Source organism: Urocitellus parryii, chromosome 3 (assembly GCF_045843805.1).
Source record: "Urocitellus parryii isolate mUroPar1 chromosome 3, mUroPar1.hap1, whole genome shotgun sequence".
NCBI lineage: Eukaryota > Metazoa > Chordata > Mammalia > Rodentia > Sciuridae > Urocitellus > Urocitellus parryii.
The window spans coordinates 83,793,533-83,937,711 of NC_135533.1; the positions used below are offsets into that span (position 1 = coordinate 83,793,533).

Here is a 144,179-nt window from a genome sequence, read left to right on the forward strand (position 1 = left end):
CCCTGTTTTAATAACTAAAAAGCTACAAAACAAAGAGGTTAAATATCTTGTCCAAAGACACGTACTTACCAAGAAACTAAGCCTATGCTTGAACTCACGCTGTTAGAGGCTTGGAACCTGTCGACCAGCTGGTCTTTCTACAATGGTGGGAATGTTCTATAATCCACACTGTAGGACATGGCAGCCACTAGTTCTGTGTGACTGTTGAGCACCTGAATGTGCCTAGTGCAACTGAGGAACTGAATTTTTTCTTTCTTTCTTTTTTAGGACTTCTTCTTCTCCCACCCAGCCCCACCAGGAATTGAACCCGGGGGCACTTAACTACTGGGCTCCCTCCCCAGCCCTTTTTTATTTTTTGAGACAGGGTCTTGCTGAATTACTTAGGGCCTTGCTAAACGGCTAAGGATGGCCTCTAACTTGTGACCCTCCTGCCTCCTCCTCCTGAGCCACTGGGATTACAAGCATGTGCCACCATGCCTGGCTTGAATTTTAAATTTTATTTTAATAAACTTAAAATAGCCACATGTGATTAGACGCTGCTGTTTCAGACAGCCCAGCTGAAGAGGCTGCTCTGTTAACTACCAGAGAGTAGGTGCACCCGGTGTAGGTAAGTGATTCAAAAAAGGCAGTAATAAATTTGGGGTTGATGTTTTTATATATGTAGCTATAATGTGGGGGAGGATTATGATCTCATTAATAGTAATATGTTATTTTCTATTTGCCTTCTACCCATGAGACAAACTTATTTTTTTAATTACAAAGTAATATACAATTTGTTAAAAAGTCAAGCAATCAAAAGTGCATACTTCCACCCCCCTGCCCAGTACCAGGGATTGAATTGAGGGCCTCATTCATAGTGGGCAAGTGTTCTACCACTGAGCAATATTCCAGCCCCCAAAAAGTGTAACCTTTTAAGTGAAAATTCCTATCTCAACCACGATACCCTTATTAATCCCCTTCATAGCACACAGATTTTATTTCTATTTTGAGTTTATATGTACAGAGTGATCAAAATGGGATTGAATCCCATTTATTATTCTCCAACGCTATCTTTATTGAAAACTTAAGTCTCATTCACCTTGCATCTCATCATATGGCTGTATCATAATTCATTTAACTAGTCTTCTATTGATGGACTTCCTGATTAATTCTAAATTTTTGCCTTTAAAGGCAATACTGCAATGAGTGTACAATTGCCATGGAGATGCAGTTTTCTAAGACTGCGCCCTCAAAGTGGGTCAGCAGATGTTTTCTTGCCTACCCAAGGGACAGTCCCCCACCTCTTCTTTGCAAATAGATTTGACTTGGTTCAGGGTCCACCCTAACTCCTCGGGACTCAGACTTCAGTCCTGATTGATCTAGGCCATTCCCCCTGCTAGTGACTGGTTAACACCTGGGCATCCAACTCAATTTGACCCAGTGGGAAATCACAGAAAGTGCCGGGAAGTCTTGAGAAAACAAGAGACAGAGGGACATTCTGTGAGGGCATCATGCTGGGAGTTGATTTAGCCTCCACACTCATGAGAAAACCTAGTTTGAGAATGAGGCAGAGAAGCCGAGAATAACTGGAAGAGATCTGGAAACCGTTGGTCCTTAATGCACTGTTAAGCTGCTAAATTAATCAGCTCTGGAGTTTCCCAACCTCTGAGCTTCTTGTAAAGTAAGTTCTTTTTCCTTTCAGTCAGTGCCAAGACTGTACTAAGCAGTACAAATGGAACTGCAGTGCAGAAGGTAGGTACGGATTTTTCCTGTGTTGGGTACTCAAAGGTTTGTGCTTCTCCTAGCCTGATGCAGAAGGGCCCTCAAGAGCTTGGGATGCCAGCTTTACTGTTACATTAGGTGAAGCATATTTGAACAGTTCTCTCATCAGTACCTCCTGCCTACAGATGTACATGGATAATATTGAATTAATATAAATCTAGAAATCTGGCCAGACTAAAGATGGAGATCCGCCAGAGCTGTGCTTCCTAGTCTTTTTTGGATCACATTACATGCAGAAAATGATAATATTTTAAGGCACTTTGGGGTAAACGGATAATAGTACTCAAAGACAACATTTTTCAGCCTACGGATTCCAGTTGCCTTAGGTCCTGCTTGGCTTCCCTGAGGACAGAAAAGAACAAGTTTTTGGCCCATCTGAAACCCATTCACAGAATACTGGCTGTGAGATCTGCTGTAAAAGGATTAATATTTCATTCATTCTAAGCAACATATTTTCCCAACATTTTAACATCTCTGAAATTAGGATGCATCTCACAACCAGTAATGCCTTGTAAGTGCTGTCAGCCAGGTGGCACCATGTCACTGACATGTTCTACCTTTGCAGAAATCCAGTCTGATAAATCTTTTGTTGGCCTCTTCTGATGAGTTCAAAATAACTCAGGCATCCCTGGGGAATTACCATTGAAAGGATACAAAGTTTCAGTTTGAGGAGCTGAACAAATTCTGCAAATGGATGGTGGTGATGGGCATACAGCTAATAATGTGAAATTGTACTAATGTCACTGAAATGTACATACAAAAATGCTTAAAATGGTAAATTTTGTGTTGCATATATTTCACCATGATTTAAAAAGGGGGAGAGGGTTTAAAAGACCCAGCATCAAACTTTGCAGGAGTGAGTGTCAGTGGCTTGGGTGCAGAGACCCTAGTGGAACATCTCCCACAGAATGCTGCACCTGGACTTGTGTCCTTGATGGCACAGAAGATAACGGTATGAGAAAAAAAAAATACTCTGAAGATGAAGACGTTCTAGGAATTCTCCAACCAATTCATTGACCTTACAGTTTTTCTTTTATGTATGCACAGAAAGGATAAGATGCCAAAAAATAAACCTGTGCTGTCAATTCCCTATTTGACTTCCCAGATCCACTCTCCACCCTGATCTCCTGATTGTGGCCTCCAATTGGGTTCAGCCAATGAGAAGCAATGGCAGGAGACAGAAGGGCAAGAGGAGAGAGAGTACAGGGCTTTTACTCCCTGCTACCCGCCCCCACCCGCCTGCAGAGTATAGGTTGCTTCCCTCCTCCACCACAGGCCCAGACACCTCCTGTAGCCTCAGCTCCCCAGGACTGTTCTCTCCTCTCAGCCCTGAAGGGCTAGGAGTGGAAGAACTCCCCATTCTTGCCAGCACCAGAGTTCTTCACTCTTCCTTTTGGGGTTCACTCTCCACCCTGCCCAGGCCCACTGCCAACATTTCTTGCATCAAACCCTCTTGAGTGGCCCCTGCCTCCCACTCCATATACGTTTTGACTGTGCGCTAGCAATGGTTGACTCTCAAGATTTGATGAATGATGGTAAAATTTCCAATATACCATAAAGGGTTAAAGAGCTATTTCCAATATTACACTTCTAGAATTAACTTGGGATTATAGCCAAGCAAAAGTTTAATATTGGGAAATAATGTACACAAAGTAGTGGAGTGCCAATTTCATCCCCTGGGTTAGTACTACCAGCAAAATATATGTAAGAGGCTCTAGACAGACTGCTTGAATGTCCTTACATCTTGCTCCTGGGCAATGGGCCTCCCTACTGCCATCCTAAGGCCACCCACACCCATCTCATGCACACCACCACCTCTCCTTGTGTCCCCTGCTGCATTTCTCTAACAGCTTCAAAACTGGCTATTCGCCTGCAAACAACTCACCCTTTCTACTGCCAGAAGACGTTTTCTACAAAAACGGAGCTGATCAGGCCATTTCCCTGCTTAAGATCTTTCATTGCTTCCCAAAACATTCCGGATGGATCACACAATTTTAAATTGTAACACGCAAAGCCCTCAGGGCTCAGCAAAGCCTATCTCTTCAGCCTTACCTCCTACTGCTCACCTACACGTGCCCTTTACACCTGGCACAAGTAGACTTCCTAGTTCTAAGTACAACATAAGGTTGCATATTTCCATGAGCCTGTACTTGTTGTTCCCTTGAACTACAATGCCTTTCCCTCTTTATTTAGGTACTCCCCATACATCCTTCCATATTCAGCTCTCAGAGCCTCTGGGAAGCCTTTCTGGATATTCAGGTGGGTGTCACAGCACCCTGTGTGTACCACATTGCAAAGGCTTGCTTACAGCCAGGGACTGACATGTGGTAGGAACCAGAAGCTTGTCGATGAATGTATTAACACAATTTAATTATTTTCTATTTCTATTACTTTTCTCACATCTAGAGCATGGTTTAAAAAACTATCCTTTTTTTCTCAACATTCAATTTTGTCCGGCAGCAAGAAAGATCAGTAAACTGAAAATAATGAGAATAATCCCGAAAGTAGTGCAACTGCCACCCTGGAAACAAACCTCATATACTACAGACAGACTGAAGATTTGCAATGAGCTATGCCCTAATATGCTCAGGGCTTTTAACCTTGAACCTAGACTCCCAAGCTTTATCCTACACCATGATCAATTAGGCATGATACCCAGTATAGTCAGCTGCCCAGACTCTGACCCACACAGCTTGGCTTGTATCTTGCTTCAACCACTGACCAGCTGTGTGTTGTGAGTTATTCAATCTCTTTATGCCTCAATTTCCTCATCTGTTAGATGGGACTAATATTAACAATTCTGGTCTCCTAGAATAAATGATTGAGTATGTGAATGCTTATAACAGGGCTTGGCGCAACTTAGTAGTTTTGTTTGTTTTTAATTTTCCCTATTAACTGGCAAAAAAAGAGAGCTATATCTAAGAAGCAAAGCAGAGAAGTCATTTCAGGAGTGGCTTTTTCCTATGTGAAACCACTGCTAGCTCTCCTACTGACCATTTAATGAATTTACAGGTCAGAATCATGAGACTTGTATCTTAGTATTGCCAGGAATACTAAGACATCCTCTTCCCTCCTTCTGGCTCCTCCAAAGCTACCACAGGTTTTATTCTTGATATGTCACTGAGAGCAGTGTGAACAATGAATTCTGCCTTTTTCCTTTTGTGCCCATAGCTGTCGTATTTCTAAGGTTTTCCTGTGTCTGTAATGATTATCCATGTGTGGCCCACGTAAATAAAAAAATATTTTAAATCAAATAATGAGAAAAGCATAGCCAAAAAAAAAAGTACTTCTTGAATATCATATGTGAACTTAATGGCAGCACACCTGTGGCTCCTGGAGAGCCTAAGAAATATACTGTCCACCCCACTTCCAACTATGTAATTAATATTTGAAGGCACTCTTGAATTTTTAGAGCAAACACTTTTTGAAATGCATGGTTAGCTAGAATCCTAGAATTCTGCTATTGGAAGATATGGTTGGATACTATGCATGTGAAGATTCAGTGGCCCAGTGACATGGTTTCCCCCAGCTCCTGCCTCTTCACCAAAGATCTTTCTAGCACCACCTCCACCATTTCCCACCCTTTACATTTGAAAACAAAAATGTTCTTAAAAAAAGGGGGGGAGGACTACCAGTGTTTACATATAGTTTCAAGTGCACCTGTCATTCAGTTCATTCACTTCAAAAAAAATATATTATTTTTTGAACCAGGGTTCAAATTTGCAACCTTCAAATTTGCAACCCTCCTGCCTCAGCCTCCTGAGCCACTGGGATTGTAGGCATGTGCCACCACACCCAGCAGGTGAGCTTGAGCCACTCAAAGTAGGCTATTGGTGATGATTTTCTTGGACCTAGCAATCTGGGTGAAAATAACACTCACCCCTCCCTGGCATGCTTACTATCTTTCTGACTAGCTTACACTTAATTGTCTCTCTCCACAAAAATGACCTCCAAGAAGGCTGAAATTTGGGCCTATTGTGTTCACTGCCCGTATCCCTTCTCATGCTCAGGAGATGACAAAGCCAGGTTTGCAGTAAGCACTTCCAGACTGCTGGATTTCCTAGTTCCAATTCCTGGCATCCTTAGCACCAGGATAAACCACAGCCTTCCAGACTAGTTAGTCTTTTCACTCATTCGAGATCTCAGGAAGGAAACAAAGCAAAGATTTCTAAACAAATCATATTAGCATAAAGTCAAACCAGATGGAACCCTGTTGGAGACTCCAAACCTTACCCTTCCTTGGAGATGATGTCCTGATCCAAACCTTTGCACGGATGACCACTTCCTTAGCCAAGGACTCCACCCTATCGCCTCAAAGAGTCACATGCATTCTCTTACAAAGTTGGCTTAAGTTTTGTAGGTGTTTGGTATTTTCAGAATATCTTGTGGGCACATTTGTATACAAAAATCAGGAAAGGGAATCTTCTTTACAACTAAGCATAATTTCCATCTCAAATGAACACAAGAGGTACCTGAGTTTGAATCATTTTATTTAACTCAACAAATAAAATTCAGCCACCTTTTAGGTAAAGATTGAGAAAATTAAGCAAAACAGTCACTGATGAAAAACAGAAAATATGGATAATAGCCACATCAAAACACACAGGCTACCTGAGGACCAAGACATAGCACTCCTGGGAAAATCAACTGGCAAATCTGTCCATTAGGCTCTAACCAAATTACTGAATACTTTCCCCCATTTACCCTTCCTCCATTTTCACTGCTCTTCAATGATAAATCAGCTGGAACATAATTAAATAAATGATTTCTTTCTTTTTTTTTTTTTTAAATCAAGGACCTCTTAGTCACACAAACAGGCAACCCCAAGACTTCTGGAGCTCCCCACAGATTATTCCAGGAAGTCCTCCCCTGGTTTGGCTGTAGGCAGCATGGCACCCACACCATTTCCTTTCTGTTCATCACCCTGTGCCCTGACCCTGGCTCCCAGCAGGCACTACACACATAATGTTGGATAAGTGCCTTTGTTAATAAGGAGTTTTTTGTAATTCCTTGGATCGATCAGCTGTCCAGCCAAGAGCTCATAAAACCCAAACAGGGCAATGCCTATGGTACAGGTCTACAATTCAGTGCCAGTGACTGCCCACTGCACAGAGCAGGCTATTGATAGGAACTCACGAACCACAACCCACATTCCATTAGGGAGGAGAAGAGCAGCTTTTCCATGTAAAGTATCTCACAGCCCAAAAGTATAAATGCCACCTCCCTAAATGTCTGTCAAAATGCTTTCTTGGAAAAAGTGTTTCCTTTCCATTAATGAATCCTGCTTTAAAAAATAAGAATAAACTGGACCTAAATCAGAAACAGAATTGAGACTGGATCTCCAAACTCAACCCTTGCAGGCTCTCATTTATCCATCAGGACACTTGAGAAAAGGGAGCATTATCCGTGGCTTTGGAACAAAATCATTTCCTTCTTTAAGGGTGCAGAGTTTAGATTCCTGTAAGGCATTGCACACCAACACACCCATTAATAAACTTGCGGCTCTCCTCGCTCAATAAGTGAAGCCAGTCTTTTTAAAATAACCTTGAAAAACACAAAGCTTCCCCCTTCCCTTAAATCAAAACATACACACAAAACAAAACAAAAACTGTCCTCTGAAGTGAGGTGTTCACGAGGTAAGATTAACAGATTTGGGGGATTTCTCCCCTTTACATGGTTTAACCCCCTGGCTTCAAAGGAGTTGATCAAGTTCCTCATGTGGCACTTGAACCCGCCCCTCCCCCAAAGGAAAGGCTCAGCGACGTGGCCAGCAGGGCCACCCAGCCCGGCGTCCGGAGCTCTCGCGTCGGAGGCGGTGACCACAGCCTCTAGAGACAAAGTTCTGTAGTGCACTGACTTCTATCATACTCAGAGTCGGAGTGTCTCAGAACTTTGCCTCAAAAGACCAAACGGGCTGTCTTCCTCTAGAAGTTTCCTCCTGCAGGTGTGCTCCCCCACCCCCAGCGAAGACAAAGAAGAATAACTCGTTAGAAGCAATTTAGCTCAGGATGCGACCGATAATGGAACGGGTCATTAATTATGGAAAGTTACTGCCGCAGTCAGCAGGAGCAAAAGCCCAACAGAAATGGTGTTCTAACAACCGGGTATGACAAATTCTGATCGCAATGTCACAGCAAATGGACTGCTGGCCTCACACGCCCTCCCCCTCCTTCCTACCCACCCCCATTAGAACTCATTCCCGGTGGAACCCTCACGTCCTCGGTTCTGTGATTTAGACTTTTGTAAGAAACTAATTCATTCACTCCTAACTTGTGGCAACTTTTTAGTTTCCCATCTGGAAAGTTGATGGGGGAGGGGGGCTACATAAGGACGAATGCCCGGAGCTGGAAGATGGGGAGTGGGCAAACACAGGCCCGAGAAATGCCCCGCAGATGGGGCAGCCTGAAAAGCGAGGCTTTGCGGGGCCTCCAGTTCACCCAGCCATTCCCACTGTTCTATTCCCGATCTTGCAGCAGCCCGCGCCTAGCCAAGGGAACTAGTGTCTATGCAGTTCGGTCCCCTCTGCTCCACCCACCCACTCTTCGGGATTCTCCTATTAAGCAGAGCTTCCCGCGTACCTCGTCTACACACAACCTTTCTTCTTGCATACAGCCCCCCAACACCGGCCCTCGGCTCTTCGCTCTGGTCCTGCACCCCCAGTCCCTTAAGTACCTCCGACCACCCTCCCTCCGGACCCCAGCAGGCCCCTCCCCCCACATACCGCGCTGGAACAGCTGTTGCGCCCATGCAACAGGTCTGGAAAGTGCCTTCCCCATCTTTTTCCCCACCGCCCCGCACCGTCCCGTCCCCTAAGACCCCCATGAGCCCGGGCCGGACGTGCAGTGGGCTGCGATCTCGGGCCAGGGTGCACAGGCGGCTGGAGAAGTGCGGGGCGTCCAGAGTCTCCTGGGGCTACGGGCGGTGGTCGCACTCCGGCCTGGCCCCTTCGGGACACCCTCGCGTATGGTCCCCTGTGCATCCGCCACAGGGTCCCCAGCCTGTCCCTTCAGCGCCGGTCGCCAGGCACTCCCGGGCCGGCTCCCCCCCTGCGCTCCGCTCCGCTCCCTTCCATCTTGACTTTTGCCGACGTGGAAATTTTGGGTTTGGAGACGACCTGCGCTCTTATTGGCTGCCGGCGGGCGGGGTCGGAGGTCACGGCTGCTCTCGCTATTCCGCGCCAAGGGGAGCCGCAAAGCGGCTCGTGTCAAGTCAGCAGGTTCCCTCCGCCTCCCCCGGGGTCACGTGCGCCCCGGGCGGGTCCCAGAGACACCTCCTTATGCAAATAGAGCTGCCGTGTTGGGTTGGGGGCGGTCACCGGGGCGGGCGCGGGGGCGCGGCTCGCCAGCTCGGTCGGGGGCGGGGCTGGGAGGGCGGGGCACTCCAGGTGGCCACCTGGCTAGACGTCCTGTCCCGCCTTCCCGCCCACCCCGCTGCCACTCCGCGGGTTTGGCCTGCAGTGACAGTCTGCTGAACGCTGGCCCAAGCCAGCCCCATTGGCCCAAAGGACCCGGGTTTTGCAAGGTGCCACAGAATGCCCGCTACCCCCGGCACCCCTTCCAGGATCCCAGGCCAGAGCCTACGTTGGGCCTGGGTCTCTTCTGGGCTGGGAAAGAAGAAGCAGCGATGCTGCCGTCTGGGAAGAGTACCAGCAGGTACTCTGGCAACCGGGGAGGACAGTTTCCTACCCTTGACTGGGAGTTGAAAGAACTAATAGCGAGATTTCTGGTAAGAAAATTCTAGGAAAAAGCAAAATCAAGAATTCACGAAAGTTAAAAGTCGTCCTTTTTAATTAACTGCCCACCACCCATCCACAATTTAAAAGAGGCCAGAAAGCTAACTGAAAGTAGCAAATGCCAGTTCTGGATTTTTTTTTTTTTAACGTTTTTCTAAAAATTTTACAGGCCACTGGGTTTCCACTCTGACCTCTACTGGGTACTGGGCATCCAAGAGTACAACCTGGAGTCGTGCTCTCCTCCCAACATCTGGAAGGAGGTGTGACTCAGGGAAGCTCCCAATTCCCTAAGAAGTCATGGAGTAGGTAAAAGGAATCAATTCTGAATGTCATCCCCAAGCATGCCAGAGAAGCTGCTTTTGTAGAATAAAGGGAATCAATGAGTGACCACATGACCAGGATGTTTTCCTTCCCTTCCCCTCCCCAAGGAAAAGAAAGTAAATGGCATTGTAAAGATAGACCCCACGTTATAAATGCTGACTCTTTGGTGGCTATCATAAGGTCTCCCAGCCTCCAGTCACCAAAGAAAAAAGGGGCTGAGATATAAAAAAAAAATTTTCCCCCAGAACTGGCCTAGTTATTTCCTCTTCGTTTAATAAAGTATCTGTGTCATCTTTATAATTTTTTCATCTTAAGTCTGGCCGAATGATACAGAAAAACAAAAGAAGTATTTTCATGGGAAGATTCTTACCTGGAAAATTCTTCCCATTCTCTCTTCTTAATATACTCTTTCCTTCTCCCTATTTCCCCCTATGGAAAGACAAATCTCTGCTCCTTCCAACTGTTTTATCCTCAAGGATTTTTCTCTCCACTCTCCTTTATCTTCCCTCTCCACACTGACTTGTTTATCTGACCCTACCCGGGTTTGCTGGGGCCTCTCCCCAGGCATTGTCTCCTCCAGCCCCCCACCCCCTGCTTGGCCGAGGCCTGCCGGCAGTGCTTGCTGGGCCTCGGAGTTGGTCCCGGCTCTGCCGCCTGTTCTGTTGTGTGCACTGGAATATTGATTTTTCAGTGTGTGTGCGCCGGCTCTGTAAAAATCAATATTTCAGTAGCTCGAGCACAGCGCAGGGCAGTGTAATGGAGCCGGCCTGCTGATGTAACGTGCGGGGTCCACCCTCAGCGATTGAGGTCAGTCAGAAAATGGCAGTGTGCTTTCCTATTTCATTGTTTGCTTCAGAGGGAAGAAAGAGTTTGCATGCTGTTGTGTACATCAGATGCCAGGACAAGTTACCTTGGTGTTACTGGGGAACGCGGGAACCAAGTTAGGATAAAAGGCAAAAGGGGATGAAAAATGTCCCATTATCCCTTCTAAGAACTCTTATTAAAATATGGGAGGGTGGGTATTGTCTGCCATCAATCCTACCAAATTTCACAGGAGAAAATAAAAAATAGGATTGCTCCAGGAAAGAGCTAGAGTTTGTTTCAGCGCCAGTATGTGGAAGCCTCTTGTCCTACAGCCCTATAGTACCCTTCTGATTAAAAGGACAAGAGATTTCTCGCATGATTTGAAGGGGGAAAAAAATCAATAATGGTACCAACCTGGGGGCTATAATCATGACATTTGCAGCAGATGAGGAAAGACAGCTGGACTTGGAGTCAGGCTTGTGGGTTTGTTTTCTCCAGGCAGCCTGATGAGTGTTCACCTCTCTCAGCCTGGGAAGCTTTAACTTAAATGACTTCTAAATACCCTTTTGCTTTAACTTACATGAGAAAAATTCTACAGAAGAAATCATGGTATAGCTAAAAACAAAAACAATTATGTCAAGTGCGTATCACCAATAGGAAAAACACAATAATAACGGAAAAACTGCAGAAACAGAAGGCAGATATATTCCTACTCCAGTTGTATGATTTGTTTTAAATTATATTATAGTGCAATCTTTTTGGTGGTAATTTGGCCTTTTTCTAAAATGTACTTCTTTTGATATTCTAAAAGTTTTTTTCCCAAAGAAATAATTAATATCATTAAAGAGATGTTTGTCACTGTCAGTTTTATGATATCAAAACATTGGAGACAACCTAAATGTCCATTATCAGGGATATTCAATGAAAAAAAAATTTTATATACTAATGCTAGATAACTATTAAAATAATATGGAAGATTTGCATGTATTGAACTGTTTGTACTAATTAAATCTATATACCCAGATGTGTATGTGTATGTGTGTGTATATGTATATATATACATATATATGAGATATATATAGTACATGTGATATATGTGTATATACATATATACATACATATATACAGATATATTATATATCTGTAAATATAGTGGTAAAGGAGATGGTCTCTGAAGTCAGATGGCTTGGGTTCAAATGCTGCCTGTCACTTGCTAGCCATGTGGCCTTGACCAGCTCTAAACTAGGTGTATTCATTTGCTGTTGCTGTTGTAACAAACCACCACAAACCTCCTGGCTTAAAACAATGCAAATTTATTCTCTTACAGTTAATCAGAAGTCCAAAATGGGTTCCTCTGGACCAAATCAGGGTGTCAGACAACACTCCCTCCAGATGCTCAACAGGATATGTGGAGGCTTCTCCTATAGCTTATCCCACATCAGTTTCTTAGCCTTTCTACCGTCCTCGGCCTGGCTCCTTTATCAACCTTGAAAGAGCAGTGCTCCAGCCTCTGCACTAGTCATCATATCTTCTCCCTAACTCTCATCCTCCTGCCTCCTTCAGATCAAGATCTTGGTGATGACATTGGGCCCACCTAGATAATCCATGATAATCTCTCCATTGCATGATTCTAACATCAAGGTTAGCCATAACTGGGCTAACATCAAGAGATTCACAGGGCTGTAATCCCTTCTGAAAATCTGTTTTCGTACCCTTTCAGTGCTTAAAGGCTGCCCTCATTCCTTGGCTCATGGCCCCTTCCTCTGTCTTCAAAGCCAGTGATGGCTGGTTGAAATTTTTTCACATTGCATCACTCTGACAGTGATGCTTCTACCTCCCTCTTCCACATTTAAGATCACTTTGATTACATTGGGTCCATCTGGAGAATCCAGGATAATTGCCCCATTTTAACCTTCATTTGCTTGCTACCTTAATTTTCCTTTGCCATGTAACATGATGTCATCACATGTTCCTGAGATTAAAATATGGAAACTTTGGGAAGCTATTATTCTGCCTTGTCACTTGCTAGCCATTCTGGCCAACGGTGATTATCTACATCACCGTTACCCAGAATCCTAGGTAAGATTGAAAGAAACGTGTATTGTGTTTAGAAAATGCCTGACACATAATAAGCACACTGTAATAATTAATACATTGCAAGCACTCCATATTAACAATCTGCTATAGTTCTTATATGGAGAGCAAATAGAGAATATAAACTATAGTTGCTTATATCAAAACTGACTTTTATTTTCTTCATCGTGTGGATTTTATTTTCTTTTTTCTATCATGAACATGTATCACTTGGGTTCTTTTTAATTTTTTAAATGAAAATGAGACAAACCAATAAAAGAGGTTATCACAGTATCATAGGAACAGGATTTAATTTAGAGTAAAAAGTCCAAGTGCTAACCTCAGCATTGCTAAAAACAAATTGTGGTATTAAGCAAGTTGCTTTTCCCTTCTACACTTTAGTTTTCTTCCTGGGTAACATGAAAGAAATGAACAACATATTTTGTAATAAAAATTGTATAGATGAACAAATTGATAGATGATAAGGAATACTGGGCTGAGACTGGGGCTCAGTGGCAGAGCACTTGCCTAGCATATGTGAGACACTGGGTACGATCCTTAACACTGCATAAAAAAATAAACAAATAAAATAAAGGCATGCTGTCCAGCTACAACTACAAATTTGCTTTTCTGAAAATGGTAAAGAACACTGCTTTAGTATATATAAAAAATCTTACAAAATCAGTAAGAAAAAAGACAGCCTTATAAGGGAAAAAAATAGTGAAAGGTATAAGAAGGAACTGCACAGAAAAAGAAATAGCCAATGAGCATAGGTAACCATGTTAAATCTCATAGTAACAAGGAAATACAATTTTAGACTTCCATGAAAGATTTTATACCCACTTGGTTGGCAAAATTCACAAGTATGACAACGTAAGCAGGTTCAGATAATGCAAATCAGTGGTAGTTGGGGTCCATTCACACCATGGATTATTATATAGCAGTGAAAATGAATCAATTACAGCTCCTCAAAAAGTTATGAATGAAGCTTAGAAACAATGTTGAACAAAGAAAAGCAAGTCCCCAGAGACTACCGTAATATGATACCATTTTTACAAAGCTCAAACACAAGCCAAACTAAACAGTGTATTTTTCAAATCGTTTATTCTAATTTGTTATATATGACAGCAGAATGCATTACAGTTCATAATACACATGTAGAGCACAATTTTTCATATCTCTGGTTGTATACAAAGTATATTCACAGTATTCGTTCCTTCATACATGTACTTAGGGTAATGACGTCCCTCTCATTCCACCCTCTTTTCTATTCCCATGTGCCCTCCTTTCCCCTGCTACCCCTCTGCCCTATCTAGAGTTTGTCTTTTCCTCCCATGCTCCCCCTCCCAACCCCACTATGAATCAGCCTCCTTATGTCAGAGAAAATATTCGGTATTTGGTTTTTGGGGATTGGCTAACTTCACTTAGCATTATATTCTCCAATGCCATCCATTTACCTGCAAATGCCATGATTTTATTCTCTTTTACTAAGCAACGTATTTTTAAGGAATTCATCAAGTGATTAAAAGCAGGGAAATTAATAAAGAGAAAATTTAGGATAATGGTTACTGGTGGGAGATGGAGGGAAGGACCATGGGAATGGAGCCTGTGGAGGATACAATCAGTAACATTATAGTTCTTTATTTTATTTTTAATGTACTAATCACCCATCATCACTTTCAATAATTAGTAACTCATGATCACTCTTGTTTCGTTTGTATCTTCCCCCATCCACTTCCAGGATTATTTTGAAGCAAATCCTCCTCATCATGGTATGTTGGTGTGGAGAACTATCAATAACAATATGATAATATTAAAACATTATTACATGGGGCTGGGGATGTGGCTCAAGCGGTAGCGCGCTCGCCTGGCATGCGTGCGGCCCGGGTTCGATCCTCAGCACCACATACCAACAAAGATGTTGTGTCTGCCGAGAACTAAAAAATAAATATTAAAATTTTATAAAAAAAAAATAAATAAATAAAATAAAACATTATTACAAGCTGTTAATCAATTAAATGAATGAGAAGACACAAGGTCTTTAACTTCCTAGTAAAAGGCTTAATTGAAAAAGTTTAACATACAGGAAATTACTGCAGTTGGGAAGGGGGAGCATGAGAGCAATTTAAATTTTATAGTTTACCTTTCCCCAATCTTAGCACCAACAGAATATTGAAAGAGTCCAAGAAATAGCATCAGTTCTCTTGCAACAGTCTTAACTGATCTCTGCAATCCATCCTATGCAAATTGCTAGTGTTGGCTTCCTAAAGCCCACTTTGTCATTGTTTTAATAAACATGAGTGTTGTGTGCAGAGCATTACACTAAGCACTGGAGAAGAGGCGAAGGTGAATCAGATATGGCTTCTGTTTAAAATAAAGAAATGGTCTGGTCTGTGTCCTGGGTTCCTGGGGGTAGGAGCACTTTGTTTTTCATGGTGGGCCCCTTGACCATACCTGAATTTAGGATAATGAGATGGCTTAGGATGAAGACCGTTTATGATAGCAGGACTAACCATGTGGTTAGAGGATTGAGGCCTTGAGTCAAGTGATATGTCACCCCCATCTCCAGGGAAGGGACAGGGGCTGGAGATTGGGTTTGATCAGGTGCCCAATGACTCACACAATCATGCCTACATTAATGGAACCCCAATAAAACATTCTGAACACTGTAACTTGAATGAGCTTCCCATTTGGTGAACATAACAATGTGTCCAGAGGACAGATATTCTGAGTCCACAATAAGATAAGGACACAAACTGTGTTTGAGATCCTTTACTTTGTGTCTCTTCATTTGGTTCATCCTGATTTGTGTGTTTTAAATAATAAAACCATAATCGGAAGTACGGCACTTTCCTGAATTCTGTGTAGCAAGTAATCAAGACTGATGGGGTCATGGGACCCTCTTGAGTTGGTAGATCAGAAGTGTAGGTGGTCTGGGGGTCTTCCTGAGAGAGCTGGTGTCTGAATCTGAAATAAAGGCAGTTTTGTGGAAAACTGTATGGTTAACCTGAAGGGTCTGCAGAGTCAGCTCTGGGTAATCGGTGACAGAAACCCATTGCATTATTGTGTTCCTACCTTCAAACGTATACAGATTAATAGAGGAGATAAGATACAAAGGCTTAAAAACAATGAGTGCATATAACAGTTAACAGGTATACCAAGGGAAACCAGAGAAAGGAAGGTGAACTTGCACCTAGGAACTCGGGAGGAAGGCTTGGGGAGAAGGTGATCCTCATCTGGAGCCTTCAAAGATGAGGGAGATTTGGAGATGCAACTGTTGTGATAATATAAACAACACTTACCAAAGGCTGACATATAATCAATGATTTAACATGTACAGTTGTCAGCTTTCCATCACTGTAACAAAATACCTGAGATAATTAACTTGTAGCTCATTTGGGCTCATGGTTTTAAAGGTTTTAAGCAGACCCATTGCTTTTAGGCCTCTGGTGTGGGTGCTGGATAGCAATGGCAGGAAGCACATGATGTGGCAAACTGCTCACCTCATGGCCAGGAAGCAAAAACCTAAAAGGAAGGGTATAGGATCCCACAATCCCCTTTGAGTACATATTCCCAATAACCTAAGGTCCTCCCACTAGGCCCTGCTCCTTAATGGTCCACCATCTCCCAATAACACCACACTGGGAACCCAGCCTGTACAGATGGGGGTTTGGGGGACATTCAAGATCTGAACATTCACAGTCCTATGAGGCTGCACTAATATTGTCCCTCTTTTATAGGTAAGTAAATTGAAGCACTCAATGACCAAACAGCTTTCCAGGGGTTACACCATAGAATTTGAACCCAGACTCTAGTCCGTGCCCATACTCAATCACTACATCTACTGCCTTTGAAGTGGGAATAAAAAAATATATATATTCCAGGAAGAAGAAATAGCAAAAATGGAAAAGCAGTGATTTTAAACATAGGGGAAAGGAATAAAATAAGATAGTACTTTGAAGGCCACACTAAAGACTCTGACCTTAGTTCATGAGACTTTGAGGAACCAAAAGTCTTTGAGGGTGAGATTTTGTAATGAGACTCTATGGACCTCAAGGCACTCTAATGATATAAGGAACACGTTTTAAACCATGGTCTCCTCCTTTAAACCAGAGAGCTGCTTTCGTCTTCTAAAGGGAAAATTACTCTCTCTGTGGTGGTCAAGTTGTGGTACATAGACTAGAGATGCCAAGGAGGAACTACGTCATTCTCATTTTTTAATCTTCCATTGCAATTGGCCTAATACATAATGAGGCACTCGAGGCTTTGCAGAATGAGTAAATATTATATTATATTGAACCATATCAAATCGTTAATATTTGGCCATTTTGAACTACAAAAATGGCAATTTATTATGGTTTCAATCTGTTTTAGGAATTGTATTATAGTCATACTACAGAGATAGTCTACTGTTGAAGTTCAAGTTCATTACTGTCAAAGGCAGTAACGTAGGTATCAGACACTGCATAAGGAACTGCTGTTTGGTTACAAACTTAATATTGTACAGATTTAAACTAGAATGAGTCATATTTATACTCACATATATGAAGAAAGAGACATAAAGGCCTAAGTTACTTCTATAAGAACTGTTAGCCATGCATTCTGAAACTGACATTAAATCAGAAGCTCAAATTCTATTTAAGTCATGTTTATAAACTTGGGGTAGAATTTCGTACTCTAGATCACATATAAAGAAGGGGAAAAAAGCAAGAATATTAGATAAACTTTATCCAATAGTAGACATCAGAATAGTGTTTCATACAGGGTTCTTTCTCAGCTTGTGAGCTCATTTTTAGACTTCTTCAACCAAAAAAAAAAATTAGGAAAATTTAAAAGTTGGGTGTCACATTAGAGATGAAACCATCAATCAGAGTAAGAAGCTGTGGTTGGAAGCTAATGACATTTGAAGCAAAAGGACCTGCCCACATTCTCTGTAGGCTCCCTTGAGCCCTCTCACTGAGCTCACAGATGGTTCCTCATAGAGTCAAGAATCAAAACTAATTCCCCAAGGGTGGCTATCACCTATGCAGCTTAACAAAAGGAAGGGAACTAATGACCCAGATAGCACAAGTCAAGGACGAAGCACGCAGATCAGATTAGTCAGCCACCCCCAAATTCTAACAAAGAGTCCACAGACACCCAAGACTTATGATCCAAGGAGAATGGGGACTTAGAGCCGACTGAACCCAACTCAATCCTGCCTAGAAAAATTCGTCCTCTTCCCTGAATTTAGTTTAATTGAACAGAAGATGGTAAAAGACATTTCATTCCTGAAAACAGCTCAGACCTGCTTGTTTGCTGAATCATACCTACTCCTGGGAAAGATCTTTCCTAAAGCTTTGTTCAAAATAGAGTGCTCTAAATGAAATGTTCAATATAGATCATTGTCTCCAGCCAGAGGAAGTGGAGGAGCAGGACTGGAGCGTGGCTATCTATCTGTGCACCCTGGGTCTGAAGGTAAGATCAAAAGAAAAGGCAAAATTTTCCACATTAATGAAAAAGTATTGCTCAATTAGCATCAGATCATAGACCTGACACTTACAAATCCCTGGAAAATTCTGTTGCAAATCTCAAGCTCTTTAACTTTTCCAACATGTGGTCAGGAAGATCCCAACTTCTCACCTTCGTCATCAGTACTCATTTTACCCCTTAGGTACTGATCTTATAAAATGAACTCTCTAGTGTGTCTTACTAATGCCCTGTTTAAAATGTACAAGCCCCTTCCTTGGACCTTCAGAAGATGTTTCTCCCTCTGCCACCCACCTCCAAAGAGCCATCCATGCAAGCATCCTCACCCTGTCTAAATCCTTCAGTTGGGAGCCACGTAAATACCAATTCATTTCTGCTAGAATCGTTCTTCTTTACTCCAGGTTCTATTCTGACCTCAGGCCATTTTCTGTACAAGAAAAGAGAAATTCTGCTCTCTGTAGTGGGATGTCCACCAGCCCAGTCGCTGGCAGTCCTACAAAATGTGGTAGCTGCTGCTCAGATCTGCAATCCCTGATTGGTCTCATTCCCTTCTGTCCCTCCTGCTCTAAGAGAATGGGACAGACTCTTTCCCCTGCAACCTTCCTTGCCAGGAGACATCAGAAATCCCATGAACCCTAAGGAAAGCCATGCAGCACAGACCTTTACAAGGAAAGGCCAGGTACTAAATTTGTGCAGCCTCAACCTGGTTTTCAGCCGACCTGGTATCTGATTTCCTTTCCCAGTCTCCCTTGGGTCTGAGAGGTCTGCTTATGTCCTTAGCTGTTATAGCTTCCTGCACATGCACATTCTTGTTTCTTTTCTTTAGCAATAGTTTTTTTTCTTCTTCTTCTTCTTTAGCAAATAATGAAATAATGATACAGCCACCACTTAAGGAACCACATCTGGAACTATATGAAATAACACACCCACCCCAGTGATCCAAGAGCCCCCTTACCTCACTTCCCGCCATCTCACATGGGATATGTTCACTCCTTGTTTGTTTTTCCCCATGTCCCCAAGACTGTAAGCTCCCTGAAGGAAGGGCTTTATCTTCCACAGCTAGATCCCAAAGCAGCAGCACACACACATCGCAGCCATTCTGTTAGCATTTGTTGAATGGATCACTGTGCTAAAATCGGAAGATGAAAACAAAGTGAAGAACAGACTTACACGAAGCAACTTTCCTAGTACTTTTTTCATGCATCAGAGTAAGTATCCTGTAAAGAGTTAAAGAATTACCCAAAGGTGTTAAAATTGTCAAGGACATTCTGACCCTGTCCTTTGGTGCGGAAAGAAAAATATATATATATATACTTTTGCTTTCAGATGTATGATGTAGCCTGACATTTTTTGTAGGAATTTTTAAATTTCGTTTTTATTTTTAAAGAGATAATCTAAGCCAGGCCTGGTGACATCTACCTGTAATCCCAGCAACTCAGGAGGCAGGAAGAGGACAAGTTTGAGGCCAGCCTGGAAAACAAGTAAGAACCTGTGTCAAAATAAAAATGAATAAATGAAAAGGACTGGAGATGTAGTTCAGTGTAAAGCACGCTTGGGTTCAATCCAGTCTCCCAGTGACTCGTGAGGCTGAAGCAGGAGGATTACAAGTTTGAGGCCAGCCTCAGAAATTTTGTGAGGCCCTGTCTCAAAAAATAAAAAGAGTCGGGGATGTGGCTAAAAATTAAAATGCCCCAGGATCAATCACCAGTACAGGAACAAAACAAAAACAAAAACAAAAATCTGATAGACCAGTATGAGACAGCTTATTTAAAGCATAGAAAAAACTAACTTATAGCATCAAATTCAATGTTTTTCTTTCTTTTCATGCTTCACCCAACAACTTGATTTGATTATCTTTTTGGAGAAGTCACCTTCACCAAAGATCTACATGAACCGCTTTCCTGTGTTCATATATGTGTACCTCACCAATAAAACTCCACATCATGTACACCCACAAGAATGGGATCCTAATTAGAGTAAGTTATACTCCATGTAGGTACAATATGTCAAAATACACTCTTTTGTCATATATATCTAAAAAGAACAAAAAAATGAATGGCACAAATGTCTTTTTAAGCATTATCCCTTTAAATATTACCTACAGAATCATATGGTATTTTCTAAAAGTTTCTGAACTTTTAGAGTTGAAAATTTTGTTTCTCTAAAATAATGCAAGAAGAGTAAAAGGGAGGATAATGGATTATAACTTCATTTAATCTTCCAGAATGATTCACTTGTTATAACTTTATTTCTCATAGATTGTGAATGTCACAGTAAAGTGTTTGATTTACTCAAGATCAGGCAATCTCTTGTTAAATAGAAAAGCTGATAGACACATTTTCAGTGTAGCTCAATTCAGATCTGCCAACTTATATAGCAGGGATAACTCTGCTCTGGAGTCAGTTTGGCTTATTCGTTTGAGTCACACTATTAAGTTGTGCTGATGGGGTTTTGATTGCGAGATTCAATGACATCAACACACCAACAGTGGCAAAAGGGAAAAAAAAAAAAAAAACTTTTGCATGATACAGAATATCACATGCTTTGTTTCCTCTGCCTGGAATTCCAACTTTCTAGTTTTCCAGACACCTTTCACTTCTTTTCTCTTTCAGTGACACTTTCAACAAAACTTCCTCTACTGGAATTTTGCCATCAATAATTCCCCTCAGGATCACTGCTGGCCAATATGGCACTTTTATGAAAAGACACACTTTTCTATTGGTAAATTAGAGAAAGATGGAATAACACTATTTATTTTTTACACACACAAAAAAAATGGGATAGGGGAGATACTTATTTTCTACTCCTTGTGGGCCAGAATTCACTGGAAACGAGGGATCTGGTGCCCTCAAATCTCTTGCTTTGTTGGAAGCAAGAGGTATCTTGTTAAAGATTCTGACCACTTTCCTCCAAGACCAAAATATTTTCCAGAATAGATGGAACCAGGTCAATGTTGTGTGAGGAATATTTTTTAGATACAAGGCACTTGATCTTCAAATGACTTTGTGGGTGGTCAGTCCTTCAGAGATCTCTTCCATTTGTAGAGATACTTTATATTCTGGATTTTCAAGGAGAACAAGAGGAAAAATGCAACTGGTGATTTCTCTTTATGTCTGAGACCACTCCAACAATAACCTTGGTCATTTCTCCCTCCACAGGCCCTTTTTTCAGGGGAGAGGGAAGAAAGAGGAATGTGAGAAGAGGTGACAGGCTGTGTAACTAGGGTCTCAGCAACACCCTGCAAACACAACTGGATGCATTTCTCCCAGACCTCAGCCAGTAAGGTAATGGAGTGCACACGCCCTCTCTTGAGAGACCCCTCCTCTCCTTGTTGACCAAAGGCTCCTCCTGATGAGGGTGGTGCTAGCATGCTCCCCAACTCCTAGTTTCTCCACTGAACTCCAATCTTTATGATCTTTATAATTATACTAATAATCTTTATGATCTGCACTAATGTATGTGGCTAGGGATACTGTCTCAAGGAGTCTTGGATTTAAAATTTGAAGGGACCCCAGGGAGATAATCTCTTTCAGTGTTTTCAAACTTTTTGAACTTCACCCCATTGTAAGAAAATATGGCAACCATCTATACACTTAGCTAATAAGCATAGATGCAACCAAAATGAAAGCATACGCAGTTGTGCAATATGGAATGCATGCTAACATTTTGCATGCTAACATTTCCATTCATTTTTATTATTTTTCATGCTGATCACAAACTCATTAAACTGGTTTCATGATTTGCTAATGGACTGAGGTCTACAGTTTGAGAATCCCTGATCTATGTTAATCCTCTTATGTGATAGAGCAGGAAATGAAAGTAAAAAAAAAAAAAAAATTTCAGTGATCTGGCCAAGGCCACACAGCTACTGCCTAATTCCAGAGCCAGGACTAAAACCCAGGAGTGAAACCAGCAAACTTAGCTAATTATTAATAATAAACACTCTCTTGCAAAACAATGTGCCAATATTGTGAAGGGTGTTTGCTGTTAGTTACAAAAACACACAGATTTTTTTTTAACAGTAAAAAATTAAAGTCACCCAAAGAAAAACTAAATAGAATATCATTCCCCAAATCCTCACATACATATCATTTTCAGTTCAAACTCCAGTGTCTAGAGGACTGCCTATATAAATATATAGAGAGTGAGTCTGTTTGTTTTACAAATGTTTTAAATTATGTCTGTAATTTGGCTCCAATTTGTTGGCTCATGTAAACTCTCTTCACTGACGTCTCTAATGCAATAGAAAAAAAAAAAAAAAAACCTGAGCAACCAGTCCTTCCAAAGACCTTGGATTAAGCCTGCTTGGTCAAAGAAGGGCTGGTGGGCACCTCTGTGATCAAAGGAGGCCTCTCAGTTGCCTCCCAGTTATGCACTAGGAGACTCTATTGAGGTCCCAAAATGCATCTGAGAAGAGCCACGCAGCAAAGGTGTGAGTCTAGGACATTCTCAGCAAAGTTCTACAATCCCACAACCTACCCTTCTTGGACAGACCCCACCCAAAGCCTGTACTCGTGGTGACTGCTATAGCCTCTGACCTCATCAACCCTGGAAGAGCAATATTTCCATTAAGATGAATTAGTCTATAAGAACGTACTCATAAATTTTAATTATCAGCACACTTCGAGAAAGGCAGGGTGCTTTCGTGCTCTGCTTTTTTTTTTTTTTTTTTAATCATGTTTTTAAAAAAGAAAAAATTCGGCTCCGGCCAAAGCAAATAGAGTCTGTCTCACCAGCAGCAAGGCTGGTTGCAAAGCTGCATGGGATATGGAACTATGGATGCAGAGTGCCTGATTCTGCCCTTCGTGTTGTTATTTTTTTTTTCTTTCTTCTCATAGATGTGGTACCTTTTCACCAGTTCATATGTCACCTGATGAAAGCAGCTATGACCTTTTACAACAATTGCCCTCTGTCTTTACATTGGCTCTCTTCGCTTTACTGGGCCCCATGAAGATCACCTTAGGGGCACCTTTCAACCTATTCCTATGAAATGGCAGCAGAACGGAAAATGACACCAAAGTAAACGGACGCCATTTGTGGATACACTGAAGGATAGATATGAGTGCTTTTCATTTGTGAATGTGAAAATGTCACAGGTCGTTTCTGAGCATGTTCCAGCTGGAAGCCAAAAATGCTTTGGGGTAAACATATGGAGCACATGTGCAGAAGCACTGAAAATTAGGTATGAAAGTCATATATGCAAAATTACCACAAAAATTCCTGCTGTGATCATTATGAAATTGCCTTTGAGTGTGGGTTTCTGGCTGGCTTTCCAAACTATGCAATCCCTTTCCCTAAGCCCCTGGGCAGCACTTTCTTCTGTCCCCTTGGCCTACCTTGCCTTAGCATAGTACTGTAAATGTAGTGACTATTCCAAGCTCTAACTTCTAGGACAGTCCCTTTCAAAAAAAAATTATTCTTATTGTGGTGATAAGAAGAATAGGTCAGAGGATTTGATTATAACCTTTAAAAATCAATTTCAAAAAACTGGTGTATGCTTGTGCTTTCTAAAGGCACATATCTTAAGTTGAGCCCAACTATGTTTGTTTTGTCTAATACACGGGTAACTCCTGAAGTAGGCAGATGCCACATCCATATTTATGGCAAATACAGTATGTAACCATTCCAGTGTCTGGAAAAGGGTCAACAATTTTAAGCTATAATTTCCCCCTCATTATATTGCCTTACTTCTTTTCAAAGACTGACATAGAAACTGCCATGAAACAGAGACTCGTCAAAAAAATAGAATATCATATCTTACAGCTGGGTACAGGGATGATCTACGTAATATTTGTTTCATTTCTCATCTCCTGTTTGAGTGATACAGTCAGTACCCCACAACTCAATATTAGAAAGGAGCTCATATTTCATAGGAATGATTGCTATCATGTGTTTGGCAGAAAGGTGGCCCATTAGATAGATCTCCTACTAATGACATCAGCAATTCAATGACATTTAAAAAAATAGAATTGAGTACTATTTCCAAAAAGGATGGATATCTTTCAGGGAATAACACTGCCCCTTTTTTGACTTTCATGCTTCAGTTCATCCACAACAGGTGCGCTGAAGAACTTGCATCCGTAATCTGAACAATATGCTTCCTTTAGTATCAGTTCCAGGTGAAATGAAACCAACCAAAAGAGCATGACAATCTCTCTGATGATTATAACCAACAGTTCTCCCCAAAACAGACTTGTGATTGTTGTTATTCCAGCAAGTTGGCCATTTACAAGTGGATTGTATCCAAAAAAATGTACTTGTAAATTTGCAAAGTAGAATATCAGGTATGGATTTCCATACATACAGTATTACAAATGTTAGATTCCCAGACCAGCCCATAGAAATCTAGTTCATTTATAACTTGCTGATGTTGTAGGAGATGTATGCAAAATTTAAAGAGTAAGGAATTGGCCTTGGGAAATCTGAGATCAAAAACAATCTCTTTATGTTTTCTCCCAGTTCCAGAAAGAATGAAAGAAGAAAGGAAAGGGAAGGGAAGAGAAAGGAAAGGAGCTAGCCTTCTATGACCAATACTTCCTGGTATTCATACCCTGTGTAATCTCTTCTTGAGTGTGGATTGGACTTATTATTAAATTACTTCTAGCAAACAATATAGAAGTGATGGATTGGCACTTCCAATATTAGGATATAAAAAAGGCTGTGACTTCTGTCTTGGGTTGTCTCTCCTTGGTGTTCTCTGTCTTTGATCACTTACCTTAGTTAAAAAAAAAAATCTAGCTGCTATGTCATGGATGCAACCCATGGAAAAGCCCATATGGCAAGGGACTATGCTTCTAAGCAAGCGATCTTGGGGACAGACTCCCCTTACTAGACAAGCTGTCAAATGAGATTGAAACTCTGGACAACATTTGACTGTAAATTCATAAGACACCTTGATCTAGAGGGGCTCTAAACCATGCCCAGAATCCTTTCTAGAACCTGTTGAGAAAATACATTAAAATACTGAATTTAGAGTAACTTATTATACAACATTAAATAACTCAATCAGAAATGGAAGGAAGGATAATTGTATCAGCAATGGTCCAACCAGGAAGTAGAAATTCATTGAATAGTAGATTCATTGAGATAGATCTCCTACTAATGACATTATAGCTTGTAATTGTTGACCCCTTTCCGGACACTGGAATGCTTACCTTCTATATTGTTTTTTAGGCAACAACTGAGCTAAATAGCTACTAGGAGATGGCAAGACCACCCAGATTTTAGCAAGTCCAACATGCTACACCCTAAAGTGTAGAGTCAAAAAAGTCAATGGTGTTACCAGAAGCCAAAATACTTCATGGAAGCTTGACCCACAGTGGGCTAGTCCATCAGGGACTGGAGTCATGGAGGAGCTTCCATAGATTCTGTCCAAGACAGGGAAGGACAGGGGAAAATGTTGTGGTTTCTCTCTTCCCAGTTCCCATTTCTGTACCTTTCATTGGCCAACTCTTTCCAGAAACGAGCTGACCCAGAATCCTAAGGAGCTCAGCCCACAGGGTTCAGCCTCCAGCAATACAAAGGAGAAACAGGAAGGACAAGTAATGGATCTGAAAGCTCCCAGACCAGATCTGGCACATTAGCTAACTAAAAGGGGGGGGGGGGATTTAAATTCAATCCTTAGCAGATTCAACAGGAAGGGGCTGCTTATTATGTCTGAGAACAAGGACTATTCATGATCTACATGAACTGTCAAATTATGCCAGTTAACAACACAAAAGATGCCACAAAGGGAATCTATGATATCTGTCAAATGATTGATCCCCAGATGGGAGAGACCATGGTGTTCTCAAATTGGGTAGGTGTGGGAGTTGAAAGAAGGAAGATCAGGAACAATCAAGGGTTCTGGAGCCTGAGGAAAGAAGTGAGAGAAGCCACCTGGGAAGGGAGGAGAGCGGGGCAGATGGTAGGCATGGGGAGATCAGGGCAGGCCCCATCTGCAGACAAGAACAGGTGTTTGTGTGATACCCTATGTCATCAGGGTCAAAAGATAAATGGAACCCAAGGAAAGGAAGGGGAGCAGGTGTGAATGATTGGTGACCTTGGAGGGCCCTCCTCCAAGCCAGAAGCCAGACCTCAGGGCATTCAATGATTAGGTGCAATCATATTATAAGGTTTGAGAGTGAATGGAAAGACCAAAACAAACTTGCAGAGTGGCAGGTTTACCCAGTGGATTTGGTTTGAAAATAGAGGAAAGAAGGTAGGGACAAACACCAAAGGCCAAAAACTGATATGATGCACAGCCTGTGGGGCTCCCCCAGAGCTAGCAAACCTTTCTAGGGAGGAATTTGCAACACATGGGCCTTAGTATTCCCAGGGCCTTGGGCCGGGTCTGGCCCTTGATACAAAGTGAACGAATGAGCCAAAGTGAAACCTCAGTACATTGGGTGAGCAGAGAACTCAGGGAAGATGCTCAGCAGTGATGTGGCAGTGTGGTGACCTGCTGGAAAAACCGCAGCAACAGCCAGACCAGTGTGGGCTATTGCAGTCCGAAAATGAGATGGTTCTTTTAGAACAAATATGCAGAGTCATAAATAGCATAGGTCTATGAAAATTACCACAGCTGCACAGCCAAGGACAGGAGTGTGAGCTCAGTACAGAACACTTTCCTGGCTACCAAATTCTTCCTAGCTCTTCTTCTGCTGCTAGACTGCCCCGGTGACCACCCAGAGGGGAGACTCACTGCACAGAGCAGCATTGTGTTAGGACATACAGGCTGCCCCTGGGTTTGCCCTGAAGAGCCTTCTGCTCAAATAGGACTTGTCTCGTGGATGTGTCCCAGCCTCCGAGCTGGTTTTTAAAAAGCATCCAGAAATGGCTGGGTGTGGTGGCACATGCCTGTAATCCCAGTGACTCAGGAGGCTGAGGCAGGAGGATCACAAGTTCAAGACCAGAGTCATCAACTTAGTGAGGCTTGAAATAACCTAGCCAGATGAGACTCTATCTCAAAATAAAAAATAAAAAAGGGCTGGGGATGCAGCTCAGTGGTGAACTGCCCTCACCCAGGTTCAATTCCAGGTACTTAGAAAAAAAAAAAAAAAGTATCCAGAAATGACCAGGATGTAAAGTTGCTTTAATGTAAGGAATTTTTAGTGTGAACTTTGACCTTCAGCAGGATGCTTCCATGGAGAAAACAACAATATACAATTTGTTTTGACTCCTTGAAGCCCCTTACCAAAGCCAGGATAAGGGAGAAGACAGTGCTGCTTATTAGCATTTTGAGAGGAAAAAAAAAAAAAACACCTTTTTTTTAGTTCAGTGTCCTTTTCATAGTCAAGAATCTAATCCTTGCATCTCCTTAACTCGACACTTAAATATTTGTTGAATGAAATGGTCTCATCAGAAAAATTATAATGGTTCTCTAAATTAGATATTGAAATAAATCTTGAAATGTAGGGTGAATTTAGTTACAATAACAATACTAGCAACAACAACTAATGCTACCAAAATGTTTTGAACATGGACTAAATCCCATGAACCATGCTAAACTACAAGACAATAGCTACACTAACCCTGTACACCCTGCCATAATCCCACTCTTAGGAAACTGCTGTTGGTTATAATCAAAACCTTAGTGTTATTTTCATTCACTTACCGTCCACCTTCTTTTTTTATATATTTATTTTTTAGTTGTAGTTGGACACTGTTATGCCAGATTCGTGGGACCCCAATAGACCTCCAGGAGCCGAATCCGATGCAATCACACAAGAGTCTTTATTGCAAGCTCGAGCGTGGACTCACAACCGTTTCTGACGCAGCAGTCCCAGGGAGTGAGTCCCGGTCCTTTGTTCAGTGAGATTTTATAGGTTTTGGGGGGATACTCTATGCATCACAACATCACACAGCAAATCATTCCATACCACAGGAAAGTCAAACAACAACTCTTAACATTGATTAGCACATTCACTGGCTGGAACAAGTTGGGTAGGGGTGATTGGTTAGTACAAGAGGGGGATTCCTTTGAACTGATTGGTTTAAGCCACGAGGGGTGTATGTGCTAAACTACATGGTTTTCCAACATGTTATCGACCACCATAAACTCCTGGGGGGTCATCTGGCATTCCAGGTATTTTCCCTGTCTCATGCTGATTGGAGGTTACTAGGGGGGTTGCTATGGGTCCTCACCTAGCCTAACTGAGTCAGGGACACCTGGCGCCACAGACCTCTCCTGTTATTTACAAACAACTCAGCAGAGTGGGTATGTGCTTAAGAGTGCTCTGTGGGTTTTTCCCAGGACAAGGGTCACCCCCTCTTTGTTCTGAGGTAGAGGCTGGTTTCTCAAAAATGGAGTCACATCAGTTTCTCAATATGATAGCTTTATTTTATTTGTTTATTTTTATGTGGTGCTGAGGATTGAACCCAGGGCTTCACACACGCTACGGGAGTACTCTGCCACTGAGCCACAACTCTAGCCCCATACACCTTCTTTAAAAAAAAAAAAAAAGGATTTGAGGTGATGTATAAGAACACATACATAAATCAAAATAAGATTTTAAACATGTATTAGTTTCCTAAGGCTGCTGTAACGAAGTACTATAATAACAGAAGAATTGTGTCATGGTTCTGGAGGCTGAAGTCCAAGATCAAGGAAGGATCTGATCCAGGAATCTTTCCTGGGTCATGCCTTGGCTTTTGACACTATCACTACAGCTTTCACATGGCATTCTTCTGGGTGAACATGTGTGTCCAAATTTTCCCTTCTTCTAAGAATACCAGTCATATTGGTTTATGGGCCCACCCACTCCAATATGATCTCGTCTTAACTCACTACATATACAGTGATCCTATGTCCAAATAAGGTCAATTTCTGAGATACTGCAGGTGAAGACTTCAACATATGAATTTTAAGGGGGTGTAGTTCAAAAACCTAGAAAGCAAGGGAGCATGGATCTCCTGCAGACTGAACTTACACACTTATCTACTCTTTTAAAACCTCACAAAAAAATAAAGTTATAATAAAAAGGGATTAATCCACCTGTAGAAAGAGGCTCCAGATAAAACATCAGTAGACAGGCAACGGAGGATGTGTAGCAAAGAGAGGAGAAGCAACTGACTGGTAGAAAAGCATGAAGCTACAACTCCACAGAACCCCCAGAGCCCCTGTGCTGGGAGATGCTTGGTACTAGGAAAAGCAGGTGTCAGGCATGACATGGACATCAGATGCATAGTCCGAATTCAAAGGCATCCCCACCCCATGGAGCCAAACAAAGGGAGCAGGAGGAAACAAAAAAATAAAAGAAACCAAATGACACTTTTAAAAAAATTGTAATTAGTATCCTTAGAGAGTTAAGCAAGAACAGAATACAGTAAAAAGAGACCAGTTGGAGAATATGAAAAGCCTCTTTTTTAAAATATTTATTTTTTAGTTGTAGTTGGACACAATACCTTTATTTATTTTTATGTGGTGCTAAGGATCGAACCCAGGACCTCTCGCTTGCTAGGTGAGTGTGCTACCACTGAGCCACAACCCCAGCCCATGAAAAGCCTCTTAACAATTAAAAATACAACAAAAACTTAAAACTCCTTCAGGACATTAGAAAATAAAAACAAAAATTTCTTTTAGAAAGTAGAATAAAATATCCAAGAGTTAGAAAAGAGTAAACAAAAGATAAGAAAAATTTTAAATCAACTTGGGAAAACCAATGTCTGAATAATAAGAGTCAAAAAAATACAAATGAGAGAAATGGAGGGGGGAAATCATCAAATAATGATGTCAAAAGAAAATTTTCTGGAATCAAAGGTAACATTTCTCCAGATGGTGAGGTCCACTGAGACCCACCTGGCATGACAAAAGAAAGAAACACACCGAGATTCATCTCTGTGGTATTTGAGAACATCAGGTCTAAAGAGAAGAGCTACATGTTCCGAGAAGATAATACAAGTCACATAGAAATTATTGGAAAGAGATTGGCATTGCAGGTGAGATAGAACTGTAGTTGAGAAAATGGATTCTGAAGCTAAGCAACTACCTGAATTTGTAACTCAACTTACTAGTTGTGCAACTTTGGATGAATTACTTAACCTCTCTTGCTTCATTTCTTCATCTCTAAAATAGAGATAAGAATATCTCCCTTATATATGAAGTAATAGATATAAAATGCTTAAAGTAAAGCTAGGTTCATAGCAAATATTATGTAAGCACCACACACACACACACACACACACACACACACACACACACCCCTAGGGTTCTTAACAGCAACACTGGTTGCTAGAAGACCATGGAACACTACTTTCAAAGTTCTGAGAATGAACCTTTCAAATCCAGAATTCTATACCAATGAAGCGACAAATGAAGTGTGAAAGTAGAATAAAGCCATTTTGAGACATACAAAAAGACAGTTTGATTTCCCTTAAATAAAGGAAAGTGTCTTCCCTTATCAGCAAGATACTATTTACTTAAACAAAACCAGGAAACTTTAAGACAGAATGCAGATAACAGGATTCAAATTAAAAAAGAAAATAATAATTCCCTAAGTGACACTGAAGGGAAGCTTCGGGATGACAATGACGCTTCAGGCATCCGGTCCTAACACAGAAGATAGAGGGTTCCAGGAGACAGGCCCCTGCAGGGGTGAATATGGACTAGATACACTTGAGATTTTTAAAAATAATGATAGGTGTGATGGTTTGGATATTAGGTGTCCCCCAAAAACTCATGTTAATGCAGAAATAGTCAGGGTAAATGATTAAATTATGAGAGCTATAACCCAACCAGTTCACCTAGTATGAATGGACTGGGTGGTAATTGTAGGCAGATGAGGAGTGGCTGGAAGAGGTGGATTGCTGGGGCACATCAGCCCCTGTGGCTCTCCCTATCTCCCTCTCCCCACATGATGGGCTGCCTTATTGGACCCAGAGTGATGGATTCAACCAACTATAGACTGAAACCTCTGAAAAACTGAGCCCCAAATAAACTTTTCCTTCTCTTACATATTCCTGTCAGGTATTTTGGTCATAGTGATGCAAAAACAAACTCAAACAATAGGCATGTGACAAAGAGTGAACTTGGGGAAACAGTAATGACACGGAAAATCAAGCAGATAAAAAAATAAAACAGCTTTTAACTCCAGGAAAAACAAAGGGTGTGCAAGAAAGGGAGCATAATTTAGTCATTGTTTGTTCCAAAGCAAATAATACTCATACAGACAAAAGAATGTCAAGATTAACTGCTGGCTTTCTTAATTTAACTAAAAATTGTGATATAACTGGATTGGGACATGGGGAGAGGGAGTAGATGAGAATACAGTGGATAGATCTCAGTCATCATTTGTTGAGATGAAAAGCCAAAAGTTAATATCCAAAACAGAAGTCTGGGACAGTGGTGCATGCCTGTAATGCCAGCTACTCAGAAGGCTAAGGCAGGAGGATCACAAGTTCAAGGCCAGCCTCAGCAACTTAGCAAGCAACTTAGCAAGGACCTGCATTTATATATATGTTTTAGTTGTAGATTGGCACAATACTCTTTATTGTATTATTTATATTTTTATGTGGTGCTGAGGATCAAACCCAGTGCCTCACATGTGCTAGGCAAGTGCTCTGCCACTGAGCTACAACCCTAGCCCATGTACATCTCTATATATTTGTACTGAGGATTGAACCCAGGGGTCCTGACCTACATCCCCAGTCCTTTTTCATTTTAAGACATGCTTAGATAGATAAGATAGATAGAATTGAAAATTAAGGAAATAGCAAAAGGAGCATATAGTTTCAAAACGTGGAGGTAACTAAACACAGTAAACACCTGGGGATTCACTTAAAAGAGGTGAAGGTGATGTTTTCTGACAGATGCGACTGGTGGGTCCAGGAGAGCCGGGGCAGGAAACTCCTGGTGTTTCAATATAAGTCTTTTAGTGTTATTTGTCTTTTTAAACCACATACATGTATAACTGGTAAAAATTAACTTCTAACTTAAAGAGAAACAATAGAAAAAATTCAATATTAGTAGTAGTTATGTGTGGACAGTATGATTACAGGTGACTCAAGTTTCATTCTATGTCATTTTCTATATTATCCAACTTTTCTGCAAAATTATGTGTAAGTTTTATAATTTATAAAGTACATTTTATTTCTGAAGTGAAATCAAGATGAAGAGAACTCGAAAGTTTGATTAAAAATGATTTTTCAAAGGAAAGCAAAATTTTGACTCATAAAAATATAAAATGAATACATGTCAGTGAGTATGCAAAGGAACCAATATGATGGTACAACTGAGGAGAACTACAAATTCAAAGAAGTCAAAGCACTATAAATTTGAATATAGTAAAAAAATGTTGCAATTATTTGCAAAAATTGGTTTACGATAAGGCAATAATCAGTTGAATTCTGTAGACAAATTACTTGTATTCCTATAAATAAGAATTATTTAAATAGCTCTCCCTTTTTCTGTGACTTTTTTAAGGAGTTGTAAAATCAACAAGGGTACATGCTCCTACAGAATCAGATCATTCCCAGAGGCCCCCAGTGTTCATTTGAAAGGCTTTTGTCTGTTTGAAATTCTTAATTTTTTTAACAGGTAATTAAGGGCTAGTCCTTTCATGGAATCTTGTGTCACAAAGTCCTGTCCCATTATTCAATAGTGGAATGCAAGTTTGGTTGTGAATTCCTAAAAGTCAAAGAATAAAATGAAACTGGCTATAAGTTTATTGGGGTACCCAGTAGGGCTTAAAATATTTCAAAGCTGAGGAAGTTTCATTTGATTTTAAACTACGGGTGATTTTTCTCTGGAGGCTAAATAAAGATCAATTCACCTTTGTAGCCAGCTCCCTCTGTTTGAGAGAAAATTAACAAAATAATTATATTTATCACCATCACTGTTCTTAGAAAACCCTACGAGGTTGCCATTAACTCAAACAGTTAGGTTAAGTGGTGTAATAAGTTAGGGAAATAGATTCATAATAATAGCATGTCCTGGAGAGTTGTTTCCTTTTTCATTCCTTTCTACATGGATTTAGACTAAACCATCTCTGAATATATTAGATTTTGAGAGGCAATATATGTATCTTTTTATACATACCTTCTCCTAAGAAAGAAAAAATTGGATTCACCGGAGCCTATGAAAATCTGAGTTCTTTATGTCAGGCTACACTGGAAGGGGACTAATTGTCTGGTCTGAAGTATAAAGGTTACTCACAATGTTTCTTAAAATGTTTCTTAACATGACCCACTTTGGGACTTGCACTGTCAATTATTGGAATTTCTTTCAAGCTGCAGAAGCTAGAGCACACACTACAGTACAGATTTCCCTGTAGTGATATTCCCCCTAGTGATATATTTGTTGAGCATTCTGGGACTTTCTCTGGGAAAAGAAAGGAAAAAAGATGATCAAGTGTTTCTTTCCCAGAGTGAACCTCGGGAATTGTGGGTCTTTTTCATATGTGTAAGGAAAAATTAGAACTTGAACATCTATCAATCGAGGATAGGATTTTTAAAAAATTATAAATATTCAAACAATGGAATACCACGTAGACAGGAAACAGAATGTGGGTGGTATACTATATGAATGGACGTGGAGAGTCATTATGTGGTTAAATGGGGAAAACACTGGTTACAGAGCACTGTCTAGATGAGAGTACACTCCATGTTTGTGTTCATTCGTTCACTCAGGGAATATTTCTTAGGCATCTTAATGGTTAGGATACAACAGCAAAATAAAGTCCCTACTCTCATGGAGGCAAACAATAAACAAACAAACAAAAAATCATGGTTGAAGATGTAACTCAGTGGTGGAGTGCATTTTTAGCATGCATGAGGCCCTGGGCTGGAATGCCCAGCACTGTCAAGACCACAACAATCACGTCAAGCTCCCGAAGAAAACTGGAGCAGGTTAAGACAAATGACATGGTTGTGGATGCATATGGGTAGTCAGAGGCCTCTCCGATTGAGTCACATTTGTCCTGAGATTATAGCCACAGGTATATAGTTGTTTCTGTGAATATTGTGTTTGGGACTCTAACAGAAGCCAAATGTAGTGGCTTCAACATTCTTGGGTTGTGTATCTCATGTGAAAATGGAAGACAGTGCAGAGTTGGCGCAGCTGCTCCAAGAACCAAGGGTCCGCTCTCCTTCCAGACCCTCAGGCCGTATCCTCCATGTACAGGCACAAAAGATAGGGTTCACACCACACTCCAGGCAGGATGAAGAGAGAAGGGCAAAGCATAAAAAGGCATAGAACAGCTGGGTCTTTTTCCTCTTTCTTCGCTCAGGGAGATGATAGTTCCTCAGAAAGCCTTCTCCTTAGACTTCTGCTTACCTACCACAGACCAATGTAATGACATGTGACAATACCTGCTCAGTTTGGTTTCTCAGTTGGACACAGGCTGAATGCAAGCACAGGCATAGGGCAGGAACCTGGCAGTGTCTGCTCCATGTGAGCATCTAAGACCAAAAGTACGCACCCCAGATAGGACTTGTGTCTGGGGATGGTATTCCAAGTGGCCCAGAACATCTTCTTTACGTTCTTGTCTTTGTGTAACATTTAGAACTTTATTCTGTCTGGTAAGAAAGTTAGATCTGTGGATCCCACCCCAGATACTGATTCAAAACTATGGGACTAGAAATCTGCACATTTACTAGTTCTCTAATTCTGAAGGAAGGCTGAGAACCAGTGCACTATATTATAAAATCAGCAAAGATCAAAGGATATGTGCATTTGGACAGGGTAGGGAAATTGATGGCAAGGCCGAGATTTTATTCAGGCCAACAAGTATTTTTCATAGTTACAAGTGCAGCCTAATTAATGAACGTGTCAAATGTTTTTTCCTTCTTTTGAATCATTGACATTTATTTGGGCAAGAAGATTTTGGAGCTGACATTCGGAAAAGAGAAAAAAGAAAAAAAAAACTCATGTTGGATTATTTCTTCTACCTCCTTTGTGTGTTTCATCTTCCAAATTTACAAAGATGATATTAGAGTTGCTGTTAACTTTTTTTAAAAGAAGTACTTGTTTGAACAATATCCTGGGGAAAAGGTGAATTTTCTTCACTGAACGAAGGGCATAATTTCAGAATCTAGGACACTATTGTATTCTTTAAGTCCTCTTAAGTATGAGAAAAGAGAAAATAGAATATGAGGTAGTGGTGGGGTAGAGGAAAGCAGATCTGGGGCAGACAGGCTCAATATCTCAAGGACTTGAACCATTAAAGAAAATGGGGGCTGAAAACTGTAAACCATGTTCTTTCTCTTCCCAATGATGAGTGGGCAGGGAAGGAGAAAGGACAGATGATACCAGTTGGATGGGGAATGGCACGATAATGAGGTTAACTTTTAGGCATTGTTAAATGCCTAATACTAACACCTGAGCCTTTCCACCGTAAAATGTTGTTTCTGGTGTTGCATAAACACCATAATAAATTCATTTTCTTCTTTAAAAAATATATTTCTGGTTGAGTCTTAATTATCAGGTTATGTATAAATGAGTATGGAAACATGTAACACCTGAATGTCAACTCATTAGATTGGAAATAAAATGTCCCTTGCTTTTTAAAGAGAAAAAAAAATTAAATATTTTCTTGCAAAAGTTTTATATCCTTAGGTAGATCCTGAATTATATCATTGTTTCTACATATGCAAGAGGTCGACAAACACATTATTCAAATTTTATCAATCAGAACAGCCATCCAGAAAAATGACATGTAAGTCATAAAAGACTAGATTTTCATAGAATTTTAATAATTGATTCCTTCTCTTTGTGAGATTGCACAGACTAAAAACTAGGACTGAGTCAAAGCACAGGTCCGCAGTGAAATCGGCCAGTGGGCTGTCATTGCTGTTGTTTTCTAAAATAAACTACTCGTCTAAGTTCACAGATTTTTTAGACCACTGAGTGGTACGTCTCTCTAACATAATCAAACATGAGTGGTCAGAGTCAAAACCCGCCAGGAGTGATGAGTTTGGATAAAGTAAAACTGAAGAGAAACATTTGAATCTGTCCTGTACCCACTGAAAAATATCTAGATACTAATGAATCCCTTCTGTTTCATAAGTTACATTTATATTTTTTCTATAATTGGATTGAAGGGTTAATCATTCATGAAGAGTAGATCAATCGGAAGGAAAGGCTGAGGGAAAAATGTCAGGAATCCGGTGAGAAGCCATATGATCATTGTGTCAGAATGGTGCTGGGCGAGTGACCAGCACTCAATATCAGCTGTTATTATTATCATTTCTGAATAGTTATTTTCATATCAAATGTTGCTTTTTAAAATAAATACAATTTAATTGTTGCGTTTAAATATATCCCACGGGGCTGGGGATGTGGCTCAAGCGGTAGGGCGCTCACCTAGCATGTGTGCGACCTGGGTTTGATCCTCAGCACCACATACAAATAAAGATGTTGTGTCCGACGAAAACTAAAAAAATAAATATTAAAAATTCTCTCTCAATAAATAAATAAATACATCCCACTGTTAAGTGAAAATGTATTAGAGTTCAATTTTCTAAATTTTGCTCTCCTTTAGGACTCTCCCCTCCACTTGGCAGATTTTATAGAATCTGAAGATAGGAATAGCACACAGGTGCTCCAAGACAGTTGGGGAGCCCAAGAAAATAACACACCTATTGTGATGGACACACCTAAGGTGATCCCAAAGGGTCACACTCCCCTCCTTTGGAGGGTGGGAAGGACCTTTGCCTATATGTCACTCCCATGATTAGAGAGAGAAAGAGCAAGAACAAAAGTGGAAGAGAGAGAGAGCAACTCCATCAAGAGCTGGACAGACACCTGAAGTAAAACTGAAGAGAAACATTTGAATCTGTCCTGTACCCACTGAAAAATATCTAGATACAAATGAAACTGCCTAGGGTAAACTGCCTAGGGCACAGGTCACTATGGAGGGGACTGCGGGGGTCCTTTACTGGTGGGGTCGGGATGGCTAGAGGTAGATTATTCCCAGACCCTCCACATGAGATAAGTTGTAGCCAAGGCTTCTATTGCTCCCTGGAGAGACTGCACAGGAGACCCAGCTGAGCCATGACTGGACTTCTGACCCATGGTAGCAAAGAGACAATAAATGTGCATTCTAGTGTGCTAAATCTGTGGCAACTTATTACACAGCAATAGAAGATGAATACATCTGCCTTCAACTGTGGTTTCAGTTATGGGCTGTATTCTGTTCCCCAAAGAGATAGTGAAGTCCTAACCCTCAATACCTGGGATCTGGACTCTATCTATTGCAGATGATTGAGTTAAGATACAGTCATTTGCATGGGCCCTCATCCAACTGGACCAAAGGGGAAATTTCAACAAAGAGAAAGATGCATGCAGGGGGGAGATGATAAGGGGATGTAGGGAGAATGTCAGCTACCGGCCAAGGCATGCCGGAGGCTACTAGATGCTAGGAGGGAGCATGGAATGATTCTTCTCATGGCACCTGACGATACTGCCAACACCTTGATTCTGGCCTGCAGAACTGTAGGCCAATACCTTTCTGTTGTTAAAGCCACCTGTGTTGTGGCACTTTGTTATTGACACTCTAGATAACTGGGCAGGAAGCTGGAAAGAGCTGCTTTTCACTCATGGATGGAAAGAAGGGACTAGAAAGATGAGGATTCATCTCATTCATTCACTCACTCATCCATTCAACAGACATGGCACCTTCCCTTCCCCAAGTGTGGTGCCACACATTCCCTACTGGATGCCTGTGCAGTGAGGTCAGAGACCAGAGCCCTCAGGGCAGCACTGTGCCATCCAGCAGACGGGGTACAGCCAGCACAACTCAGTCCAGACATATATGTGCTAGATCAGAGGATACCCAGGGCGTGTGGCACTTTTGAGAGAAGCAGTTAATGCCACATGGGGGCAGGAAGTAAGTCTACTAAGAAAAGGATTGTGGTATAGGGAGAAGAAAAAGGAGAAGGGAAAGGGTGGACAGAAGATAGGAAATTATCCCTTCAAAGGATGGAGGTATAAAAGAGCAGAGATATTCCAAGCACTACATGCAGTTCCCCAGGGCCAGGGCTTGATTGTGCTCGTGGAAATGAGGCAGAGTGCTAATGTGTATTGCACTGAAGGACAGGAACTGTATCCTGAAAGCTTTGGGAGCACTGAGGAACCTTGCAGAAGCCAGTGACAGGTGAGATGGTGATGGAGGGCCCCAAATCAGTCATAGCAGAATATTTAGGAGACAGAATTGATCGAACATGGAGGATGGTTACAGTAGAGAAGTGAAGAAAAGAGAGGGGTCTAGAATGACTTCATGTTTCTCTTGGTGAACAAGTGGGGGCTGTACCCTCCCCAGGCCAAGATGATGGGGAGAGATACCAGTAGACTGGGAGGGAGATGAGATCAGCAGCCGGCACCCATTGCCCGACTCTCCTCCCTTGCTAAAGAGACCCCCAGAACACCTCCCTTCTCTGAGGCATCATGTTAGGTGTGGGGGAGTTAACCCTGTCAACTCTAGACACATACTGATACAGTAGCCAAGGGTCCATGTAGCCACTGCTTACTTGAAATGTGGCTAATTCAAACTGAGATATGTTTTGGGTGCAAAATATACACTAGAATTCTAAGTACGGAGAGGAAAAGAATATAACATTAATGATTTTTATATTAATGGTGAGGTAATATTTTGGATATATTGGGGTTAAGAAAATATGTTATTAGAACTAATATTACTTACCTGATCCATTTATTTATTTATTTATTTATTTATTTATTTATTTGAGAAACATGACTGCTAGAAATTTATATTTAGGTCAAGTAGATATCACAGGTCTAGGCCAATCATGGTGGGCCCAGACTCATATCAAGTGAAAGGTTTAGATAGATATGTGCCTATATATCCCCCTTTCTGACCAATGAAAACTGTGGGTTGGCAGCAAGATTTCTGGGAGGGTTTTCCTTGATCTTAAAGTGTAACATAAGACAGGGAGGGACTATACTTTCTCTGCTATGAATGTTGTTCTGAGTGTACTACCAGGTGCAATGGCAGCTATTTGGAGACTTTGAGAATAACTGTCTTAAGAAAATAAACTAGAGTAGAGAAGTGGAGAAAAACTGTCCTTGATGGTAAAATTGAATCCTTGAGATTTTTATATTATGTTATTATAGTTTTTTTGTTGTTTGTTTGTTTTGTATTGGGAATTGAACACAGGGGCACTTTACCACTTTACTATATCCCCAATTCTTTTTACATTTTATTAAAGTAGAGTCTTGCCAAATTGCCAGGGTTGGCCTTAAACTTGCAATCCTCCTGCCGTAGTCCCAGCCTCCTAAATTGCTGGGATTACAGGCACGCACCCCTGTGCCTAGCTAAAATTATGTTTTTATGTTAAATAAACATTTTTAAATCCATATTTGATTTCCTGTAACTTGCAGACAAAGCATTGGTCCATTTATTGATAAGTATCAGAAGTATGTGTTATCCCTCTCCTGCATTGATAGTGAGGTTTTCCTCTGAAAACTAAGGCAGAAATTGGAGAAATATTGGGATAATTGTTTGGCCATCTATTCTAAAACACCATCATCTTTGTGCCTAGGAGGAGAAAAACATCTCCATAACTGAAACAGCCTAAGTAAAACAAAACGTTTTCCCATTACTATTGCATCTTTTTTCCCCCAACTGTAACTAAGGGTTAGACCCAGGTAGGGCAATAGACGCCTCTCTGTAGGAACACACATGCACTTCTCCTGAGCTCTGCAAAGAGGGGGAGGAGCCGTCTCTGGCCAGCTGCCATTCTCCAAACCATGTCAGACTTGGTCATCACTGTCTACAAAAACGCTTTATGTGGCTTCATGGAGAAGGCAGCTGAATGCGATAATCACACTCTACTGCAGTTTTGGAACCAGTATTAAAAATCTAAACTTCACAGATCTTTCTTCTGGTTCTTGCTTATATTCTAACGTAAACATTTTAGTGTCAGTGACTTTGACTCACCAATCAACTGCTTTCTCTCTCTGCCTTCCCCAAGGTCTAAACATAATAATAAGCAGCCAACATCACAAGTGAGAAATGCTGGGACTCTGGTCTGGGCCTAAGGCGTGTGACAGAGGAGAAGGAAGCAATGGAGAGAAAACAGAAAAGGGGCAGGAACTTAGCACTGGAGCTGCCCGAGGCTGCGGAGCTCTTTGGCCCAGCCGTTTCCCAGCAAGGCGAGGTCCTGGGCCCAGAGAGGAGAGGCACTGCCGGCTCCTTGCGACCTTCCTTCCTTCCACATGCTTTGAATGCTAGCCATGGACATCCAGTGCCAAACACCTCACTGCAGATGGCAAGAGGTGTGTGGCCTTGCCCTCTTGGGGCTCAGCACCAGCTGCTGGAGTCCAGATCAAACCCAAGTCAGGGACTTTTGTTTTGGTTCTCATTTTCTTTTGTTTTGCTTTCCTCCTAAATCACTGCCTCTCTCCATCCCTGATATGAATCAGTACTGGCTCTCAGACTAGTTCTGCTTTATGTCTGTGCTTATGGGGTTTGGTCACCATTAGATGAAGAAAATAAACCAATAAATTATGGCTCAGATATTATTCTGGTGAAGGTCTGAGTCTCTCTCTCTCTCTCTCTCTCTCTCTCTCTCTCTCTCTCTCTCTCTCTCCCTCTCTCTTGCCTCCTTCCCTCCCACCCTCCTTTCCTTTTTTGTTCCTTCCAACATACATTATTTCCCTGAGCATATTTATCATTCTTCCTCACCTTGACCTTGGGAGTGATGAAGACATTTCAGTTTGGGATCACAATCCGATCAGAACTAGAATAAGTGCCATCCACTGACCCTTCTCACACTTCTCTGAAATGTTTACTTGAAATGTAGCTATCCTTTGGGGAAATATGAAAGAGGGCAGAAGTGCCTCCTTTGTCCTTCCTGGAGCCTGGGTTGATGCACCAAAGTTAGAACAGCAGAAGGAAGGCAAAACCCAACACATTTAAAGGACACCCAAAGATGGGCCAACAGAAAGGTCAGCTGGGGGGTGGGGCTTTCCTCCCTTGACTCCCCTGACCTTGGAATTCGAAGTTCCCTCTTCCCTCTGTCCAGCCCCAATGGGGAACAAAAAACAGGTCTGGAGCTCACACCCTGGAACCAGGCCCAGAGGCCAACAGAAGACAGGCTCAGGAGGGCTGGGAGGGGGCACATCTGATGTAGGGGTGGTCCAGGAGCACAAGAGAATGGGAGAGCAAAGGGACAGGGAAAGAAGAAAGAGTTAAAAAGAAAGAATATCCCCTCAGAGGTGGTGGAGGGCTGCCCTGTGTGCCTCCAGGTGCCACATTGTATCAGCCCTGTGCACTCCTCAGCATGGTCCAGTCAACAAGCTCCTAACCAGCCTCTTCCTTCCACCCTGTCCAGTGCACCACCACTATCCACCAGGGCCACTGCTTCCTAAATGTTCTCCCTATTTCCACTCCTTCCTCATTACAATGTACTCCCCATATTCAGGCAGAATGATCTTTTAAAATCATAAATCAGATGGTAAAAGTCCCAGTGGCTTTCCAGCTAAGTCCGTGATCTGATCCCCAAGTTCCTCCCTGACTTTATATATCACCACTTATACCCTAGCTCCCTTATACAGCCACAGTGACTTTCTGTTTTTTGCATATCCAATGACATTCTTGCCCAACTTTGCATTTCCTGTTCCCTCTGCCTGGACTACTCTCCCTCCAGCTCCTGCCATGACTGTCTGGTCATTCAAAGTCTCAGTTCAATGTAAACACTAGGTGGCCTTCTCTGACCACCAGGGGCCAACATCTCTCTTCACTATCTTTATACCACTCATTGCTATTTCAAGTTGTCTTGTTGATTTTTTTAAACCTATTTTTTGGTTTGTTTAACCAACAAGACTGAAAATTTTAAGACAATGAAGAGACCATGTCTATCTTGTTTAAGGTTAGAGCCTGACACAGAGCAAATGTTCCATAAATGTTTTGGATGAATGAATGAAAAAAATGTAGGTAATCCCAGGAATTCAAAATGAAGACTCCACACCAGGATTGCCACTTTGCAAATAAACAAAGGACATCCAGTTATAATTGAATTTTAGATGAATAACAACTGCATGTAATACCAAATTAGTTATGTCCCAAATATTGCATGCATTCATAGTTTATTTCAAATTCAAATGAACTGCATGTCTTATTCGCAGACCCAATAAGGAGCTGGTGTGAGTTGAACAGAGTAAAGGAGACCTTCTTGATCTTGGCTTTGTAGATCCTTATGTGAACTGATATAAAGTGGTGTTTTAGTTTTTTTCACACTATGTGTGTGTGTGTGTGCATGTGTGTGTGTGTGTGTTTTCAACTAATGTAAAACATTTTGAGAAATAGGTTTACCATCTTGTCTTTGCTGCACAAATATAGTACAGAGACCAAGATATATAGTAGTATATCATAGCGCAGGAGCTGGGGATAAGACAATACAGGGATATGTGGTTTGTTTCAAATGACACAAGGGCCCCAGGCTGCCCCTCCGATGACAGAGCATTGCCTCTACTCAAGCCCTTTCTCATCTCCCAGAAAAAAAGAAGCCCTAAAGGTGAAATTTCAAAAAATGGAATACTTAATAAATCAATTTTTTTTCACTTGGACTTTGTGATTTAAAGGAAACCTCATATTTCTCACAAAATTATTTTCAGTTCTTTTAATCTCAAAAATATCCAACCCAGAATTGTAATGCATTCCATTGTCATTTATAAATTAAAAATTTATACAAGAAAAAAAATCCAACCCAGTACCTTTATGAGTAAACCAAGTTATGTACACTCCAGTATGATCCTCTTGCATCCATAAAGTAGTTTCAAATATGTAAAGCACATCTAAAAAGTTGTACAGACTTCAATTTCCTCCATAAGTTCTAGTGCAAAGAATTTTTTTTATTTTTGCCATGGTTTCAAAATATGATTTCAGAAATCATAAGATCCACTGAGAAGTGACCCAGCAGTATGATCCAGGAAGGCTGTAGAAAGACCCTCAGGTGAGGACACATTATATTTATTTATTTATTTATTTATTTATTTATTTTTATGTGGTGCTGAGGCTCAAACCCAGTGCTTCACATATGCTAGGCAAGCGCTCTACCACTGAGTGAGAGCCCCAATGAAAGTACACGTCTTTGCACATGAGACAAGACAGGCAAGTCCCTGAACCCAGTGAAGAAAAGCAAAGCAAGAGATGCTCATTTGCTCTGTTTAAAAGGCTGCAGTGAGTCACATTTATTCCCTAGAACCTTCGCACTTCATCTAGAGGGATCTCAGAGTCTCCTGTCACGTCCAACTTCATACAACTGGCGAATACCTTTAACTAATACAATATATTGTTAAATACATACTGCTGTTGTTTTGTTTCATTATTTTTAAGGCAAATAGGGCTGCTAATTACAATAGTGATTGTCCCTTGGATAAATAAAACTATTTCTAAGAATCTTTTAAAAATCTATCCATTTTATTTCATTTTCTTCACAGTAACTGTCTAGATGGGTTGGATTTGGTATTGACATCCCCTTGGTGAAATTTTATGGACTGGGCAGGGGACTGAAAAATTTATAAAGTACAATAAGTTAGAAGCAAAAGGCCTTTCCTCAACCACAACAACCTGTGAGATGGAAGCCAATTCAGTACTTCAACTCAGCTAGGAATTAAAGGGAACACAAAGGTGGTGACACTCATGCCTCCCCTGCTGATCATTCAAACACCTTCCCTTTCCTCACTGATGACATTATTGAGCATTTCATATTCATTTTTATTTATATGTCTCACTCCAGAAAGAATCTATGATGGTTTCAGAAAATACAAAGAGAAAATGTCTTTTTTACTATAAATATATAAGAAAACACCCTCCCCCCCCTTTGGATATAAGTGCATAGAACTTTCTAGAGCAACTTTCTAGGCCTGGAGAAGGGTCAACATACACAATACCAACTTAGCAAAGTACTCATTACTGAGAATACAAACCTTAAAAATTGGGCTTTCTAGGCTGACTGAATGAATGATACAAACAGAGAACAGAAGCATCACTAAAAATAAGGTTTACAAATGACAAACATGATTTCTTCATCACACAAAAGCTATTCAGAGCCACTGTTCAGCAAGTTCACTGTAGTTGAGCCTGGGTTCTTAGACTGGGGATTCCCGGAAAAACTCATCTTGTCACCATTAACCCATCTCCATTTTCTCATAGCCTCTAGCAATTCCCCTAGTAAGCTAAAATCCCGTTTCTGGTTAGTTTCTCTGGAGAAAAAGGTATAAGTAAACCACAGTATGAAAGTAAATTCCTAAAAAGATTATTAATGAAAATTATGTGAACTGAACCCTATTTTAAATATATAAGGTGGAAGGAGGAAGAAGAAATTGGGTAGGGAAGTGTACTTTTAAAAAAAGGCTTTAAATAAATTTTTAAATTTAATATACCATATGACCTTGAATATCTACTAGATATTTATTTGTTAGTTTCATACTAATAGTAATGCCCACTCATAATAATAAGTCCAAGTATTCAGAGAGGTACAAACAAAAGCCCGTCATCTTCCCACCAGCTCCCTAACATCTCAGCTCCCATTTCACTCCAGGTGACTTGAGAGTTTGATACCAGTCTTTTCACACTCTTCTCACAAAAGCACATACAAGAATACACATATACTTCCTGAAGCTTTGGTGGAATTTCAGATCTACTTTTCATCTTCTTTATTACAATTAGATTGTGCACATCATCCTTTAATCTTTCTCACATAGCGATACAGTACAGACGTCTTTCCAGATTGGTACTTATGGTTTTCCTCATCAAGTTTGTAGTAATCAAATATTCCATAGTGTAACTATGGAATGGTTCACTTGAGATAAACATTCCTTGTTATCCTTTTCTTCTCCCACAAACCAGGCTGCAAGAAGCATTCTGAAACAGCTTTTTCTGCAATACAAGGGACTCTGCTTATTTTCCAAATTAGGGTTTTTGCATATCCATTTTTCCTTAAATAATTAGAACACACTTAATAGAGAATACAGATCTCTCTTGAAGCAAACTTCCATCCCTCGTCTCCCCTCCCCTCTTCTCCTCTCTCTCCCCTTCATGCATGTTTGGACGTGGCCTGAGAGCCAGGGCTAGGCAAGCCCGCATTCTGCCTCTAACCAGTGCAGCAGCTGCTCCTTGCTGGAGGCAGGAAGCGTTCCTCCTGCAGCCTTTGATCATCCATTGCCTTTCCACACCGGGAACAATCTTTTCTCCAACTGCAGGCTCCTTAACCCCTTACTGAACTTTTATTCCTCTGTAAGCTTACAAGATGCATATAAATCTGCACCATCAGCCTCAAATCGGTTTTGGGAATGGAGTCCTTCGTAGAACTACATTCTGTTTAGTCAACTGGGAACCTTGAAACTGAAAAACAAGTTTTTATATTTAATGTGTGTGGGCAAGTAGGGGGGTCAGATGGCAGAGAGCTGCACGGCTCCAAAACACCGTCTCATGAAGCTCTACCACCAAGAAAGTGATCGTATTTCTTGAACTCCTCTAGCTATGGTGGGAGAGTTGCAAGATTTAGGAAATAAAAACACAAGGTTCTCTGTTAAATATGAATTTTAGATATACCACAAATAACGTTTTAGTTATTTTATTATGGTATGTTATATTATATTGTATAGTGTTTATTATTACAATATTACACAGGACATAGTTATAGCCAAACACTATTCGTGGCTTATCTGAAATTCAAATTTAACCAGGCATCCTATATGTTATCTGGCAATTCTACAAGTTAGAAGAAATGTGCTGTCTTCCCCTCCACCAACCCAGAACTTTCTTTGCTTTTGTCTCTGTGTCAGAACCACACTGAGAAAACAAACTCACCTTCCTTCCTCAGCCCAAGCTTCACTGCAGAGGTGGTGTTCTGGCACCTTGATCTCAGCTCCTGTGAGGATAAGGGTGACATCTACCTCCATCACTCTTTGCCTGATCCTTGAGCTCTCTTGTGGTTCTCTTGCATGTCCTGTGTAAACCTTCTGGATTGAGGGATTTCTGTATTTCAAACTTCCTCTTCTCTACTTTTGGCCGTCAAAAATGCCCACTCTCTGACCTGTCTGAACTTTCTAGATTGTATACTTCTTATATTCTCTTGACTCTTTTGGTGTCCTTAGGATCTTCATCTCCTGAAACTTCTGAATCAAGCTAAGATTGTGCCATCAGAAGATCCAAGTTTTGTTGAGTGCATTGGTGCATGCCTATAATCCCAGTAGCTCCAGAGGCTGAGGCAGGAGGATGGTGAGTTCAAAGCCAGACTTAGCAATTTATCGAGGCTCCAAGCAACTCAGTGAGAACCTGTCTCTAAATAAAGTATAAAAAATGACTGGGAATGTGGTTCAGTGGTTAAACACACCTGGTTTCCATCCCCTGAATAATAACAACAATAAAAAAATCCAAGTTTTAGAACTGGCATTATATAAACAGGGAAAGTCACCACCTGAAACTGTTTCCTTATTTGAATTCTATTATTAGATGGTCAAAATGGTTTCTAGCTCTGATACTCTGTGGATCCAGTGTCCTCACCTCAGGCCCTAGAACAGTTTTCCTGGTCTCAGTTCATCACTCCAAACCAAACACTCCAGTGTCCCAGCTTGATCCCAGCTTTACTGATGGAAACTGTTCAATCTGGCTCCAAGGATAGATCACCAGCATCTCCAAGGATGGGAGAACTGCCTAATATCACAAACTATTATCTTTTAAAATTAGCATAGTGCTTGACCAAGTAAAACACTTACCTTTTTGTCAGAAATGGTCATGGCAAAACTTCCTGTGGTGTAACTATTGTGTTGTTTTATATCATGCTACTTACATATTAACACATTGAATGCTACATAGCGGCACCAACCCTAAAATGTGTCAATTTGGACTTTGTAGAAATCTTTATAAGAAAATGTTTGACCCCCAAACATAAATGCATACCTTTTATTTAACAACCAGTTAAGATGTGTAAGTACACATGAATAATCAGAAGGGAATTTAAAAGAGAGCTAAATATGCTTTGAATTCGGAAATTAAAAAAAAAAAATAAAGTCACTCACATTCCTAAGTGTTCTTATAAAAGTTGTATGTTGAAAACATGGAAAGACCAGTTTGATGAAGTACTCCTATTTTTCCAGACCTGAACCTTCCCAATCACAAAGCTATTTCTTTTTATTTACATGCAGAACATTTTTCAGAAACATGCATAAATGTATAGCAAACAATGAAAGTGTGAAATGTGTTCATTATGGTAATTAAAGAATCAAACAAATGAATGGTCATTAGAGCTTATCTAACTCAATGTTTTGTAAACTTAGGTCTTGTGACCTACCATAAATACATTCATGAGATAATGTCTACCTTACTATTTATGAAGCCATTCAATATTTTTATTTTATTTATTTCATTTCTTTGAATTTGATTGTGATCCACCTTGTTGATTTTATGACCCTCTAATGGATCACAACCCACAATTCAAAAAACACTAAAACATACCCAGCTCTCTCATCTTAAAAATGAAAAAAATTGGAAGTTATTTTTAAAAATAAGGTAAATGGATGCAGTTCGAGAAGATAATGCTAAGTGAAGTTAGCCAATCCCAAAAAACTAAAAGGCGAATGTTTTCTCTGATATAAGGTGACTGACACATAGTGGCATAGGGAGAGGGAGCATGGGAGGAATAGACAAACTCTAAATAGGGCAGAGGGATAGGAGGGGAAAGGGGGCAGGGGTTAGCAATGATGGTGGAATGTGGTGGACATCATTATCCAAAGTACATGTTTGAAGACATGAATTGGTGTGAACATACTTATACACAGAGACTATGAAAAATTGTGTTCTATATGTGTAATAAGAATAGTGATGCATTCGCTGTCATGTATTTAAAAAATAAAAGCAATTAAAAAAATAAAATAACCTAGCTGAACCAAGATCAGAATCTATCAGAAACCATTAGAATTTTTCATTCTTTTCTTTATCTCTACCTCTAATAACTCATTTTGTCCAACAAAAAAGTAGAGAAAATAATAGCTTTTGAAATCAAAAGCTAGTTCTTTAAAAAGATAATAAAATTGGGCTGGGGATGTGGCTCAAGCGGTAGCGCGCTCGCCTGGCATGCGTGTGGCCCGGGTTCGATCCTCAGCACCACATACAAACGAAGATGTTGTGTCTGCCAAAAACTAAGAAAAAATAAATAAATATTTAAAAAAAAAAGATAATAAAATTGACAATTGATCAGGACCAAAGGAGGGAAGATACAATTTATCTATATCAGGAACGAAAGAGATGACATCACTACAGATTCTACACATAAGACTAGGACAATAAGGTGTTAAAAGCAATTTTATGAGACTCATTTTTTCTCCTTTGCTAGCAAAGCAATAAACCATCCTTTTTCCTTCTCAAGACCGTTTTCTCTTGCTGGATTGGCATCAAGACAAGGACAGCTTTCTACACCAGGGACAGCTTTCTACAAAAAGGACAGCGTTCCACAGCAAGGACTCAAGTACAGAATCATGGAGCCAGAGAAAGAGAAGACCGGGAGGCTCCCCAGGGAGAGCAGCCTGAGGAGACAGGTCCCCGACTGGCTGATGAGGACCCCCAAGGTAAGGATATCCCATTTGGATCTTGTGGACAGGCAGCCTGAGCCCAAGAGAGCCCAGTTGTCTGGCATCGTAATGGCTGAAAACTGTAAAGTAACTCATGAACAGCTATGTGAGTTGCTCAAGTATGCAGTTCTGAGTCAACCCGTTATTGAGAGACCCAGGTGGTGCCAGCTTCTTGACCAAAACCAACTGAGGAGAATAGTGGTCTTCGTCCTTCAAGGGATGAGTCAACCACACTTCTACAGGTTCTATTTGGAGTCTAGATTTCTCCGAAAAGCCTTCAAACACAAATTCCACTTGCCTCCTCCATCATCTAATTTTCTAGCTGATATTATTGGGCTATCAAATCAAACAGCTGGATATCTGCCTAAGACCATGGAAGGATCTTTACCGTCTGCCAGTACAAAACCCAACATTGACCTGCAAAATGACCCTGTCATGAAGTCCTGGAAGCTGTCCAGCTGGCCATCGAGTCCTTGAATGGCGTTCTGGTGGAAGGTGTATACATAAAGGTACAGAGACCTGTGACAGAACTCACTCTCGATTGTGACACACTTGTTAAGGAGCTGGAACGAGATTCTGAGAACCGAGATACTAGTTATCTGTCTGGAGTTAGTAAAGATTTCTTGGGACATATTCAGGAACTACCAAACCTCCTTGGTGGCCTGGAAGCTGTGATCGTGCCTACAGATGCTAAAAGTGGAAGACAGGAAAAATATTGTTTCCTAAAATTCAAAACTTTTAGCAATGCCCAGAGGGCCCTCCATGTCCTCACAGGCAAGGACTGGAAGCTGAAAGGCAGGCAGGCCCTAACCCCCTGGCACCTGCATGCGTGGCTTAGGAGCTCACCACCTGAATCAAGAAGGCCCACAGGTCTCAGGGTTAGACCTCCTCCCTCAAAGCCGGAGACCTTGCAGAATTTAAAGGCGGACAACGCAAAGATTGCAGCCTGGCGTTGGAGCCGGAAGATTGGACGGCTCTAATAACTCATTTTGTCCAACAAAAAAATAGAGAAAATAATAGCTTTTGAAATCAAAAGCTAGTTATTTAAAAAGATAATAAAATTGACAAAGCCTGAGCCCAGGTACCCTTTGCGTCATCCTCCTGCCAGGAACCGCTAGCCCTCATGGATCTCTCTCTGGCCTAGGACTCATGGGAATAAAAGATGAAGAAGAGGAAAGCACCATCCCAAGCATGGGTTTGTGAGTCGGCTCGCCACTTACCGTTTCTCATCCTTCCTGGGCTTTGGTGGAGAAGACGGTCAGGCTGCAGCTTCTCCAAAGACTGCTGGGCCTCTTCATTCAGTGGGCAGCTTTGTGTGGGAAGTTGGTGTACCAGCTAACAAGTCTAATCCATTTACATGGCATGCACAAGTTTTCAATAAATGCCTAAAATTCAAGCCTTCCTCATCTTAAGACAGGGTGGGGGGGGACTAAAATAAAAAGATGCCACACTGTGCCCCATGAGTCTGTACAATTACTATGTGCCAATTTAAAATATATATATTTAATCATATATATATATGATTAAAAATAAAGTAAAATGGAAACAAAATAAATACAATTTATAATTTACCCCCATAAAAAGCAACTTTATGCCTATAAACTTAACAATTTAGTTGGAGTAAGAAGATTCCTTGAAAGGCACATACTATAAAAGTTTATACATACACACACAACTCAAATAACCCTGTATTTATTTTTTAAACCAAAATTGTAATTAAAAATCTTCTCACAAAGAAAAATCCAGGCCCACATAGCAAACTCTACCAAATGTGGAAGGAAGAAATAGTATCAATTCTATACAAACTCTCCCTCAAAAATTGAACAGGAAGGAATGCTTCCCAACTCATTCTCTGAGTCCAGCATTACCCTTAAATCTAGTTCAACAATATATTAAGAAAAATGCATCATGACCAAGAGGAGTTTATCCCAGAATTACAGGGTTGATTTTATATTGAAAATTGAATTAATACAATTTATGATATAAAAAATTTTAAAACAAAAAAATATGATCATCTCAATAAATACAGGAGAAAGCACTTGACAATATCTAGCCGGCATTCCAGATTAAAAAAAAAACTCTCAGCAAACTAGGAATAGAAGGGTACTTCCTCAACTTGATAAAAGGCATCTACAGGGATAGGGAGATAGCTCAGTGATAAAGCACTTGCCTAGTATACATAAAGCCCTGGGTTCAATCCCCAGCACCACATAAAAATAAACAAAATGGAACAAAAAAAGTATTTAAAGGAGATAGATATATGTTGTAAAAGGCATCTACAGAAAACTTTGTATTCAGTTAAAATAACTTAATTATGAAAAACCAAAGATTAGGAACAAGATAGTTATGTTTACTCTCTTTACCTCTCTTCAATATTATCTGGTGCCATCAAGAGAAGAAAATTCATCCAAGTTGAAATGGAAGACATAAAACTGTCTTTATTCAGACAACGTGATCATTATCTTTGTAGAAAATCCAATGGAATCTGCAAAAAAAAAAAAAAAAAAACCCATGCTGGAACCAATAAGTAAGTAAGTTTAGCAAGGTTGCAGGATACAAGATCAATGTACAAAAATCTGCTATTTATACTAGCAACAATCAAAAGCTGAAATTGAAAAAAATTAATATTCACAATAGCACTAAATGTGAAATACTTAAGAATACATCTGACAAAAGATTTGTAAGACCCATTTTTTGAAAACTGTAAAACATTGCTGATAAAACTTTTTGAAACCTAAATAAATAGAAAATGGATCATAAGACTCAATATTGTTGAAATGGGGTTGTGGCTCAGTGGCAGAGCATTTGCTTAGCACATGTGAGGCACTGGGTTCCAACCTCAGCACCACATAAAATAAATAAATAAAATTAAGGCATTATGTCCATCTACAAATCATACATATATATAGTTGAAATGTAAATATTCTTTGAATTGATCTACAAATCCAATATAATTCCTATTAAAATCTCAGCAAGCTTTTTCTTGTAGAAACTGACAAGCTGATCCTAAATTCAGGTGACAATGAAAATGGCCTAGAATAGCAAAGATAAATCTTAAAAATAACATGCTTAAGAGATAATAGTCACTAATTGCAAAAATTATTATAAAGCCACAGTAACCAAAAATGATGTTTTAGGCATAAAGAGAGAAAGATCAATGGAAATAATTGAGTCTTGAAATAAAACCACACTAATTTTTGACAGGCACACAAAGGTAATGATATGGAGAGAGAACAGCTTTTTCAACAAATGATGTTGGAATAATTGAATGTTTATATGCAAAAATAAAAGTGATTTTGGATCCATGCCTTCTATTACATGAAAATATTAACTTGTAATATATTATAGACTTAATGGAAAACCTAAACCTTTAAAAGTTGTAAAATAAAAGAGGAGAAAATCATTGTGACCTTGGATTAGGCAAAGATTTCTTAGAAAAACAAAAGCACAACCAATAAAAAAAACCAATTATTAAAATTAAAAACTTCTATTAAAAAAATGATTAGAAGAAAAATATTTGCAAAGCATATGTCAGTTAAAAGACATATCAAGAATATTTTTAAGGGCTGGGGATGTGGCTCAAGCGGTAGCGTGCTCGCCTGGCATGCGTGCGGCCCGGGTTCGATCCTCAGCACCACATACAAAGATGTTGTGTCCGCCGAAAACTAAAAAATAAATATTAAAAAAAATTCTCTCTCTCTCTCTCTCTCTCTCTCTCTCTCTCTCTCTCTCTCTCTCTCTCTCTCATTCTCACTCTCTCTTTAAAAAAAAAGAATATTTTTAAAATACTTAAAAGCCAAAAATAAGGGGAAAAAGAGATAATGCAATTAAAAATGAACAAAAGAGTCAACCAAACACTTTACAAAGATCAAGAACACTTCAAAAGAGGAGATCAGCAAATAAGCACATGAAGAGATTCTCAACACCATTAGTCATTAGGGAAATGCAGAATAAAATCGAAATGGGATTTCTCTATATATCTATCAGAATGACTAAAATTTAAAAGACTGATCTTATCAAGTGCTGATAAGAATATGGAGGAACTGGAACTCCACAGATGGGAATGTAAAATACTACAACCACACTGGAAAACATTTTGGCAGTTTCTCACAAAGTTAGATGTCTACTATAGGATATAGTAATTCTACTCTTAGGTACTTACTGAAAAATAAAGGAAATATGTTCTCTATAAAGATTGTTCATAACAGTCTTTTCAGTAAAATAACAAAAACCATAAACACCCAAATGTCCATTATCAGGTGACAGAATAAGCAAACTGTGCTGTATATATATTCAACCACAAATAAATATGAATTATTGATTCTAGAAATGACATGAAGGAGTCTCAAAATAATTAAGTGGCATTAAAAAAAACCTGATTTTAAAAATCTGGAATATAGATTTCATTATTAAAAATTCTAGAAAATACGAAGTAATTTACAGTGACATAAAGCAGGTCAGTGGTTACTGGACAATGAATGGGATAAGAGGGGCACAAGAAAACTTCTGAGGTGATGGATATGTTTGCTATCTTGACAATGGAGACCTTTCATGGAAATCACACATGCCCAAACTTTGATCAAATGATACATTTTAAATATGTGCAGTGTGTGTATCAATTTACCTTAAAAAAATAGTTGATTAACAACCACAAAACTTTTTGCCCAAAACAACTTTCTTTTCTCAACCGGAGCGGCAGCTGGCAAGTCGAAGTCCCCTTCCTGTTTCCACCATGAGTAACAAAGGCCTTTCTCCTCCAATTTCAGTTTGAAAAAATCCCGAGTCCTGTCTGACTGGCACAGATTTTCCAGATGGAGTCTAATAACACCTTAGGGTAAAGGGCAAGGAAGAGGACGGCCACACTTATTAGCACGTTGGTGATACAAGCCATTCCCCAAATGAAGGAGCTTTTATTCCTAGCAGAGAGAAGTGCTAAACAGACACAATGCTCAGTGTCCCCTCCAGCACTTTCTGTGCCTTTCCTCATTTAGTTCTTACAGTGGAACTGTGTGGTGGAATTAGCACCTCCATTGCACAGCAGAAGCTAAGCAATCAAAGGGCAAATAATTTGTCCATAATAGTAGATTGCATGATGTCCTCTACAGTGATGGTTAATTTTATATGCCACAGAGGCTAGGCTATGGGTTTTAGTTGACTTTTTCATCACTGTGACCCAAGGACCTGACAAGAACAAGATAGAGGAGAGGAAATTTATGTGGGGCTCACAGTTTCAGAGGTCTCAGTCCATAGATGGATGACTCCATGCCTCTGGGCCTGAGTGAGGCAAACTATCATGGTGGAAGATATGGTGGAGGAAAACAGCTCAGAACACAGCCACCAGGAAGCAGCTAGAGATGATGGATATGTTTGCTATCTTGACAATGGTGACCTTCACTCACCAGGGACAAAATATAAATCCCAAAGTCACACCCCCAATGACCTATCTCCCCCAGTCACACCCTATCTGCCTATAGTCACTGCCGAATGAATCCATATCCATGGATTAATCCACCTCTGAACCTTCTTGTGCTGTCTCAGTGAGATTTTGGGGGACACCACATATCTAAGCCATACATCTGCATATTGCTTTGTAAGTATTTTTAAGATGAGATCAGCATTTAAGCCAGGGACTTTGAGTGAAGCAGATTGCCCTCCATAACCTGAGTGGGCCTTAAGGAAAAAAACTGACCTCCTTTGAGAAAGAGAACGTTCTCCTAGCAGGTGGCCTTTGGATTTGAACTACATCAACTCTTACCTGGGTCTGCAGTCTGCTGGATCATCCTGCAGCCTCCACAATTGTGTGAGCTGGTTCCTTAAAAGCAGTTAAATCTGTTTCTCCTTTCCCCTTCCACCACGCATCCTCTTGGTTCTGATTTTCTGTAGAGCTAATCTGCCCTCAAAATTTACGCCCATCCAAGTTGGAGAATATAATGCTAAGTGAAGTTAGCCAATTCCCCCCCCCCCAAAAAAACAAATGCGAATGTTTTCTCTTATATAAGGATGATGATTTATAATGGGGTTGAAGGCAGGGAGAATGGGAGGATTAGAGAAACTCTAGATAGAGCAAAGAGGTGGGAAGGGGAGGGAGGGGGAGGGAGATAGAGGGAGCGGGAAGGAGGGGGAGGGAAGGGGAGGGAGGAGGCATGGGGGTAGGAAAGACCGTGGAATGAGATGGACACCATTACCCTAAGTACACATATGAAGACACAAATGGGGTAACTTGACTTTGTGTACAACCAGAGATATGAAAAATTGTGCTGTGTATGTATACTATGAGTTGTAATGCATTCTGCTGTCATACATAACAAATTAGAACAAAAAAAAATTATGTCCAGAATATGATCTTATTTGGAAAGAGGGTCTTTTCAGATATACTTTGAATGAGTCCATACTGGATTAGAGTGGTCCTTAAATCCAAAGACTCATATCCTCCTGTGAAGAGAAGAGGTCAAAGGCAGCGGGAAGGCCATGTGGGGACAGACAGAAACTGGAACAGTACAGCTACAAGCCAAGGAAGGAACTTCAAGAAGCCAGAAGAAAGCCGTGGAGCGGGTTCTCATTCAGATTCTCCAGAAGGGACCAACCTTGCTGACACTTTCATTTCAGACTTCCTGCCTCCAAAATGATGAAAGAGTGAATTTTGATGTTTTAGGCCCCTACTGGGTGAGAATTTGTTACACAAGTACAAATGTGCCTTGCTTTCCCAGCACCGTCAAGTGGGAAAACATTAGTGGAACCACTGTAAGTGGAGGAGCGTCTTATTAGGGCTTAAGGAGCAAATATTAGAAGTAAAAAGGAGGAACATTTTCCAACTAATTTTGGAGTCTCTGAACCACCCATGATGAAAATAGCCTCTTAATCAAATCCAGTTTTTATTTCCAGGCTAAATGACAGCCCTCCCCCATTTTCCTCTTTAAGCTAGTGAATCATTCCAACCTGGTTTTCTCCCATGCCCTGTCCCAATGAGCTGTTTTAGATAGAGCACTAGCCCTTGTGCAGGAAATAGGGGTTGCATTAAGAAGAATGTGGTCCTTATATTCCTGAGAACTCTCTGCGATCTTTGCTGTTACTAGAAAGATCCACAAAAAAAAAAAAAAAAAAAAAAAAAGATAAAATTAAGTGGCTTGGCTATCTTCCCAACCTGGTTCTGAGGGCTCTCCACCTAGGGATAAGATCTGTTTTCCTGGTATAACTTGAGCACCACTGGCTCCTGGAAAGGACATACATACATATATACACCTCAGATGGAATCAGAGCCCTTCTCTTGGTGTTCGTTTGTGTTGCATTCTTTACAGGTGCTGTCTCCAGCATCTTTAATGCTGCAGTGTTAGTTTTATCAAATGAGCTAACAAATGATCACCTGGGCAACAAGAAACTGGCATCCACAGAGGTTGGAGTGACCACCTCCAGAAACCTGATAATCATAAATCAGAGTGGATTTATGATTAGATTTCTCCCACCTCTACATGTAATGATTCATCCCACAACTTGGACTGAAGAATGACCATAAGTGGTCACAAAATTGCCTGTCAGATGCTTGGAGCCCCATGGCTTAATTATTGGCACTAACATTGGGACCTCTCTTTTCATATGACTTTACTATTTTTTGAAGCAATTCTGGCCCAGGAAGGTAAGGCTGTAAACCAATAAGTGACCATTAATTCTCATTTATCTGGACGTAAACTGCTCAACCAGTCATCTTCTCAGGACAGAAGGTTGTTCATGTGAGTAGCTAACCTCTTTCTCGGGACACTAGGTGACTCCCTGGAGTCAAATCTGTTTGCCCATCAAATAACTATCCATCAAGTCTCATTTTAAAACTCCCTCTTCCTCATTGTACTTGCCAACCCTAAAAATTTTTATCAACTTTGCCCAATTCCAGAGTCCTAAATTTAAAGACCCACCTTGAACCGCTTGAACTCAGACTCCAAAACTCTGTGCTTATTCCCTTTCTTTATGACCAAGTCGCCACTCACATGATGCCTGTTATAGAAAATAATAAATCAGGTTTTGTTTGACCAATCTGTTGTTCTGATGGTTCTTTTAGGAGAGTCAGGGGTTAATACCCAAGATGGAGTAAACAAAGAAAAGTTAACCAAAAGACTCCTTATAGATATAAGGGTGGATTACTGAAATAAACAAGGAATGGTGAACATCCAGGGACCAGCAAGAGTGGGAAGCAATTAGCACCCCTGGGGCAGAAGGAACAAGGAGAGGAAGCAATGGCACCAGAACCCAGTGTGGGAGCAGGAGTGATGTGTCGTCAAAGTTGTGATCATGGAGGCCCACGACCAGACCATGGTCAAAATGAGGTGCAAAGGAAAGGAGCAGGGAGGAAGCACCTCCATCTGTCACTTCTCTTGCCTTTGCTTCCTGCTGGTGCCTCTCCTTGACCAAACCCAAATGGAAACCAGAAGCAAGGGGGCCCAGAGAACGTACAATCCCCCTCCAGGGGCCAGAGCAGGCAGAGAGGGAGAAGACGGGATCTGTGTGAATGTGAGACACAGGAAGAAGGCGGTAAATGGAGAAAAACCAGTATACAGCACGGAGTGCTTGTTAATAGAACAATAAGTGAGTTACACTGAATATATATACTCTTTCTACATGATTTATTGGCTATGGAGCGGTCAGAATCAGTAGACTGCCAATCTTGTTCATTGATCTATAATCTTAAAACAAGATCAATAAGGAACTCAAAGAATAAGGAAGAACAAGAAATTTGGTCATGATTTACAGACTTAATAGCTATTGTCTGTGGCATAATTTGGCTTAAGACCTGGATTTAGGAGTTGTAGCCAATGTCTCCATCACTTCACTCCCTAAATATCACCAAGCCAAGTCTTTGTTCCTAGGGAACTTACTGCAATTGCCAGAGTTAGCCAGATCACACTTTCTGGAAGGAGTTGAGAAGGATTGTACATTTGGAAATACCACCTAATGAGAAGTTGCCCAAACCATCCTTTTTAAAAACTGTTTTATTTTAAAGCATATAACCTAAAAAAAAATGTGAGCTGATGAGGTATCAGCAAAGCTGATCAAGCAAATTCAGCTTGGGAGTTCTCTGCCATGCGATAGATAGTCCCCAATATAATAAGAAGCTGTAGGTCTATAATCAGATAGACCTGGCTTGGAATCTCATACTATGTTTGAGCAAGTTACTTGATTCTTATGCCTCAGTTTCCCTCATATGTAAAATAAGAATAATATTCCCTTCTTCTTTTGGCTATTTTTTTTTTTTTTTGGCAACTACATTCTACTTCTCCTCCTTCCAGTGTTCTTCTCTATATCCCAGGACAGGAAGCCTGGTAACCATGTCCCAAATTCCATTTCTTTCATGGTTCTTGATAAGAAATACATTCTGTCAGTGACCTGTCCTTGAGCCAAATTTGGAGGTTCAGGCTTCAGCAGATGTGAAGTTTCACAGCAACTCTAGGTTTTCCCTTTCTGGTTATCAGTTTCATGCTATGACCAGCTGTGACCATAAGCATCACTTTCCTACCTCCTCCTGAGCGAGGCCATTACAGCAATTTCTGGTAGTGCAAATTCAGGGGCAAACTTGAAATCTTGCACCACCTCTCCTGACTTTCACTCCTTCAATCTTCCCAACATTTTTTTTAAGAGGCAACTATTTCTTCCTATTAAATCCCTTCCTACATGGCTTCTGTTTTTCTAACTGAACCCTGAGTGATATGTACCAGAGAGTCTTCAGACCACAAGAGCACCTTTCTCAAGAGCCATATTTGAATTAACCATTCCTGCTGAAGTCCTATGGCATATGTATTGTTTGTGGGATACTATGACACTGGCCATAAGTTTAAAAATAGCATCCTGGTGGAACTTTAATTTTAAATCCTTTATTTGACTAATATGTCTATTTCTAACACTCTAATCATAGAATCATATCATACAAAAACACAAACTGAATTTTGTTTTAAAAAAAAAGTACAGTTTACAAAATTCAAACATACCTTTGGAAACTCAATGACAGCTTCTCTATGGAAACTAATAATTCACTAATTGCCATTCCTCAAGACAAATTTTTCACTTTATATGATCGCCCCCCTCAATGGAAATGCAAATATTTTACGTACTCATTTGCTGTTTTCCCATCTAGTTTAGGATAACTAAAACATTCATTTAAAATAACAGAAAATGATGAGTAATTTGTTTATTATCTCCATTAAAGACAGAAAAAAATCCATTTGTCATAACACAAACATTCTTTGCCAATTCTATTAAGACATAGCAGGATAGAAATGGTTCCAGGCCTCCTTCATCACATCCCTGCTTCCAGTTCCAGCTCTTTCCATCAGCATTGCATAGTATACATTTGAAGATCCCTCATTCGGTATTAATGCAGCACTCCTACCCCTCCTGAATGAGGCAGCAATCACTTTGAATACAGGAGCCAGGTTTTCCCCCTTGAGGGCACTTTTGGTATGGTGTTCTACACACTCCTCAGCAGAGGAGGCCACAGCTCATAGATCTGCAGCGAGAACCACCATCCGGACTCCAGCATGGCTTCCTTTAAGGCCTGAGTTTTCAAGGCCAAGTCCAGTCCTGGATTGCTCAAACATCTAATAAATCTTATCTCTGAACTAATGAAACTGATTACATGGCACTTTGTAAATATCCAAGGTACTCCCCAAAAGGTAAACAGCGGTAATGGTCAAGATCAAAGTCTTGGGGATGGAGTGCTGCTATTACAGTCCGAGAGTCCTGTCTGCTTGGGAAGAACAGCAAACAAGGCTGGCTTTGATCACATCACTCCCAACACAGAACCTTCAGTGGTTCCACACTACCTTTATCAAAAGGCCACACTTCTTAGTGTACTTATCCTCCGTGCCCCTACCACCTGTCCCAACCCACCCTTCCAGCCTTATCTTCCCCTGCTCTCTCTCCACAGCCATGAACAAGTTCACCAGTCAACCTAAGCACAGCTCATAGCTGCACTGGCTGTCCTCATGCCCTCAGAATATTCTCTCTGTGCCTTCCTCGGCTTCTCCTCATGCCAAGTATTCCTGCATCATCCAGCTCAGGTCTCTCTTCTTCTCAAAACCATAATGTAATTCCCACCACACCCTCATACAGTAAGAGCCAGCTCTTCTAGAATACAGCTGGTCCCTAACTAGTTCGACTTAATAATGTGCCAAGTTGACAATAGTGCAAAGTATAGTAGAAACCCTATCTGTAATTTTGATCTTTTCTTTAAGGCTTCATGGTATATTGTGCACTAAACTCTCAGATTCAGTAGGCTAGTATATTGAATGCACTTTGCACTATGATATTTCAATCTACTCTGGGTTTATCAGGAGATAACCCCCTCATAGTAGAGGAACACCCACATTCATTAAGCCTTTTAAATCTGTTAAATGTCACTCAATCCTTGAAACAGTTCAATGAGGTAGGACTGTTTCCTCCTTTTTTATGGAAAAAGAAAAGGAGACCAATGCTGTAGTATCCTCAGACGATATGATTCAATAGTCGGATGTTTTCGATGAACAAAATTTGGCTAATTTACTCCTAAAACAGCTGAAGGAAATCTGTAAGACTTCTTGAACAAAGTTGTCATTGTTTCCAAAGTTCAATATAAAATGATCCCAAACTTGCAACAGCATATGTGGTATAAAATACTGTATACCCAATCTGCACATGAGAAGATACTTAACATCACTAATCATTAGAAAAAGGAAAACCAAGACCATAATGAGATGCCACTTAACCCATTATGATGGCTATTAAAAAAAAAAAAAAGAACAGGAAAAAAGTTCTGGTGGGAATGTGGAGAAATTGAAACCCTTAAGTATTTACTGGTAGGAACATAAACTGATGCAGCGGCGGTGGAAAATACTACAGCAGTTCCTCAAAAAATTAAACATCGAATTGCCATAGGATCCAGAAATTCCACTTCTAGAATTGAAACCAAAGTCTTGCATTGATATTTGTATACCAATGTTCATGACAGCATTATTCACAATAGCCAAAAATCAGGAAAAACTATTCCATCAATGGGTGAATGATAAACAAAATGTTTTTCATTTTGCTTTTTCAAAGGAAAGAAATTCTGACATATGGTATAACAGGAATGAACCTTGAAGACATTATACTAAGTGAAATAAACCACTTTTATGAGAAAGCTGGAATAGTCAAAATTCCAGAGACCAAGTAAAATGGTGGCTACAAAGAGCTGGAGGGAAGAGGGAATTGGGCAGTTGATGTGTGCAAGTCAGAGTCTCAGTGTGCGAAGATGAAAAGTTCTGGGGATGGATGATGTAATTGCACAACAGTGTGCACACACTCAATGCCTCTGAACTGTACGCTTAAAAAGGTACACAAGAAAGAAAATCATAGGCCAATATGCTGGGTGAACAATCACAAAAGTAGCAGCAAACCAAATCCAATGGTGCATTTAAAAGATTATTCACCATGATTGAGATCACCAGGGATGCAAGGATGGTTTGACAGATGCAAATCAATAACCATGTTACGCCACATCAACAATCTGAAGGACAAAAAACCATGTGATTAGAAGGGCACAGTGGCACACACCTGTAATCCAAGATACTAGGGAGACTGAGACAGGAAGATGAAGCAACTTATCAAGACCCATCTCAAAAAAGCCAAACCCATATGATCATCAATAGATGTAGATACTTATGATTTTTTTTTAATAATCCCTATCCCAATAGATGCAAAGTAGCATTTCAATAGATGAAGAAAAGACACTTGGTAAAATTCAACATCCCTTCATAATAACAACTGAACAAATTAAGTATAGAGGTAATGGATCTCAAAATAATAAAGGCCATATGTAACAAGCCAACCACTGTCACTATATTGAAAGGCAAAAAGCCAAAAGTTTTCTCTAAAATCCTGAACAGACAAAGATACCCACTTTCATCACTGTTATTTAACATAGTACTGGAAGTCCTCACCAGAGCAATCAGACATGAGAAAAAAATAAATAAAGGCATCCAAATTGGAAAAGAGGAAGTCAAATTGTTATTGCTTGCAGATGATACTATCCTATATATAGAAACCCTAAAGACTCCAGACTATTAGAACTAATAATAGTTGCAATATACAAAATCAACATACGGAAATCAGTAGTGCTTCTACATGCCAATAATGTGTCTGAATTAGAATTATCAGAAATAGAAAGCAACCCCATTTATAATCTCTATAGAAAATTTAAAAACTTAGGAATAACTTCAACCAAAAAAGTGAAAAATCTATACAATAAAAACTATGAAACATTGTTGAAATAAATTGAAGAGGACACACACAAAAAAAAAAAAAAGGAAAAGACATCTCATGTTCCTGGATTAGAAGAATCAATATTGTTAAAATGTCCATGCTTCCTAACACAATCTAGAGATTCAATGCAATCCTAGCAAGATACCAATGATGCTTTTCACAGAACTAGAAGAAACAATCCTAAAATGTGCATGGTAACCCCCCCCACACACACACACACACCTGGAAGAGCCAAAGCAATATCAAGCAAAGAAGAACAAAGTAGGAAGCATTATACTACCTTACATCAAAATATACTATAAAGCTAATCAAAACAGCATAGTGAGGCTGGGGATGTAGCTCAGTGGTAAAGTTCTTACCCGGCATGCACCAGGCCCTGGGTTGAATCCCCAGCAACACACACACACCACCCAGAGCATTCACATAAATACAGATGAGTAAATAATCCAACTTAAAAATGAGCAACAGATCTAAGTAGACATTTCTCAAAAGAGGACAGACAATGTCAATAACTGTATAAGAAAAATCATTGGCATCACTAATCTTCAGGGAAATGCAAATCAAAATCACAATGAATAGGGCTGGGCTGTAGTTCAGTGGAGAGCACTTGCCTAGCATGTGCTAGGGATCAATCCTTCCACAATGTGCTAGGGTTCAATCCTTCCACAATTTAGTAGCAATTTAAATTACTATGTTCACTGTGAAAACAGTACAAGATTCCTCAGAAAACTAAAATTAGAACTACCATATATACCAGCAATTCCATTACTGGCTTTATCTCCAAAGGAAATGAAATCAGTATGTTGAAGCTCTGTACTCCCGTGTTTAATCACAGCACTGTTCACAATAGCTAAGAAAATTAAACAACCTAAGCATCCATGCACTGATGAATAGATAAAGAAAAGGTGATATGTTAATATTAATACAGTGGAATATTATTCAGCCATATAAAAGAATGAACTATTACCATTTGGCAACAACATATATGGAACTAGAGATCATTGTGTTAAGTAAATTAAGCCACACACAGAAAGACAAGTACTGCATGATCTCACTTGTATGTGGGATATAAAAAGTTGATCTCATAGAAGTAGAGAGTAGAATGGTGGTTACCAGAGGCTGGGAAGAATAAGGGGCAGGGATGGGGAGAGTTGGTCAATGGGTACTAAGTTATAGATAAGAATAAGAAGTACTGATGTGCTATTGCACAGTAGGATGACTATAGATAGCAATTATGTACTGCATAGTTTAAAAACCTAGAAGAAAGGGTTTTGAATGTTTTCACCATAAAGAAATGATAAACATTTGAGGAGATAGATAGGAATAACCTGATGGAAACATTACACAATGTTTTCATGTTTATAAATGTCACACAGTACTCCACTACTATGTACAATTTTTATGTACCAATTTTAAAAATGAATTTGTTTTTAAAAATGATTATGATAAGTTTTGTTATGTATATTAAATCAAAATTTAAAATATGAAAATGCTTTCATATCTTGCATTTGATCCTCACAAATACCTTATGGAGAAGCAGAGAAGATAGCAGGATTTCCCACTACTAAGATATGGAAAGTAAGGCTCAGAGAGTCCATTGATTTGCTCTAGAGCTGCACGGACTCCCCTGGGGATCCTGCTACAGGGCAGAGTCAGTAGGTCTGGGTAAGGCTCAAGGTTCTACATTTCTAACCTGCTCCCTGATACTGGGGTGGGGGGTGAAACACACTTTTGAGTTAGGACTAGGGAACATCAAGGCTGGAAATCAAAACTGATTCCTTGACTCAAAATCAAGTACTGTTTTAACTCTTTCAGGGAGTCTCTCAGAAATGACGCCTCCCTCACAGAGACTTGGAGAAGAGAGGGCTTGCTGATCCTCATCATCCCAACAGACTAACCAACTTAGGTATTCCCAGATGACTGTGATCAGGCTCACCTGTGTTTGAAAACACTCTGGAGACACAGAGGAAATCCTAAATTATACTCTCCTTTTATCTTGCAGAGATTATTTTTTAAAGAAGAATTCCTATATTTGAGCTAAAATAAAATTGCAGTAGAATAAGTTGTCTGAAAACTAGTTGAACTACTTAAAAGTTTTCTTTAATGAGATTATTTGTCAGAAGTTCTAATTCCCCAATACATATTAAAAACACATGTTTGTTCACCTATTTATTTTAAGATGCCAGGACCCACCCCCAGAGACACTGTTTTAATTTGTCTAGTGTTTTGCTTTGTTTTGTTTTGCATTTAAGATCTCTAGGTGATTCTAATTCTCTAGGTGACTCAATGACCATTGAAATAGCAACCCAAATTCAACATATTTAATAAATTGCATGGACCTCAATTCTCAGCTGACCTTGCCAGGTATCAGAAGAAAAGTCTTTTATATTTTATTTTCTAACCACAAATGCAAATGGGTTGTTCAGCTATTATATGGTCTAAATTTATTCCAGGAATAAACTTCATGTAAAATAATGCAAGATTGCTGGCAGTTGTATGTATCTGGCAACAAAAAGGTTAATTTTAACACTATTTTAAACCCCAACTGGACCTACCAGTCTATTTTAAATCATGGTTGGGCTTACCAGCTTAATTCAAATCAATAGCTACTTTACTTCCCCCACTAAAATAAAACTTGCCAGAGGACCATATTGATGATACCCTTCTTCTTGATTATCATCATTCATATTCAGCCATAATTTGGATATTGCCAACCAGCATTTTCAGCCAAGGATACTTCAGGATAATGTATATAAATTGTGTCTTATTGATCACAGAACACCTGCTAGTACTTAAATATGTTGACATATAAATATAAACAGAAATTTGCAAGTTTGCATTTCTAATGTTCATAAAATTATAATTTATAATAAAACATTGTCATGTTTTTTTAAAATCACCTTCATCAAGATAAAATGATTTAACCAGAAGTTTTAAGTGATAAAACCATTAAAAGAATATAAAGGACTAAGTGGTTCCTCTGCCGCCCCCCCACACAAAAAAAAAAAGGTGGAAGGAAAACTTCATAATTTTTCTCTGGCTTGATACCATCTAGTTGTATCTTGCCACTTATAAGATGAAAAATAAATTGGCCAAATTATAATTACTGAGATCAGAAATTATAATGCACTAAAATAGCATTTTTTGAAGATAAATACATATTTCTTCATATTTTAAGATTTCAGGAATTCACAGTAAGATGATTCCTTGGGACACGTTTCTCAGAGAGAGGATGGCGGAAAGCAGAGTTGAGCATTGTTATTAAAAGAACACATGGTCAAAGTCTCAACCTTGTCATGAGATGACTGCTCTTAACAGAATTATTAAGTGTTTAACAGCTGCCATTTTTCCCATAGAAAACAAGATAAACCAGGCAAACAGTGGCCAGGTGCTGACCTGCCCTAGTGCAGCTCAAAGTCTAGGAAAGACCAGTTAACTTCATCAGAGGACATCCTCCCCGGCCTGAGAAGTGGAGGGACAATTTGTTTGCAGGCAAAAATTGAGAAGCTGCTATGCTATTGCTCTGTCACTTTCTTCCCTCCGTCCCCATAGCAAGGGGAAAGCTAAGCACTATGGAAGGCACAAGGTGGTCCACTCTGCGAGGAGGCCTTGGAAATGTACATGCCCCATCCATTATCCAACAGGAATAATCCTGGCAAATATGAATGGTGTGCTCTTTTCATACCACTGCCTCCTCCCATTCCCGGCAGACATTCTATAGCCCCAGGGAAGAGGAAGAAGTGTCATTTGGAAGGACAAGAATACAAACCCAGGAGGATGTCTATGTCAGACAAGACCAGAAAAGAAAGGAAGAAAGAAGAATTGAGGGAAAGCTGGAAGTCTAGGGTCTTGCTAGCTCAGCTCTTCACTGGAAACTCCAGGAGGTGACTCCCATTACTGAGGCTTGCTCCGCCAGTAGGTACAGTAGAGTCAATATGGCAGCCCAGCATTAGGTAGGCAGAGAAGGGTCCTGTCCTGACCTCCCTCAGCTCCCAAGGAGTGAGAGTAAGTGGAGAGCTAACAGGTCTTGCAAAAAAGCTGAGGTGAGAAGGGCAGAGGCAACACCACCAGAAAGATCAGGAAGAGGTCAAGTGGAAATTCAGTGGAGTGAGCCATGCCAGGAAGAGACAAGGTATAGAACTGTGAGCCTGACCACCCATCGGAGCCGAGAAGCAGCTGGCTCTGTAGCCACAGGCTGCAGCAGGAAAGCCCAGTCAGGAGGCTGGGAAGTCTTCCCACTAGACAGGCCAGGGTTCTCACTTGGCACTAATGTCATTTAGGCCAGATCATTCTTCTGTATCTTAGGATGTTTAGCAGCATCCCTGGCCTCTCCTAAGAGATGCCAGTGGTAACCACCCCCACCCCAGTAGGATAATCAACAACATCTCCAAACAGAGCCAACGTCCCCTGGGAGACAAATCACTGCAGATTCAGAACCACTAGCCCTGACAATGTCTGGGCAATAAGAGACTGAAAAACTGAGCCTCCATCCCTGAGACAGCTTACACCAAGACACTTAAAGCTGAAGAAACTAAGGCACCCTCATTGGCAAGTTTAAACACCTGGCCCCTCTACCTCTGTCCACCCATCCTTGAGCTACCCAGCAGAGTGGATGCCCAAGAGCAAGAGAATATAAATGACAATAGAAAATAACAACTCTGGGAAGTGTGGGTCATCGCTCCTTTGTACCTCTGAGCAAACAGAGTGTCTAAAAGGATACGTAATCTGCTCAAGTCTAGCAGCAAAGAAGAGCTGATTCTGGGAAACAGGGTTGGGATTGGGACTAATGGGGAATTTGAAGGTCAGGCAAAGAGCATCAGGGTCCCTTAGAGGATTCCTGAGAACAGTGCCCATGGCCATTAACCTTGACTGGGGATTTCCCACACGCAGGGCTGCTCTTAGCACCTTATAGGGATTGCCTCAGTCAGGGAGGCTGACTTCCAGATTCACCCCCACCCTAAATCAGCAAAGTAAGGCGCTGGAGCCACAGAACTCAGGAGAAGAATCCAGGAGGTATGTCCCAAGAAGCCAGACCTCCTCCCCTTCCTGGTATGTGGCATGTTGAAGGCAGCACAACCCTGAAGAGGAGACAAAACATAAGCCTCTCCTTCAGTCCTTTAATCAGAGCGATAGCCCTTCATCCAATCAGGATGGATGGGAGGAATGGCGGGGAGGGAGATCCAGGCTATATGGCCACAAAAGCTAGAGCTCAAAAGCTGTTACGTGTTAAACCTCCTTATCTCTTGGTTTGGTCCTTGGTTATGTGCATCTCTTTTGCATGTTCATCTTAGATCCATCAAGGGGATGGGGAACATAATTTGCTTTAGCCCCTTCCTTGTGCAAATTCAGCCCCGCATCACCCTGAGCAAGCACCACCCGCCCCTCCCATGACAGAATCCAGTCACCACTGACTAAACGTGCAGCCAGCCAAGGATCCTGGCTCTTAGTAAAGGCAGCGTTATCATGGCTAATGAGGGCAAATGACCTGTATGGGGGTATAGGGATAAAAGGGGAGTGAATCTGTGTATTTCTATCATTCATTCATCCATTCATTCATTTAACAACTATTTGAACACCTACTATGTGCGCAGGACTGCTTGGAACATGTCCTGAACGCAACAGATAAAGATCCTGCATCTCCAGGCGACAGGTAGACATCAAAAACATAATGAACAAGTAACTTACACAGTGTATTAGAGCATGATTAGTGTCTAGAGGAAAATAGAAAGTAAAAAAAGGTATAAGCAAGATCAGGATGGAAGCAGCGAGCAGGGAACCGAGCAGCTTGAAGTCTTGAATGGGATAATTACAGAAGTTGCCATTTGAGCAAAGACTTAAGACTGTGAAAGATTGAGCAGAAGCAGCCTTGGGTGCTTGAGGCACAGCCAGGAGGCCAGTATGGCTGGAGAATCATGCACTGTGCAAAGAGTGCCCCCCACCCAGACCACACTGCAGGTAAACAGCCCTGCCCCTGCATTATCCAAACTCCAGTCTCCAAGACCTGCTAACACCTGCGTTAACCATCGACTTTGTCTTCACACCTCGGTGACTTTCCATAGGGATTGGATTAGACCTATTCCTTCCCCCAGATGGTTCCTTCCCTCCTGTGAAATGCCTTGGTTTCCAGTAGGTGTTTCTGCCTAGCCATTGATAAGTACTGGAGAAATTCACTTTGTCCTATGTTTTCCCCTAAACCACATGGAACGTCTTGCATTTGAGTTGTAGCTTTTGCCATAGACGTCACTGCCAGTGCTTCTTTGCATTCTCTATGTCCTGAAGCCATTCTCTCTGCTTGTGTTTTGTTTCAGAATGTTTCGCCCACTTAAAACAGTATTCTTTTCTGAAATTATGGTGCCTCTTGTCACAACACTGACTGATATAAAGGGCTTTGCCTGGTAAAGGAAACAAATCCTTCTATAAGTTTTACAAGGGTCCATTTGGTTCTTGCTCACACCAGAACCACAAAACAGAGACTGCAGAACGTGTGTGAAACAGACACACACACTTATTTCCCACCGTTGCGTGCTCAATGAATTCTCATGCTTAGATCATTCAGATTTCCTTGGATCCAGTCACTCTGCTGGGGTTGAAGATCTTTAATACGCACATATAGTCCTCTCTCTCTCTGGGCTTTAGAGAAATGGTGCAGATAACCCTGGACTTTCAGGACCGTTGCCATCTCTGTTCTAGTTCCTTAAGATCCAGGCTTCCTGTGTAGATGAGTGATGTCAGCCACTGGAGGCTTTGACCATGTAGCTTGGAAACTTGCCTCTTCCTCTGCCATCTTCAAGCACTTCAGCTTATCAGTAAGAGTTCCAGAGAGCATCTGTGACTTCCCCAAAAGGCTGGCCAATGACTTACGTTTCGAAGGATGGAGTTTTGTGGCTGATAAGAGTTTATGTGATGGAAGTTAGACATTTGACAAATATTTAGTAAGTATCTACTACATGCCTGGACCCTGCCTCCTGGGATCCACCAGCCAGGGCTCCAAAATGCTGCAGCATCAAAGGCTGACTCAGAAAGGCCAGACCCAAGGTCACCCTGCATAGGTGGAGCCCCTATTAGTGCTACCACACACTAGAAATGTCCAGCATGGGTAAAATGGGGACATCACCTCATACTCTGTGAATGATGCACTGGGTAGGAGTTCATCTTCATACTCATGGTTCACAACAGGAGGCCTGGGGTCAATCCATGTGGATTCTAGTCACCGTCTTGCCTGGCATTGTCCATATGACCTTGAGCAGGTGTCCTCGCCTCCCTGAGCCTTGGAGTCCTCATCTGTAATGATGGACAAGTCAAATTGCAGACTTCACAACCTTGTTGGAAAGAGTCAATGAATCCTCACACATAGTACACAGGCTGACACATAATAAATGCTCAGAGAACCTCAGTGATCCATGATGTTTATCACTTGGTCCTGAGCAGCATCTGCTGCTGGTTGGTCATTAGCGTAGACAGAAATAATGACATTAGAAGAAATAAAACATGCGTGACTCCTCCAGTTGAACAGATTCACTCTGCCCACCTCCAGTGATGGCAGACAATACCTGAATACAGAGCAGAAACCACACACAGAACCCTTGGAACAATATTGGCACTGCTATTGCCACTGCTGTTTTGTTTTGCATTGAACTTGTCCCTGTCTTAGGACGTATCTGTGTTCTCCAAGGCCCACAGCCCCCAGAACCTGTCTGCCCCTTACCTCTCCTGCTTTGCTCTGAAGACTTTGGAAATCTGGTGACCCCTTACTGCCCTGAAAATCCAAAGGAGTCCTGTTGTTCCGTGGTGGGGGACCTCTTGAAGGCAGGCTGTGACACAATCCAGATCCTTTGAGTTTCATCACTTGGCCAAAAATGAGGACCCACTTGTCAACCTTCTTCTTGGCTTTTAGCTAAGACTTTGCTTTGGTTCGAAAGTGGGTGACATTTGGCCCACGGAGGTGACGCTACAGGAAGCAGAGGAGAGGCTCTTACCCTGACTGACAGGCATTTTCTCAGTGGTGTGCAGTGGACCTCAAATCCTGTGAGTGACTTCCCTCCAGACGTGGATAAGAGGCCATTCTTTTTGTTCATTCTCCTGTGGCCTCCGGTTGATGTCTTGCCAATGCGGCAGGATGCTTCCCCACTCCAGATGGGCAGGAATCCAAGAAATGCAGTTCTGTGTTTGTCCAGGCCCAGAGAGTTGAGGAAAAGCCCTGAAGCAAATGTACAGTTTATATTTCTCCAGTGCCTGCTGAAGATAGAGAGTCTCTTATTTCTCAGCGACAGGACAAGCCCGAGGCAAAATTCAGTTCAAAGCAAGAACCATCCTCTTGCAAATCTGGGGTGTCCTACCATGCATCAAGCCTTCATCTACCCCCTTCTATTAAATGGTGTTTTTTTTTTTTTTTTTCCTCATTCGTTCCCTCTCTTCCTTGTGCCTTGGGTGGTCCTAGGAAAGCAAAATAATTTTTTAACTTCAGATGATATCAAACTTAATCTGGAGGTCAAATCTGCTGCTAACAATGACACGACCACAGAAAGGTCACTTAATCACTTCCAAAATCCAATAGAACAAACACTCATGTTGTCAGAGCTCTCTTCCGGGGAGAGCCCGCCCACGGAAACCCTGGGCCTGAGTAAACCAATGCTGGAGTCTTCACTTGTGACTTCAGATTTTAGTTAGTTGATTCCCCCCCCAAGACACTAAGCTTACATGGGTTGAAGAGTGTGAATCATGCCATAGGTTTTATTTGAGGGATTTGGGGTCTTGATTTTAAACGTATGTCTGTAACATGGGAACACTATGAAAAAAATATGTACAATCACAAACAAATATTCAGAGTAGAAATCCAGAATGCATTCCAGCTGTAGGGTCTGTGTTGTTGTTGGCTGGCTTTGATTCTGGGCTGGGGAAGTGGTACAGTCTATTCAAACTGTCCCCTAGGAACTCCACTTCCCAAGGCATGTGTTTTTTTAACATAACAACAAATGCTCATACATTTAAAAGGGAGAGTTAAACACTGTCTTTATTTTGTTTAGCCAGGCAATCGTTTAACCCTGACATTTTTTCAACTCTGGTCTTCTGACCTCACCAGCAGCGGGAAGTAAGGAGAAGCCCTTAGTTTGTGCTGGGAACTTCATCACTCACATCCGGTCCAGGACCCTTGAAGGGCTTCTTCTGACAAACGTGTTGATGCTTCTAATTCCCTTTTCTGCCTCCACCCACTGCACACAGGTTTGGGTTGTTTTTTTGTTGTTGTTTGTTTGTTTGTTTGTTTGGTTTGGTTTGGTTTGTTTTCATTTTTTTTACATGGGTTGGTCTCACGTAGAAATAAATGGAAAACTCAGGAATCAGTTTAGAGTGTGGGTTTCCGATGAAGACACTAGCAGAGACCATGATTGATCCCGCCTTAGGGGATGCTCCAGAGTTGCCAGCCTCTGAAAACATCCTGGATCTGATAGACCTCCCCATAAAAGTGGCCTCTCTTCTTCCCACCCCTCCACCCAGGAGATGTCAAACAAGAGAGGCTCTGGGTGATGGAAGGAGATATTCTGGCAATATCACCTCCCATTCCCTAATTTAGGATCTTGGCTCTGAGTCCTCATTTGAATACAAATTAACTATGCCATTTCTCATGCTCCTTCCAAATCTAAAATTTTATTTAAGCTTGATTTCCCTTTACATACTCAGGAGGTCTCGGAATCCATACCGAATAAATAATAATAACTGTGCCCCAGTTTTCAGAGGTCAGGAATTTCTGGGGGAAAAAAAATCTGAAGACTGAAGTGTGAAGTTGCCAAGGAAGGCACGGAAATGTGATTTTTTTTCTTTCATCTCTAAAATTGGAAAGATGATTGCCTACAGAGATGTATGTTGATTAAATGAAATCATGTATAAAGTACACAGCACTGTATTGGGTATAGTGTATGTTCTCGATGAAAGATGGTGGAACCAATGACTGAATGAATGGAGATGTCAAGCAAGCAACCTACCCCAACACCAAGGAGCAGAGCCAGGCTATAAACAGAGATTCTCTCATTTCAACTCTACTGCTCATTCTATACCTATTGATTTGTCCCCAAAGTTGGTGACCCAGTCGTTCGTTGTGATCATTCTGAAACAGACATTATAGCATAGGAAGCAGTCTACATCAAAAATGGAATTCTTTGCTCTCCTCACCAAAATGGTACTGAGACTTGGAGTTTATAAGCATTGTCAATACCATCTCATGCAGTGATTCCCAATATATGGCAGCATGAATCAGATCCACTTGGGGGTTATAAAATAGTAATATAGTTTGGTATAATATAGTAATATAGTTTGGTTTTTGTCCCAGGTTCCTGGCCCAGAGCTCCCAAAATTCTGAATTGCCTGATTGCTGAGAGTATCTTTTGTTTTCCATAAAGAGTGCCTCCTTACAAGCCATTCTAATAAAGTGACTCTTAGTGGGTATTACAGTTTGAATGTACATGCCCCCCCCCCATGTATTGTAACCTAAGACCTCATGTGTCATTATTAAGAGGTGGGGTCTTCAGAAAGTAAGTCTTGAGGGCTCCACCTTCAATACTACCTTGCCAGCCATTTTGCCCTTCTGTCAAAGGAGGTAAGGTTCATCCCCTCCAGAGAAAAAAAAGCCACAGGCACCACCTGAGAAGCCAAGAGCAGCCCTCACAGACAGTGGGAACCTGGACCTTAGACTTCCCAGCCTCCGGAAATAAATTTGTGTTGTTTACAAATTACTCAGCATACAGTACTTTGTTCCAGCCGTACAAAGGAACAAAGGAACGGAGAGAGTGGGCCCTTTCCCCTCCCCCACAGCGAAGAGCTGGTCACATGTTTAGACCAACCATGTGATTAAGGGATTGGAATTTTCAGCCATCTCCCAACTTCTAGGAAGTTCCCAACTCAGGTGGAGACTGAGTTCAGTCATCGAATGCCAATGCCTTAATCAATCCTAGCTGTGTATAAAGACTCAAGAAAATTTTTTGAAAGACAAGATTTGAGAGGAATTCTATCTTGGTGAACTCATTGATCTGCTAGGACAATGAGGTACCCACAGAGGGCCTGGAAGCTCTGTGCTCCCCACCTTTTACCTTGCACTGTGATTTTTTTCTATTTGGATGTTCCTGAATTAAATCTCTAATACTAAAGCAATAATTATAAGGGTAGAGCTTTCCTGAGTTGCTTGAGTCTTTCTAGTAAATTATCAAATTTGAGGGGTTTGGGGGTGGAAAGAATCTTTCTATTTGTAGCCAAATCTAGAGAGAAGTGCAGGCAGCCTGTGGACCCAGGACTAGCGTCTAACATGAACTCAGTTTTGTGGTCCTGAGCCCTTAATCTGTAGAATATCACACTAACCCCAGGTAGCTGGTATCAGAAGAAGATTTATGTCAGAGAATTGGTGTTAGAAAATGGCACAGGAATATTAATTAAAGTTCATTCCTAGATCCATGGCAAGTACCTCTGAATTTAGACTGTCATAGGGCAGCAAAGCTCCCCAAGTGTTTCTGAGGCACACCAGTTTTTGAGAATAGCAAACTCATAGTTTCTGTTTTGACTGCCTTCTTAACTACCCAGAGTTCATCTTGCCTAAGGCATAGCCTTGAGACCTGGCAACTATCCTGCTTGCCATCTGTACTGCCCACGTGTGGAATTGGAGAGATTGAACCATAGATACTTCTACAGTTTGGGTCCTGCAGTTGCAAGAATGAAATGGTATCAGTCAGACAATTTACTTGACCTCCTTCTACACGACTTCTTGGGGGAATTCTGTAAAGTCAATCTGAAGAAGTGGGACACCTCAGTTCAGCTCCTTTCTATATCCTCTCTGGGTTAGGAAGATGCTTATCAGTTCTGATGTAATGCCAGATTTGTGGGACCCCAATAGACCTCCAGGAGCCGAATCCGATGCAATCAAACAAGAGTCTTTATTGCAAGCTCAAGCCTGGACTCACAATCGTTTCCAATGCAGCGGTCCCAGGGAATGGGTCCCTGTTCTTTGTTCAGTGAGATTTTATAGGTTTTGGGAGGATACTCTATGCATCACAACATCACACAGCAAATCATTCCATACCACGGGAAAAATCAAACAACAACTCTTAACATTGATTAGCACATTCACTGGCGGGAACAAGTTGGATAGGGGTGATTGGTTATTACAAGGGGGGATTCCTTTGAACTGATTGGTTTAAGCCATGAGGCGGGTAGGTGCTAAACTACATGGTTTCCCAACATGTTATCAACCACCATAAACTACTGGGGGGTCATCTGGCATCCCAGGTATTTTCCCTGTCTCATGCTGATTGGTGGTTGCTAGGGGGGTTTCTATGGGTCCTCACCTAGCCTGACTGAGTCAGGGACACCTGGCGCTGCAGAGCTCTCCGGTTATTTGCAAACAACTCAGCAGGGTGGCTATCTGCCTAGAAAGGCTCTGTGGGTTTTTTCCAAGGACCAGGGTCACGCCCCCTTCCTTAGGACAGGCCTTGAGGTAGAAGCTGCTATTATTTATTTATTTTCAAAAATGGAGTCACATCAGTTTCTCACTGAAATTGCAGAACTGACACATTTCTAGAGGTTTGAGGCTTGCTCCTGCAGCCTTAAAGATGGCTGCTTACCCTGTGGCAATGCCCAAGGTCGAACAGCCCCTGTGTGTAGAGAACCCATGAACACAGACCCCCATCTCCACCTGCCAGGAGAGGGCCCAGCCCTCCTCAGGCCCAGGAACCTCCCCAGACCTGGAGAACAAGGAAGAAACACAGAGCAAAGAAATGCCTGTTCTTGGTCCACAACACGCACCCAGGTACCCATTTTTAAAAGAGTGAAGAATGAAACTAAAAGCAAAACATACAACAACAATGGTGGATGCATGTGGTCCCACCCCATGATGATGGCCACCATTGGTCCTGTATTTATATTTTCTTCCAGGCTTTCTCTACACATTTTTAAAAGATGGCTGAGGTCTGTGCTTGTATTAGTCATTAGTTTCCAGGGCAGTAAATAGAGAAGCACAAGATTTCTTCTTCCGGTTTCCAGCACAGCACAGCGCATTCGGCACCCAGGGGCATTTGTTCCTTGTGCTGAGGAAACCTCACTCTCTCAAGGAAGCTTTGTATTATTTGACTCTTAATCTTCATATTACCAAAGTAATACCTGTTCACAAGTTTAAAAATAAATATTTTGTAAATGTAAGTATATATATTTTAAACGTATATATACATATAATACATATATGTGTGTGTATATATATATGTATACACATATATACATATATATATATATTTATAAAGTCTCTCTCAATCCCATGTTTGATGTGTTTGGTTCTAAACTCTTGCCCTTTCTTATAAAAACATGATATATAACTACATGGTTTTTTCATCTACAAAAATGGAATAATAATGTAGATTCTGTGTGGTGACTTGCTTTTTTAACTTACCAATTTATTGTGGATACCATAGATGTTTTTAGTGAAAAAAAAAAGAGAGAGAGAGAGCAGAAATAAGAACTGGGCTAGAAAGTGAAAACAGCTCCTTTAATCTGGATGCCAGGAAGAAAGTATGTACGAGGTTTGCTATGCTAATTGAAACCACAGCCCAAGCCTATTATATACTTTGTCCTAAGTATGGGATTGAGAAATGCAACTGCTTGAGTTGCCATTTCTTAAAGCACCCAAAACGAATAGTGAAGGTATGGAAAAGTGGCCTAAGAAAAGGTTTACATAGGTGTTAATCACATGGCCTGTGTGATGAAGCACATGGCATCAGTCTGAAACATGACTATCTTTTAGATAGGCAATTCTGCAGGAAAATAATGAACTGCCCATTCTTTCCTCTGCTCTTTCCTTTGAAAATAAGTCAAGCAATCATCTAGTTCTACAGAGTGTTGAGTGTCTAAGCACTGGGTCTGTCATAAGAGGTAGGATGTGTCAAACAAGGAGGTCTACTCTACTCCTCAAGGACAGGGTTGGGACAAGTTACCTGTAGGCGTAATAGAAAAATGATTCAGTAAGTTAGAATATGACTCATGCCACAGGGTGGGGGAGCAAATTCAAAAGGGTTGGAAGATGACAGGGAGGAAGGGGACAGATTGAGTATGAAATGGGGGGGGGGGTACTCTGAGTAGACTCCATTGAAAACATGACCTTATGAGAAGAGACATTTAGGTCAAGTCCTAAAGAAGAGGGTAACAGGTCACGAGGACACCTGGAAGGACAGGAATCCACCTAGTGTTTATTGTGAGTTGAGTTATGAATCCTCACCCCTACTTCAAGAAAAAAAATATGTTGAAGTTCTAACCCTCAGTTCCTGTAAATGTAAACTTTGGAGGGAAAGAGGGTTATTTCGGGTGTGATCATGTTGAAATTAAGTCATTAGGGTCGGCGGTAAACCAGTGACTGGTGTCCTCATAAGAAAAGGGAAGTTTGGACAGACATCCAGGGAGAAGGCCACATGAAGACAGAACACGCTGTCACAGAAGGAAAAGCCTGTGCTGCAGTCTGGCTGGGCACAAATCACGAGCCACTGAAGCAGGACAAACTTTATTTCTGAACTCCACCAGCACACTCCACACATGCTCCCCGGGAATGCTCCCCAACGCCACGGGGCTCCTCCAGGAACCACCAACCGGAAAATCCCCCTTCCGTAAATCCCTCCTCCCGCACTTCCCCAACCAATGGGAATTCTCCGGGAATCCCCAGGAGAACTCCAAAGTAGCAGGCCGAGGTGGACAGTAAAGGTCTAATAAACAACCGAATCAATCCAGCCTCATCTTAATGGCTTGCCTCTCAACCAATACTATTGGCAAAATGCCAGGGGCCATTCCGACTCGGCTGTGGCTCTCAGCAAGCCTGCATGTGGAGACAGGGCAGAGAGCAGAGTGATGCAGTCAGAGCCTCAGAACCTGGGCAACCAGAAGCTGGGAGAGGTGTGGGAGGAGCATTCTGTCCAGGAGAGACTGGCCTTGCTGACAGTTCTGATTTTCAACTTCTGGCACCCAGAAGCCAGTGTTTAGGACACAGAAGAAGATAGAGTGGCCTGAAGGAGAGCTGCAGAGGAGGTGAGGTCAGGGAGGAAAGGGCTTGGGAGGGTGCAGAGGGATCATGGGCCTTGTTGGCCAAAAGGACTTGGTTTTTATCTAGTGAAACGGGATTTGAGAAAGGAGAACTGACTTGGGTTTTAAAAGGTTTTTCTGTGTTGCTGCTGTGTTAAGAATAAAACAGGGCTGGGGATGTGGCTCAAGTGGTAGCGCGCTTACCTGGCATGCGTGCGGCCCGGGTTCGATCCTCAGCACCACATACCAACAGAGATGTTGTGTCCGCTGAGAACTAAAAAATAAATATTAAAAATTCTCTCTCTCTCTCTTGCTCTCGCTCTCCTCTCTCACTCTCTCTTAAAAAAAAAAAAAAAAAAAAAAAAAAAAGAATAAAACAGGTCATCCCAAGACCAGTCAGGAGGACTTTGTAGGAATTGAGGAGAAAGGACACAGTCACAGTGAAATGGACAAAAAAAAAAAAAAAAAAAAGCTCAGATTCCACATATATTTTGAAGGTAGGAGTTCTTGATGGGTTGAACATGTGGTGTGAGGAGAAATGATTCTAGAATGACTGGCATTAGCCAAGGGCAATGTGACAAAATAATAGCTCATCTTAGCAGATGCACACTTCTGTCCTTCAAGCTGCTCAAAACAGATTAAAAAAGGATTAACAAATAAACAACAACAAAAAAAAACAGATTACAAACACTGAAGAAAATTAGCATTGTTGATGCTGCCTAAGCAAAGTGTTGAGCAGCTTTAGAACTCACCCTAGGGTTTCTGATTGGGTATCAGTATGTTCTTTTTTGAAGTAATTCTGATTTATTGAGAAATCAAAGAAAAACCACTCTTTTTTTTTTTACTTCTTTTCTCTGAAAAACAAAACTGCAAATACTCAGTTTTCCCTATACCTTTTTATGCCTTGATGAGGAAAAATCATCTCCCATATAGAAGGTAACTTCTGTGAATTTAATAGAGAATGGAAAAGTATTTTTCTGCTATTTTAATAATGATGCTACTGAGCAGGTAAATCTGGTCATTGATGATTCTATGACCTATAGGGCCCCTGAATTCAAGAAATACTTATGAGCATCTCCTACTAGTGCTGGGGAGTTTCTTGGCTACAAAGATGAATGAGACATGTTCACATATGGGGAAAAGAAGGCTGAGAAACACACACAAAAGCAGGTGCCTACAGTGTAGGTACTAGGTGTGGCAGCCCCAGAGGAAGGAATCATCACTGTTGAGTGGAGATTTCAGGGGATGTCCCATATTAGAGGTGATATTTCAACTACGTCTGAAAGTATAAAAAATCCTGATAAACAAAGAAGGGCGAAGAATATACCACTGTGGGAACACCTTGATCAAAAGCAGAGAAGATTGAGAAGACATTGTTTGGGGAAGACCAAGAGTCTGAACTGAAACTGGTGAAAGCAAATGGTGAGGAAGAAACACAAGAACTATTTATTAGGCATCTTGGAAAATCACCTATGCCCCACAGAGCTTTCTCAGAAGCTCTGTGGGTCCCATTGCCTCTAGCAAGGAGAGAGTAGGCCACAGAATCAGCTAACTCATTAGCTGACCAGGTGCTTCATCTCATGGTCTTGCATGAAGAGACACAGTGACTATTCACAGTCTGGAGATGCTGCAGTGACCCTGAATTGAAATGTAACATGAAGTCCAGGTTGGAACAGCCACGTTTGCACCAAGGTAGGGAGAGAGAGAGAGAGAGAGAGAGAGAGATCATGAAACAAGGAAAATCAGAAGCAAATACAAGAAAGGCCAGAGTGATACACATGAAGAGAAGGTAAGGGACAAAGGTAGCAGATGGGGAACAATTTTTCAGTGCCTGGGAGTCCATACGCACTTTCCACAACTGGGTTTTATGTGATCCTGTATTTTTACCATGAATCATCTTTTCACCTGTGATGGTTTGTATGGGCTTCTATTTTTTGGCCACCAAATAATCCTTAAGGCAGGGATCATACTGGGAGTGGGGAAGAGAGGGCCACTGAATGCTAAATCTTCAGAGTAAAAGGTTTGTTTCTGTATTATTCTCTCCGTATCCCTTCAAAGTCAAAATGCCTTACCCCACCCCTTTCTCCAAGTCCCCTTTGTGTCTGATCCTTGCTGTGACTCTCACAATAAATGCTGTAGTTGCAGAATCTGTGTATGTAAGTTGGGAAACGCATCTATTGGTCTTGGAACCAATAGAAAGTTTTCTCCCAACATGAAAGTGAGGCAAGCACTCAACCACTGAGCAACATCCCCAGGATGATTGTACCTATTTTCGGTTTTTATGTGCATTCACAACTCACTTGGATTCGTGTTGGCCACATCCCACTGTATCAGCTCACCCCTTTAATAATAGAAACCCTCACCTTAAATGCCCCCAAATCATATCCCTTCCCAGACTTTTCTTCTTCCTTTAAATCAAAGCCTCCTAACTTTGTTTGGTTTGTCTTATGATCCAAAGTGTCCGCTTCAAATTTGTACTTGTGAACACAACATCTGTAAACTATTAGAATAAAAATTACTTGTAAGCAAGAACTTATAAGCAATAGGAAGAAGAATGCTACTTATTTTATCTCAATTTAGTCATATTTATATTCTAATTTTAAATTGAATTTTTCTGTAATTATTTTTTGCTGCAAACATGTCCATTTTGCATGATCATTGCATGATTCATTGAAATGAGACAATCAATACAAAAGTGGTTTGTAGGAAAACTATTTATCTCCCCAACTCTATTTCCTACACAACCACAAAAGAAAATCAAGTTACCAGTCTGGTAAGTGTCCATTTATCCCTTCTCTAGATTCATAGATCTGCGTGTATGTGCAACTTGTTCTATTCAAAAATTTTTTTCTTATAACAATAAATGATGGACATTTTTCCCAGTCAATACACATAGATTGAATTCACTTTCTTAATAACTACATCATATTCCATTGTATAGATAAATCCGAATTTATTTAACTGTCCTCTATCTGCAAACATTGATATTTTTTTTCAATTTTTTTTTTTGTTATTTCTCACACATCCATGTTTATTTGCTGGGACACTTTATTTATGTAGAACAGATTATATAATAATATGCTTTTAAACAAAAATATGTTGACACTAAAGATTTACGACTATAAAAATAAATTACTTTTTTCTGTCATCTAGAAATAGTTCCATTATATCTCTAGTCTCATTCTATGTTGGAGAAATGGGTAGCTGGGGGAAATTCCCTTTTGAATAGAAAAAAAATGACTCCTGCTTTTGCCTTTCCCACCAAGAGTTCATTGCTGCTCTGTGCTGGGCAGTGGGGCAGAACCTGCGTCACAGCAATAGAACAAGAAGGTGTCCTTCCTTCTGGAAGGTCTCTCAGCTGGGAAATGAAGCTGTTCTCCTTTATAACATTGCTGCATTTAAAGGAGGAGTAAGGGGCTGGGGTCATGGTTCCGCGGTAGGGCGCTCACCTAGCACATGCGAGGTACCAGGTTTGATCCTCAGCACCACATAAATAGAAATTAATTAATTAAATAAAGGTATTGTGCCCAACTTAAAAAATATATATATAAAGGAGGAGTAAGGCAGGAATGTCCTTCTTTTTTCTCTTACATCCTTCCACCTAATAGGCGTTTTCTCTCAAAAATGGTCCAAGTGCAAAGTAAGGGTTTTTAAAGCGTTCTCATTTCTGCCGAGGATGACCAAGAGATGATATCTTTTCATGGCCAGCGTAACTCCTGTCATGCTGCTCAAGTGAAGTCGCAACCTTTAGCCACAGGAAACCGGCCAACCTAGAAGAACAAAAGTGCAGCTCATCAGATGGGACCGGGCCTGGAGCCAAACCCTTTGAGGCCCAAGCTGGGAGGAGGCTCCCAACTGGTTAAGTCATCATCATATATTGAAGGGGTCAGGTTAAAGCTAACAAGGAGCTACAAGACTTTGCAGACCACATTGCACACTGAAAAAACAAAACAAATAGCCCCCTCCTGACCCTAAACATAAACCTAGTTAGGCGAGAGCTGAAATCCATTTTAGAATGTTAGAATTTTCACTGCAGTTCTCCATGCACACACACATCCTCGAGAGGTGCATGGTCATCTATTCCAGGAGGACCTAAAAGAAGACCAAGAAATTCTTTCATCACTAAGGTTTTGGTGAGACACAAATGAAGACAGTGAAAAAGGAAGATGTCAAAGTGGTTGCAATGTAAAATTCATCTCTTCCAACTCCCAGTGATTCACTTTCCAGAAATAAGAGTAATATCTTTAACATGTGATTCACTGAATCTGTTTCCAAATGAAATTTGCCAGTGCTGCATGTTGATTGCTGTTAATAACAAGGTCTGCATGGCTCTGCAGGGCCAGTCTGCCAGAGGTTTTCCAATAATGGTGGGAATGGATTGTGGACTTCTCCCACTGATTTTCTTAGGGTGATCATCTTTCCCTACAAGAGCAGAAGAAAGTATTGGGCAGACTGTGCACAGAAACCCAAAGAGAGGGATGGGGAGCCAAAAAGAAGAGGCAAGATAGTACCAAAGACACAACCAAGAAGACACTGAAATACAACCCTTCCCCTGACTAACTCCACTGCAGGATCTGCTGGGGACACTTCCTCTAGTGAGACCTCCCTCTGAGCCCTAGATGAGATGGGGCCCTCCAGGTTGAACACACAGCACCTACCATCTGTATGGAATTTGCCTTCTCACTTGGCTGTTCACCCAAGAACAGGCTTGTGCCCTTTCTTGGTCACTACTATACCCACAGCAGCAGGAAGGGTGGAAGGAGGTGACAAAGGTGGACCTTTGAGGATGTGAGCAAGTTTCCGAATCCAGGAAAGAAGCACTTGGTTGTAAATCTTAGTGTTATGAACCAATCATTAGGTAAAACAGACCAATAATATAATACACACCTATTAGGATAGGGTTCCAGGAGACTTATAAAACAGCTCTCTGGGTTGTTTGGCTGGTTGGCTTTTACTATGATTATCCTCAAAGAATCAGAAATTTTGAACTTCTACTTTGACCTCCTTGAGGTCTCAGAGAAAGCTAGCTTGCCTCCCTTCTTTCTAGCTATTCTAGCTTCTTCCCTTCCTTCCTATTTTTTTTAACTCTTCCTTCCTTCCTTCCAAATATGTCTTGAAAAGTGGGTTTTCATTGGTCCATAGTAGTCACATGACACCAACATAACTGCAAAGGAGACTGGGAAATGTGGAGAGCACATGATATTTACTGAGTATTCAAACCAATGCCACACCAGGGAAGGACACAGACAAGAAAATCATTTCTGCATGAGGCTTTGAGGGAAGGAGTGCAGAACGCACAGGGGCTGAGGAAATGCACAGGCTGAGGGCTGCCATCTCACCCTGGGAAGAAGAGGTGGATGCTTTTCTGAGGGAATTATAGTCTTCCTTCTCTTCAGGATGTTTCTGCATAAATAGAGTCAGCCATTTAGAGCAGACCAATTCACTGTATGAAGACATAGATATAAATTACATTCTTTTTTCTTTTTCAAAATCCATATTGAAATATTTACAGATGAGATGATCTGATGCACAGGATTCCTTCAATATTACTGGGGGATTGGATAGGTCAGGGAAAATAGGCTATTTATTATAAATTGGTGACACTGGCTGATAAGGGCATCAGGCTCTTTATACTATTATTTCTTCTTTTATTTATGTTCACATTTTTTCATAATAATTATTTAAATTACACAACAATAGCATAGGTTACAAGGACAGAATGTCACATTACAAACCATATTGAAGCCACCTCAGTTTTAACTTGTGCTCCTCTGGCTCAAGTTCCATTCCCACCCTCAATCTCAGACCTCAGAGTCTCACTCCTTAGCTGATTGGCTTTGATTCACTTCTGTGTTGTTCTCGGAAACAATTTCTAATGGTAGAGCTGCTGCAGAAATTTTTCAGCAGAGGGAATTTTACTTACTAAGGAGCCCTGCCCCTCCCACCATGCTTCCTTCTAAGTAAAAGCCTTTTTGATTAACTTCTGACAGGTCCTGCCTAGATCTACTCACTACTAATTCCACTGGTACAACCTTCTCTAACAAAAGCTGCTCTACAATTTCTGCACCAGCTCTAGATTTCAAGAAGAGGCAACTTCCTGTTTAGAAAAGCAAAGATGTGGCCCCAGTCTCAACATATTCTACGTCTTCTTCAACTTAGACAAAAACCTGATTCATCTCTGTGCCCCTGACGCCCAGTCCAGCACAGAGCCTCCCACAGATGGAGCCCGGAAGTTCTGGTAGAGCACTGCTTCCTTCAATACCCCACTTTCTCAAAGCTGCTCCAGAGCAGAGGGGAGCTCCCCAGGCTTGCTTCTTGCCTAACTACACAGTCAGCCCACACTCATCTAGAATTTTCAGGCATTACCAGACAAGTCCTACAGAAGTCCCCACCCATGTGACCAAAATGTCACTCAGAGACACTCCCAGGTTGTTGCCACATTGTCTCCAACTTTTAACTCCACCAAAGGGCTTCTTCCCTTCCCTGGGGTATTAGTTGAACATCTTTCTATTTTAGAAGTTTTTCATGTTAAAAATAGCAACTAGGGCCAGCCTCTGCCTCCTCCAGAAGCCCCACTTCTGAGTGCCAGCATTTCTTTACACCCCATTGGAGTTCTGGGAAAGAGGGCAGACTCAGGAGCCCCCCACATCTCTGACAAGGTTCTCTTCTCTGCGTTTTGGGGAGCATTTCCATATCTAGAAATATTCCTGGAATGCATTACCTGTGCATTATAGAAACAGATTGTGCTCTTATTTGAACCTAGCTTTATGCTTCTAATAGTCCATAAAAACTTGTGTCAATCGCTTTTAATCCACTGAATTTGATAAAAGAATAGGAATAAATAAACTTTACTGGGAATAAGAAAGGATTCAATTTATTCTTAATATATCTTTAAGAAAAACAAAATTTTAGCCAAAACAGAAAATGTACTATTTGAAATTTCAAGAGATTTACATTTTTTTTATTTTTAGCATATCTACATTTTTTATTTTTTTCTCATAAGCAGCATAAATGCAGTTCTTTTTTCTTTCTTTCCAACTGAGGTCCTCAACCTCAGCACTGTTCACAGTTTGAACTTGATACTTCTTTGTTGGAGTGGGGAGGGGACATCGGTCTGGTGCATTATGGGCTGTTTAGCCCCATTCCTGGCTTCTATCCACTAGGTAAGTAGCAGCCACACAGTCACAAAATGTCTTCAGATATTGCCAAATGCCTCTTCCGGTAAGGGGGCAAAAATACGCATTTTAAAACTATTGCTTTAACATGTAAGGAGGAGGGTCTTGGAGAGATTTTTAGAACCTATTTAGATAAACTAGAAGCTAGGGGAAAAAACACCATCATGATTAAGTACACTAAAGAAGACATTTCTAAACAATAAATATCAAACTATAGAACACTAAGATTGATATCAGCCTGACAGGAAGGTCAGGGGTTAATGGAATGGCCGATTGGGAAAAACAAGTGGAACATACCAAAAAATACATGCAGAGTCCAGGAGGGTTCCCACAGAGGACTGCAAAGGCATCAGCAGTTGTGGAACTGGCCGGCCATGCTCACCAGCTGAATGCCATTGCTCCCAGAAGGACACACAGGAGAGGGAGGTGGTTTTAGGTGAGAGGAGCAATTTAAGCAGCACATCAAACAACTGTCATTGTCAGAATGTGTAGGGAATGGAGTGCTCTGCTCTTGATCCAGGGGAACTGGAAACCCCTTTTCATTCCAACCACCTTTCTCTAACTCATCATTCTATTCTCAGGTCTCCAAGTAGAGCCCAGCTAGTGACTGAGAATCATCAGATGACAAAAGCCCTTCTCACAATTTTCACTGTACAAGTATCATAAATAGATGTAGCCTAGATGGGTTAGAAAGAGAAACCCATCCTTTACCTCTCACCCTAGAGAAGGAAAAAGACAAAAAGAGTTTCTACAAGTGCCTTAAGAGACCTGCCAGGAAAGGAACAGTGAGAAATGCTTGGAGCATTTGAAGGGCAGTGCAGTAGTGTCTGTCCCTGAGGCTGGGAAGGGAAGGGGATGGGGGGGGGGGGATTTTTCCCTTTGGGGAATAACAGATGCTAGCTTTACCTGTGCAGCACCTAGGGCAGGAGCACCACCTCAGAAGCATGCACCTGGTCTCCTGGCAACCTTAAGGCATCACCTGGAATTTAGCATTTGGGCTTCAAGCCTCAGCAAAAGCCTTTGGACTCAGCCAGCCCAGAGTAGTATAGCTTCTTGCCTTTAAGTAAGCATTATCTGTGGGGACCAGTGTGGTCCTGGAATATCCAAAATTGGGGGCAAAACTAGGAAAGGTGTCAAGAAAAAAATAAAGACTAAAATGGGCCCCCAAAATGGTACCAGTTATCTTGTCTAAAACGTCATGTGTGTGGTTGTGTGTTACTGGGGATTGAACCCAGGGCTTCATGAATGCTAGGAAGGTACTCTACCATAGAGCTATATCCCCAGCCCCTTATCTAAAACACATTGCATTGTCTTTAAGCAACTCTGTAGTTGTAGCGAATAGGTAATATTATAGGTTGAATTGTGTTCCCCTAAAAGATACATTGAAGTCCTGACCCCCAGAACCTCAGAAAGTAACCTATGGAAATACAGTCATTGCAGATATAATTAGTTAAGACAAGGTCATACTGGGGTATGGTACTCCTCCATCCCTTATCCAAGGAGGATACTTTCCAAAACTCCTAGTAGATAGTCCTAAATTCTATATCAGGAACTTCCACATTTTCACTTAAAGGAAGCACTTTACAGTTTATCTTTGGCATATCCAAATTGGGTCACTTGAACACAGCACTGTGATGCCACAACATTTGGTTCAATAATTGAGATGGCTACTTAGTAGCCAAAAGGTGGATAGTGTATACAGCATGGATACACTAGACAGAGGGATGATTCACATCCCAAGTGGGATGGAGCAGGACAGCATGGGACAGAAAGAGTTTTTCACACTACTCAGAAGAGAACACAATTTAAGATTTATGTTTATGTCTGGAATTTTCCATTTGATATTAAGACATATTTCATGTAACTAAAATCTTAGAAAGCAGAATCATGGTGAAGGGGGGACTACAACATCCCTTAATTCACGCTGATTGGTGTGCTTCTAAGAGAAGACACAAGGAGATAATGCCATGTGACCACAGAGGCTGATTGAAGCACTACAGCTGCAAGTCAAGGAATGCCAAGGATTGCCTGCAATCACCAGAAGCTAGAAGAGGCAAAGTTCTTCCAGCAGGTTCCAGAGGAGCACAGCCCAGCAGGTGCCTTAATTTCAGGCTTCAAGCTTCCAGAATCATGAGATAATATGTTTCTTTGGGGGGGGGCAGGGAAACAAGAGCCAGGGATTGAACTCAGGGGCACTCAACCACTCAGCCACATCCCCAGCCCTATTTTGTATTTGATTTAGAGACAGGGTCTCACTGAGTTACACAGCGCCTCACTTTTGCTGAGGCTGACTTTGAACTCGAGATCCTCCTGCCTCAGCCTCCTGAGCCACTAGGATCACAGGCATGTGCCATGGCACCCAGCAAGAGATAATATATTTTTGTTGTTTTAAACTACCCAGTCTGTGGTACTTTATTATACAGGTCATGATACAAATGATTCTATCTGCTGAAATACAAGTGAATTTAGGGTGGTAGAAAAGCAGTCGGTCATTGCCCGGTGGATAGTCACCTGTATGTAATCTACTTATAAATTCCTTCCAGCATTCCCGGTGGCCTAGATATGTGTGTGGTTTTGAATTCACCTTTGAACTAGTAGCAACATCTTACTGTTTCCTTGTTGTTTAATAAGTTCAATAAAGTCTTATAGATTGTTCACTTTACCTGAGAGGCATGATTTTACCTTTATTTAAAAATGGTCCTTAAGCAAGAGGAAAGTGTCCTCCAAACATTACCAAAATTAAACTTCCTACCATGGTTTTCAGGGTAAGAATTATTTCTTATAATTTTTGTAAGAAAATGAAAGCCATGTAACAATGGCTGTACCCAATGTGGAATAAGACGCACACCGCCTAATGCGGAAACCTTTGGTGCGTTTTCTTTAGATTTGACTCAAAGAACAAAACTGAAAAGAATAGTTTCCCTGTTTGTTATCAGCCTTATTTTAAGTCACTTTTATCATCCAAGGCTTCATAGAGTCTCCAATGGGCCAGCCGGAGAGAGACTTTGAAAGAAATGCTCACTGCTGTCTGTCCCCAAGGACTCAGAACTGAGTGCTAAATATAACACTCGTCATGGAGGGAGAATTCCAAAAGTATTTCCTCAAAAAAAAAAAAAAAAAAAAAAAAAGAAGGGCTGGAGACACACTGCACTAGTTCATAAGGGACTAGCTTGCTGGGGTTTAGTTGTATTATTCTATGAAACTGTTCCCAGGCAAGCAAAGCATTTTAGGAATATCTACACGTCAAAATTCTATACATTATAAAAGCATCATAATGCAATTATGAAATAGAATAGCTTAGAATAAAGAAACTGAACTGAACGTGTAATACAAAATAAATCACTTTGTCATTACTGCTGCTATTTTGTTTGTTTAAACAAGACAGACAGCAAGTATGCAATTGAAAAAGACTGTACATCCTTTGGAAATAAAGAAATTATAGTATCCCTAAGCAAGGTTACACTTGCTGTAGCATTTTCTGGCCATCTCCTTAGCATCCCTAGCCCTTTCCCAGGGACACTCTTGAGGATCGGTTTATCACTCCAAGTATCCAGTGCAGCTATATCTTTTTTATTTTATTTTTTGTACCAGGGATCGAGCTCAGGGGTGCTTAACCACTGAGCCACTCCTAGCCCCTTTTATATTTTATTTAGAGACAGGTTCTCACTAAGTTGCTCAGGGTCTCACTAAGTTGCTGAGGCTGGCTTTGAACTTGTGATCCTCCTGCCTCAGCCTCCCCAGCTACTGGAATTACAGGTGTGCACCACCATGCCCAGCCATCAATCATAGTCATTCTATGATCGCCTTTCAAACATAAGCTTTCAAATCGTTGTCATAAAATAAACATGCAAATTCATAGTAGAATGACTAGTACACAATGAAAGATCACTTTAGGCAAATTTACAGTTGAATAAGAGTAGCTCAATCCATTGGTACCTAAGAAGTATCTTCCATATTCAAGCATCATGTTACTGCGGTGGGCTCCATAATGACACACTCCTGCCCCCGAACATAGCCATCCACAGAGCTTCTCTCCTGGGCTCCAGACTCTGAGATTCTAATGCCTGCTGGATGTTTCTGACTCAAATGACTTAACCTCCCCCCACCACACACACACACACATACACACACAGTTCCTCTGCCAGTGTTCCCCTACTCAGTAAATAACATTTACTATCCATTCAGGCACTCAAACCAAAACCTAGGTGTTGTTTGTGATTCTTCTCTTGACATACCCTCCCTGTCCAACCCACTGATAGACTAGTTTGCCTGTTCTGCCTCCAAAACATTCCAAACCCATACAGCTCTCTTCAACTTCTAATCTAAGCCACTATCATCTTATTTCAGGACTGGAAAAACCCCTCCTGACTGTCTCTGATTCCCTGCTCCACCCCCTGACACACACTCCACTGTCTACAACAGGGGCAGTCAGAGCAGCCTCCTAAGATCATAACTCAGATCATAGTGCATGCCTCTGATGACTTCTCTCTGCACAGTGACATAAGACCTGACTTCTTGTCTTGATCTCAAGCCCTACAGTATCTGGCCTTCTCACCTCTCTGACCTCATTTCCCTTCTTCTTGCCCTTGCAAACTCTGCTATAGGCACACTATTTTTCCTTTAGTTCTCTGAATAGACCAAACATTCTGTTTGACCCATTTGGCTTCAGGGCCTTTACACTTGCTGTTCCTTTTGCCTAGAAAGATCTTCCACATTGCTGGCTTCTTTGTATCATTCAATCTTCACCCCAAACATCATGTCCTCAGAGAGGCCTCTTCTAATGAAAAGTCCCCTCCCAGCATGCTCTGCCACAATACCCTTGTCAGTGCCTCCATCACACTTAGCACTAACTTGCCCCCTTGCTGCTATCTATCTTCTCACCTGCCCAATGTCTCCAATAAACACTCACTAGAAGGCAAGCTCTATGCCAGTAAGGATTTTGCCTGACTGGCTCATAGGTCCATCTCCATTTATGTTAAGCACATAAAACATTCTCAATAAATATTTATTGAATGGATGAGGATGTGAGATAGAAGGTTTGGGGGAGAAATCCTACTCAGCACCTTTCACCTCCCCCTGCAGCCCTTCCCTCCGTGGGGAAGATCAGCCAGTCCTATGTGGAAGAGAGATTCAAATGATAGCTTCCAAGTACAGGTGGTTTTATAAACTACCAGGAAAGAAAACGCACTCGATACAGTTGCAAGAAATAGGAAAGTGCGCAGGAAGTGTATCACAAAAGTTTAGTAAGAGTCCCACTCAGGATAGAGAAGGAGAGAAAACAACCACTGGGCCCTCACTCCATTAGAGAGACAGTGAGAAAATCCAGGTACTCCTTGGAAGGCCTCAAAAGGAAGAGTTTGGAAAACAATCCTTGGGGAGTTTTGAGTCTATTTGAACATTATTTATTAAGAGACCTGCAAAAGAAAGTTGTGCAGATCAAACTCACCATTGCAAAGAGGAGTCATGCCTCGTTCAACCAGAGAGTCACATTAGGCTACTAAGGCTGCAGGGTGACAGCTTGAGAATTGAAATTCATCCAAAGGAAAAAGGAAAGTGTCCACCTTCAAGAATAAATAAAAATTGAAGATGATACAACATGATCCTAAAGGCACCTAATATTTTATGTGTGATTTGATGGCCATTTGATTATTACAAAGTAAAAAAGTTGCTCAGGATGACTAAAAAAAAAAAAAGCAAATGTTATGGTTTAAATATTAGGTGTCCCTCCAAAGCTTATGTGTGAAACAGTGCAAGAAAGTTTAGCCAGGTACTGTGGCACACTCCTGTAATCCCGACAGCTCTAGAGGCTGAGACAGGAGGATCACAAGTTCAAAGCTAGCCTCAGCAAAAGCAAAATGCTAAGCAACTCAGTGAGACTAAATAAAATACAAAATAGGGCTGGGGATGTGGCTCAGAGGTCAAGTGGTGCCCTGAGTTAAAAAAAAAAAAAAAAAAAAAAAAATATATATATATATATATATATATATATATATATATATATATATAAAATACAGAATTGATGGTGATTATAAATAGAGGGTATGAGGTTTCTTTCTGGGGTGATGAAATAGTCTAAAATTGATTGTGGTTATGGTTGCACAATTTTGTGAAAACACTAAAAACCACTATACTTTTAAAAAATGAATTGTATGTTATGTGAATTACATCTCAATAAAGCTATTATTTTTAAATGTGGGGGGGAGAAGAAAGTTTAGAGGTGAAACAATTGGGTTATGAGAGTCTTAACCTAATCAGCGCATTAATCCATTAGAATGGATTAACTGGGTGATAACTATAGGCAGGTAGGGTGTGGCTGGAGGAGGTGGATCATTTGGGATGTGGCTATTGTCTCTGGTTGGTCTCAGATTCCCTGCCCCACCCCCTGACACACACTCCTCTGTCTACAACAGGGGCAGTCAGAGCAGCCTAAACATGCCACAGTACCTGGCTAAACTTTCTTGCACTGTCTCACACATGAGCTTGGGGGGGGGGGGGACATCTAATATTTAAACCATAACATTTGCTTTCCTTTATGTCATTCTGAGCAACTTTTTTACATTGTAATAATCAAATGGCCATCAAATCATACATAAAATATTAGGTATACATTTTGTTACTGGAAAATGGAGTCAGTACCTCTCTCTCTCTCTCTCTCTCTCTCTCTCTCTCTCTCTCTCTCTCTCTCTCTCTCTCTCTCTCTCTCCTCCCCCCCTCTTTCTCTGCTTCCTGGTATCCAGCCACTTTCCTCTGCTATACCCTTCCGCCATGATATGCTGCCTCCCCTCCAGCCCAGAGCAACATAATCAGCCATCTAAGGACTGAACTCTGAAACCGTGAACCCCAAATAAACTTTTCCTCTTTAAATGGTTCTTGTCAGGTCTTTTAGTCACAGCAGCAAAAAGCTGACTAAAACAAGCAAAGAAACTCAGAATTCTCTGGTTTGGTTAAAATAGGAACAGTCCTATTTCCAACTAGCCTGGTGGAAATATCAAACTCCAGCAATGACCACCATGATGAGAACAACCAAAGTCATTCGTCCAGAGAAGCTTTCATCCAATAACAGCACTACAGTTCCCTTTGTCATGGTCCTATACACAACAAGAGGCGATACCACTGAATAGTCATGGAAGGACCTCTAAGCCAGTCACACCACAGCTTCTGTCAGACCCATAGACCTGATAACTGCCCCAAATCATCTATGAAAGTCACTTCAACTTCAGAGGACATGAATCAAGATTCCCCCACCAAAGGTTATTAAAAATTACAGACTGAATCAGAATACAGAGTTTGTATATGGCTGAGGACATCTTGGGCCCAGAGTTGGGAGAACATGGAACAAATAGGGACTTTGATGACAATCCTGGGCCAAATCCCAGTTCTGCCACTTATTAGCTGTGTGCCTTGTCAAGTTCCTGAATGTCATCATACCACCAACGGTTCATCCCTAAAATGGTGATAGTAATATGGACATCATGGAGCAGAGTGAGGATAAAAACAAGTCACACACATCTATTTATATATGTTTGGGTTTTTTGTTTGTTTTTGTTTTTATTTTTTGGTGCTGAGGATTGAACCCAGGGCCTTGTGCATTTGAGGTAAACACTCTACCAACTGAACTATATCCTCAGCCCTTACATCCATTGATTTAAAGTATGATAAAATCTTGCACATAGCAGGGACACATCAAATCCTAGTTCCTTTTTTTTCTTCCTTCATGGAAATCAGGACTGGACCCTCCTTTAAACAGTCTAAAAAAAAAACGAGAAGGACAGAAGCTCTCTGGCTCCCATTCACCCAATCCACAGATAAACTGTAAAATGATCTCCTAGAGCCACGAAGGGAAGAAAAGATCAGATTATATCTAAAGAAGGCTTGAGTAGGCCTTGAAAATTCTTGCTGGGAGGATTTTGCTGAGGGCCTAGCCACTTGCTGAGCCCAGCCCTGCTCTGGGGACAATAAACAGGTCAGGCTTGCAGCTCTGTCCTAAAACAGTCCTAAGAACAACATCTTTTATAATGAAGTGACTTCTTTAGACAGGATTCCCAGCACTTATTAAATATTATCTAATTTAATCTTCACAACAATCCTGCCAGTTGAGAACTATTTGTATCTCTATTTTGTAAATAAAGAAACTGAATCTGGTGTGGTGACGCCACACCTGTAATCCCAGCTACTCAGAAAGCTGAGCCAGGAGGATCACAAGTTCAAGGCCAACTGGGCAAGGTGAAAAACCCTGTCTCAAAGTAAAAAAAAAAATTAAAAGGGTTCCGGGATACTCCTCAACACTGGGCTCCTCTGGGTTCAAGCCCCCATATAGCACAAGATAAAAAAAAAAAAAATGAGGCACAGGAGTCATGTGACTTGTGTCTACATCTAGTCCGTTCCCACTCTCCGTTCCCAGTTTCATTCTCAGTTTCAAACTCACTGCTTGTCTTCTAGAACCAAGACCCACAACTTTCCAACATTTGTCCAAGTTAGCAAGACCCTTTAAAACTTAAATGCTCATATCTTTGACCCAACAATTTCTTTACCAGGAACTTGCAAAAATAATCACTCACAAGCATAAAAATATTGTAGCACGGGCTGGGGATGTGGCTCGGGCGGTGGCGCGCTCGCCTGGCATGCGTACGGCCCGGGTTCAATCCTCAGCACCACATACAAACAAAGATGTTGTGTCCGCCGAAAACTAAAAAAAATAAATATTAAAAACTCTCTCTCTCTCTCTCTCTCTCTCTCTCTCTCTCTCTCTCTCTCTCTCCTCTCTCACTCTCTCTTAAAAAAAAAATATTGTAGCACAACATCACTGCAGCATTGTATCAAAGAGAAAATATTGCATACAAATTCAAATGGCCACCACTATGTGATTGGTTAAATAATTAATGGAGCACCATGCAATTAGGGTCTCATGTAGGCATGGAAAAGACCTGGGAAGCTCTCTAAGCACTGACCTGGAAAGAGCGCATAATGTATGAATAAAGCAAGAGAAAATACAGGATGTAGAATGATCTTGTTTTCTGTAAAAAAAAAAAAATTATAATTGTATTATGCAGGATATTCAAAGGGAGAAAAATCTAGAAGAGTACAATCAACTTAGCCTCTGTCATTATTTCTAGGAATTTTGCTTTTCTTTGCATATTTCTTTTATACTTTATTCTTTATAATGAGCATATATAAACTTTTGTCTAGTTGCTTGTTTTGAGCATATATTAGTTTTTAGATCAGAAAATATAAAGAGGGCTGGGGATGTGGGTCAAGTGGTGGCATGCTCGCCTGGCATGCGTGCGGCCCGGGTTCGATCCTCAGCACCACATACAAACAAAGATGTTGTGATCGCCTAAAACTAAAAGGTAAATATTAAAAAATTCTCTCTCTCTCTCTCTCTCTCTCTCTCTCTCTCTCTCTCTCTCTTTAAAATAAAAAGAAAGAAAGAAAATATAAAGATATGCATCCTTATACTGGCCTATCATGCATCCCATTGATCCTGTGATGACTCTGTATGTACCCTTTATGTACTCATAAAGCAGGAGAAATGGGTTCAGAGGAGGTTCAGTGAGTTATTTAAGGTCACAAGCTGTCAAAGGACACCCCAGTAATGCAGTCCAGTATCTCTGACCCATGATCTGTGCTTCAGTAAACCCTGAATTAAGCTTCTAACAATAGCAGGTGCCACCCTTGTTCAAAGTCATGGTGCATCTTTGCCAGAACAACTGTACGAGAATTGTGTGGCTAGACTTCAAGAAAGATATACAAGGGTTGGAAGAGATTCAGAGAGAAGAATCCCAACATTCAAGATATGGTGCAAACTCTATACACTGGGAAGAAGAGAGAATTTGGATTTTTAAAATAATTAGTTTCAAATCCATAGATTTACAAAGATACACAGAGAACCATTTTCTAAGTCCCTGGACTCTGACATGTGACTTAAAGTTTGAAAATCTAGGGACTCAGTACAAAGTGGATATTATCACCTTATTTCAGCTTTGGTGAAATAAGATGAAAACAAATGATTGACATTTGTATCGATTCATAAATGATAACTCAATAACTGTAAATCTGGAAGCCCAGAGCCAGGCCTGCCCTGCCACAAAGCACCACTCAGAGTGACCGCAGAGACAGAATTTGAGGCCATGGGCCACCAATATGAATCAATGCCGCGTTTTTAATGATTTTTTTATTCCTTTTCCATTCCTTAAAAGCAAGAAGACTTTTTCTAATATTTTAAATGATGTGCTTTGGGTTTCAATTTCTTTCTTCATAATAAATTGTTGTTAGTTGTCTGAATTTACTGTTGTGTTTTTTGCTAAAGACAGCATCTTAGGTTCCCCTTCATAATGCCCACCCTTTCACCTTTGGTATCCAGCAAATCTTGTGGCTTTTGGTTGTTCTTCTCTCGGGTATCACTACTGATCAATCGTATTTTCAAAAATTACTCTCAATATTGAATATATCATAGTTAAGAATATCTTCATCTGTTTTAGTCAGTTTTTGCTCTGCTGTGACTAAATGACCTGAGCAGCACAACGGTAGAAGAGGAAGAGTTTATTTGAGGGCTCACGGTTTTACGGGTCTCAATCCATAGACAGCTAGCACCATCCCTCAGGACTCCAGGTGAGACAGGAACAACATGGCAGAAGAGTGTGGCTGAGGGAAGCAGCTTATGTGGTGATCAGGAAGCAGAGAAAGGCTCTACTTGCCAGATATAAATATATACCCAAAGCCACACTCCAATTCCCACCTCCTCCCACACAACCTACCACTTCAGGTACCAATCAGTTAATCCCTACCAGGGGACTGGATCACTGATTGGGTTAAGATTCTTACAGCCCAATCATTTCTCCCCTGAACCTTCTTGCATTGTCTCACACGTGAGCTTTTGGGGGACACACCTCACATCCAAACCAGAACATCACCCTAAAGATTCAGTTTGTATTTATTGTTATATTCAGCATTTTTACGCAAATAGAATCTAGTTGTAATTAAATCCTTGATTTCCAATATCTATGTCTGGAATTTTCATCTACTAAATGATTATATATTATATGTACTAATATAATAAGTTTTATATTAGCATATGTTAGTATAGTATATAATTATATTAGTGTAATAAAAAATATATTTTTTTGTACTAGGGGTTTAATCCTGGTGCTTAACCACCGAGCCAATATCCTCAGCCCTTTTGATAGACCCAACCTGATCTTTTCTTAAAATTGGGAGCCATCTTGCCACAAAGCCATGAAAAGATAATTTCAGCTTTACTATAAATTACTGCAAATTCTGAACCTGCTTGGAATGCCTGCCCGTGCCTTGAACTCACCCATGCCTGGCTCTCTGACCAGATAGCAGCCCTCTCTGAAACTTTAGGGACACCTCATAAATATTGGCCTTCCCTGGCCAGACAACAACCCTCTCTGAGGCTCGAATGGTTCTCATAAATTCTGATGTTGGGGCCAGCAAAAAAATGTAAACTACCATTAGTGTGATGCTTGTCAGAGTTCTGTTATCTGTAACCCCCCTTTGTGTAACTTTCTGGGCTATAAAGCTGGGTTGCAGGAAAGCTGGGGTGGCTGTCTTGTTCCTGCAGTTTTGGGAGAGAGAGGCAGCCCGGCTGGTTGAAATAATAAGCTTGCTTTAATTTGATTTTAATTGGAGTCAGAGGTCTTTTCTTGCATCCTGGTCTAATACTTTTTATGTTTTATTTAGCCACAGGGTCTTGCTAAATTTCTTAGGGCCTCATTGAGATACTGAGGCTGGCTTCGAACTTGTGATTCTCCTTTCTCAGCCTCCCAAGTCACTAGGATTACAAATGGACACCACCATGCCCAACCAGTGTGGGATTTATAGGGCTTAGCATGGGCTCTGACTTAATGGATCAACAGCAGTCTCCATCTAGAATAAAATGAAGGGTCAGCACCCCAATGATAAATTATTTTAGAAAAATATACTGAGATACAGAGATAAAGAGGGGGGAAGCTTGTCACTAATCTCTCTCCCCACAATCCCTCAACTGTTAGTTTTGCCTTCTTCAATATGTAGAAATAAAGAAAAACACTTTGCATTTTTTACCTTGATTCTGCCCAAATTCTCTAAACACAATTGTTTAAATGAAAATTTTGCATGTCACCTTTGCTGTGGAATCCCACAGGGAGCATTGGAGTGCTCGAGTTCAGGCTGGCTATTGCTCCAGCCTAACCGCACTCCACCATACAGCACAATGTACACATAGCTGTATGCCCCACATAAAATATATTTAAACTGAACCAATTAGCAGATGGTAGATAAACAAAATATGCCATATGCATACAATGGAATATTAGTCAACCTGAGAAAGGAAGAAGTTTTTGTTTTGCAAGATGAAAAAGTTTGGGCTGGGGCTGTAGCTCAGTGGTAGAGTGCTCACCTCACATGCTCTGAGACACTGGATTCGATCCTCAGCACTACATAAAAATAAATAAATAAAATAAAGATATTCTGTCAATCTACAGCTAAAAAATATTTTTTAAATATTTTTTAAAATATTTTGTTAGTTGTAGATGGACACAATACCTTTATTTATTTATTTATTTATTTTTATGTAGTGCTGAGGATGAACCCAGTGCCTCACAGCATGTGAGGTGAGCACTCTACCACTGAGCTACAGCCCCAACCCTAAAAATACATTAAAGAAAAAAAAGATGAAACAGTTTTAAGAGATTTGTGGCACAAAAACAAATATATTTAACTGCTAAAATATACACTTTAAAATGGTAAGGACTGGGGCTGGAGATGTGGCTCAGCGGTAGCGCGCTCGCCTGGCATGCATGCGGCCCGGGTTCGATCCTCAGCACCACATACCAACAAAGATGTTGTGTCCGCCGAGAACTAAAAAAATAAATAAATAAATATTAAAAATAAAATAAAATGGTAAGGACTGAGGCTGTAGTTCAGTGTAGAGTGCCTACCTTGCTTAGCCTGAATTCAATCCCCAGCACCATAAATACATAAATTAATTAATAATCAATTAATTAAATGGGTGAAATGATAAATCTTATGTATATTATCCACAATTTAGATTTTTAAGTATTTTAATGCTCTAGAAGTGGGAAAAGTGTTACCTACACTCTAAGCTGTAGATTCCACGTTTTTTAAAACAGCCACATTAACCACTTGGCTTCCGAAAAAAAAAATTACATAAAATTAAAGTTTCATGGAGAAGCAAAAGACCCTGGTATGCCAGGAGGTTAAAAAAAAATGAGTAAGATAGAGAAAAGCTTCTGTGAAAATAAAGCAGGTATCTCTAACAACAACACAAAAAAATCAAATTTAAAAGTATCCATCCAAGACAAACAGAGTAAAGGAAGGAGAAGATGAGAGGAAGGAAAAGAGGTACTGAGGAATTAAATTGACCAAATTATGTTATGTGCATGCACAAATACATCACAATGTGTTCCACTATTATGTATAACTACAATGCATCAATTTAAAAATTAATTTAAAACCAATAAATAAAAGTATCCTTCTATATTTTGTATATATCAAAAAATTAATAAATCTGAAATTTGTATTTTGAAAGTTAAAGTTACTTGGAGAGGCAAAAGACCCAGAATAGCCAACACAATACTGAAGAACAAGGTTAGAGGACTGACAATTCCCAACTTTAAAACCTACTATTGTTACAATCATTAAGACAGTACGGTATGGGGCTTGGACTGGGGCTCAGCAGTGGTGCATTTGCCTGGCTTGTGTGAGGCAACTGGGTTCAATTCTCAGCATCACATAAAAATAAATAAATAAAATAAAGTTTTATCAACAACTAAAAATATATTTTTAAAATATAAAAACTGTGGTATTGATGAAAGAATAAGACAAATAGATCGAGAGAACAGCATAGACACTCCAGAAGTAGTCCTATGCTGAGTTAGTTAACTAATCATTGATAAAGGAACCAAGGCTAGTCAATGGGGAAAAGTTAGTCTTTTTAATAAATGGTGTTAGAACAACTGGACATCCACCTGCAAAAGATTTAGTCTAGACACAGATCTACATGCTTCACAAAAAAAAAAAAAAAATCAATTCAAAATGGATCATATACCAAAATGTAAACACACAACTGTAAAACTCTTAGAAGTTAACATAGGAGAAAATGTAGATGACCATGGGTTTTTAGATATACCAAGGTATTGATTTTAAAAAAATTCTCCATTAAATAATTAATAAATAAGCCAGACTTAATTAAAATTTAAAACTTCTGATCTGCAAACAATACTGTCAAGAGAATGAAAAGACAAGTGATAGAGTAGAAGAAAATATTTGCAAAAGATATACCTGACAAAGCACTGTTATTTAAAAGTTATAAAGAACTTTAAAAACTCAACAACAACTTTACACCTGTGGGGAGGCAGCTTTTCAAGACTACAAAGTGATTAAGTGTGGCAAAGTGAAATGGTCACCTCAGGACTGGGGGAAAAAGAGAAAGAGGGTGGATGTTTAACAAAATGTCTGATTCTTCATCTAAAATGCCTCCCAAGGTACTTATGGGAACTGAATGATTCATAGAAGGGAAGAGTCTGGCATAATACCCTCACAGATTTGATGCTTAATAAAATTTTCTGCTTTTCCTGAAAAAAAAAAAAAACTCAACAACAAGAAAATGAACATCCTAATGTAAAAATGAGTTAAAAATTTGAAAAGACATCTTGTCAGAGAAGATGCACGGATAGCAAAAAGCACATTAATAAATTCTCAACATCATATTTCATTAGGAAATCGCAAATTCATCTAACAATTGGATACTACTACAATTCCATTAGAATGGCCAAAATCTAGAACATTGACAATACTAAATGCTAGCAAGGATATGAAATAAAAGGGACTCTCATTGCTGGTAGAAATTCAAACTAGTACAGCCACTTTAAAGGCAGCTTGGCAGTTTCCTACAAAACTAAACATACTCTTACCATGAAATCCTATAGCTGTGCTCCCTCATGTTTACCCAAATGAGTTGGAAGTTTGTGTTCATAAAAATCCTGTGTACATATGTTTACAGCAGCTGTATTCATTACCGCCAAAACTTGGAAGCAACCAAGATGTCCTTCAGTAGGTGAACGGATAAATAAACTATGGTGCGTACATCCAGTTAATAGAATATTTTTTAATACTAGAAAGAAATGAGATGTCAAGCTAGAAAAAGACATGGAGAAACTTAAATGTATATTACTAAAGGAAAGAAGTCAATCTGAAAAGGCTACATACTATATGGGTCTGACTAATGGCATTCTACAAAAGGCAAAATTATAGAAACACAAAGATCAGTTGATGGGGGTTGGGAGAGAAAGGAGTAAACAGGTGGAGCACAGGGAATTTTTAAGTCTGTGAAACTATTCTATAATACTGTAATGGTGGATATATGTCATTTGTACATTTATCAAAACTCACATATTATACAACACCAAGAGTGAGCCCTAAATTGAACTGGATTTTGGGTGATAACGTTGGGTCAGTGTATGTTCATTGATTGTAACAAATGTACCCCTTTAGATCTTGACAGTCAGGGAGAATAGGAGGCAGTTGGGGTAGATTTTTCAAATCTCCCTGCTTTACTTTATCACAACCAACTTAGCTAAAAGCCACCCGTGATATACATGCACCACCTGAATGCTGTGCTGCCTTGACATTTCCTTTGCCAAATTAATTAGTACATCACCTTTAAATTCAGCCTCACACAAAGCCTCACACATGCACAAAATGTAGACAACTTCTTTGCCAGAACGTAATTTCCAGTAGAGTCCTCCTCCTCTAAAACCTCATAAACCCTGTCTTTATGAGGTCCACCGTTGTCTCAGCATTCTGGTTGAGCTCCCACAAGAATCACCCATTAAACTCCAGTTAACAACATTCTAAAGTTTTTCCAACTTGCAACTCTAAGCTTTTCGAAATTCCTCCCACAAACTCTAAAGACTTCTAAAAGTTTCTGAACCACAGGGTCAGTTTAGTCATGGCAATGACCTCACTTCTCAGTTCCAATTTCTGTTTTAGTCAGTTTTTGCGTTACTGTGACCAAAATACTTGACAAAAACAATTTAGAAGAGGGAAAGTTCATTTTTGCTCCTGGCTTTAGAGTTTCGACTCATGGTCAGTCCACTCCATACCTCTAGGTCCAAAGTGAGGTAGAACATCATGGTGGAAGGACAAGGTGGAGGAAAAGCAGCTCAGGACATGGCGACCACCAAGCAGAAGGAGAGTCCTATTCCCCAGGGACAAACTATAAACCCCAAAGACACATCCCAATGACTTACTTCCTCTAGCTATACCCTACCTAACATTTACCATCTAGTTAATCCATGCCACTGATTAGATTAAGGTTCTTATAACCTAATTGCTTCATCTCTAAACTCTTGCACTGCTTCACACATGAGTTTTGGGGGGACACCACATATCTAATCCATAACATCCCCTATGTGACCTAGTTTCATATCTCAAAGAATTTTTTAAAAAGCCTAGTCTTTATGTCTATCACCAAAGTTAAAAATAATATGTACAGTCATACTACGAAGCTGATATAAAGCAGATATTAAATAGATGATAGTGGTTAACCAAACTTTTGAGACCAAGGGGTCTCTCAAATAAAAGTGTTTATTGAGCTGTTGCAGATGCTTTCGAGAAAAGGACAAGGTCTTGAAATAAGTACCCAGCTACTAGCAGCAAGGCTGGTTAGCAAGTGGGGATATGTCCACAGAACCTAAGAGCCAAGTTTTTTTGTTTGTTTGTTTGTTTTTTAATGAAAATTTGCAGAAAGAAAGCATTAATTCTTTCCACTGAACTTACATGGCTGTAGGTAAAAGAGGAGGGATATGGAAAGGCAGGGAAAGTTTGGTGATAGGAAGACAGTCCACAAGGAGAATACGTGGTGCTTCTGGGTCAGTTAGGGTTAATGTTCTGGAAAGGAAGCGGGGCAGAAGTGCCCCAGGGTTAGCCACCAGGAGTTTCTTGTTTTGTTTTGTTTTGGTTTTGGTTTTGGTTTTGGTTTGGGGTTTGGTTTGGTTTGGTACTGGGGATTGAACCCAGGGGCACTTAACTACTGAGCCACATCCTCAGCCCTTTTAATATTTTATTTAGAGACAGAGTCTGGCTGAGTTGCTTAGGGCCTTACTAAGTTGCTGGGGCTGGCTTTGAACTCCTGATCCTCCTGTCTCAGATTCCTGAGGAGTTTTAAGTCAAGTTTGAACATATACAGGAATTTAGAAGTCTTTTGTTGCTTTCACCTATAACTATTAACTGATTGATATCCCTTAACCTCCCCACATCCTTCCTTTGTGATTAAATTCAAGACATCTCAGGATTTTCTTTTATCAACTTTTAAGGGTAATAATTTTCTATCTTTAAAAAAGTTTTTATTCAAACAATATCAAACATATAGAAATATATGTATGTGTTTGTATATTTGTGTGTGTATGTATATATTTTATAAATAAATAAATATATATATCCTGGCACAATAGTGTAGAGATGAATAGTTGTGACAGGGACTACATGGCCTTCAAAACCTAAAACATATTATTAAATAAATAAATAAATAATAAAAATTAAAAAAAAAAAAACTAAAACAGTCACTCTCTTGCCCTTTGGGGGAAAATTTATTAATCTCTGATTTAAGAAATAGAAAGTCACCTTTTTCTTTAAAGACTTGAAGCCAGGCATGGTGGCACACACCTGTAATCCTAGTGACTAGGGAGACTGAGGCAGGAAGATTTCAAATTCAAAGCCAGCCTCAGTAACTTAGCAAGGCCCAAGCCAACTCAGTGAGACCCTGTCTCTAAATAAAATACAAAAAGGGCTGGGAATGTGGCTCAGTAGTTAAGAACCTCTGGACAAGCCCCAGTACTAATTTTTTTTAATGAAAAATGAAAGTGAATTTTATTCTTTAATAAGATATGATTTTTAAAATTTATTTATTTACTCTAATTTGTTATACATGACAGCAGAATGCATTTTAATTCATAGTACACATATAGAGCACAATTTTTCATGTCTCTGGTTGTTCACAAAGTAGAGTCACATCATTCATGTCTTCATACATGTACTTAGGATATGATGTCCATCTCATCCCGCCATCTTTCCTACTGATAGACCCAACCTGATCTTTTCTTAAAATTGGGCATCTCGCCACAAAGCCATGAAAAGATAATTTCGGCTTTACTATAAATTACTGCAAATTCTGAACCTGCTTGGAATGCCTGCCCGTGCCTTGAACTCACCCATGCCTGGCTCTCTGACCAGATAGCAGCCCTCTCTGAAACTTTAGGGACACCTCATAAATATTGGCCTTCCCTGGCCAGACAATGACCCTCTCTGAGGCTCTAATGGTCCTCATAAATTCTGATGTTGGGGCCAGCAAAAAATGTAAACTACCATTAGTGTGATGCTTGTCAGAGTTCTGTTATCTGTAACCCCCCTTTGTGTAACTTTCTGAGCTATAAAGCTGGGCTGCAGGAAAGCTGGGGTGCTGTCTTGTTCCCACCGTTTTGGGAGGGAGAGGCAGCCCAGCCGGTCGAAATAATAAGCATGCTTTAATTTGATTTTAATTGGAGTCAGTGGTCTTTTCTTGCATCCTGGTCTAACACTACCCCTATGCTCTCTCCCTTCTCCTCCCTCTTCTTTGCCCTATCTAAAGTTCCTCCATTCCTCCCATGCTCCACTCCCATCCCCATTATGGATCAGCATCCACATATCAGAGAAAACATTCAGCCTTAGTTTTGGGGGATTGGCTAACTTCACTTAGCATAATATTCTTCATCTCCATCCATTTACCTGCAAATGCATGATTTTATTCTCTTTTAATGCTGAGTAATATTCCATTGTGAATATATACCACAGTTTCTTTACCCATTTATCTACTGAAGGGAATCTAGGTTGGTTCACAATTTAGCTATTGTGAATTGTGCTGCAATAAACATTGATGTGTCCCTGTAGTATGCTGTTTTTAAGTCCTTGGGTATAGACAGAGGAGAGGGATAGCTGGGTCAAATGGTGGTTTCATTCCAAGTTTTTCAAGGAATCTCCAGTTCTGCTTTCCATATTGCCAGGTTGCTCTTGACTAAAACACTCAGAGGTCACTCCAGGGGAACTGGGCTAACTGGGCTGCTCAAAATAACCACAGAAGAGACAGAAATACCTTTTTCTTCAGGGTTTCTGTGATGGCTCCTCTGACCTTAAGCGGGCGGGGGAGCACCTGCACATGCTGAGCTCTTTTATTGAGGAAAAGCTATTCAAATGAGGCAAGGGGTCAGGTTTTAGGGGGCTGAGTCTATCTTTGTCAGCAGGTTGACTGACATCTAGGTAGGCCACACCCAAGGGCACAGTAAGATAAGGGGACACACAAAGGGTGTTTCCATGGAACATTCTATCCCAAACAGGGCAAGGGGTAATATTACAAAGGAACAGGCGAGCATAGCTTCAACCATGGGACTGTGGGAAGGCACGCTCATGCACAAAGACACTGTCCCTCGAACCTAAGAAGGGTGGGTAGTCTAGCGGCATGCTGCTGCCTGATGCCTCAATCACCCAGCTGGGGAGTGACTCAGTCACGTGCAAGGTTGGTCTCCCACACCATATTGGTTGCACCAATTTGCAGTCCCACCAGCAATGTATGAGTATGCCTTTTCCCCCACACCCTCGCCAACACTTATTGTTGTTTGTATTCTTAATAGCTGCCATTCTGACTGGAGTGAGATAAAATCCTAGAGTAGTTTTGATTTGCATTTCTCTAATTGCTAGAGATGTTGAAGTTTTTTTTTATATATTTGTTGATTGATTGTATATCATCTTTTGAAAAGTGTCTGTTCAGTTCCTTGGCCCATTTACTGATTAGGTTGTTTGGTTTTTTGATGTTAAGATTTTCAAGTTCTTTATATACCCTAGAGATTAGTGCTCTATCTGATGTGTATGCGGTAAAAATTTGCTCCCATTCTGTAGACTCTCTATTCACCTCACTGATTGTTTCTTTTGCTGAGAAGATGCTTTTCAGTTTGAATCCATCCCATCTGGTTTTAATTCTTGTACTACAGGAGTCTTATTAAGGAAGTTAGGGCCCAATCTGGCATGATGGAGATTTGAGGCTACTTTTTCTTCTATTAGGCACAGGGTCTCTCGTTTAATTCCTAGGTCCTTGATCCATTTTGAGTTGAGTTTTGTGCATGGTGAGAGACAGGGGTTTAATTTAATTTTGCTGCATATGGATTTCCAGTTTTCCTAGCACCATTTATCAAAGAGGCTTTTCTCCAATATATGTTTTTGGCACCTTTGTCTAGTATAAGGTAACTATTTATGTGGGTTAGTCTCTGTGTCCTCTATTCTGTACCATTGGTCTACAAGTTTATTTTGCTGCCAATACCATGCCATTTTTGTTACTATTGCTCTGTAGTAGAGTTTAAAGTCTGGTATAGTGATGCCACCTGCTTCGCGCTTCCTGCTAAGGATTGCTTTGGCTATTCTGGGTCTCTTATTTTTCCAGATGAATTTCATAATTGATTTTTCTATTTGTATGAGGAATGTCATTGGGATTTTGATTGGGATTGCACTAAATCTGTATAATACTTTTGGTAGTATGGCTATTTGGACAATATTAATTCTGCCTATCCAAGAACAAGGGAGATCTTTCCACCTTCTAAGGTCTTTTTTAATTTCTTTCTTTAGCATTCTATAGTTTTCACTGTAGAGGTCTTTCACCTCATTTGTTGATTTCCAAGTATCTTAAAAATAAAAATAAACTACCTTTGAAGCCTTGGGGTGTCATCCCTAATTGTTCTTCCCTCTCTCCTTCCTTCCTTTCCCACAAAGAGGGACTCTTTACCACTCTTATGACCTTGTTTACTTTTGAGCTCTCATGTCTGCATCCTAAATGAAACATTGCTTGGCTTTGCTGTTTTCCAACTTCAGATGAAAGGACAGGGCATGCCTTTCTCCCTCTTGCTGTGACTTCCTCTTCTCACTCAGTGATGTTTCTGGGATCTATCCATCCTGGCTGTGTAGGTGCGGTTTATTCATCTCACTTCTTTGCTGAATGGTGTCATATTGCATGTGTATACCACAATGAGTTTCTCCATTCTCACGTTGATGGTCATTTGAACTGTCTGCAAATTTTTACTTTGAATATTCATATGCAGGTTTCGTGGTGCTTGAGTTTTTCAAGGTCTAGGAGTGAAATCAGGGGGTGTGGACATTGCTGAACTTCTTTTTATATGTCTATTGGCCATTCATGTTTTCTTCTGTAGAATTTCTGTTTGTATTCTGTAGCTATTTTTCTGTTGGGTCCTTTTGACTTTCTTTTCTCTTTTCTTAGGCATACTCTGTATACTCTGGATACTAATATTTTGTCAATTATATACATGCAAATATCTTCTTTGTGGCCTGTCTTCAATCTCTATATGGAATCATTTTTTGCCCCCTCTAGTACTAGAGATTGAATCCAGAACACTCTATAGATATTATTTAATATAAAGTCTTAACATCAATGGGGTGACTTATATTTATCTTTTCTTTTCTAGCATGATTATTTAATGGAGAAAATATTTTTCAATTAACTTTTTGGGTTTTGTTTGTTTGTTTATTTGTTTGTTTTGGGTACAAGGGATTGAACCTAGGAGCACTTAGCCACCAAGTCACATCCCCAAACTGTTTTGTTATGTTTTATTTTGAGACAGGTTCTCAAGAAATTGCTGATACTTGTCTTGAACTTGAAATTCTCCTGCCTTAGTTTCCGAAACTGCTAGAATTACAAGCGTGCACCACATGCCTAGCTCAAATAACTCTTTGATGCATCTCTCTTAATGGGTTTTTTTCCTATAGCGTGCATGCCATCATGGTTAAGCCATGAGACTTCATGCCCCAGAGAAGAGAAAAAGGCAAGTTCTACCCTGGGTGGAAGAAAATGAGAAATGAGAGCAACAGAGGAAGATTTAGAAAGAAGGAGGCAGAAAGAAGACTCCAGCAGAAGTCTCTCTCAGAGTCAGCACTGCCCCCTTGCTGGGTCTTGCACTGTTCATAAGAGCATAAAACAGAGCAGAGGAGATGGAGGAAGACAGACGGGGTTTATGCCGCTGCTTCCATGGAACTGGAGGACAAGGTTGACTCACAGAGGATTCCTTTGCCAAGATGGGGCAGAGAGAGTTCTAAATATGTCCCTTGCCGCCTGAAAGGGATACAGATGACCCTTTCAGACTCTTCCAATGAATAACACAGAAGCTAGTTCAGCACCAAGGACTCGCAGGATTGTCCTAGATAGGGCTGACGTGGCTGGCATTAAAGTAGCCCATAGCAGAGGCCATAGAATGGACTTTCCAGGCCAGGAAAGCATGGAATACATGGGAGAGAATGAGAGTATCTGCAGAGCTAGCAAGGCCCCCCAGCACTCAATCAGCAGAAGTCCACCACCTCCCGATCAGGCCAAGATACAGCAGAATTCTGATGCCAGCAGAATTCCTGGTGACAAAGCGAACAACACAATTCTGAAGAGGCTGTCTAGCATGAACAGGCAACAGTGCAAGGACTGTCACCTAAACCAGCATCCTGGCATGGTCTGGAAGGCAGGAAGCCTTCCCTATACCTGCCAAATTTAGGGAGGGAGAGGGGAGGAAGGCCTTGAAAGGAAAGAAGCAGCTGATAAGGGAATATGATTCCTGAACTTGACCTGACTAAAGACAAAGCCAGCCAGACTCAAGTCTGAAGTATAAACATACTTCATAAACATTGGCAAGTTTAAGTCACTCCTCCTCTCCCAGGCACTCAACAACCACTGTCAAGATGGGGCCTTAGACTAAGTTCAGGGCAGTTAAGGAAAATAACGGAATGCTACTTTGTCTCTATTGCACATTTGTTGAGATTTGATGGACATTTCTATTCTTTTACTCTGCTTCACTGGTTATTATTACTATGATCCTTAAAGTACCTCCCATTCTCTTCGTGTCCTTGAAGTTCATTACCCCTCCCTGGTGAGGCCTGCTGAGGCATCAATGAAGTGGCCTCCACTGTTGTCATTCTGTTGGAAGTATGTGGATCATATCCTTTTAAAAAAGTTACAATATAATCTAAATATAATAATAGAGCTATGTACAACATTCATAAAGTCCATAGAAGAAATTAGCTATGTATATGGTTTTCTCTTGCTGTGTAGCAATAGTATCACAAATGTAGCAGCTTAAACCCATACACATTTATTATCTCTCAATCTATGAGAATTTATGGCTCCAGAACCCACACTTGGCTTACTTGGGTCCTCTCTAAGGGTTCAATCAAGGTATCGCCAGGGCTGAGTCTTTATCCAAAAGCTCAGTTGTGGAAGGCTGCACTTCTAAGCTGAAGTGGTTTTTGTCAGCATCTCATTCTGTGTTGGCTGTTGGGCAGAGGGCCTCAGTTCCTCCCTGTCAGCCAAAGTCACCTTCCGTTCTTTGCCACATGGGCCTCCTCTGGATGGTTGCTTTCTTCATCAAAGCCAGCAAATAAGAGAGCTTCTCAGGATGACAGACGCTATAGTCTCATGTAGTGTGGCCGTGGAAGTGGCTTCCACCACCTTGGCAATATTTTGTTAGAAGCAGGTCACAGGTCCTGCCTTCATTCAAGGGTGGGAATTACAGAAAGGTGTGAATACCAGGAGACAGGATCATGGGAACAACCTTCAAGTCTTTCTGCCAGATTATGTGAGGTAGATGGGTGGGAAAGAACAGGCCAGATGTCACTTTTCAGAGGAGACACAATCAGTGCTGGCTTCTGAAGAAGAGTAAGGACCCCAGAATTGCCTGGCAGCCCTAGAACCTAGCCAGCGTCTAACACTATAGGAGGCAAAAATAAATGTGAATGACAAGATTGACATCCAAAGAAAAAACAACGGATCACCCCAATGAGGAAGAAGATAATTTTTATATAAGACAAAAACAAGACTAACAGTTGTCGGATCTCAGATCTCATCTCCAAAGCACGAAGCAATACTAAAGACCTTCCAAAAGTACAACAGTGGAAGCCACTGCATTGATGCCTCAGCGGCCTCCCAGGGAAGGGTAATGAACTTCAAGGACACAAGGAGGATGGGAGATGATCTAATACAGGAAGCTCCCCAATACTATATTTATACAAATGATAAATAGGTTTCCAGAAAGGAGAAACCAACTAACGCTAATGACTATGGAAATAAATAATATTAGAACTTTCCACTGCAGCGGCATGTCTCATCTGGGATCCTAAAAAGCTTTAAGAGTAATTAAATTTGGGTGCTGCATACCAGTCAGACCTTTAAAAAAAAAACCTAAAATATGGATTTTATGCCCTTCAGCATAAGGCGTACTTAATTCTTTCACAGATAATGAAATGAAACCTGAATATTATTTTCTTTTGAAGAATGTTTTGTAATTGTTTCTAAGGCTCTAGATGCATTATTAGCTGAGTCTAAGGAAACAGAGGGGCGTGGCCACACTGCTTTCTGCACATTGGGAAATAGGCAGCAACTTTAACCCAGGCAGAGTGTGGGGAAATTGACGGTGAGAGCCCATCCTGATGGAAAACCTCCATGAGTGACAGACAGCAAACTGCTGGCCTAGAGGCTGAGAAGGGCAGAAGTCGGAGCTACAGTTTCCTTGTGCTGGGAGCTCAGGGAGGTCTGTACCTCTACATTTGGAAAATGGTTTGGAGCAAAATAAGGCGTGATAATGACTTACTGTAGCACAACTACATTGTGCAACATGGGTAGACAATTGAAGTGGGCGGCATTCTCAGAAACAGTGGATAAAAATGTGCAGGGGCCAGGGTGTCTGGGAACAATTAGTTTTCCCTCCCTCAGCAAACTTGATTGTTTCTATTCTCCATCACATGGTTTAACAGAAGCCTGTAGTGATTCCAAATACATGAAATGGGTACAAACCCATATAGCTTGGGGAACAAATGAATTAGGATTATGGGGAAGTTTTGGCAACAGATTAGTATATTTGAATATATCTGACATTAGGGGGCATCAGTCAGCAAGTGGATAGTAACAGCAAGCTATAGCCACCTTTGACATGTGAAGATGACAGAAATGTCATTGCAAATCATCCAGTAGGTATCAAGCCCCTTTCTGGTTTTGAAATATTGTGGGAGTGCTTCTGCATCTCTGTTTATCATATCATTTCATGTGAGAAAGAAGTCAGTTCCCTTTTGGTTGTGTTGGAGTAAGCACCTTTTCCTGGTTGATGGGCTCAGCATGCTCCAAATCCTGACTTCTTACCTTTTATATAAAATGACATTCCTGGTAACAATGGAGAATCCACTGTACCCTGGGTGTGTCTATGGGAAGCCTGCATCTCACAGGGACATTAACACCCCTGCTGAACTACTCTGGAAAGCAACATAGAGACTTCTCAGAATACTTGGAATGGAACCACCATTTGACCCAGTTATCCCACTCCTCAGCATATACCCAGAGGTCTTAAAAATCAGTGTACTACAGTGACAGAGCAATATCAATGTTTATAGCAGCTCAATTTACAATAACTAAGCTATGGAATCAACCTAGGTGCCCTTCAACAAATGAATGAATAAAGAAAATATTACCATATGCACAATGGAATATTACTCAGACATAAAGAAGAATGAAATTATGGCATTTTCGAGTAAATGGATGGAACTAGAGATTATCATGCTAAGTGAAATAAGCCAATCCCAAAAAACCCAAGGCTTAATGTCCTCTCTGATATGCAGATGCTGACTTACAATAGGCAAGGGGGAGGGAGGAGTGGAAGTTCATCGGATTGGACAGGGGCCAGTGAGAGAAGGGAGGGGACATGGGAAAGGGAAGGATAATAGAATGAATCAGACATAACTTTCCTATGTTCATATATGAATACAAAACCAGTAACTCCAGATCATGTACAACCACAAAAATGGAAAATTTTACTCCTTGTATGTATAATTGTCAAAATATATTCTAATGTCACTACATTGACACAGTGGAATATTACTCAGCATTAAAAGAGAATACAATTATGACATTTGCAGGTAAATAGATGGAGTTGGAGAATATAGTGCTAAGTAAATAAATCAATCCCCAAAACCAAAGGCCAAATGTTCTTTCTGATAAGTGGAAGTGATCCATAATGGGGGTTGGCATAAAGGAGCCTGGGAGGAATGGAGGAACTTTTATTGGGCAAAAGGGAGGGAGGAGAAGGGAGGGTATGAGGGCAGGAAAGATGTGGAATGAGATGAACATCATTACCCACTTTACATATATGTTGCACACGTGGTGCGACTCTATGAATCAAAATCCAATCTGCTATCATGGATAACTAATTAGAACAAATAAATAAATAAATAAAAATACTTTCTACTGGCTTGTATAACTAAAAAGAACAAATGAAAAAAAAATTTAACAAAACACCACTGCTGAGAATCTTAATGGATCAGATGAGAATTAGGAAGTTTCATCCCCAAACCCAAGTCTCCTGTGCTCCCTGACATTTTTCTGCTCCTCTTTCAAGATGTGTGAACCCCTTTGCTGTGTCAACAGCAGGACATGGAGACAGTTTTCAGTGCCCAATTTTCCATAAAACAGCACAAGAGCCATCATGTGAACACGTGCAAAGCAGACAGCTCCTTGACCATCGTTCTGTTCAGAACAGGGCTGCGTCACATCTGTTAAAAGGTTCATGAACTTGGGGGCTTGAGGGACGACTTTCACTGTGTATGAGGAGGGTCCAAAAATTTTGAGGAAAATACACAGCACTCACTTGCACTAGGAGAAATAACTTTTGAGCTAGTAAACTAACAAAATCTGAAGGAATATCCCTGAAGATTGGACAAGCAGAGAATTATGAACAGGGAAAGATGCTGAGGGAAGGTTCATCCAATGACCTCATCAATGTGGAGTTCAGACTGGACATCTGGTACACAAAGACAGGGGAACCAACGCTTCCAGACGGGTTACTCTTCTCTTCAGCCCCAGGAGATACCTGTCTTCAAAATGTCTAAGTCCTATTTGTTCTATCATGACCACCTTCTACTGACACTTTCCCCAAGATTTTTATTTTTCATAAGTGATCCACCTTCCTCTGAACACCCTGGTCCTTTCATATATACCTCCCTGGAGATAATCGTCCTGATGTTTATTTTATGTTAGCAATTCATATACATGCCCTATCCTCTTTTGATCAAAAGCAACTTGGGGAACCTGGTACTGTGCCTTACACCTTGGAAAACTGAGTGGGAAAATAGTCATTTAATACATTTTTAAAATATACTGACCTTGAGATATGAGATCATCTGAACAATTTTGATTGTCATTGAAGACTGATATTTATATACATGCCATATCTGACCTCAACAAAGAAAAAAATATACACTGACCTACCCTCTAACCTGCTCCAGATCTCAACACCTTTGTGTTCAGGAGGGCTGCCATATTGATAAACTATTTCAGACATACCATGATGTTCTTTCTAGACACTAGATTTTTACAGCCAAACTACAGAACAATTTCGGTTGTTAAATATGGGCTGTTCAGGGGCTGGAGTTGTGGTTCAGTGGTAGAGCGCTTGCCTAGCCTGTGTGAGGCACTGGGTTTGATTCTCAGCACTGCATATAAATAAATTTTTTAAAATAAAGGTCCATTGACAACTAAAAAACATTTTTTTAAAAAATGGGTTGTTTGGGCTGGGGATGTGGCTCAAGCGGTAGCATGCTCGCCTGGCATGCATGCGGCCCAGGTTCGATCCTCAGCACCACATACAAACAAAGATGTTGTGTCCACCAAGAACTAAAAATAAATATTAAAATTCTCTCTCTCTCTCTCTCTCTCTCTCTCTCTCTCTCTCAAAAAAAAAAAATGGGTTGTTCAAGGCACTTCACGGAAGAAATGCAAATGGTCCACAAATATGTGAAAAAAATGTTCAACATCTATAGCATTTAAATACAAATTAAAACTATACTAAGATTTCATCTCACTCCAGTCAGAAGGTCAGTCATCAAGAGTACAAGTAACAATAAATATTGGTTGGGGTAAAAAGGTATACTCATACATTGCTGGCAGTACTACAAATTGGTACAATCACTCTGGAAAGCAGTATGGAGATTCCTCAGAAAATCTGAAATGGAACCACTATTGGACTCGGTTATCCCACTCCTTGGCATATACCCAAAGGACTTAAAATCAGCATATTATAGTGATGCAGCCACATCAATGTTTATAGAAGCTCAATTTACAATAGCTAAGCTTTGGAACTAATGTAGGTCCCTTCAACAGACAAATGGATAAAGAGAATGTGGTATATATACACAATGGAATATTACTCAGCCATAAAGAAGAATGAAATTATGGTATTTGCCAGTAAATGGATGGAACTAGAGACTATTGTGCTAAGTGAAATAAGCCAGTCCCAAAAAAACAAAGGCTGAATATTCTCTCTGATATATGGATGCTAACACACAACAAGGTGGAGGATAGAAGTCCTTGGATTAGACAAAGGGGAATGAAGGGAAGGGACAGGGATAGGAATAGAAAAGACAGTAGAATGAATTGGACATAAATGCCACATCATGTACGACCACAAGAATGGGATCCTAATTACAATAAGTTATACTCCATGTAAGTATAACACGTCATGTATATCTAAAAAGAACAAATTTTAAAAATGGATTGTTCGGTGACACTTATTTTCTGCAATAACTGAGTCTAGGTCACAGGCATTAGCTTTAAATGTTTCTGTGCCTCTTTCAAGTGTGCAACATGCTACACACAGTGTCATATGCCCTCGGAGGACTGGTCCCTATTGTGTTGATTGTGGCCCGTACATATCACCTGGTAAGAATCTCTGCCCACACTGGGCTCCATTATTGATTGACTAAGCACACGCCTGATTTTAATGCAGTCATGTCTGAAGCTCTCTGTTCTAAGGAATCTGTTTAAACAACACCTGCTGAATTAGGTCCCCGGACTCACGCACGCTTTGCTTCTTCAGTGCCTCTGAGCCATCAGGTTCATTTCCCCTGCCTACAGTCAGCAATTTCCATTTTTTTTTTCCAGAAAGAAATAAAAATATCTGAGCTGGTTGGTTTACTGTTTGAAAACTGAAGGTTTCGACGAGGGATTCTGTTTGTTAAAAACACCCTGCTAGCAGCCTTCTCCATGGGGTCAGTCTCCATTCCCACGAGTTCTCTGCTCCTTCCTTATAAGAATCCATTGACTCTGGTTCATTTACAGAAGGTTACTGTGGTTTTTCCAGGAAACTCCTGTCTGACGAGGGAGGCAAATTTTCTTGGGTACAGAATTAAGGAGCATTTGTACAGAAACAGACGTGAGTAACAGCATATAAACCATATTAATGCCCTGACAACTCTACCTGGACCTTCCCAACAACAGTTAAGTGTTGCCAAACTAGGTCCACTCTGTGTTGGCAGAGTGGCAGCCATGATATATAATTCTTTTTGTCTTGGCAATGAGTCTGACACTCCTGCCAGAATCTACTCTAAAGGAAATGAGCAAGAGACAATAAGTGCATTCAAAGGCACCAGCGATTTCTTCCAGTGGGGATTTTTTTCAATTTCTAAATTGATACAAACTTTAAAACCATCCTATTTTAAATAGTGTTTTCCAAAAGAAGATATTGTATTTAACAGTGTATTTAGGACATCTGTCCCCAACAAGATATATTACAGTGCCAGGTTAAGGAGGAGAAGTTGTCCAAGAAAGAGGGAGGAGAGGCAGAGACAGACAGAGACAGAGAGGGGCGTCTCCTTTACAGGATCTAAACACACAATAGAGTTGATTGGCTTCATTCAATCGGTTGTTTAATCTGTGGAGCTTAAAGGCTTGCATAAGCTTTCATCCCTGTTGCTCTTGTTCTGCTGGTTCCATACATTTTACTCTGACAATGTGTCTTTTTGAGTGAAGAAAAAAAAGGAACTTTTCTAGTCGCAAAACTTACACCCTTCAAAACCAACAAATCCTTGAAGGACCACCTATAAAAAGTAAAACTTGTTTGTTAACACCAAGTTCAATATTTGCCTGGGTTTGCTCAATCCCACGTGGAGGTAAAATGCAGGGAGGTGGTTATATTTCTGGTTTTATAAGGCAGAATTTCAGGCAAACTGCTATGAAGGTGCTTGTGTAGTCTTCTGAATTCCAGGGAGTTGAAGAGCCCCCTGCTGGCTGAAGGAGGAAGAGACCTGGACAGACGCCACGGAGGTCATTTTGAGACTTCCCCATTTCCCTCTGTTCATTCATGCATGCACCGAATATGGGTTGGGGCTACCTGTGTGTTGGGCAGTGTTCTGAGCTCTGAAGATAGCATAATAAAGTCAAGATCTTGACATCGAAAAGGGAGAAACGAGAACTATAAAATTTGTCAAGTAGAGATGGATCCCACCAGAAGAACTATAAATCCTAACAGGAAAGAGAGGATGATGGGAGGAGAGGGCTATTTCAGACAGAAGACCAGATCTTTGAACCAAATGAAGGAGGCAGAGGAAGACCTGTGGGAAGAGGGTCCAGGCAAAGGGTGGGGCAAGTGAGAGGGCTCTGTAGGGGGTCCTGGAGCAGGTTAGCAGCACAGAGGGCCAGAGTGGCCCAGGAGAATAGAAAGGAGCCCAGTGACGAAGTCTTACATGGCATGAGTTTGGGATTTGGTAGGAATCCACTGAAAAGACCTGAACAGGGAATTAACTAAATCTTCTTTGCATTTTAAATGGGCCATTCTGTGTGCAACAAGGTCTAGGAACAGCCAGTGTGGAATCTGAGAGGCTCTCAATGTAGAATTTCAAATAATTCATCAACGAATTTCACCAGTGAAGTTCAAAGATGAAAAAGACAGGGCCTCTGCCCTCAGAGAGCTTGCAATCAACTTGGGGAAAGAAGATGAGATTCTCCTCAAATTAAACTTAGAAGAGATAAGAGGCAGTGAGTGATTGCTAAGACTGGTGTAAGAGATGGGTAATGATGAAGATGTCACCAGCCAAGTGACTGCTTGAGGCAATTTAGCTTAATGTTAAGAACACAAGCTCTAGAGCCAAGCTATTGGGGTTCATAGTTCTGGTGGTACCATTATTCACTGTAGGACCTCAGGCATGATTTGACCCTTCTGCCTCAGTTTTCTGTCTGTAGGATGGGTCTAAAAATAGTACCTCCTTTATAGGATAGTAATGGGGAATAAACTTGTTAATGTTATATTGCATAAAGTGCTTAGGTCAGGGCCAGTGGCTTCATAAATACCACATAAATAGTAAGGAGATCTCCAAAGACTTACTTTCTTCCTGCAGCCATCCAGATGTGATGTGATAATGACTTCAGCAATTTCAGTTGTAGAAATAGAAACAAAGGGGCAGATACTTCTGACAGATGAATTTGAAAGGTTTAGGGCCAATAAGATGGTAAATGTGGTTCAAGATGAACTTGAGGACTCAAGCATGTGGAGAAAAAAAGAGAAGTCGGGAGAACTGGTTTGAGAAACAGGGCAATTTCGATTTGAGGCATGCTGAGCTTGAAATTAGAAATTTGGAGCAATTAGAAATGCCATGCTGGAGCTCAGAAAGAGATTAAGAGTCTCCTGATGGATTTGGAACCCCTTCCCTGTGGGAAATATCTTTGAAGCATGGAGGTGGCTGGAAGAACCAAGAGACGAGTGACTGAAAGAAGAAATCTGGAGCGGTAGAACTCTTGCCTAGCATGTGCAAGGTCCCGGGTTCAATCCCCAGTGTGGGGGTCAGGGGAGGGTCTAAGAATGACATTCAGTAGATATGTTCATAGTCAAAAATTAGAAAAGGGGCTGGGGTTGTGGCTCAGTGGTAGAGCCCTTGCCTAGAATGTGTGAGGCACTGGGTTTGATTCTCAGTACCACGTATTAGTAAATAAATAAAATAAAGTCTTACCAAAAACTTTTTTTAAAAGTATTTTTAAAAAATTAGAAAAGAAGCCAAAGAAAGAGAAGAATCAGGATGTTAGGAAGTGAAATGTATCATTTAGTGAGAATATTGAGAAAGACGAGGAAGTCAAATGCTACTAAGAGATGAAGAATGACTAAGGATGCTTTTGGGTGGAGATAATTATGAAATCGTTGATGCAGTCTGAGGAGTTTCACAAGTGCAATTTATCCTAAGGGCCTCTACTAAGTGTCTATCACAGAGATTGTGCTGTGCTGTGCCATCAACCATGGGCAGGTATGAGAAGATCTTTCCTGAGGCAGAGGAGACCTCTCCTCAGACCTTCCAGGCTCTTGAAAACATCACAGAAAAGAATTTAAGGACATGTCAAGTTTTAGCAAAGGTAGGAAGAGCTTTATTAAGAAGCAAAAGGTAAGGGTATACATTCTTAGGGCAGAGTGCAGGCTATCCCAAGAGCAGACTCACCCCGGGATATAAGTTCGGATACTTTAGCAGGGTACATAATTGAGTAGAAGAGAGCTGGGCACAATGGCGCATGCCTGTAATGGCTTGGGAGGCTGAGGCAGGAGGATCTCAAGTTCGAAGCCAGCCTCAGCAAAAGTGAGGAGCTAAGCAACTCAGTGAGCTCCTGTATCTAAATAAAATGCAAAATAGGGCTAGAGATATGGCATAGTCAGTGAGTGCCCCTGAGTTCAATCCCAGCTACCCCCCCCCAAAAAAAAAAGGCATAATTGGGTAGAAGGAGCTAGAGTTTCCTTGGGATTAGGGAATACCAAGTAAGATCCTATTGAAGCCAGATTTAAAATTAGGCAGTCAGTGTAGTTAGGTAAATCGGGTCTAATATCGAGTGAAATCTAAAACGGAGGCCATGCTGACAATGAATTCCGGGAAACACAGGACAATTCATGGAATGTTAATGAAGCCCTAGGCCCAAAGTCCATCCCAAAGGAATGTTAATGGAGCCCAGGAAACAGCTCCCAACAGATTTGGAGATAGCCCATCCCAAAGAAATGTCAATGAACAGATTACTTGTTTGGCCCACCTGTGTCCCAACCCTACCCCCCCACACATTCCATCACCAAAACTATAAAAAGGGGAACGTTTGCCCTTCAACGGATTCTACCTCTTGGGTCCCCTTCTTCCTCCGGGAGAAGTCTTTTCCGTTGTCCTTTAATAAATTTCTAATTTCTACTTTGACCTTGCCTCGGCGTGCTTCTCTGGTGTTATTCTTCAACATTAGGGAAGCAAGGACTCGTCACCGGTCAACAGCGATAACACTATTTCCCCAGTAGAGTGTCTGGTCTAGCATGTAGGTTTCACCAAGGGCACCAGTGTCCCTGGTGGTCAGGTAGTAGAGCAGGTGATGGAGCAAGAGGGTCAGGGTTCAATCAAATGAATGCCCCTCACCCCATGAAGTTAATGGTGTCTTTCTACTGAGGTTTTGTTTCCTTGTTGCTACATTCTAGGGAACCTAAAGTGAACTCGTAAGTTACAAAGTAAGCTATAGGCTGCTCCAGGTGCTCATGTATTTTGGTCTCTTAGGCTTCTTTGCCCAGCCCAGGAACTGTCCACAAGCTGCCCATGCAACATTCCAATGGTGGTGGTGGTGTCTGTTTAGAGACTCAGTTTTCTTTCTATATTCCTAAATTTCTATCTCAGTGCCACCCCTGTTTCCCCAGCAGGACCCCAGGTTTGTTTTGTTTTGGTACCGGGGATTGAATTCAAGGTCACTCCACCACTGAGCCACATCCCCAGCCCTATTTTGTATTTTATTTAGAGACAGGGTCTCACTGAGTTGCTTAGTGTCTTGCTTTTGCTGAGGCTGGCTTTGAACTCGCCATCCTCCTGTCTCAGCCTCCCAAGCTGCTGAGTTTACAGGCATGCGCCATCGCACCTGCAGGACCCCAGGTTTTATCATACCCCCACCACCCCCCCCACCCCCCGTCAGGGAAGGTTGTAGGTCATGCCTCCTTCCTGGGACAGCCCACATTGATGACCCATTGACAGAGGGCCATAAAGGCCGAGCACTTCTCTCTAAACAAGGACAGCTGAAAAGGGCCACCCCAGTTTGAGAGATCACCTTGGAACCAGCCAACCACCAGTGTGACCACACTGAAGCCCCAAATCCTCCTGCTGGGTGCCACTTCCTTCCCTTCCCAGCACATATTGATGCTAATGAGAAGAAATCAACATCAGTAAACCTCCCTGCTGATCCCCAAGCCAGAAACTGCTTCCCCAGGAACTCAGCAACCATCAGGTATTTACATAAACCATCAGGTATTTACATAAAAGTCAATAAAAATTTTAAAAATGATCACATCACCACAGAAGAGTTTGACACAGAAGGATCGCTCTAGAAATCATCTATAAGAGATGGTTGAAAATAGTTTCTCATAAATAGATATTCCGAAATTTAAAGGAGTCAAATGGGAAGGAAGTTAGTGGGAATGGGCTTTTCTCCAGGACTCAAACCCATCAGACTTGCAAAACTGAAGTGGTGCCATTTACCTTTGGTGAGAATGGAGTGCCGAGTTTCATGGCCCGATTGATGGTGCTGTCACCTGTATAACCTCACAATCTCTTTTAATCTCCGCACTCTTGTCACTTTGCTGCCATCTGCAGAGAGGATTAATTTCATTTGTGCCCCAAGGAGATTAATGTTACCGATTAGATTCCAGCACACAGAGGGACGCCATTCTCTAACCCATCAGCCAAACCGGCTTCAGCAGCTGCTTCAGGACTTCCTGTCCTTCACCCGCCATCACCATGGAAACTTGAAGTCACCTGTTCCTCTTACACTTGGGGGATGTAAATGGGTGCAACCCCCAAACCAGCTCCCAAGAAAGAGGAAACCAAGACACTGTAGAGAAGGTGCCTTCAGAGTGCCCGTTCCCATTAGGCTGTCTGTCAGGCCTTCCCAGGGTTGAGAGATTTCTCCACAAGCTCAGCAGATCTTCCCATAAGCCAGTGGGAGGAGTTATCCTTCTTATATAAAAGGATGCTCTTTCACACAACTGGTTACACTGTTCAACTTCTCCAAGGCTCGGAAAAGCTGGTATCACACCAGTCTGCTTTGTACTGCCACCCTAAGAACCCAGTGTGGCACCTGAATTTGGTGCTTGATATTTGAATGAATGACTGAAAAATCGGTGCAAGGTGAATTATTAATGAACCAAGACAATCAGTAAATATAGATGATGAAGATGGCCAGTGTCAGTTTGGCTCAATGTAAGTTTGGACTCCAACTCTTCCTGTCACCTCAGGGTATGTCTATTGCTCCCTCAGCAACCCAGTTGCCCATGGTGGAGGCTTAAGGAAAGTTTTTTGGACCAAGTTAAATTACAATGATACCTCTGGTGGAGTCTCAAATACCTAGACTCCTATTAAGAGGCATATTCATTAACACAGATACTTCAAAAGAATTATTGAGCATAAAGGAGATGAGCACTACGGGAACAAAAACACAATTTCAAATGAGAAGAAGAGGAATCCTAACAGCAAAATTCTAAGAAAAATGATCAGTGCTCCACAGTAATGGAAGGATTTTGTTGAAAATGGCAAGAGTCAGTCTGAAGGACTTCATGAAATTTTCTATCTCAATTAATCTTCATGGAGTTAAAATGATATGTTAGCTATTTTCCTCACCATCCTAAGGATTATATGTGTATTCCCATTTGATCCTTGCAATAACTCCATGTGTTAGTTTACTAGTATTGCCATCCCCATTTTATGGATGAGGAGACTAAGATCTAGAGAGGTTAGGGATCTTGCCTAAGGTAGAACAGCAGGTGAGTCGACCAAGGATACCTGAACAGCAGCAGATTGACTGTGGGGAAGCATGCACTTAACCTCTTCACTGTAGTGCCTTCTAGAAGGACCAAAATTCCACCTATTTTCCCCTCTTCAACTTACAGGTGAGGCCAATATTTTCTGTTTGTTTTATTTGTTTGTTTAACACTTTAGAAAGAATGTGCTTAGAGAACAACCATCTGACACTTTGGGAAGTGTGGACAATTTCTAAGTTTCTACCTCAATACGGAGGTTTTTAAAGAACACTATTTTTAATATTGTGGATGTCTAAAACAAATCAAAGCCAAGCACAGTGGTAGACACCTATAATCCCAGCTACTCAGCAAGGCAGAGAGCAAGATCCCAAGTTCAAGGTCAGACCCGGCATCTAAAGAGACCCTGCCTCGAAATAAATAATAAAAGGGTTGGGGATGTAGCTCAGTAGGACAGCACCCTTGAGTTCAATCATCCTAGTACTGGGCTGGGAAAAATGTGACTGTATTTGGGGGCAGTGGCTTTTGTTTTGTTTTGTTTTGTTTTGTCCTCAATGTCAAGGTCCTACAATAGCATGTGGCCGGACACTCAAAAATATTTGTTAATCTTGTGGTTGGACCATACAAACTTTATGGCTCAATTGTGATCCCACCTCCAGGGTGTGGTTTCTTGAAAGATCCCAAGTTGTGAAGCCTCATCTCGTGTCTGCCTTTCATTTTATATTAGAATTACTTTGTGAGCTAATTAAGGCAGTTTTACGATAGTTGAGGAATGTCTCCAAGGTCACACAGCTGGCTAGAGGAAGAAACAAGTAGCACGAGAACAGAGAGGTCAAACCCATCAAGGATGCAGGTGTAGCAGATGTTTTCCAGAGAGCCCAAGTTTAAGAGTTGTTCTGTTCATTGTTCAAAGAGTTGTTATTTGGATCTGGAGACAGGATTGCCTCATCGTTAAATAACTTAGACTGAATGATCAGACTTGGGTACGGTTCTTAATCCCTCTGAGCCTTAGTTTCCTCAAATCTAGAGCATAGGTGAGAAGGTAACTCTCTACCTACACCAGGTTCCAGCCAGGAAAGAAGAAACCGCTCTAGGAATTTCAAAGATAGGGCATTTAACACGGTGAATTGTTTACTCAGGTGATGGAAGAACTGAAAAGCCTGTGAGATGGTGAGACATCCTGAGATGAGTTGTATCATGAAGCCACCCACAGGCTGGAGAGACAACCAGAGGAAGCATTGATGCCAGAGTCCAGAAACCAGGCCAGGGAGGGGACACAGCTGCTGCCAGAACTTGTGCCTGCCTCAGAGCAAGAAAGGGATAAATCCCCCCTCCTCCAGTCCTCCCTATGGCCTGTTAGTGACTGAACCTAAGGAGGAGTCAGGGCCTGGGAAATGTGCTGATAGAGCACAGAGCAGGAAAAGGACAGAGAATGAACCTGAGAACAAAAGAGAGTTACCAGCATATGACTTTACACAGCCAGTGTGCAATTTATTTTATTTTTTTTTTAAGAGAGAGAGAGAGAGAGAGAGAGAGAGAGAATTTTAATATTTATTTTTTAGTTATCGGCAGACACAACATCTTTGTTTGTATGTGGTGCTGAGGATCGAACCCAGGCCGCACGCATGCCAGGCGAGCACGCTACCGTTTGAGCCACATCCCCAGCCCCCAGTGTGCAATTTAAATGAGTTGGCACTATGGCCGGTGCTGAATGACAGTTATCATTACCATTCTATATAACAGGCCCCTGAGTAGGCATCACTACTAAGGAAGACACAGACTCTCTTCAAGCAGCAGCAGCCTAGATGTTGTAGCCCAGTTTTGTTTTGTTTTGTTTAAGCTATGATGCATTCCACGGGCTTCTAGAATGAATCATCTCATAGGCTTTACCTCACCATATTGGTCCATGTGGCCCACTTCTGGGCTTGACTATCATCCCATCAGGATCAATGGTTATGGAGAAAAACAGGCTAATATTGTTCTATAAATGTTTTAAACCCCCTAAAATAAAAAGGGTCATTAAAAATGCAAAATATTTTTTTATGTGAGATACAAAATGATCTGTCAATAAACCAGGCTTGGGCTCCATCATCCTTGCCTGATAGGGCTGATTTCGGGGATAGGTAGAAAATTGGCCAGTGGGGAGATTTATATTCTTTGCTTTTGAAGTAATAATGCCATCTTATCTAGTAGTCATCCTGGAGCATTTTAATTAGTTGGGAAGACACCAGAGTATAATCTGTATCTTCTCTAGGATGATTAAATGAAATAGCTGAGAGCTTTAAACTCATCTTTAAAGAACATGAATGAAAATAATATTTTGTACAGAGAAATAAGGGGGGAAGATAAAGTGAGTTTCCAAAAATTACAGGTAAAATTGAGCAGGATGAATGTCCTCTTTCCTATATAAAGCGAATCAGCTTGACAACTCAATGAGTCTGAAGTCACCATAGGTTTAAGACAATGGAATGACTTTGCTGATCTCAAGGCTGATCAAAAACTTTTCAAAAGGCAGAGTTCCTGGACACAAGAAATGTCTTTCTGATACTATTTCCTGGTTCTGTCTTTCTGATCCTCTGTATAAATGATATCACCATTTCCATTAGTTAGCATTGAGCTACTGCCAACCCATAATTATAAATGCCTCCCCCATCCCAAACGGCATTCTGTTAGATCAAGTTGTCAGTGAGTTTCATCTCCAAATTGTAATGGCACTGTTTGCTTTATTTGGTCTTAGGTGAGGCAGGATGGATGCCCTTCTAGAAAAGCATGTGCATTTAAGATGGCAGAGCAAGAATGATTTATATGGGGAATAACTCCTTAGTCTGTCAAAGACCTGGCAGAATCTTTCTGGGAAACTAATTGCAGCCAGTTCCTTCCACAGCTTAGAAATGAACTATTGGCATCTCTGCCAGCTATCATAAGACACAATCTACCAACCCTAAGAAGAGAAGAGACCCAATTCCTCATCCTCAACATTAGTGCCTGCCTGATAATGGGAAGTTCCTCATGAGCCAATTATTCAGATTTGAATGCTCTCTTTACAAACATTGGCCGTTTTCCTTTGATCACTATAAAACCACACTCCCTTTCTGAACCACATATGATGCATACAAAAACCATGCTGACATAGTCTCTGTGAATATCGGGCGTGTGACACCCTTGTATTCTCATAAAGCATGCAAAGCAGGCGGCTAATTCAATGTGGAAAGGTGAGGAAATGGTCTGACCTAAACATGGGAGCTGTTTTGCCCTGGGTCCAGAATTGTCTCCCTACTCCCTACTCTCTTCATTCTGCTTGTTACCCCCTTCATTTCCCTGACCACCCCTCAATTAGTCTAAGGAACACACTGTCAACTGAAGCTAGTAGCACCCACACCCAGTCTGCCTACAAGACCCAGAGCCATCAGAACATCCCTGGGAGAGGCCCCAGCTCAATCCTGTCTGATAATCTAGACCAGCAGTTATCAACTGGTTGTGTGTGTGGGCTCTCCCAGAAGACATTTTGGGTCATTACAACTCGGGGTAAGGAGTATTACTGACATTGAGTAGGGAAAAACCAGGAAGGTTACTAAATATCTTACTATGTACAGGACAGTCCCATAATAAAGAACAGTCTGACCCAAAATGTCAATAGCAACAAAATTGAGAAACCCTGATCTAGATTTTAATTCAGGTTGGCAAATCAGAGGGTTTAGGCAAGTGGCTCTCTCCTCCAATTGGCACCAACCCTGAATGAAAGCTATACCCCAACCAGGAGCTCTGTGAAAGCCCTACATTTGCCTGATTCAGCAGATCACACTTTAATCATGTAATTCAATTTTTCCTCATTTTTTTAATGTTATTTGGGCCCTTTAATATAATTTGGCAAGCTATTATAGTTGTTACAGCTGCTAGTTTTGCCCTCAATACTGATTTCACTTATGACCTCAGCTGGAATAAGATTTAAAGTTTGAGATGATGTAAGTGAATAAGGATTATTAGATTTATTCGTATGGCAATTTAAATAAGAAACTGCCTGGCTTAGAATAAGTGGTAAATGAAAAATGCTAGTGATTTATAGACCTGTCCATTTTAAAGATTTATATGATGTGTGGGATGATTAAGTAAGAGACAGGCCTGATTATATGAAATATGTAATTTTTGTAAATGCAATATTGGAAGCAAGCTGCTAAACAGTGCTGCATAGCAACCCTAGGCTAAGCAATTTTTATTACACGATTATTGTAAACTGGTATGCAGAGTCATGTGCGAATTACACACGGGGTCCTGCTCTAATTCCTTTTAGCTGGATGGGAGTGTGTTCATAGGAAATGCATCTAACTTTGGCCTTGAAACATCAGTCACATGGGTGTTCCAAAAGGCAGAGCATGCTGGGGATTTCAGCACTGAATCAGTGACTGACAGGCCTGAGGAGTCCTCTGTTTAGTTCAGGTCTCAGCACTCCAAATGGACATGATTTGTTTGTTATTCTTTAGTGACACACTTTAAGAAAATGTTCAGGACTCCAAAGTACATATCACGATTAGAAAAATGCAGAAAACTGTGATGTAGTCTTCCTTTCCCCAATATGAACCCTTCTCTTATCAGGGTGGCGTATGGAGCCTGAACACTCTGAGGGCTCCGAGATGAGTCACCCATTTCTCAGGTTGCCTCCCCGTTTCCCACACCTCAGAATCTCACAGGGAGAGTTGAGCCAGTGCCTAGTGCCTCCCTGAAATTTTGTACATACCTCCAAAGTTGGTGGAGGATTGCTGCAGAGAAATAAGCAATGGTTCATTCCGTCTTATCTTTCAGGAGTGGGGAATGTGGAAGAAGTATTACTTGATAGATTTAAGTTATTTTGACAGCTGCTTGCTGCAAACAAAAACAAAACAAAACACTTACCAACAGAGGCCTGGGTTGTAGTTGCATTTTTTCCACAAGCTGAAGATAAACTGTCCACCTAGGTAAACTCAGGGTCACAGCCTCCTTAACCACATCCCAGGGTTAGCAGGAGGAGCTAAAGGGACCCTTGGAAGGAATGACCTGAATGAACTGTGGGGCCACAGACAAATGCAAAAAGAAAAAGAGCTTCAGAAGGCAAAATGGAGGCCAAAGCACAAACAGGAAAGACTTGCATTTAATAACCACTTTATGAGGTCCTGGAGTACTGCTGGGCCTCAGGATTACCAAGGGGCCAAGTCACAAATCCTTGGGGGTGCTCAGGGATGAGTCTGGGGATGCTCTAAACGCTAAAGGTTGCAGTGTTTATGCAGTTGATTAGGGCTGAAGATGAACTAATTTGGCTAGAGGCGGACTTGGTAACAAAATAGATCACTTCACAGATGGAATAACATTTAAACTTATTCTTGCAGAAGGAAGAACCAATCTCACTAAATTGCTAGGGCTGGCCTTAAACTTGTGATCCTCCGGCCTCAGCCCCCTAGTTGCTGCGATTACAGCCATACACCACCATGTCCAGCACAAATTTATTTTATTTTATTTTATTCTATTTTATTTATGTATGTGTTTATTTATTTTAGTACTAAGGATTGAACCCAGAGGTGCTTTACCACTGAGCTACATTCCCAGTCTTTTTTATTTTTTCTTTTGAGACAGAGTCTCAGTTGCTTAGGGCCTCGCTAACTTTCACAAATCATTTTTTTAAAAATTCAAAAATATGTGCTATCTTTTAACTCAGAATTTTTTTTTTTTAGTAACCTCAAAGTCTTAAGTTCAATTTCTCTATAATGAAGACAATAACAACAAAAGGAAACCCAGGCTGTCAAATTACAATTATCTGCACTTGGAAAAGAGAAATACTTTGGTTGCTAACTGGAGATAATGCCTTGAAGCAAAAATTATAGATTAAGGAGGATCTCGAGTTCAAAGACAGCCTCAGCAATTTAGCAAGATCCTAAGCAACTCCTTGAGGTCTTGTCTCTAAATAAAATACAAAATAGGACTGGGGATGTAGATCAGTGGTCAAGGGGCCCTAACTCAATCCCCAGTACCAAAAAAAAAAAAAATATATATATATATATATATAATAGGTTAAGAAGGAGAACAGCAAATTAAATGATAAGACACAGTTGTTTGTTTGAACTTTATCCCCCTCCTTTTTTAAAATCCACTTATTCAACAAAAATGGGTTTTAGATTTATTTCTTCCCTACTGCATAACAGATACCCTAACATTTTCCTGATCAGTTTTATGAATTGATTAATAAGGCAATCATGAGTTGGGAAAGCTTTTATATGCCACCTGATATTGATGCCATCTATAAAAAGATGACCAACTGAGCACCTGATATCCAGTAAAGACAGGTTCAAAAATTGCTATCTTAGAAAGATAATGGAATGATCATGACCTCAAGTACTCTGCACCAAATAGCAACTGTCAACTCCTGATGGCAGTATTTGACCTCAGAGGCAGGTGACAGAAACCAACCTGAAACAGCCATTTGCTCAATTCTGTTAAAGATAATAAACTGTGATGGGAGAAATCACCCACCCTACTGAGGAAGTCTCAGGTATTCAGTGACCTAGAAACAGGAATGGAGATTTGGGCGGGAAGCCTCAGGGGGAGGAATTCTGGGAGTTGCTTTATACTGAGGGCTGGCTTTGACTTTGGCAGGGTTGTTTTTGCTATTATCTTGCTTTGTTTTCATCATGTTTAGTTCTTCTTGTGGAAAATTTATGACTTCTATAAGTCTCCTCCCAACACACTTTTCTTTTCCTGGCAGTTCACTTACTGAAGACATCAAGGCATTTGTCCCAGAGGTTCCCACACTCTGGGTTTCACAGCCTGTACCTATTATTTTCTGGGAAGTGGTAGATGGAGATTTGATTAGATTCGGGTTTGCTGTTTTGACAAGACTACTTTATTAGCGGTGTCGTGCACTTCCCATCAGAAGTGCCACGGTAGCTGTTCAGCTCTTCCTATGTTAGTGGCCATGGATGATCAATGGGTTCCGTTAATATGTGATGATGTAAGAAATTAGATCAAAACATTCAGAAAGTTTTTTAAAAAATGTAACACTGTTTTTCCTCTGTGCCAGGTACAGTACACCTCATTTAATCATTATAACATCCCCATGAGTCGGTGACAGTGGGGGGGCAGATTTGAACCCAATCCATCAGCCTCCAAAGCCCAGTCTCTTGACTACCACAGAAATCAATCACATTGAGTGCCTTATAGGCTCTGAAGAAGAACCCCTTTTGATTTAGGTAATATGAATAATTTTAAAAGGTAGAGATAAACCATAGTTTTTAAAAAATGGTTGAATCTTAAAACACAAAGTATACATTCTTTTATTCTTTTAAGGTTGATCAAAGCACAACTGTTAACTAACTGGCAAACACAATCATTGAAAGGCATGTCATCTGACACAGGCTGTGTCATCTTGGTGCAGGCAGGAGGAGGCAATACAGAACAGCCTCCATCAAACAGGGCTGAAAGAGCACTACGAAGGTCACCAAAGTGACTAGATGCTATGATGCTCTGTTTAAAGTCTGTTCTGCCCTTTACACAAATCAACTTAGAGTTTCATTACCCACTTCCAGTGTACGAGGGTTACCAAAATTAGAGTCATTTCATTAATCTCCCATGCCAGGGAGAGGTGGCTATATATCACTCCAGGTTATATTGACAGCAAGACAAAAACATGACATTTCCATAGTGCATCAAATAGCATTTCTCTCAATTCATTTGCTATCAGAGTCTTTATAAAAATGCCTTATACCTAATGTCTGTCTGTCTTTTAGATTTCAACATGTCTTGCTTCAAGATACACATTTTGTTTTTTAGTCTAAAGGAAGAAAAATATGAAAGCTTCACTTTGAATGATATCTCTAGATAAATTTAAAATATTTTTTTAAATTCTTGCTTCATTCCCATCAAGGGAAAGAGGCCTTAGAAAAAGGAAGAGAAGGAAAAGGGAAGAAAGGAAGGAGCAAAGGAATGGAGGGAGGGAAAGGAATGGCTTCAACTTACAGTATTTAGGATGCTCGCTTGTCTTACAGTGTTTAGGAAATTTAAATGTTGCAAAACAAAATAAAATTGAGGAAAACCAAAACTAAGCATCTAGGTGGAAAATACATTCATGAAATGTGTTTTTGAAAATAAAATGACCAAGCAAATTCAAAAGTCCTTCTTATATCTTCCTCTCTCACAGCTCACTTTAAATCAGGGGCATTTGTTTAGGATTCTAATTAGAGATCATGGGTAATTTATAAGTTCTAATGGTGTCTCCTGAACTTCCCCAAAAGCATTTGCCCACAAGAAACTACCTCATGGCAGGGATCTCTGTAAGCTGTCCTTGGAAATAGTATTCCTTCCCAATTATTTTTTAAAGCAATGTAAAACCAATCGAGAGAGAGAGAGAGAGAGATTCTTTTTCTATGCCCAATAGGATAAGGCATTTTAAAAACAGCAAAAAGATCAGCAAGCTGTAAAATAAAAATCAGACAAGATAAAGGATTTGTGCTAACATCATTTCCAATCGTTACTATGACAAATAAAGGCTTTGCATGGATCCATGTCTTTGGTTCTTTGACCTCACAGAACTCGCTGTTTCACAAGGTGATTCTGAACAATTCACTGAACCTCAGTCCTTGCAAACAGTTCTGCAGCTGTTACCCGGCTCAGCCCTTGCACCATTCCATGTTACAAGATTTTGAACATAAATTTCGAGAAGATTAAATATCTCTTTTCTTGTACGCCAACTAAACCATTTAGGGAGCAAAGGTCTCACAAACAAAACGCAGCAGAACACAAAGCTGGGACCGCTGAGACGGGGGTGGGGGGCGCAGATCACTTTGCTGCAGACAAAGGAAAAAGAAGCGACGCGCCCAGCTCACGGCCGCGCATGCCCAGAGAGAGCGGGATCAGGTGGCGCAGGGTAATGGAGTTGAAAGCTCACAGACAGACTGGGGTCAGCCAGTCCTGGATAAAAAGGCTGCTCTGCTACTCCCTAGCTGTGTGGTTTGAGGCAATTGGCATAATTTCACTTAGCCTCCGTTTTTCTTATCTGCCAGATGAGGAAAATTCACCTAGCACAGTTAGCTTGAGGACCAAAGAGAGAAAATTTGGGTGGCTCCTTAGGATGTCATAGATGCTCAAAAAATGGTATTTAATATTATTACCATATACCATCGTACCTCTAATCACCAAATATGTAAGGGACATTGCCATAGCAACATCCCTGTCTTTAAATGGATTATGTAGAAAATTAAAGCACTGATTTAAATAATACTCATACCTCTTTCAGAGGCTCCTGTAAAATGTGGGCTTATGTGTAAGTGGAGAACTTGTAAGTGGGTTGTTCACTTGTGTGCTTTATCTTGCTGTGTATTCACATCTCCTCGGTTCAGAGGAAGACAAATTCAAACCTGTGGGTGTGGAAAATGAGCAGAGGTTTTTAAAAAGTAAGACAGAGTCAATGAAGCCAGCAAACTGCTCAGCAGCAAAAAGTCTTTGTATAGAGCTCCAAACTCAGAGCCATCCAAAATTTGATTATTAGCTTAACATTTGGTGAATGAATCGGTCCATCTGAAAGGCTCCTCTCGGGGACAGATATAAAGCCATACAGAATGCTTCCTCCACATGATCTAACGTTGATGCATTTCAAATTCAGTGAGTCCATGTAAAGACACATCTGAAAGCCTGACTTCCTCCAGAGGGAGAAAAGGGTCAAAGACATTATTAATTTACACATTTCCTTTCTGATGCCAAAAGGGGATGTCAAATAATATCACAGGTTGAATATTCATTTTACTTTTTTCCTCTCCAAAAAAGGAAAGGGAAATTTCTGGGGTTAGAAAGAGTTTATCTACTAACTGACAGTTAAAGGAGAGGAAAAAAAATGTGGCGGGGGGAGCTAATACAATTGAAATGCAACAGTTTATTTTATTATTTCTAGGTTCAAAAATATACACATATCACCTGGCAACAAAATAAAAGTAAAAAACAATCAGTCTACTGCTAATGACCAAAAAAAAAAAAAAAAAAGTATTTCCTTGAGAAAATTCTACTTTTGTGATGAAAATAGGCAATTCTTCCCATCTTGCTATTCCTTAAACACCTGCCTGCCAAATGCTCCCTTTCCTCCAGTTGTGGTTACCAGAATACCACAGAAAAATCTCTCAACAGCCACAGGGTCTTAGCTGGATCCATGATAAAAGGAGTCAGGTACTGTACTGGCCTTCCCAAGAAGACTTATGATAAATGGAAAAGCATTACATGTGGATAAGTTTGGTAGGCACAGAAACATGCATGTAATTAACAGAAGATCAAGTCCCTACTTTAAAGCCAGCTGTCTGCCTATAGTGCAGGCCACTCCAGAGGCTAAGATGGAAGGATCACTTGATCCAGGAATTTAAAACTAGCAACATAATAAGACCCCATCTCAAAAACTAATTTTTTTAAATAGTTATATTTGGACAGGTGACACAGGAAAATAGCTCAGAAAGCAAACACCCCTTTGAGAAGATTGACTTCTCAATCTTCTCATGCCCTCTGCTGTGTCCAGGGTTCAGGGTTCTCAATGACACATAGTACTAGAAACCGCTGGACCGCTGGGTGCAAAGGAGAAGGCTACAGAGCTGATGCAGCCTCTTCCCAAAGACTGTGTGCCACACAGGTGGGTACCTGGAGGGGTTGCCCCCCAGGATCTGAGTGGACCAGGGGAGTGAATCTTCTCCACCAGCATCCAGCCACAATGCATCACAGCTGTTACATAAGGAGCCCTCAAGGACTCTCACAATAGTAAACCTTATGTAGTCAGGTCACTTACCCCCTAGTCCAAGGCCTTTGGGAAGCCTTGGAGTTCTCTGACCAGAGCCTGCCTTGCCATGGCTCTGTTCAGCTATGACTATAAGAGTAAAAAGAATCTGTCTGTTCAGAGGTTCCTTCCCCACCCCCAAAATACACCACACCCACCTTCCTGGACTAAATGCTACAGAGAATCCTATCTTCAATTTGCTCTGTCCAGAAACACCCTTCAAAATGCAAATCCAGGGGCTGGAGATATAATCCAGTGGTAGACTGGTGCTTGGCATGCTGCAGGCCCTGGGTTTAATCCTTGACACTGAAGGAGAAAAGAAACAGCAAAAATACACTAAGGCGAATATTTTAAAAGCACTTTAGCTTGAGCCAATTCACTGAAGAGATGGGAGGCTGGGGAGAGGGAGGAGGGAATACCCCCTAGGACAGCAACATCCAGGCTCTGAGCAACCCAGGAGGAGAGGGAGGTTTGGAGATGGAAAGAGTAATTCAGGTGACAAGTGAGAAAGAAGATCTTCAAGTGTGAGAATTAAGGCAAACAGGGGAGGCCACCTTTCTTCAAGTCTTTTCTTTTTAGGCCCTCACTAAACTCTAGAAAGATCTAGAGTAGATTAGGCAAGCCTCTTATTGGCATTCTTCCATTTTCCCATAATTGGCCTATTTTCAATTATCTGGCTCAAGTGTGGCAAATCCTGGTCCATGGGCCAAGTCTAGTTCACCACCTGTTTTGTACTTAGGAGTTAAGAATGACTTTTACATTTTTTAATGATTGGGAAGGGAATCAAAAGAAGAAGATTTTGTGACATATGAGAATCATGTGAAATTCAAATTTCACAGTCTATAAATAAAGTTTTATTGGAACACAGCCATGCACATTTGTTCACATATTGTCTAGGGTTGCAAACCCAAGATCTAGATGAGGACGGAGAGAATGAGCTTTGTGGCAGGTATTGTGGGTGGGAGTTCCTGTCACTTAATTTTTTCATCTGTAACATGAGAACAAGTCATTGTTAGGGTGAGAATTAAACTAATTGCTCAGCACCGGGTCTGGTGCATAGTAAATGTTCCACAGATGTTTGTTATTATTATGTTTTAATGTGATCAGACAATGACACACAATAGTCTTCCCTAGTCCAAGTTAGAATACATCTTGTTTTCAAATAAGTAATCTGCTTTGGTATGGTCACCACTACCAAAAGATTCCAGATTGAGTAACAGGAGTTGCAATCATTTTGCATCAAGCTCTAATCTCTAGAAGTTCAACCTTTTATTTATTTCCCATGATTTAAGTAAAAGCTAATGAATCATAACCACTTTTAGCAGAAAAGAAATTAAGGCAGAGAGTCGATGACTCACAAATAAGTCTCACCAAGTTACACAGATGGAGGCAGCAGGAATGGAAAGCAACCCTAGCTTAGAAAAGAAAAGCAATCAGATGGAAGTCAGAAACCTTGGGGTACAACCTCCTGTGCTTTCATTCAAGAATTTCCAGTTTTTAAGACGCTCATTAGTGTCATCTGAGGCATATAGGAGGGATTAAGTTAGAGAACGAATTTTGCAAAGAACAAAGATTAGAGTGCCTGAAGGGCAAAAGGGAAGAGGAATGATTATGATTATAGGGGCCATGAAATGAAAAGGGACAGCATGGTTACAGTGCCCTCAGCCAGACACTGGCTTTACTCAAGTCACCAAATACTGTAACAGGCAAGAAATGCAAGTTGATGGTCAGAATTTCCCATGCTTCTAGCCTGCAGGTTAAAATACGAGAACAAGGGACAGAATACTGTGTACCTGAGTCAAGTAACAAAGTAAATCATTACCAACCATCTCATGAATTCATAAGATATATGTGGCAGGCACTCTGCTAAATATTTTATATCTTATTCAATTTACCCAATCCCGACAAAGTAGGGCTTTCTTAGTTCTGCTTTACAGGTGAGGAAACTGAAGATTAGGAAAAATCAAACAACTTCCTAAAAGTGCACAACTAATAAGCACCTAAGCTGGAATTATTGCATTGTAAACTTTTTAACTAAGCAGTGTATGGTATGCATATGTAACTAAATTCAAGAGATGTCCAGAGAAAAATTCTTCTCTCCCTTCATGGAGGAAGTTGCTGTCACTAACTTCTATGGGATGCTCCCAAAGAAATGTCATGCATTAATAAGTGTGCACATTCTCTTTTACCCCAAAGCAGTAGCAGAGTAAACACAGTGCTCTAGAGCTTATCTCTCCCCTCTCCACCCTTAATATTTTTTAGAAAACATTGTGCATCCATATATGTAAAGCTGAGACTTCAACTAAACTACCCAGCACCCAAATATTCGATGATGACCTTTTTGCCATCTTGCCACTGGGCACAATTTCAGAGGTGAACAGAATGTATAGGTGCTGACCTCAGAGTCTGGACTGGAAGGTGGGAATTTTCATTGCCCACCCGCTGTTTCAGGGCACAAAGGTAAATCCAATGAAGGGCAAGACCAGTCCTTCCCTGCAGGTTAAAATACGAGAACATTCATTTGGAGTTAGGATACATATCCCTAATATCAGACATGTAGGGCGTTAGCCAGCACAGACAAAACATGTCATTGGGGTTCAGAATGAGAGATCTTGGAAAATGAGAACCATCTAGAACCATGGAAGCCCAGGTGGGAAAGGGAACAGCATGAAGGAAGGGGATGTCAGCAGCTAGGAGATATTTTTGGAAGACCCATGAGAAAGGAGTATCAAGGTCAAGGGAAATCAGCTTTTTAACCAGGTGTGACCGCAGACTGTTGGTTGTGGGATGGATTGCAAGTGCTTGGCTATTAATTGTGGGGAGATTCTCAGCTTTTTGTCCACTCTGAAAAGACAAAGAGTGGCTCCCAACTATAGGGATTATCAGAGGGCTGATGCCCCCTTTCCTTCCCCAGAACACGTGAGAAGTGTGGAAAATCCACTTCAAAGGTTTTTTAATTACTCTTTCCTGGGTGGAGAACCCCCGCCCTACTCCAGTTATTCTGAAAGTGCATGAGCAGGGAAAGCACCATATTTTGAAAATAATTCCATATCTAATTCTGAAACCCTATCCTAATGTCACCCTCCTTCATGGGAGTGTGGTGTGCTCTCTTAAGTGGGCAAGCAAGAGAGTGCATCAGCTGGGTTCTGTGGATGGATAAGGGAGATTGTGAGCTCTGAAATGGTGAAGGGTAGAAACTGCAGCTTCCATCAGATTCTCAGCAAGGACTTGAGGATGTTGCACCTCAAGACTATATTTTTCCACTTCAGGAAGCTGAGGCAGGAGGATCATAAGTTTAAAAGTCAGCCTGAGCAACATAGCAAGGCCCTGAGCAACTTAGCGAGACCCTGTCTCTAAATAAAATATATTTTTAAAGGGTTTGGGATGTGGCTCAGTGGTTAAGTGCCCCTGGGTTCGATCCCTGGTACCCTCCCCCATCCCCCCCCCAAAAAAAAAGCTATGTTCTTGAAGTAAAATAGAAAATATCAAAGCTCAAAGACAGGACGGCTATATTTATTTACTGAGCATATTTTGGGTGTGTGTGTGTCAGAGTGAAAGAGAGAGAGGACATGAGCATGTATGTTTGTATGTACACTGAGTCTCAGCATAGAATGGATTTCTTACCCTGAGTCATGGTCCAAAAAAGCTTAAATCTGCTCTACAATATGCTATTTCCCAAAATAAAGCCTAGGCCTGAGAAATCCAAGCAGCTAGACCGTGCCCGGGTGTTCAAGTCACAAATCCAAAGAAATTTCAGCTTCCTTAAGGAAGCCACATGTCATAACGACTGAGACTAGAAGGAAAAGATGTCTTTGGTAACTAAGACCACTGAGGGAGTACATGGGGACACATGTTATAGTTCTGAAAGAGAGGGAGCTGTTATCTCACCAGGGAGCCTTGGAAATTCCAGCCAAATGAGGCAGAACTGAATGGCATCTGTTGCCTCTTTCAATGAAGCTGTAGATCTGAACCCACAGTGAACAGGGCCTGCTCTAGCTCATGTGCCACTGCAGGGGCTTTGCATTTGATTCAGGTGGCCCAGCCTCCACCAGCCTTCAACCTTAGTTTGTAGAGAAATCACCTGGACACTTGTCAAATGTCCAGGTTCCTGAACCCTACTTCCAGAAATTCTGACTCAGTTGGGGAGGGAGAGAGAGAGATGGTAGAGTTCACAACCCACCCACACTTGGAAACCACTGGAAAAACAAAGCATTCCATTTCCATGATGGCAGCTCAGGCAATTTCCATCTCTCGGTCAGCATGTATTAAGCAAGCATATGAAATTGGGAATGTGCTGGGCACTGACAGGAGTCTATATTCTAGGGTCTTGTGTTAAGGACCATATAAATGAGTTGTGTGTATATGCATACATAAACTAATGTAATTTAATTAAGAAAGGGTAGGAAAATAAAAGGGAAAGAAGACAAACAGATAAAGGTACACACATCCTTTCCACCCTAACATTTGGGGAGTAAGACCTCATTTTCCTCTATTTGTCTAAAATAACAAAAAGGATAGTACTGTGGACAAGGACAGAGAGATCCTCAGAGGTTCTTCCTCAAGAGTAGAAAGAGAGTCACTAACAGTCACAGAGCAAGCTGGTGGAGTGTCAGATCAGGACAAGGAGCTCCCATATCCAGGCCCTGAGAGAGAGCCAGCCCCTGCCTGGCTAAAATGTGACTGAAGCCATAGTTGGCTCTTTTGACAGATAATAAAATAGAGAGACAGACTTTAGTGCTCATTATATGACAGAGCAACCAAAGCCCAAGAAGATGTTGTAAGTTGCTTGCCCAAGGCCAGATGAATGAAGACAAGACTTGAACTCAAAGCCCCTTTGATGGATGTATTTGACCTACACTGTGTATTCTGGATGTGAATGGCTGGTTGTCCATATATATAAAAATAAACAAAACTAACCCTAGTACCTACAGTACAGTATGTACCTGGAACATGGTAGGCACTCAATAAATATTTGTCAAATGAGTTCATGTTCTGTTTGATACACAATGCTGGGTCAGATGGCTGTGAAAGGCCCTGATGGCTTCTCTCTGAAACATGCCTGTTTGAGTCAGCTTCTTCACCACCATGACTACAGGACCCAACCAAAACAACTCTAGGAGAGGAAAGGTTTATTTAGGGGCTCGCAGTTTCAGAGGTCTCAGTCCATAAGAGACTGGCTCCATTCCTCAAGGCTCAAGGTGAGGCAGGACATCATGGAGGAAGAGTGTGGCAGAGGGAAGTGGCTCACATGATGATCAGGAAGAGAGAGAGGCTCCACACTCCAGATCAAAACATATACCCCAAAGCCACGTCCCAAATGCCCACCTCCTCCAGCCACACCCCACCACTTCAGTTACCAGTTAATCCCTATCAGGAGATTCATTTACTGATTGGGTTAAGACTCTCACAACTTAATCATTTTTCCTCTGAACCTTTGCATTTTTTCACAGGTGAGCTTTTGGGGGACACCTCACATGCAAACCATAACAATGCCCAACAATCAAATAAGTTGTACTGATCCCTTTTTTTATGTGGTTGGGACAATAATAATAGCTAACACTATTAATGCTTATTAGTTTCTGGACACTTTATGTACATAAAGTTACTTATTCTATACAACAAACCTATAAAGCAGGATTATATGGAATACCCCCCATTTTCCAGAGGAGGAAACTGAGGCACAGAGACATGCTATAACACAGATCCTTACTTTATAGAACTTAGAAAATTTTGAGAGTAACTAGATCCTGACTAATGGATGCTAGGTGGGATTATTCGTATCATAGGGGTTTGAATTTATTACAGTAATTAGAGTTAATCTTTAGGAAAAATTCATTATAGGCCTCAGAGTTCAAGAAAAGCTGATGGTGAGGTGAGATCATGTTAAAACACAGGCAAGTCTGGAAGAGGGAAGAGGGATGGAGCAGGGAAACGGCAGAAACAAAGGCACAGGAACCAGAAGTAGGCTCAGGGGCCCTACCTGGAATGGAGAATGTGAATCAGGAATCAATGAGAAGTTTGGATAAAATGAGAAAGAATCAGATAAAGAGCTTTGACCCCGGCTAAGGAGCCTGCCTTGTTGAAGAAGCCCATCTAATTTCTTAACTAGGGAAGAGCCCAATAAGAACTGAATCTGAAGGACATTCCTTGTCAAGCTTCAAGAACAGGAGGGAGGCCAGGCACAGTGGCACACACCTATAATCCCAGCTGCCCAGGAGGCTGAGGCAGGAGGATTAAGAGTTCAAAGCCAGTCTTAGCAATTTATCGAGGCACTTAGCAACTCAGCAAGACCCTGTCTTTGATAAAATCTATTAAAAGGGCTGGAATATGGCTAAGTGGTCAAGCATCCAGTACCCAAACACCCTGAGGCCAATATGGCAGCAGTTACAGTAACCCAAGCTGAAGGCGATAGAAACAGAGAAAAGAAGACAAATCTGTGAGAGCATATTATTACTTAAAAAATAAGTAACCTTGCTGAATACCTCAGCCAGGCCAGGGCCTGAGCTCACCAGGTCACATCCTCACAGCAACCATGGGAAGCGGGTATTAATGTCCCCATTCTCAAGAAAAGAAAACTGCAGTCCCAGCTTCAGAGCCTGTGCTTGGAGAGGCAGGAACAACTCTGTCAACAGAGTGGAGGCTGCACCATCCTCTCAGGAATACCTCCTGTTTCCTCAAAGCCATTTGAGGGAAGGGAGGCAGTTGGAAGCAATAAATCTCATTTGAGGTTTTTGCGACTGAGATACACACTGAAGAAGTCTGCATCGGGCGCTGGAAGTGCTAGACAGAGAACAGAGCATTTCTGAGCTGGAAGCTCCCGCCCAACTGGAAGGTGGTGTTTGTGGTTAGGGGGACCCTGAGAGTTAAGTAGGTGGCCAAGAGAAGCTGGGCTGGACACCAGCCAGACACCTCCCTTTCTAGACACCACTCACATCAGGATGCCTGCTGGCTGGCCCAGGAAGGAGCTCTCCTTCTCACAGATCTGTCCCTGCTGGGCCTGTCACTGCAGGCTGTGAATTAAAGGCCTGTGGAATACAAGCAAAAAATTTGCCCTTTCTGGGAAAATCCTGGCTTTCCAATCCAGGTATAGTCAAATATAACCAAAGCAACAGAATTCAGTAAATTTAATGTGTAAGCTATGTTCTCTTTTACTGAGCATTCAAATTCCACAACTGGACAAGAGGTCTTTTCAAAAAAGCCATGACACATACACTATGACTAATCTGTCCCTGTCTTGCAAATATTCCAAAAGCCTTAGGAACTTCCAGAAAAGTAAATCTAGCAATTCACCAGCAGATGTCTCTCTTTTGCCTACATGAATAGGATTCCCTTTGTTCTGAGCCACTACATTTCAGATCCAATTAAAGACAAAATGCTTTCTCAACTTGTCCCCAGAGATCCCATCACGCCTTGGCCTAAAAGCAAAAGAATTTTCTTCCTCTTTGATTTTTTAAGTGAAGAAATATAATGAAGTAGTTTCTACGTCCCCTGAAAGTCTACATTCAGGTCTCATATTCCCATTTCTAGTAAATCTTATAAAGCTAAGCTTATCCTGGTAGTCGCTGCTGGGGGCTAAGCAAATGAAGAGTTATTATTTAATGAGTAAAGAGTTTCCGTTTTATTTGATTGAAATGAGTTATAGAGGTAGAGGGTGGCAATGTTTGCACATTATGGATGTATTTAATACCACTGAGCTGTACACTAAAAATGGTTAAAATGGTAAAGTTTATGCTATGTGTATTTTATCACAATAAAAATATATTTTTTTTTCTTGGTAACACACACCTGTAATCCCAGCAACTTGGTGAGGCAGGAAGATCACAAGTTTGAAACCAGCCTCATCAACTTATTCTTATGTATAATAAATAAAAAATAAAAATAAAGGTAAATGAATTTCATTCATTTATTATTCAATAAAAATAAATTAATTCTTAATTTAAAAGTATCTCTCATTTAAAATATTCCAACTGTGTGATCCAGAGGTTCTATTACCTTCTTCCTGTTGTGCCTACACCCTTCAAGAACTCTAAAATTTAAAATTAGGTTAAAAATAATCACTAATATTTATTTATTTTTCCTCCCTAAGCAAATTGAGGCCGTTTCAGTATATCCTAAGCAATTGAGACCTTGAGAAACGGCTTCCCTTGTGTCAGAGCAGGTCTCATCCTGCTGGGACTTCTTCAAGCAAGCATGACCCTCATGAGACAGGATACCTCTTCATCCAGAACCTTTGAACTGGAAGTGCCAAAAACTAAACACCCATACCCAGCAAACATCAAGATTCGGGTTTCTATGGTAACACGGTTACATGCCCTGACCACTAAGCGCAAACTCGTTAGATTTTCATTTCATTACTTAAAGCACACTTTAGGGATAGAGGGACCTTAAGGGAAATACAGGCTCAAGAAGTTTCAAAATTATTCAGAAAAGAAATTATTATTGTTTTCTGAAATTCCAAAATTATTCAGAAGATCTCAAAAATCCACTTAAATTTTTAATTTGGTTCAACAAATCAACTTATGTCGAAAAACACATTTGGCCAGGTACAGTGGCACACACCTGTAATCCCAGAAGTACAGAATCCTTAAACAGGTGGATCAAAAGTTCAAAGCCAGTCTCAGCAACTTAGTGAGACCCTATCTCTAAACAAAATATAAAAAGGGGCAGAGGATGTAGCTCAGTGGTTAAACACCCCTGGGTTCAACCCCTGGTGCTAAACACACACACACACACACACACACACACACACACACACACACCTTAAAATGGGAAGGTGCATTTGAAGTCTCAGTCCAAACATAGCTCTGGCCTTTTTCCAGCAGAACGTTCACAGGAGTCTCTCATTACTTACCTCTCCTGTGTGTGGTAGGGAGTGTCATCCTTTGATGCAGCATCGATCCAATTAGCCTATGCTAAGCATGCCTAAGTTTCACTTATTCACTGTGTTTCATTTCCCTTTGTGTTCAAGAAGACGCTGCTGTCGGTGTCATTTCCTGCAGAACAGTTCTGGCTCCAACTGTCCTAATGAGTGACCAGAATTTACTGCCATGTTGTATGTCAGAGGTGCCTGGGGATGGGTCCTTTCACTGGAAATAACAATGAAAATGTGTCAATCAGCTGGTATTATGCCACCAATGGCATCTCACTATAACCTCCCCCTTTTTTATTTTTAGCTATTATGTGACAAGTGAATAGCATCCATCTATTTCGAATGCTGCTCCTCTTGTGGAAGCAGGTAGAGGAAGTTAGAACTAGTGAAAGGCTGCAGTTACCGTGGCAGGGCTGCTCACAGGGCTGGAACAGGCCTGAAAACACCTTGCAATGAAGATCCTCCCCAGCTGCACGCTGAGCAGGAAGGAAGACTGCCTGGCTCTGAGGCTGCCCTGTAAGAACGAGTTTCTCTACATGAAAACTCTACTCATGGCCAAGAGGAAAAGAAGTTGGAGGCCTGGCAGGGAGACCCAGCCGGAGCCCAGACGAGGGTGTGAAGTCCTGGTCCCCCTGGCCAGGCAGCCTGCCTAGAGCCTGGCTGTCACTTGTACCACGTGGTCTTCAGCAAGTTACTTAAACCCTAGACCTCATTTCCTCATTAGTAAAATGGGACTAGGAAAATCCACCTTACAGGTATTATACTCTTCTGAAAATAGCAAATGGATACTATTTTAAGTAAACGTTTTGTTTTGTTTTGTTTTTTTAAGAGAGAGAGAAAGAATTTTTTAATATTTATTTTTTAGTTTTCGGAGGACACAACATCTTTGTTTGTATGTGGTGCTGAGGATCGAACCTGAGCCGCACACATGCCAGGCGAGCACGCTACCGCTTGAGCCACATCCCCAGCCCTAAGTAAATGTTTTAATGAAGTCTAATACAAAGAACACAAATTATGAACCCTCAAAGCAAATGCAACCAGATCAAGAAACAACACAACCAGTATCTCCCTCCCTCCCCAGAGTAACCACAGCCTGACATCTAACACCATAGACTAGTTTGGCCTGATTTTAAATTTGATTTAAATGGACTCATATAGTGTGTACTCCTCATGTCTGACTTTTTTCACCTAGCATGATGTTTCTCTGAGAAATATTCACGATGTCATGAGAAGCAATAGACTGTTCTGCTCATTATTGTATAATATTCAGTTCTGTGACTATACCACAGGCTTTAAAAAATCATTTAAATAATATTCACTTACAGTCTACTTCCATGGCTATGTGACTTTTTTAAAATGGGAGCTTTATGATGATATAATTCACACAGCATACAATTCATCCATGTTAAGTATACAATCCAATGGCTTTTGTATATTTACAGAGCTGGACAACAATCACTTCAAATTTAGAACATATTAATCAACCCCAAAAGCATCTCATACCCTTTAGCACTCACTCCCCATCCCCAGCCGCCCACTCCCCACCCCAGGCAACCACTAATCTAATTCCAATCTCTAGAGCTTTGCCTATTTTGGACAGCTCACCTTGTGCTTTTATGCCACAGAAAAGATGGCAGGTGCTAATTACCTCGAGCAAAGGCCAATGAGCAGTCTCAAATTTAAAACCAGTCTTATTTTGTGCCTTGTTCATAAAAGTGAGATATAGTTGATCTAAAATATTTTCTAATCTCCTTTAGTTCCCATTTAATACATCAAAAGGATTAAAGAGATACAAGGAGAAAGAAGCATTATTCCGTGTCCCCACCTCCTTGCTGGGCCCCAAGTCTTAGAGGGCAGAAGGACATTGGGAAAGGGGCATTGCAGGGAAGGCAAGGCAAGCAGGGCCTCCGCCTCCCTATTCCTGGAAGACCTTCTCCTCAGGCTCATCCCAGAGCATATGTGGAAATTAACCTAAGTGCAGCAGATAGCCGGCTGCCTGCTTCCTTGGTTGCCCTTGTTTAACCTGCAGCTTACAGTGTATCCAGAAGTTTTCAAGATGCCCTCAAGGGAGGGATGCAAGATGGAGCTAAGCATCTGGACTAGGAGCTTCATGTACATGATCACCACAATAACGACTAAGAGGCTTGTAGTTGAGCATCAGAGGGTAGAATCTAGGGTTGTCCAACTGGGAGTCACAGCCAAACTTCAGAAGGAACCATAATGTTCCCCAAAAGAGGCAAGGTCACCATGACCCAAAGGAGGAGAGAGTGATGTGATGGGCAACTGCAGAATGGGGGTTGATTATTTTGTGTCTTGCCAACCACACCTCACTGAACACCAACCAGAACATACCAGGGATCCATGTCAGGGCCCCTGTGCCCTGCCCATGCCAGGTGTCCCACACAGAGATGGCATTTTGGGGAGTTGATGGGACAAACTGGACAAACTTAGCAAGTCAGACCACTTTATCCAGCAGACACTTATTTTTTTGAAACAAATTTATTTATTCTAAAACAAATTTATGTTTAAAAACAAAACAAAAGGGCTGGGGATACAGCTCCATTGGTAGAGTGCTTGCCTCACACTCACAAGGCCCTGGGTTCAATCCCCAGCACCACAAAAAAAAAAAAAAAAAAAAGAGACCAAGAAAAATTATTTCACTTACTGAATTGGACTAAGGTTGAACTTAAATATAGCAGTTCCCTATTCTTGGTGGAGGGGGAATACAGGTGATCAAGCTGTCATCAGGAAACAAAATGCTACATTTTCTTGCAAATATAAGAGTATTAGTGCAAGCAAATTTGCAATCTTGTTATAAAAGTCGTTTCACCTGACACATAGGTACTCAATAAAAGGTAGATATGACTATTAGTGTTTTTGTCATTCTTGTCATTGCTGTTATTATAATAACTCAGATAGTATTCTCTTGGGAATATTAGTAAAGCATATGCCAGGTGGGGGGTTGAGGTCAGTGATAAAACATATACTTAGCATGTATGAGGCCCTAGGTTCAATCCACAGCACCAAAAAAAAAAAATTAAAAATTAAGAATTACCCTTCCTCTGCCTGCCTTCAGCCCTTCCAACTCTCTCCTCAGCCCAGAGCATTTGGGCTATTTTCTCCTGGGACATGTGGTCTATAGCTAGATCACTTCACTCAGTCAGAGCAAGAAACCAGAGGCCTCCAAGGAAGGGCAGCTGATAGAAATGTTCTTTCAAGAAAAGAGAAGAGAGCTTGGATATAGCTCAGAGGTAGAGTGCTTGCCTAGCATGCAGGAGGCCCTAGGTAAAATCCCTTGTACTGAAAAACAAACAAACAAACAAACAAAAAAAAAAAAACCAGAATTCTCTGAGGTATTCTGAGAGAAAGCTACTTCACTACTTCTACCTTTGACTGAGATGCAATGTTTTCCCCATCAGTAGATCTAAAATTATATTTATTATTTAGTACTCACTGAAAGACACATATACTCTAGTGCCTAGAGTTGCCCTATTTATGGAATTTTCCACAACAATCTCAATTTTTAATCTCTCTCTTTATTGTTTCAGGAAATTCACTTATGATTTTTCATATTATGATCCCAATTTTGGTTCTGAAAATACGACCCACACTTTTTCTATTACCATTCCGAAAAAGGCCGGAACAGAAGAGGAATTTTTTAGGGAAGGATTCCCAGGACATCATAACAATTTCCTTTTATTCCTAAGTTTGGTGTCAAAAAGTCGACTTTGAGAACCCAGTTAGACAGGAAATTAAACCAAGAAACCAGAGTATATAATTCAGTGAGTTGTTACACTGGAGAGGGGTGACTTACTTGGTGACTTTTGCTCGCCCACAGACAGAACTGGGCTCAGCAGGCCACAGGCCTCATTCTCTGTCAGTGGCTCCGCCCTAGCAATGGAATCTTGCTCCACCTCACTTTTCTTCTCTGTCCAATGGGGCTAACAAGGGTGTTCTGAGACATAATTGCTGTTTATAGACAGCCTCGGCATCTCAGATGAAAGGCACTGGAGCTGGGGAAAGCTTGCCCAAGACGAGTTAATGCTTTGATTAGTGGAGCCCAAGGAAGAAAAATACACCCCATGTCATCTGAGAATTATCCTGCTGGCCAAGAGAAGCAAGGTTTCGCTTTACAGAGGACTTGGAATTTTTTTGTTCTCTTAAACATGTTCACAGTCCTTGAATTTCACTCCTGGCTTGAGGTTAGAGGAAGTCCTCAAGCACCAAGGGAAATCTCACTCATTAGGACTGTGAGGGCTTCAAATCATTCCTCCCACAGAGTCAAGAACATAGTAAGTGCTCAGTAAATGTTTACTCTGTGGCCCAATTATTCTATTTGCTCAAATCTGTAAAACAGGTTCCCAAGAACTAGATTGGCATAGTTTCAAGTCACAAAAAGGTGAAGAATCCAATGAAATAGATGGCATGATCATTTTGAGTTGCAGAAGATGTTCATGCTCCATTAAGAATAATTTTAAGAGCCACACACATATTCCCGAGGGCTGGAGGTTGTGCCCAAAAACAACAGCAAACTAATGCACAGTTGAAATTGTTGGTATTATTTTCATCTATAGAGAAAGAAACTTTAAAGTTATGTGACAGAGTAACAAATACATCAGAACATACACATTCTCAACAATACAAATTTCAAGAGAACACAACTTTATTCTAACACTGACACATTGCTCAAAACATTTTAAAATTTTTCTTTAGAAACTTTTATAGAGAGCCTGAGGCCTATTATTTTTAATATCTGGTAGTGACAAA

At 40.9% G+C, this 144,179-nt stretch overlaps 1 pseudogene; it reads left to right on the plus strand.

The window, feature by feature from the left end:
• The first annotated feature begins 48,578 nt into the window (after positions 1-48,578).
• LOC113190714 (RNA exonuclease 5 pseudogene) lies at positions 48,579-49,874 on the plus strand (annotated as a pseudogene).
• Positions 49,875-144,179: the final 94,305 nt, after the last annotated feature.